Raw genomic sequence first — 140,835 nt, forward strand, 5'->3', positions numbered from 1 at the left:
ACACTAACGCCGCCCAAACTCCCAGCGTTGCTGGGTATGACGTGCAGTGTGCTGCAGCAGCCATCAGAGCCATGCCGGCGTGTTAGCGATTTCTGACCTCCGGCACAGAGCCCATGTGAGCCTCCTGCCATGCTGCTGGCTGCCTGTGTGTGTCTTTTGGCACCCAGCAGCAGGATCGTGGCTTCGGAGTGCTCTCCAGCCTCGCTCCATCCCTGGCTGCCGCTGCTCGCGCAGTGTAGCGGTGTGGTGTCGAGCCTGATCCAGGCCATTGACTCGCTGGCTTTGTGACTGCTTGCTGCAATCATGTTCAGAGGCATCCAGGATTTCCTTTAAAAATAGCCAAGAGATGGAAATGTGCTTTTTATGAGGAATATTTTCCAAGCGCAAGCTGAAGGCAGGGCAGCGCGTTACGGTCTGTGTAAGTTTGCTGACGGTGTTACTGCAGAACTCGAGGAGGTGTGAAGTCCCTTAGCCCTCATTTGTTGGATGTTAATGACACTTCTGGTCATCTTGTGGAGGGAAGGAGTGGGTGGCAGCAATATGGGGCAGGGAGCCCAGCCAGGAGTGCATTTTACCAAAAGGTGGAGGTGCTGCTCCTGCACCTTCTGTCCATGCTCTGCTGCCGCTTATCCTGTGCGATAGGGTTTGCTGGAGCTGTCTGTGAGTTATCGTTGTGACCCAGGAAAAAGCACATGAAAAGCCATGAAGGGGAGGAAGAGGCAAGGCTTTCTGCCAGCTTGATGAGTAAGCTGGATGGGAGCAATGAGTGGGGAGGAGGAGGAGGAGGGCTCCCCGCTCTGTACTGTTAGACCTGGCTGGTCACTTGTGGGCCTGTCTTCCTTGTGGTGCAAGGAGCTGAGGTTTGTGGCAGGAAAGGTAGAGATAGGGCTGAAGTTGTATGGTGCAACCAGTGGGAAGGGGGACGTTTCCTTTGAGAGCTTTCTGCAGCGCGGTCAGAAGTGTGGCTCACAGTGTGCTTGAACGTCCTGTAGTGCAGCATGTCACGTTGCTGTGGTCAGGCAGGGATGTCAGTGCAGCATCACTCAACAAACTCTTGCATCTTAACTCCTGCTTCTCACCAGTTCTGTTGTCTCTGCGCTCGTTGGCCGTCCAGAAGTGTTGCTGCTGTTGCCTGCTGTGGTTTGGGGGCTGCCCACCCGCCCCCAGCCCAGCCACTGCTGGTGCAGAACAGAGGACTTGGCTCCCTTCCCACCATGTGCTTTCAGTCATGGCACGTTTTCAGAATCTGGAGCTGTGATCCCTCTGTGGTTACAACAGCAGGTGGCTGACGCCTTTTTTGGCTGCGTTGGGTAGCGGCGGTTCTGCCTTGCGCTGGGTCAGCTGCTCAGCGTGAGGCTGAGGTGGTGTGGAGCTGAGCACCACAAGGTCTCTTGTTTTACAGCGTGGTGACAAATAGCTGAAGAATAAACCGTTCCCAGGGAGTGGCTGAGCAGTGCTGGAGCAGAACTGCATGGCTGAGCCCTGGAGCAGGGCCACATCCCCACGGTCACAGTACTACCCTGCCATGCCCAGTCTCTATTCTGGACTGGAGCTGAGTTCCGTCTCACTGCAGTGCTGTGACAGAGCATCACCAGGTGACAAGAGTGATGCAGCATCACCTGCCAGCTGTGGGCTGTCACCTGCTGGTTCAGGGCCCTTCCCAGTCCTGGGCTGTGTTCACTCCTCTTGCGAGTGGAAAATGAGATGTGCGCTGGGCAGCTCAGCTCGACTGCTGATTTTAGAGTATTTTTCTATTTTCTCTGTAATTTGCTGTGAGATCCCAAGCTGTTGCTCACCATGGTGCACTAACAAGAAGGCTGCTAACAAGCAATGTGATGAAAGCAGCCTTCTGCTCTCAGCTTCGGAGGAGGCAGTTGTGCTGCAGCCTCCTGTGCATCCACTTGGCACCATTCCTCGGGAATAAAGGTAAAATCCTGGAATCCGGGAAATCCAACAGTTCTCCAGATGCAGTCAGGTCTTGAGATGCTGTTCTCCATGTAGAACCTCTTTTTTGGAGGACTGTCAATGCACCCATCACCAGGGAAAAACTTGTTCCTGGGAAAACTCTGCTCTGTTTGCTGGTGTGAAGCAGGGGTGGATGCGACGGAACCCATGGTGAGGATTTATGATGGATGCCGTGTTGCCCTGGCCCACAGTGTCAGAATCTGCCTTACTGTTCCCTGCTGTCCCAGCTGGGTCATGAGGATGGGGACTGCTGGTCCCCTGTGGAGGTTTGGCCCTCCCCACAGAGGGCCTTTTACCTCATGAAGTCTGAAATGAGGCACTCTCTCTGCTTTCATGTTGCAAGTTTTTTATTTTTCCATAAAATGCTGGTGGCCAGAGCCACACGTGGCTACCCCAAGCACCTGTATTACCACAGCTGATGACTTACTGGGGCTCATTGCATTGCTTAACGTTTCTGTTAAGGGCAGCTGCAGGACACATGGGCTTTGCTGCTGTTTAGCTCTCTGCTGGTCCACCGCATTGAACTTCAGGTTTTGCAGAAGTTAGGCTTAACAAGAAGATTTCACCCCATTAGTAGGATGCTAGATGAAAATGTGCATAAATAAGCTGTGTGAGTATGGTTTGGAGGATGCTCCATCCTTGGAGGTGTTGATGGTTGATCAGACTGGATGGGGCTCTGAGCACTGTTCGTGTCCGTGTTCAGTGCAGGGAGTGGTGGCCTTTATTAAAGTCTTTTCCAACTCATACAGTTCTATGATTCTATGAACATTTAGGAAGACATATTTCATCCTCCTGTACTCTTTTCCTCCAAGAAACGAACATTTGGAGCTCCTGCCCCAAGGCTCCATCCCCGTGTCTTGTCCCTGCCTCAGCATTGGTCCCAGCAGGAATCTTGGCACCGCAGCCAGCAGCACCAAAGTGATGAAGTAGTGAAACTCTATGGATTTCCATTCCTGAGATCAAGCAGCCCATAATTCATGCCCTGCTTCCTTTCCCTCTAATTCGAAGGACATTCATCTGCAAGCCACGATGGGACTGAGTGCACAGAGCCCTGCAGCTCTTGTGGGAGATGCTGAGTGCTGCACAAAGGAGGGATGCTGGCGCTCTGGGATCTGCACAGACTGTGTGCTGAGGGATTTCTGCCTGAAAACCTGGGATTTGGGTTGCCGTGGAGTAGTTGAGGGGTTTTAAGACATATATTGTAAAGAGAAGGTTGTCAAAGGGTGTTGGTATTGGCCAATCCCTTCCTAAGGATGGAGCTTTGGGATGTGCTGGGGGAGGGTCAGGCTGTCCGTGTGAAGGAAAGCATGGAACCTCCCCCTGCCCTCACGTGGCTTCTGCACTCACACCTGCTGCACTGAAGTTCCTCGACTTCACCTGTTTGAGAGCACCCTCTTAATTTTTTCCCCTACTGGCTGCTCTCAGCTGGAAGGTGCTCATTCATTTTGTCACTGCTTTTACAGACGTGGTTCTCTGCCTTTGATCGTTGTGCTCTGCCTTCCCAAGCGGTGATCCATCTTTGTGATGGTAACCACATCTGCATCCTGTGCTCAAAGAGCAGGTGTGGTAGGGATGTATGTGTGGCACGGTTACACTTCCTGCTTGTTTTGCCTTTTTTAAGCAGTTCCTTGCTCTCCCTTTTCCTCTTTGACCACTGTTGAGCACTGAGCTGATGCTCTTTCTGCACATGTAAGACACGAGGGCCATCTGTTGTACCCAGGACTGTTTCCTAGTGTAAAGTATTACCTATTACTTTTTTTTTTTTCTTGCAGTTCTGCTCTAATTTGTACTCCTGCCTGATGTTAATGGCTTGCTGTGCAGGTTGGCTTTGCAGTCCCCATTCCCCACTGTGGCCACACCGTGGGTTCTGCAGCGGTCCCGTGTTTGCTTTCCCTTAGTGGCTTTGTTTAGTGTCATCATGGCAATCACTGCTGACTTTATCAGATTTGCTCGGAAACCTTCTTGGATATGGAGATCTTTGCTGGTATTTCCATGTGTGAATGGGGTTAGTTGTGACTGGGGCAGGTGATGAGCAAGGCAGGAGGAGCATAAGTCCCAAAGAGACGCTCAGCAGCGTGGCTGCATGGCTGGTTTTGTAATGCCAAGGGGAAGTTTGGTTTCCAATCCCCGAGGTGGCCATGGGAAGGAGGCATTTCACTTCTTTTGGTGTGGTGGTAAGAAATGCCTTTTGAGGAGTTAGATCTGTGGACACGGTCTCCATCCATGGAGGTGAGGAGGGAGATGCTCGGTGTCACTGCTGGCAGAGGAGCACCCTGTGGGGCTGAGCTCTGTGCCCACTGGGCCTCCTGGTGACCCTAGCTCAGTAGCTGGCACTCAGCACACGTGGCTGATGCTTCATTAGCAAGTGAGATGCTTTGGTTTCTTCGTTGGGATAAGGCTGATAGGAGCACCCGTGTCCCTTTGGGGCGGGCTGTTTGAGCTGTGGCTTCCAAGATGGTTTCTCTCTGCTGAAGGGCAGGTTTTGCTTTGAGGGGCAGATCATGAGCGATGCCATCGGGTCCTGTGAGCAGCACAAAACAGCTCAGCTTTGCTTTCAGTTTTGAGAAAGGAATTTGAGAGGTTTCAAGATATAAAAAAAAAAAAAAAAACACAGGATCAATTTTTTGTGCGTTTGTCGTTCCGTTTTCATGAATACATAACCTGCAAATTTTCAGATTAAATGTACAGAGTTGCAGTCAGCATTCAATTGCAAGAACTGTTCCATCGTGTCTCTGCACTGGACTTTCAGAAGACCTCTCAGCAAAGAGGAATACCCCTCACTTCACAGCCAGGCCCCATCCGTCCACAGTCTTGGGCAGCTCCAGGAATGGGCACCCACAGTTCTGGCCTCTCTCTCTTGCTGCCTTTGTCTTCTCCTGTCCCCATGCACAGGATGATGCTTAATTAGAGCTGCTCCGTGGATGAGGAGGCAGCTTTTAGGGCTGGAGCAGGGCTCAGTGTGAGCAGTGGATGCAGGAGCAGCACGCAGCAGCAGCCTGCAGGAAGCCGTCGCAGTTTGGATTTTTCTGGGCTGCTCTGTGAGTGGTTTAAAATAGTCCTTGGAGTTTTATTTAACTTGAAAGCATTTAGGAAGTGATTTTGAATCCATTTGGTTGATTCACTGCTATTCCTGCAATAGGATGCAGAGCAGTGATTCTGTAATTAATTTAATTACATGCTTATTCAATCTTTCCTAAACTAGTAAAATTTCTGAAGGCTTTTGAATTCAATGAAATGCGATTTCCAGGGAGAGGAGGAAGGGAAATTTCAAGCTGTCTGATTTCTTTTCCCCTCCCGTGGAATCAGGCACCCCCAGCGCTGCGTGGGGCACACGTCACGTGCGGGGCTGTCGTGGGAGGGAGCCTTCATCAAGGAGTTTCTATGATGGCATACATTCAGGAAAAGCCTTTTTTCTGTTTCCCAGTCCCCCACCTCTCCCTTACTTTCCTGTACCTGAGGGTTCATTTCTCTTTCTTCTTTTGCTGCCTTTGGATTTGGCCAAAACAGGATGTTTTATAATTGGGCTGTTGAGTTCCAACCCGCTCCCCGTTGTCCCACGGCAGCACGTTGTGCACATCTCTGCCCAGCCTGCTCCGTCCCATTTTCAGTAGTGAATTTCAAAATATCATTTCCAAATCTGCCTCTTTGTGCTTTTTTTTTTTTTTTCTTCTTCTTTTTTTTTAATAAAAGCTTTGCAGACGGCCTTGAATGAGTAACCAGATATCTCCTGGGCTCTGGAATTCAGCAGTCCCTGCCCTTTGTTCGGCTGGGTCAGTGCACAAATTCACGAGTTACTCAATTAAAAGGCAGAAAAATACAAATGTCTGATTGTGATTTGAATTCTGTTTTTTTTTTTCCAGCAGAAGAAATACAAAGAGGGACTGATATTTTTAGCCATTTAAAATGCAGTAATTTATTTTAAAATCGGGCTGTTACAAAGGCCAATTTTTAAAGCAGTGTCAGACGTTGAATTGTTTTTCCAAAAGGAATGTAGTGAAATCCAACTTCTTGTGTTCATTAATTAGACAATTTAAGTCTACTCACAGTACAAACGGGTAGGTTGGAATAGGGTTTGTTGGGCAGAGCTCATAGCAGGAACGTAGAACACTGCAATGTCACGGAGTCACAGAATGGCTTGGGTTGGAATGCCAGGATGGTTTTCTTCAGTTTTCCTGGAGAAGAAGGTGACGTCAGGCCATGGAATGCTGAGTGCTCGCAGGACTGCTTACAGGCTGAGGGAGCTGGGCTTGTTCAGCCTGGAGAAAAGAAGGCTGCGGGGTGACCTCGTTGCAGCCAGCAGTACCTAAAGGGAGCCTACAAACAGGAGGGGAGTCAACTCTTTGAAAGGGGAGATAACAGCAGGACAAGGGGAAATGGTGTTAAGTTGAAGGAGGGAAGATTGAGGTTGGATGTCAGGGGGAAGTTCTTGACAGAGAGTGGTGAGGAGCTGGAACAGCTGCCCAGAGAGGCTGTGATGCCCCGTCCATCCCTGGAGGTGTTCAAGGCCAGGTTGGATGGGGCCCTGGCAGCCTGGGCTGCTCTGAAATGTGAAGAAAAAGCAAGCAAAAAGAGAAGAAAAAGCAATGTTTCAGTTAAAAACAAAAAGACTCAAGGGCAGCAGTGGTGATTGGCGTGAACTGGTCAGTGTTAGACCTGCAGGCAGGTTGGCCATGGCTGTAGCTTTATTCCTAAATTGGAATTAAGTCAGGATGGCTCCCAAGGGTGGGAACCTTTGGGTACCAAGGTGGGTGCCTGTGACAAATTGCTGAGAGGGACTGACAGAGCTTTGAGATGTTGTAGGGATCTGTTGGTTCATGAGATGGGTTTGTAGTGCTGAAAATGGTCATAAATGTCATAATTCTTAAATGTTGTGGTTTATTTTGTTGGTTTTTTTTTTTTTTTTACCAATAACAAGACTCCTGACTTTCATCTGTGTGCCAGTCGATTGCTTGCTCTGACATTGTGACTTGAAGGGCTCCTCTTGGCTTTTCTCCCTGCCCCTGTTGGGCTCTGTTTGGCTGTGGCTGTGGGAGCTCCAGCAGGACATTGGCAGCTCTGCGCCCAGTGGCCATGCAGCATTCCCATGGTGGTGGGAACCTCTCCCATCCTTCTCTCTGTGGCCTCTAAAGCAGTTCTAAAGCGGCCATTCTCTGCTGCAGCTGCGCATGAGGGTGATGTCTGGGCTGACGACTCTTCCTCACCCGTTGGCACTGCAACCTGAGGACCATTGCTGTGCCATAAGAGATGGTGCAGCTCTGACTTCTTGTTTCTCTTTGCTGCATGCATTGGGTGCTGGGCAGCGTGCAGATAGAGGAGACAGAAAGCCTGTGTTGTCTTCAACAGCATGTGTTGTAGCATGTGAAAATTGGCAGCTACCTCCATGTGGGTGACTTGGGCACTTGGCTCCCTTATACCACCTTTGCGTTTGGGAAATTTTGTGTTTGAAGTGATAAATGTAACTAGAGACCTTAAGTGACCTCAGTTTCTCCAAATTGGATGCCTTGTGCCCAATGTGACAGCATCAGAGTTAAAATTAATATAAATTTTGTAAATCATTAGTCTGACCTTTTGGTGAACTGGAAAGAAATGTCAGATTTCTGTTCCCCTCCCCGCCCCTTAATCAGAACTCTGTAATGAATGAATTATTCCTAATTTCGAGATTGTAGCTCAAAAGGGCACTCAGATGGCTGAAATCCCATAAGAAGGGCTGACCTTTTGGTTGCTGCTGATGAAAATTCAGGATTTTTCCCAAACTGAGCACTCTGCAGCGGGCCACACAAAGTGCTCAGCAAGAGCAGCTCCCTGTTTCGTTCCTGAATTTGAGGGCACCGCCTGATCCCGCAGAGAGCCTTCGTGGCCTTGTAGGAGCACTGGAGATGTAGCTGAGATGAGGTGCCGACGCTTCTGGTCGTGTGTCTTCCTACCACGTGAAGGATGGGTCGACTGTCACCTGCTGCCTCGCACGCAGGTTGGTGTGATCACGGAATGGCTTAGGTTGGAAGGGACCTTAAAAACCATTGAACTCCAACCCCTGCCCTGGGCTGGGTGCCCCCGGCAGCTCGGTCTGCCCATGGTCCCAACCGCAGCCTCGGGCTCCTCCAGAGATGGGGCATTCTTGACTTCTCTGGGTAGTGGAGCTGGGTGCTGCTGGGGTCTCTCTCAGGAAGTGGGAATTGAGGTGCACAGGGAGCAACAGATCTCTTCCCCGGAAGTTGTTACTGGTGACAGCAGATCTATTTACCCTCAGAAACGCCTGGAGAAAGTTTTGGGTTTGTAAGATACGTTTAGCTGATGCTAAGATTGCATGCTTGCAGAAATGTGTGCCAGCAAGTGTGCGTGGAGTGGTTCTTGCAAGAGGGATTTTTGAGCTTTTTGGCATTTGTGGTATCTGGGACTGCAGGAGCTTTGCTGGGTACTGGCTGGGCACAGGGTAGTGGGCAGCTGACACCCACAGCTGGCATCGTCGCTTTTTGTGTTCTCTGTATAGCACAAATGTCTCTAGGTACAACTTCTGCAATAGCAAACAATGGACTAGATTTTATGGAGAGAGAAACTTGCCTGTATTGCAGTCATTGGGTACTACCGAGCCTTGTGGAAGGGGTTGTGCTTTGAAAGGCTGCATGCTTATTTGGGGAAAAGGCAGCTCTGCAGTGAGTGCAGTGTGCAGCTCCTTGCTTATGTCTTTGGCAGTGACAAGGGTTATTAGAACTGGGTGAAGCAACACAGAAGTCCCACAAAACTTTTATTTTTTTTGGTGAAAATAGGCTCAGCTCACTGTTTCTTTTCATTTTCTGGTTTCTCTCCAGCCTGGTAAAACTTTGGAGGCAGCAATGTGAAAGTAAGATTAAACTTAAGCCCAGATTTCATTTTGACTTTGTAACATCATGAAAATATTTCTGGTAGGTTTTGCAAATTGTGCAATTTAAAAAATAATAGATACCAAATGTTAAATTATTTTGGCACTGCTGTAGGATTGTCCAGTGCTGGGTAACAGTGTGAGACCTGTCTCCTGTTGGCCTTTTCAGCTGTTTCCTTGGAAATCTGAGACAAGCAGTTGAACACAATGTTTTGCTTGGTAAATTGCTATGACATTGGGCTTTAAAAGACAATAATTGAAAAAACAGAGCAGGAGGTTTAATGCCATTAAGTTTGTATAAAAAAACAACAGCAAAACAGTAAATCCTTTTATTTTTGTTTTGAGAGTACCTTCAGTTGCAGGTGATGTGTGTGCTGGGACTGCTGGGAGCGCTGGCTCCCACCAGGGGCTGCCAGCCAGTTCTTTGTAGTCTGTGGAATCTGAATATTATGTTCAGGGATGTTTCTCAGCCCACCTCCCACATGTAGGGAAGGCAGTGTTTGGTAACAATCAAGTGTGCCGCAGAGTTTCTGTTTCAGTTTTTAAAAATCAGTGCCTTCTTATGCTGCAAAGAAAAGACAAGCAGAAAAACCCCAGACTGAAAAAGTCCCCTCATCTATCATGCAGTGATCTGACAGTGCAGGGCGTGGATTGGGAGGAAAAAAAACCAAAAAGTGGAGGCTGCAGCCTGCCTGTGATGCTGAGTGTGAATTTCAGCTGCTGTCTTACCCCTGCCTCCCATCCTGCCTCATCCCACTGCACCCCATCCCTTTCCATCCCACGCCACTGGATCCCACCCCACCCCACCCCATCCCATTCCATCCCACAAGAACTCATCCCACACCGCCTGATCCCATCCCATCTCAGTTCACACCACTTTGTTCCACCCCATTCTATCCCACCCTACCCCATTCCACTCCATCTCGTCCCACTCCAGCCTACTCCATCCCTTCCCATCCTGTTGGCTGTAGGTTCAGTAGCACTGCTGGTACCCAGCCACACTCACCTCTATAACCCCACACCCAGGGAGCAACTTCGCTGTACTGCTTAAATGCTGCATGCTTCTGGTGATGCTCTGCAGCTGCAGGACGGCTCAGAGCTGAGGGATTTGTCAGGCTGTGTCCAAGAAGCATCTTAGTGCCCTCCACGTGGCCTTTCAGCAGCTCTTTTTCCATTTCTTCCATTTGTGTGGTGTGTTGTCACTTCACTGAGTAAGATGTTGTCAGTGTTTTGATGGGAGTGCTTCTGATGTTTTGTGCTTTCCAAAGCTTCCTAGTGCTGGGATCAGACTGGTGGCTCACATGGACCAGGGCTGAGCCTGCTACAGCATTTCTCACACAGGCATTCCTACACAGGAGTGATCCAGCTGCTTTTCAAAGATATTTGCAAGGTCCTGATCCTGTGCAAAACTTTCCTTCTGCTGCAGGTTGCCTCCATGGCTCTGGATTCCATCCCTACCCAGAACTGTTTGGGTATTTCTGACCCAGTGGAAGGATCCCCTCTGCACAATATTCTGGCTGCTTGGTGGAAGGGACGGATGCCCATTGCTGTGTGCAGGAGGGGCTGTGCTGTGCACAGAGCTGGGGGCAGTGCAGGCTGCAGGAGTGCAGCGTGGCATCTGTACTCTCCCTGTCCCTCAGTTTCTGCTTGCTGCAAGACTGAGACTTTCACATGCTGCTTGGAAGTTGGACTTCTTGCTTCTCTTGGGCATGGGTTTGCAGAGGAATATTCCTTCCAGCCAGGTCTACGCTGGGGTGATGTTCTCAGTGCTGAGAGCATCTGCAGCCCAGGGCAGAGCGGGCGTGCAGGAAGAGCTCTGTGCTCCGCTTCCCATCCTGCAGTGCTGAATATGGGGCAGAAATCCTAACTGTGTTACTGGTCTGAATGGTCCAGTGGAGACGACGGTGGGCTTTGGCTCCCAAGTTGTTGCCCAGCAGCCTGGGTCATGCCTGTGTTTAACACTGGAGTTTGTGTTTTGTTTCTGCCCGTGTCTCTGGAAGGGCTGCAGCAGGGCTGCTGGACTTACAGGCAGAGCTCACCTGTAGGACTGCTCACAGCTCCAGAGCGCTGGAGAAAGCTGGAAAAAAGCCACAAAAGCCAAAGACTTCAAGCTGCAGTGCTGGAGCCCAGCTTTGTGTGTTGGCCAGGAGGAGCCTGTTGGTAAGGAGCAGCCTTGGCACGCAGGTGCCCAACCTGCAGTCTTAGCTGGGCTGCACTGGGTGACGAGGAATTGTCTTGAGCTGCGTATAAAATGTATAAGTATGAAGTATGAAAGTAATACAACGTATTTTTTAGAATATATTTCATATTGAAAATTTAAAAAAACAGCAAGAACAGGAAACGAATGGGATGTTTGACCTTGTTTTTGTGGCACTGATGCATCAGTCAGTGGCACTGGGTGCAGTTGCAGTGACTTGTCACGGTGTTGGCACAGATTTTTGATGAGATGTTGCTCCTCCTGTACTTCATCGTTGGCAGCAGTTGCACTGCCAAGCAGTGATGATGTGAACAAGGCTGCCTGTGAAGTGAGGGATGTTTCTTGGTGGTAAGAGGGGGCTTACAAAAGTCTGGTGAAGGGACGTGATCATGTTTTCCTTTGAGTTGAACATCTGGTTACAAGTCTGCACGTTCCATCTGAAAATTGAAGAGCTGGATGATTTTTTTTTTTGAAATCTTGCGACTTGTTCTTGATATTCTTTATCAACACAGAAACAAGGCTGCCTGTTCTTCACTGTTCACAAGGCTGTGTTTGGGCAGTGCATCAAAATTCATGGAATTATTTCCCGCAACTTGAGTTGCCACAATTTAAGTTTCATTTCAAATGCTCTTATGGTTTGAAGCATTGACAGATAAGATGTTTCACCTTGAGGACTCATGTTTAACTCATTTAAATGAGCGGTCAGATCCCAAATGCTCCACCTAGGAGCTGTTTTTCATCGTCACGTTCTGGCAGAAATTCTCCTTTGGATTCTGTAACGACTCTATTTCATTTCACAGATCCTGACGTTGTTTTAGCATCTTACCCAACTTAGCCACCCTCCTTCAGAGCAGTAAATGATGACCCCGTGATCACAGCCACACTGTTAAGGAACTCCTGGAGCTGGTGACGATTCAGTCCCTTGGGCTTTGTGAAATTCGCAGCTTTGATGACGATTTACGTGGTACTTCCCGTATCTAAAGCTGTCACGTGCATTTTCTTGATGTACAATGTACTGGTGCCTCATCAAACTTGGTTACCCGCAGCAATTGTGTCATCTAATAGTTGTACAGGTCTCTCTTTTTCACCATCCGTGGCCGGGCTGCCATTGGTGTCTGTAGCAGATGTGTTGGCAAAGGTTAAAGAGAATCACTTCAGTGTATTTTTTTACTGCTTCATACAAATAAGGAGATTTAGTTGTGTCTGTTAATGGCACCAAAGATACCGTTTCTTCAGTGACATTGTATTCATTATCTGTACCAATAAATGGCAAGCTGAGTGGTATCTGTAGCATCAGTGCTTTCATCTGTTGCCAGAGCATAACGCTGGGAATTAGCAGCTTTACTCTCTGCATTTCTTTTCGTAGATTCCCTTCAGTTGGCCTGGCTGCAGTCTGGTGAGACAAACTGCCTGCAGGAAAATGCCAATTTTTTTAATCGGGACAAATTATGTCTGCTGCCCTTTCCATGCATTGTTTAATAAGCTCACCATCAGTAAACCATTTTGATTTTTTTGCAGTCAGATTTGCTATCACAGAATCATTAAGGCTGGAAAAGCTGTCTGAGATCATTGGTCCAACCATCAGCCCATCCTGACCTTGCCCACTGTTTTGCTATGGAACTAGCCTCTATGACTGACTCCATTGGAGTTTTAGCTTTTTTGGAAAGATTTTGTTGAGGTAACAGACTTTTTTCCAGCTCCACGTTCTGGTGTTACGAAGCATTCCTTGATACTCATTGAATTTGGCAGCACATTTCTGCATATAATGTCTTTTTAGATTGTAATCTTTGAGAGCAGGCATGATGTCCTTGCAAACTAAGCGTAGTGCCATGTTATTTGTCTTGACAAACAAGCGCTCACCTGTCCATTTTTTTGCTGAAAGCCTTTTGTCCACGATTTTTCTGTTTTTTGGCCTTTGTTTTTCCTTTGAGACACCGCGAGGCAGGTTGAAATGCTGCTGTGGGCAGTCGCTGCGTTCTGCTCAACGAGGGGCACGGGCGCATTGCCGCCTGCCTCACATGTGGGCTTTGATACGACCGAGTGCGATGGGCACGAGAGGCAGAGTCAGCACTGCGCTGTGCCCTTCCTGTGCCCTGATTTCAGCCCAGGCAGTGCCAGTCCAACACTGATGTGTGGTTGTTGCTGAGTGCAGTACCCAGCTGGCTTCCTGGCTATCCTAAAACTTGCAGGGAGCAGCATCGGGATGCTCTGCTCGATGGCTAACACGCCACTGGAAGTAGAATTTCCTCATCTGGTGTTCAGAAGCTCTACAGATAAATGCTGCGTAGAGCTAGAAGTGAAATACATAAAATCAAAATACGGGGTGAATATTTGGCTTGCAGATATGTAGGAAATGTGGCAGCTTTGTGGTGGTTGTGGGTACGGTGTTGGAGTGCATGCAGTTTGTGTGGCAGGTGCAGCTTTCCTCTCTATCAGCTAATTCTGGTCTGATTTGTTGTAAAGTTTCTCAGAATCACTTCTGCAGGCTGCTCCTGGAGCTGGAGGTGCTCAGAGCTGTGGGTGCCAGGTAATGGGACCAGTCCCTGATCTTCAGCAGCATCTGCCACTTGCCTCAAAGATGTGGAAGGTATTCAGAGGAAAGCAAATGCTGTGCTCACCTCAGAGGGGGTTACTGGGTCGGCATTCATGCTTTTCATCCAGATTCTGTGTTTTCCTGCATATTGCTGGAGGAAATAGTCGTCGTGCTGCCTTTGCAAAGCCATGGATTAGAGCCTTAAAACCAGAAGCAGTTGATCTGGCACTTCACATGCCAAGTAGTGTGTGTTGTGTTGGCCAGCACAGTTTGGTGCCTGGTCAGTGTGTCTGGCTGCCAGGCCACCTCTGCAAGTGCCATCGCCTGCTGTTCCTGGAAGGGTGCCGTCACAGCTGGCTGTAAAAGCCCTACAGCTGCGTTGTGTGGCTGAATTGAGGCTATCCCCAGTTAACCTGGTTAATTACCATAACGGGTGGGGAAGCGTCACTTCTGCCTCAACCACTTACTGTGCTGGGGTGGCTGGGAGCCCGGGCTCTGGACCTTGGCGTAGAGCAGGAGGGAGCTGGGTGGATGGTTGGGCCCTTGTGTAACAAAGGGATACCGGGACAGGCCTTGGGGTCTGGGCCATCGGTGTATTTTTGCCAAATTTGGTAGGATGAGGAAGCTGTGGCAGCTCTTTGATGCTTCTGCTTGTTGAGCTTGTGGTTCTGTGCCTGACCTCATCATCTGTCTGTGTTACTGGCCACATGGGAGTACTTCAGAAAATTCTTCTGGTTTTTATTTTTTCTGAGAGAAAGCTAACAACAGGCCCAAGGACTCGTAACTGGTTGTGTATCGTAGCTGCTTGTGTGTCTGTCTCCAGATAGTGCTTTCCATCACCAGGTTCGTCGCCTGGATCTCTCCATCCTGGAACATTCTCCTCAGCTTCGGACGGCAACCAAACGACCCTGTTTTCATTTATTGATAATTGAAGTAGCAAAGGGTGGTTTGGAATGCTCTTGGTATTTTTCCTTTTACTGGCCAGGTCGTGCCTGTTGGCTTTTTGATATTTTGACTGCCCAGGAGTGGATGACCCTTGGCACTTAGCCTCTTGAAAATGAAGCAATGATTTTATGAATAAACGGCAAGACTGAAATCCAAAAGACAAGTGTCTGGATCTCACAAAATCATTTTCTGTTGCTCTGGATAGACTGTATAATGCCTCAGTTTTCCCAGCACAGGATCTTGAGAAAAATGACTTCATCATCTCGCATCAAAATTGTCAGCATGAAGTAGTTTGTGAGATGTTGGAATGCTGTAGACATTCTGGTGTTTCTCATAGGTTTGAATGATGATGGTAATTCAGTGAGGTCTGTTGAGCCTCTGGAGCCCTCTTGCTATAGAAGTTACGTTCATTTGTGTGGTCTTTGTCTTCGGTAGGTGCAGAAAATTACCTCCTTGTAGCTTCAGGACAGCACTGTCCTTGTAAACCTAACCACAGAAGTTGGAAAAGACAGCTGAGATCTTCAAGTCCATCCACCAACCCATCTCCACTGACCACATCCCTCAGTGCCACATCACCCCTCGTTCTTGAGCACCTCCAGGGATGGCGACCCCACCACAGGGCAGCCTGTGCAGATGCATCACTACTCTTTCTAAGAAATGTTTGCTCATCTCCAGCCTGAACCTCCCCTGACATCACTTGAGGCCATTTCCCCTCATCATATAGCCAAGTGAGTCCTGGGCTCTAGGTCAGCAACCAGTCAGACACCCACCAAACAGATTTAGCAGAGAGGCCAAGAATTTTGGTGCACACAGCAATCAGCTGCTGCAGCATTTTAAAGGCGGTTGTTTCCAAGTCAGAGCCGAGGTGCCCAAACAATAAGCATTGCATGAGCCCCTCTCAGCACCTGGAGCACACTGCGGCGTCTGTGGACAAACTCAGGCCTTTTGCTGTCAGTCTGCCATCTCTCAGCGGCATTGAATTTGCTTCCAAACTAACAATGCAAGAAGGAAAAAAAAAGTTGCTTCTATTTTGTTTTTCCGAGCGCTGACAATAGCCTTTGGAAAAGTCCGGTTTCCTTTCCGAGAAGGTCGCCATGGCTACTCTCCGTGCAGCGCGTTACAGCCGTGCTGGCTAATGCAGCAGAAACAGATTTGGCTTTTCCTTTTGGATGTAATGAATAGCAAACTGCTGCGTATTCATTAAGAAAAGCAACTTGCAGAGGTTAAGTGTTTCATTTCTGGAGCTGCCTTCTAGGGCAGTAATAAAAAATAAATTGAGCGACCAAGGAGGAAAAGGGGTTTATAAGACAGAAAGTAAGAAGAAAATAATTGCTGCTTTGTTATTTTCTTTCCCTGGGTTCTACAAGTGTAAGTTCGGATCCTTGAGACCAAACTATGCAGGTTTTTGTTAGATGTGATCAAATTTTCCGAAGAATTAGCTTTGCTTTTTGACAGGAACCTATCTGAGCAATTCAGCAGAAATTAACAGGTTCGTGGACTGCAGTCATCCAGACCAGGAAAGATGGAGGGAGATGAGATGTTCCAGCTCCTCTGGATCTTCCAGCCTCAGCCTCCTGCACAGCCCAGGGCAGCGACTCCTGAGTCAAACCCATGGATTTCATTTGGCCTTAAGCTTAATGTAGAAAAAGTACATAACTCTGGTTCTAAGACTCTGGAAACGGTATTAATCTCTCTGAGATCAGATGGTCATGTCCACGGTCAGTGAGGAGGGATGGACGTGTTTCTTACACCTGAAGGATGCAAGAAGTCAGGTGCTTGCTGTGCCTTCTTCTCTTCCGGTTTCCCATTAGTGCCTGTAAAGGGGCAGAAGAAATGGGAATGGCACAAAGCAGCGATGTCACAAGTGGTATCAGAACCTCCTCCAGCCCTGTGCTTCTCCTCCCCACTCTGTGCAGGCAGTGGGGTCCCTCCAGTTTCCTGCACAAGCAGTTTCCAGCCACTGTTCCAGGACGCTGCCCATCTGCTGCTGGTTGCTTTTGTTCTGGTTGTACAACTCTGTGTTTGGCTGCATGAAAATGCATCTTGTTTAAATGAGTCCAGCACACCCATTGATCCAGATGGCATTGTATTCGAGACCTGTCCTCTTTAATTATGTGCAACTAATTCTTAATTTTATGTTCTCTGCAGACATGACTGGGAATGATTTCCTGGCTGCTTGTAAATTGCTGATAGATACCAAACCCTCTCAGGGACTGCTTTCTTGTAAAAGGAATAAGGATTCCCTGTTACAGTTTGTTTTCAATATTTATAAAATAGCCAGTTTTTAATCCACCTAGTATGTGTTTACTTTGATTTCTGTTTTAGGGCTTTTGAATCAACATCTTGTGCAATAGCAAGCACTGCAGAAGGCTGTATGTTGCTAAAATAGTTATCTTTGTCAACCAAAGCCATAAGTCTTATCAGGATGTAATACCAGTCTGTTTGACAAGGCTGGTTTTCTTTTTTTCTCTGCCATAAGAAGGCACACAGGATGAACATCTCGTCAAGGTGTTTTCAGCTGGGTTGGCACAGGGTACTCACACCTGCAAAACAATAATTTTGAATCCTTTATCAACATTGTTCTGTCTGATGTGTTCGTTGTATGTGCTGCAGGCGTGAGATTTGAAGGAGGAACTGCTGGGTGCCTCCAAACCACTCTTTGCTCTGTCAGCATCGCACATTAGCTACCAGTTCCTCTTATCTGTTTTTTCCCTTTTTTTTTTGTTAGAGAGGAGTTGCTACATGAGACTTGTAGAGCCAGACTGGGCCTTGAGCTGTTCAGAAGCTTCATCCGTGTTGAAAGTCCACGTTATCACTTCTGTGGGATCAGACCTGTCACCTTTTGGTGTAGCAGGGTATCAGGGGTGTCCACCTACAACCAGTCGTTATGGAAGAGTCTGAAAAAGGGGGTGACAGGGAGGAACAGGCAGCATGGGAACAGCCTACAGAGGCTGCAGGGATGGGTGTCCTTCTGCCTTGCTTGTGGTCAAGCTGTATCTCTGCAGAGGGAGCAGCCTGGACTGCGTGTGTGAAACGCCTGGCCAAGGTGTTGCTGTGCAGAGCACTCCTGAGTTGGGTTGGGTTGAAAGTGATGTAAGTTTTAGGTTTCTTCACGGTTCCTGGCTCGATCTGGGTTTTAAGGATATGTCTGTAACTGATCCAGAATGCTGCTCTGCCACTTCATGGAAGGTATGGAACCTGTAGGGTCAGCTCCATGCCTCCTCCCTGTAGCGACTGAGGAGCTTGCTGCTGGGGTTTAGTGGCCAGCAATAGGTCATCTCCTCTAAGGTGGCTACCGGTGCCCATCGGTTGCAGGGATGTGAAAGTCATCAAATCTGCTTTCCTAATGAGTTTTTGCACCTTAGCACTGGCATTTAGGAGTCGGTAGGGTCTCTGGACAGAACTCACACTGTTTTCTTGGTAAAGAGTGTGATTAGTGTTCCTGAGCAGCTGACCCATGCAGGCAGAGTCATGTGTCTTCAGTGCGACTGAAGCAGAGCATCCCCATTGCTGGACCAGCAGCCTGCCTACAGGAAGATTTGTTAGATGAGAGCTGTGTGTGCTATGGAGCATCGTTAAGCCGCTCAGTGAGCTCTTCCAAAAACCCTTGAAGACAATTGGAAGACTTGAAAAGCTGAAGGCTTCAGTTGGGATTTGGAGAGGGGTAGGAGTTTTTGAGTGAGTGCGGGGTAGCAGGCACTGGGGAGTGCTAGAGGTAGTGAGATGTGTGGGCTGTCATCCCCAGGCTCTGGGAAAAGGGGCTGTGATAGAGAGGGGGGGCTGTGAAGGTGGCAGCGAGGTGGGTGGAAGTTGGTTGAGGAGCTGGAATGTGTAATGCTGGGAGTAGATGGACCTGCGCTGTGCTTTTTGCCTCTTTTGACATCATGCTCCTTAACTAACACATTTCAGGTATTTTTCCAATGGTGGTTTAGGCGTGTGCTATGTGACACGTTTTTAGTGGTTGGACAATTACTAAAATACCTTGACAGTCCAGTGGTGGAAGAGTTGGGCGGTGTGGCTGTGCTGTGTTTGCAACACGCTGTGGGAGAGCTCGCATGCTGGATCCCACAAGCAGTGGATCCTACCCTGTTCAGGAAACCCCATCAATCCAGGGCCAGGAGTCAGTCCAGGGGATTGATTCCTAGATTTAAGTAGGGCCCTGAGGCAACAATGAGCTTGGCTCCAGGGTTCTCTGCCTAAGAACAAGCCAGTTTGTGTGGAGGTCAGAGAACAAGCATTTCTTTTTTAGGCACAGGGCTGGGATGTGTTACTGCCTTTATTTGGGGGTCAAAAGAAGCTTGGTGGTGAATCAGTCCCTTTAAAATGACACACAGAGCTGTAGATATGGAGCCTACTGCTGGAAGCTGGTGATAAGGTACGAGTGTCAGAATTTTAAAACATCTTTATTTGGATGCTGGAAGCTTCCGTGGTTAATATAGATTGGGTATAAAGGTTTTTATTAAAGAGAGAAACCCCTGTAGTTCAGGGTAAAAGCCATCCACCAACTGATCAAATTAAGCAGAAGCATCCTTGTGCATGGGCTGGTCTGTAATTGCTCACGTCACGATTTCTTCTCCTCTCTTTCCCTTTCAGCTGACTGTGGCACTGCCAGTCAGGGCATCAGTTCTGTTGCTGCGACTCATCCCAACAATTGGTTTGTGCTGAGGGGCAGGGTCTCAGGAGGTAGATTCTGATGATGTTTTCAAGATAATTGACTCACAGGCTGAGAAGCAGAACAAAAGGATGGGAGTTTGGGTCTGCAGAAGCAGAAAGGAATGCTTGAACTTAAGAAGTACTGCAGGAACCTGGAATAAGCTAACACAAAATCCTAATAGGGGAAAAACTTGTGATTCTGAAGGAAGACCAACGGATGAGAGTAGGTCTGTATCAAGCAGAGAGCTGTCTGTGCTGGAATCACTGTTGTGCTCTTTGGGATGTTGCTGAAGAGAAGGGCTGGTTGGAGAGTAGGTGGGAGAAAGACTGGAGAAGGCTTTGGAATTGGTCTTAGAGCAGTTTTGGATGAGTCAGAGGGTGCTCAGTGGTTTCCAGGCTGGTGGCCATGGTGTGCACGTCCTCTCCGTGCGGTTGGAGATCTGTGCAGATGCTGGCAGTGTTGCACATCCCAGAGTTGTGAGCAATGCTTTGCCATGCTCAATTTTTACTTTACTAAAATGAATATCACGGGCTTCTTAATAGTCATAGGAGCATAAAAATCTCAGTGATCACAATTCATCATCCTGTAAAAATTGAATTTTTGTTGAATTATGACTTACTACTATAGTGCTGTGGAAAAGCTCTTATTATTCATAACTATAAATACAATGATGTTGAGATTTAACTGGTGCCTGAAGGCTTTATGCTGTGCCTTCGTATTGACAAAGCAAACAGTCTTATGGATTGGTGTAGGTTTATGGGACCGGAGGCAACTGAGTGCTTCCGTGCTGTTGGAAGCAGGCATCCGCTGCCGTGCGTGGCTGCTTGGTTTTGTTTTGGCCATTTTGGTCCTTTAGGACTGAGATAGAAGAAGCCCCAACATAAAATGATACGTAAAATCCATCTTGGGTTGCTGCTTGTCCTCTCGGGTACCCGCTTGGTTTGGCTGCCGGAGGGCACAGTCCCCTGCTTGGAGGCTGGCCCCAGCTTGGGTTTGTGATAGCAGAGCTTGTGTAGGCTGAAGGACGAGGAGGAGGAGCTGGAGCATGAGAAGGACTGACAGAAACCACCTGAATCACCGGTGTCTTTATCTTTGTCAGCCAAAGCAGCGATTGGACCTTAATTAAGGCAGCTTTCCCTGACAAGGATCTCACGTGCTCTCTGTGCCGTTGGGTGGACACCAACCAATGGTTGCATGTTCATTCTCGTCCCTGTTGGGCGTTCAGACATTGACCAATACGTGCGAGCTGATGGGGGCAGACTTGACTGGGTACAACTTGGCTTGGGCTTACATTTTGCTTTGCAAACATCTATTTTGGGCTTGAAATGTGGAAAAGTCCCATAATTTGGTGCTCAGCCGAGGCTGAGTTCAAGCTTTTCAGATGGATTTTGCTGCAACAAAAAAAGAGAAGTGAGTTAATAGTTTACAAGAAATATTTAACATATGGAAATAATTTTTAAAATTGTGATTGGGTAAATTTGGTCTCTTGGGATGAGGTGGGAGCCATTCTGATTGGATTTCGTGCAGATTTTTTTGCCGGTTATAATTAGAAATTTGCACATAGCAAAAGAAGTATTGCTGTTGGATGTGGGTTATCGTGGATGTTACATTGTTTGGAGTTTTGTTTGTTTTATGATCCCTTTTCTTAATATAGCGATTGGGCCTTGCAGAAGTTTGGCAGTGGTGTGTTTAACTTTTGCCTTAGTTTGGACATTCAGTATTTTTGTTACAAAATAATGTTGTGGTTTTGTTTTTGTTTTTTAACAAAAATTAATGATCTCTTGAGAACCAAAATTCTGTATTTGAAAAATTGCAATGCAAAGCCTCCATTTTGGGCTTTCTTCCACTGAAAACAAGGCAACAAATTCAGTGATTTCACAGCAGTGGTGCTTTGTGCCGTGTTTCAAAACTTATTTCCATGCTGGCGGACACAGCGGTATGGAGAATATTTCAAAACTGAGGCCTGTCTGCCCTATGGCGGGTCAGAGCGACGCAGTAACCGCTCTGGGACGTGCTGTGGTGCTGCAAGTGAAGGTGCCTGCTGTTTGTGAGTGTTACTTAAAATTATTGCCAGGTGTGCTGGGAAGAAAGAAGGGGATGGATTCTTTAGCGGGGTCTGCTGTGATAGCGCAAGGGCAGATGGTTTCAGACTAAGAGGGGAGATACAGATCGGATGTAAGGAAGAAGTTTTTTGCAGTAAGGGCAGTGAGGCACTGCACAGGTTGCACAGAGAGCTGGTGGTGCCCCGTCCCTGCAGACAGCCACGGTCAGGCTGCTGGGGCTCTGAGCACTGCTGGAGCTGTGGGTGTCCCTGTGCACTGCAGGGAGTAGGACCTCATGGTCATTAGAGGTCCCTTCCAACTCTTCTATGATTCTGTGATCCATGAAATAGATTCTGTCCCCAGGAGCTGTGGTGGTAGCCGGGGCACTGGGATGGTGTTTGCAGGAGAATGAGGGTGATTCCAATATAGGAACAATAATTCCTTCCTTTCTTTTTGCAGAAATGTTGGATTTTTGCACTGAAATTAGTGGTGTGGGAACAGAAGTCCTTCCCATTACGGTTTTTTTCTTCTAGTGTAAACCTTGAGACCTGCTGGGTTGTGGCTCCTGGCTGCTGCATGGGTTGCATGCTGCCCGTGCTGTCCTGCAGACCAGAGGTGGCTGTGGCAGCGTCACCACGCTGCGGAACAGAAGGATGTGGGGTGTTCCTCTGCCTGCTCACTGGTGAACATTAATGTGAGAGAAAACAGGAAAAACTGGTTCAGCACACTTGGGAAACTTCAAAATGTGAGAACAAATGTCCCGTTACCCCTTTGAAGGAGCCTGGAGCAGGGACCCCTCTTGTGAAAGGATAAACTGAGAGAAGCAGTGCTGCTACTCAAAGCCTAGGGCTTCCTCCTTGTTCCTAATGATTACTTTTTTGTTAAAAACGGATGGCTTTCTGATGCAGAGGATGCACCAACCTCAGAAGGAATCGCAGAAACATCAATGCTGGAAAAGACCTACCATGCCCACTAACTGTGTTCCCTCAGTGCCACATCTCCCTTTTCCTGAGCACCACTTCCCTGGGAGCAGGATCTGGCCCAGCAGTGCTGTGCGGGTACAGCTGGCAGTGCAGGAGGAATGATGGTTGGCTACATCAGTACCAAATGAAAGGAAAACTTCGGCTTGCGTCTTTTAATGCTGGAAGCAGACAGCATGTTTATGGAGTTGGGGTTTTTTCGTATGTTGATTTGGGCTTTTCCACAGTAACAGGCACTGTTCACTCCATCTGAACCTCTCCAAGCAGTCAGGTTCCTCCTGCTGTTCTTTCATGTAACTTTCTCCAGCCAGGCAGATTCGTGCTCAGCGCCCGCTGACCTCTCTGGTTAATGATTGCTGGTGCAGGCAGGAAGCCAGGCGTCAGGTCACAGCCAGCTGGGAGTGCCTGGGGCCAGCTCTGAGCCTGGACAAGTTGGGAGATCAGAGCTCCATGCGTTTGGGATCAGCCGTGTCCCTGCCAGAACAGGGGCAGAGGGCTGCCAGGCTTTGCTAATGCTGAGCTTGAACGAGAAAGGGACTGGGGAAATGTTACCTGCTTTGGTGGGCTGCCCCTCAGCATCGGGTGGTGGCAGCTCCCCAGGGCACTGATGCATGGGCACTTGGCTGGAGGAAGAATGGGAGTGTGCCTCAACTGGCAGTATCTAATTTAAAGAGGAGTTCACGGATTCACAGTCTGCTTCCCGCAAGAGAGAGAAACTTGGGCTAGGTCTGTTCTACTTCTTTTAATGGCATTGCTACAGAGACACCTATGGTTACCTCCTCCTCCTAAATCCATGCCCATCTGCAGGATCCCGCTGGGTGCTGTTGAGATGTGCAGTGGGGACCCGGCGTGTTGTAGGGCTGGAGCTGAGCCCATGCAGTGTCATCACTGACTTAAATGAAATTCACCAAAGGTGATTTGACTTCTATCGATTTACCAACAAACCAGTTATTTCAGAAATGAGTGGCTGCTGCTGTTGGTCATTTCTGGATGACCATTTGGCTCTGCATCACACGGCTTAATGATTGCATACTTTGTGCTGGTTAAATAGTTGCTCAACGAGGAAACAGGAGAAAACCACACTGGGATAATCTAAGAAAAACAAGGATTATAAAAATGGCTCTGAGGCGCTGACTGCTGGAAGCGAAACCTATTTTGTGGGTTTGTTGCTGCACCTTTGCTTCAAAAAAAGTTGGAGCAGTTGTTGCACTTGTTTTCTCAGCAGATGGGCTACTCCATTGCAGGCACATTTGCCAGTCTGGAAAGTAATTGTGTCGCTTGGCCCTGCTGATTTGTACTGCTGTACATGTGTGCTTAACTACTACTGCCTTTGGAAGAAGACTTGGGAGATGAGTTCCCCTTTAAAACCAAAGAATAAAAAGAGAACCAAGCCCATGACACACCAGAGGAACGTTTAAGAGAAGGAAAAATGCAGTTTCCCTTCACAACGTTTCAAAAACTGTTGTAAGGTGACCTTGAAATTCAGGGTTTTGGTGCCAGTCCGAGAAGAAATTTAAGATAATAATGTTTAAAATCTTGTGGTTTCATCTCTACAGTCCTTTTTATAGAATTAGTGGCTGTGGGGGATTCTCCTTGCATAGGTCAAGAAATTATCTGTTAAGGCTTTAGTTAATTATCCTCTAGTTTTAATATCAGTGCGATCCATGGTGTGGGCATTTGTGAGCTGCCAGTGAGGGCTGTGCGGAGTTCTGCTGGGGTGAAGAGCACTGACAGATGTTCCAGAATGGTAAAAACTGATGGAACAGGGAGAGGAACCTCTCTGCTCCCCATTGGGGAGCACACAGTTGTCCCCAAAACAGCTTTGCTCTTGGAAATCTGGTGTCAGCCTATCCACTGAAACCTGGGTGCCTTACGCTGATGAAGCGACACCTACAGTGGCTTGTTGCAGTAGTTTTTGCTAAACCTTAAACAGGAACTGAAAAGGCCTCTCCTTTGAGTAGCCATGCTCCTTCTGCCCCTTGTTGCACACCGTGCCTCTGTGCTGCATTGCCAACCCTGCAAACCGTGCGAGCTGCTCAGCTGAGCTGTGTGTGACTGGGGTCACTGCGTCACTGACTGCAGTGCTGATGGGCCGGGTGGCAGCGGTGGGCCTGGCTGGATTGATTGACACCAGGGTTGGTACTGGGGCCTGTCTTGTTTAACATCCTTCTTGATGATCTCGGTGAGAGAATTGAGTAATCTTCAGTAAGTTCGCTGGTGGCACCGCACTGGGGAAAAGTGTTGATCTGCCTGAGGGGCCTGCAAAGAGGTCTGGACAGGCTGATCAATGGGCCGAAACAAACAGGATGAGCTTCAACAAGACTGAGAGCCAAGTGCTGCACTTTAGTCACAGCAGCCCCATGCAGGACTGGGACATGCACACTACAGGACTGGGGCATGAGAAGGGTGCTGGCACTGCCAAAATCCACCCACGGCGCCCTATCCACTGGGTGCCCCAGAGGTGCCCATAGCCAGGCAGTGACAGCAGGTGGAGGTGGCACCAGGTCGGGGCGAAGCCTGGCACCATGCAAGCGTTGCCCACAACAGACAAACTCACTGCTGTTTTCTGTTGCTTATCATCTGCCGTAGGCAACGATGTGACCCACAAATGTGCTTTGGGTGCTCCGTGGTTCACCCCACCCTGTGATGGCACCTCCCTGCCATCCCTGCCATCACCTTCTTCCCTGTCACCAACCAGGGGATCAGGCTCAGCCAGCATGGCTCACGAGGTGCAGGGGCAGAGCGGCTGGCAAGCTGCACGGAGGAAAAGGCTCTGTGGGTGTGAGCTGACAGCCGGCAGCAGGGGAGCAGCAGTGTGCCCAGGTGGCCAAGAAGGCCCACGGCAGCCTGCCTTGTGTCAGCTGCAGTGCAGCCAGCAGGAGCAGGAGGGCATCGTCCCTCTGTACGGCAGTGGTGGGGCCGCAGCTCAGTGCTGTGCTCGGTGCTGGGCCCTCACTGCACTGCAGACACGGAGGTCCTGCAGCGTGTCCAGAGATGGGATGGAGCTGTGAGGGGTCTGGAGCACAGGTGTGATGGGGAGCGGCTGAGGGAGCTGGGATGGGTCAGCGTGGGGAAGGGGAGCTCAGGGGAGATGGCAGTGCTCTGCTACTGCTGAGAGGAGGCTGTGTGAGGCGGGGTCAGCCTCTGCTCCCAGGTAACAGCGATAGGACGAGATGATGCCCTCACACTGAGGCAGGGGAGGTTCAGACTGGACATTAGGAAAATTTTCTTCTCCAGAAGGGTGTTTGGGCATTGGCACAAGCTGCCCAAGGAGTGGTGGAGTCATCATTCCTGAAGGTGTTCAAGCAGAGGTGGATGTGACCCTGACAGACATGATCTTAGAGCTCTTTTCCAACCTTAAAGGTTCTGTGATTCTGTAGTTCTGTGATTGCTGGACGAAGTGGCACCGATCGACCCGGTGAGGGCGGTGGGCCTGGTGGCAGTGGCAGCCCCGCTGTGGAGGCTGTGAGCTGGCTGTGCGGAGCCGAGGCACTGAGCAGCAGCAGGGCTGGCTGTCGCTGGTGCAGCCCAGTGTGCTGCGGTAAATGATGTCAACAACGCTTCGTTCATTGCCCAGGGTGTGTAGGCCGTGACTGACAGCCATTTTGCTCGTCATTAATAGCTCCGCTTAATCGCAAAACAAGACTTTTCCTGTGGTGTATCTGTGAAACAATGCAAAACAAAACAGCTTCAGTATCTCTGCAGCACCACCCCCTCCCAAGTAAACCAAAAAAAATCCCAATTCCTCCTCTCCTCTGACAAGCAATGACTCATTCAGTGTTTGGGGTTCTTTTCTTCATTACTGTTTTCTTTGTAATTACTATTATTTTTATATTTTGGCTTTTGCTTCCTTCAGTGGCCGCCTCGCAGCGGAGCTGGCAGCGGAGCCAGCGGTGCAGATTGCCTCACCCTTATGAGCCCCTGTTTTCAGCTGTTTATAACTCTGCCAAACTTTGAGTGTTTGGGCTGCAATGTTCTCAGCCAGGTGTCTGCCTGAGGGAGGGAACGCGTTCGGAGAAGTTGCAGCAGAGCCGCTTCTGCCCACTCTGATTAATGAGGTTCAGAGGAAAATGGGTTTGCCCACAGTGAACTGAAAAAAACCTCTCTCTGAGGAGGGAAAGCACGCTGTGCCAGAGCTGGGCATTTCTAGGAGTTCTTGTGCTGATATTTAGGGCTTCTTGTGGGTTTTATTTGTGGCCTTCTGTCCTTCATCGCTGCTCATTGCAGTTAAGGGCTAGCAGCATCTCCATCCACTCTGCTTCTCTATGGAAAGAGGCTGAAAACACTCAACACTCAGTGGAAAACTTGGAAAACTTTTTGTATTTGATGTAACACTGTGGAAAAACACCGTGATGTGGCTGAATTATTAACCTCGGAAAGCACTCAGGCTGCAAACCCTTGGCAGAGAGAAAACAGCAGTCAGAGGGGCTGAGTGGGAGAAGCATCCCTCCTGTGTCCTGCCCTCACCTGGGGATGGAGAAAAGCACCAACAGTACGGGAGAGAAGGAGAAATAAGGAAACTTAAGAAGCAAAACATTTCTTTATTGTCCTAAAAATTCCAATTTTAAACTCAAAAAGTCAAGCTGGACTAACATTGCTGAATCAATGACCTGGTGATCCAGCAGTGGTCCCTACCGTGTTCATTCAGCTGCTAGAAATGTTCTTTTTCTGCCTTTAATTATTTTCTGATAGAGACTTGAGCACTGATGTGTTGGTCCTGCAGTGGGAGCTCCAGGCTGGCAGCTCGTAGCACAGGGTGCATTCAGCCAGAGTTTTGGTGTCTTCTGACTTTGGATTTTGCAACTGTGTCGTTCTTTTTGATGTGGTTTTAGTGCAATAGGGCTGTGGAGGTTTACAGCGTGGTGTTGTAGGGGTGGAGATTTTTGGTGCGTTGCTGATGCCACTTGATCCTGCGCTGCAGTGGCTGTGGTTTCTCATCCTCTGCCATCCTGGCATTTGTGAGCTGTTGTTGCGTCCCTTTATTCCCTCTCTCTCATGCTCTTTCTTTCTGCTAATTTCTAAATTCTTTCTCATTTTTCTTTTCAGCCTAATGTCTGAATTCTGGTGCTTCATTAATCCGTTCAGTTTTGTTAAGTTCAAGTTGTTTGAAATCCACTTATATCTGGATAGGAAGCAATTATTCTATTATCAAATGATCCAAGGTGGCTTCACTCCTGAAGTCCTTGATTCGTGCTTGGTAATGACAAACCTGTAACAGTGCACCTTTCCACTGCTCCTGAGGAGACCCTGAAAGACAGGAGTTCTGTGGTTTTTGGTGAGTCCAGTCATTCATCCGTCCCTCCTGCAACCGCATCCAACGCAGTCACTTGTCAGAACTCCAGCCACGATCTGTTTGTGGGGGCCATGAAAGGCTGTATGGAAACAAATGCAGAATGATCACATTTTCTTAAAGATTTGGTAATTTTGTTTAAATAAGCTATTAAGGAAGACAGCTTGGGTGAGGCGCAGGCTGTTGGAGGGCTCTTGCAGCCGTCGTTTTGGGTGGGAAGCATCTCTTCGGCAATTACCATTTTGTTTCTCTTTCTGGTTGAACTTGAAGGTAGTGGCTCTCAGTTCTGCTCACTACATGTTTCTGAGCAAACACCATGGAGGAAGGTTTGATCAATCTCTGTAGGAGTAGAATAGTGCGTGTCTTTATTGGATTTTCAAGAACATTTTCACTTGCGGCACGGGGAAGCACTGAGGTTGATTCTTGGTCTGACAAACCCTGGTGTTGGAGAAGCTGTAGTTATTGCGGGAGCCCAGCAGAAGCACAGTGTCTCTGAGACAGTAGAGATGTAATATTGGCTGCAGGAGCTCTCCTTGGGAAGGGAGAATGGGTGAAGAAGCTATTCAGGGCCACGAATGGAAAATCCCGTTTCTGCCTAATCCTGAGAGGTCCCTCTGCTCTGTGCAGCAGTGTGATACACTTAGATGCTCCAGGGATGTGGTGGGACCATGAAATGTATGGCTGGGTCTCTGGACCTCCAAAAGCATTGCACTCCTTTCTGCTCATCGGCAGGCTTCATGCTGTGCTTTTTTTGGTCTGGCATAAAATCAGTTAAACGAGGTGGTGTAAACACAGAAAGCTTTGCAGATTTACTTAAGGGTTTCTAAACAAATACAAAAGACTGCCTGCCTTTGAGCGTGTGGGGGAGAGGAGGGGCTGGCTTGTAGGGCAAGCATCCTTCTGCGTTTACATGTTAACACTGCTGCCATTTTTTAAACAGCAATTATCAGACTAAGGGCTCAGGGCTTGCTTCATGCTCCCCTGCCCTGCTTGGGCTCTTCTGACTGTGGTGGCAAGAGGTACCTCAGCTGGACTGCTTCTTGTACGTCGTGCATGTACCAGATAGCAGCCCCTATCCTGAGCCTAAGTGTGTCATGCCAATAATAGCATCAAGTTTTCAAACTGGAGGGATACTTTTTTTTTTTTGGTGGTGGTTAATGATTAATTAGGTCAAACCCTCCCAAATTAGACTGCTGGGGAAGGAGTGGGCCGACCGATTGCATTTGTAGCAAAACCTTGCAGTAGAAACCGATGTGGGCTGATGCCAGCTCCCCTACCAACACACTCTATCCCATGCCCCAAACCCGCCAGTCCCCAGAAGAGGTTCATTTTTAAAATTGCATCCATTAATATCCCAATTTCCTTTCTCCCCCCCTTTCCAAATCTTGCGTTAAACCCCTGTAGATTCTGCTTTAAGTAGGCAATTAAGCTAACAACATAATTATATCCCTTAATGCTCATTTTAACCGGTTTTAGAGAAGAAACAAAAGGGGAAAGCAGCCTCAAATATATGGAAATAAAAGCTCCGTTGTAAGGATATTTTTGATAGTCGTGATGATTTGTGTGAGGTGCTGAGTTTGCCCACGAGTGGCTCCAGGGAAGGCAGGAGGTCGTGGTTAAGAGCCTTTCAGGCAGTGCAGGACTGCACTTTCTGAGTGTCCTTTTTCTGAACCCTCATCCGACTGCAGATTTAGGGGGATCCCATGAGGCTTCTGAGTGTGTCCACTTCGTGCTGGAGTACAGTGGCTGCATAGCTGCGGTACGAGAGCTTTCTCATTTTTTATTACCTAGGCAATTAGTCACAGGAGACCAATACAGTGAGTCCGCAAGCTGCCGCCTTGCCATATGTGTGAGCAGAAAATAGAGCGCTGCAAAATAACATTGATGGAGAATTATTGTAGTGAATCCGTGCCAATTTAGTGGAGCTGCTTTGCTCCCTGTGCAGAGGCAGATCTGGAGGGGAACGGCTGCGTAGTGCCCTCGTAGTAGCAGGCAGAATAACTTTGTGGTTTTCTACAGAGTATGCAACATCCACACAAATCTGTTTGCGAGGCACAAAGCTGTGTGAGGACCTTCCAAGCCTACAGCCAGAAAGCCGTTTTGGCATCTCAGATTTTGTTGAGGAATCCAGATGCTTGGTTGGTGCCGCCTTTCTGGGGTTAACTGGTGGCTCTGGAACATTGGTAGTGCAGTATGGACACAGGAACTGCAGATGCTGCTCTCATTTACAGAAATACGCCTTCATTTTCACTCTCCTTTACCCACTCTACTTCCAGCGAGGAAGTGGAGATGTCGTTCAGGTGCTGTGGGTCCTGGGACCAGTGAGGGTCCTCTCTCAGTGTGCAAGGGCAGTGATCTTGTTCTAGGGAGGAGGACCAGCTTCTCCACATTTTCTTGATCATTCAGGTGGAATTAAAATAAATATTTACTTTTCTTAAGAAAAAGAGCTATGAGGAGTAAGGTAATGCTGAAGCAGCTGTAATGCTTGGCAGAGTCACCTGCATGCCAGCTTGTGCTGCTTTGAGTATCTGCTCCTTTTGGCTGTCACCTATGAACACCTTGTTTTCTGGGTGCAGGGAGCTTGTATGGGGAAATATTTACACAACTGCTTCCTTAAGAGCATTGGGGACACCCGCAGGATGCTTTCTCACATGCTCAGCAGTCAATGCAGGAGGTGTTGTGAGGGTCGGAAGGACCTGCCTGCAGGTAATGCAGGCTGTGTGCATCACTGCCCACAAAAGTGCAGTGAGCATCTCTTGGAGGTATGGCTTGATGAACTGCAGCTTCCGGTAATGCAAAGAATGTGGCTTATTGTTTAATTTTCTTTATTTCAATGGTAAGTAGCCATTATTCAGTAAGATGTTTCTGTTTTTTTTGCTAAGTGGCCTGGTACTCCAGAGTAGGAATATGTTTTCCGCCTCATCCCTAATTGGGCCAAACTAGTCCATCACTGGTTGAGTTGGAGTAAAAGGAAGCCATGAACAAGATGTAGTGAGATGATGTTTTTTAGCACAGGTTTTTGGGGGCTACAGTTGGAAAAGGAGCAGGATGATCTTCCCTGTTCATGGAGAATACAATGCAGCAGCTCACTGCCAAGCGTCTGCAGGCCCAGAGCAGATCTGTGACCTGGTGCAGCTTCAGCAAACATCCGTAGCCCTGTGCTTGGGTGCCTGCTCACACACTTAGAGATCCGGAGCCGTGAGTGAGGACCTGTGGCATTTGTGAAGGGTTGGAGATGCCCCACTGAAATTGCCAGTGTGATGAAGCAAGGAATGGCTGCAGTGAAGGTATGTCATGGCCTCAGTTTGGTGTTTTGGGAGGATTGTAAGGTTCTCTGCAAGGCTCTCTTGCTCTTGCTTGGGGATGTGCTTCTCTTCTGTCCCCATCTCTCTCCGCTCAGCCTTCTCCTGGACTCAGGAGCACACCGTGTCCTTGGAATGCAGGACAGTGTGGATGCAGAGTGAATCAAAGTCGAGGTCTGGATGTGGTTTGGGGATGCAGAGACAGCCCCTGGTGTTCACTGGACTTTCACACAGATGCTCCGAGTTGTCGCGTCTTTTCTTACTTTTAATCCCACACCTGGAAACTTACGTGCAGAAAATAATTCTTGGACTTAAATTTTCCGTGTCTTCAGTAGGGTGATTGTTTGGAGATGATGTGCCATAAGACACTCCCAGAACTTTGAGTGTGCCATGTTCCTTGTCTGCCCAGGGTAAGTAGCTGTCTGTGGGACTGCCGCAGTGCAGGTGGGATCCCTTTCTGGGGGAAGTTGCCAAAGCTGGGGTATGTGAGCTTTTCCCAGCCCAGCATCTTCTGCAGTTGGTGGCTGTGGGAGGCTGCAGCAGTTGGGGAATTTCTGGGGACATATCTGAAGGGGGCAGCAGCTCTTGGCCTGTTTCTTTTTCATGCAGAGGACCACGGTTCTGTTGTTGTGGGTTCATGGCTTTTTTTTTGCAAAGGTCAGTCCTGAGATGGGTTTTGTCAGAGCATTTGTACGTCTTCACGTCACAGCTGTGGTTTTCCAGCACTGCTCTGACAAAACCTTGCTGGTGGCAGAGCTGTGCAATTAATAGATTTTTGGATTCCTTCAAGCACCAACAAATTGAAAAATTCCTTTTTGGGTTGAGCTGAAGGAAAAATGTATTGATTTTAATACATATATTTTTGAAAAATAGAAGAACAACATTTTGGGTTACATAGTGCTGGGTTGCACAGAACTTGGGGCTCGTTTCCTTTAGGTTTTTTTTTTGAACATTCTGTAGAGTTCTTGCTTTAAGAAGTAAGCAGGGTAGGTATTTTGCCTGTGTAAATCAGAAAATTTTACATGCCAATCTGTGGTCACTTCCACTTTTTGAAATTGAGTGTGATACTCCATTTATGAATAGTTCAGCAGAAGTGTCATGAATCCATGCAGTGGGCAGTCTTGCTATGGCTGCACTTCTGGCTGAACGTAATCTCCCTGCCGCTCTCTGCCCTCCTTTATTTCAGCTCCGTGAACTACAGAGAACAGAAGGTTGTCTGGGTCCATGCAGTTTGCCTTGAGAGAAAATGTCTGTAGCCCAACTGGTGGCTTAAAAATGTCACTGTGGGACTCAGAGAAGCAGAGGTTGGTGGCACAGAGTGCGCCCACTCGTTCCAGACTAAACTCCAGAAATTTCCCCCCTGTAATTACTGCTCTTTTTTCAGTTTGGAAAAATTCATCCAGCTCTGTGTGCCTTCCCCCTCCTTACTTTTAGATCAATGTGGTTTGTCTTTTTTTTTTTTTTTTCCCCTTTCCAAAGTAAAATTACCACCATTTCGTGCTATTATAAAAGCCAGTCATACAAAATTGGGCGAGAAGATTATGGTCCATAGTTAACCATCCAGTGGTAAAGATTTGTTTAGTTTCACTTCTTAGCCCTTTTCTAAATGCTGTGAGGGATTTTTCTTGTTGGAATAGTGTGGTTTATTTTATGGTGTCGGGAACAGGACCATAAGGATAACATTTTTGCTTTCATACTGTGGTCCAATGTGTGTGTACCCACCGAGGGATTTCTCATATTGCTAATTTCTGATTCTGGATACTGATTTTCTGCTTTGGATTGTCATAGATTTGACAAATATTTAATTTTCTTTACATGCCTCAGATTTAAACTGAACACTGCTAGTACCTGCGTGTGTAGTGCTGTTAATTATGGAGGGACCCAGAGCATCCTCAAAAATCTGCAAAAGAAAGAGTAAAAATGAGACTCAAATGCAGGGATCTCATGACTGCCATCCCTCACCTGCGTGAGGAGGGAGCAGCTGCTCTGGGATGTGCACCGCTCTCTGCAGGCTTAAAGGGCAAAGTTTTAGTCTTGCTAAAGCTTCTTCTAAGAAGTGCTTCATCACTGCACTCCTCCTCAGCCATGCGGTCCGTAAATCCAACTCCGGGCTCAGGTGGTTCTGTGAGGATGTTGTGTGCAGGAATTGTTTTTATTTCTTGATTTTAATGTTTTCTGATGTTTTGGTTGGGGCTTCTTGAAGGTCACAGACTTGCATCAGAGATGAGCAGGACGCTCTGTGTGGGCCTCTGTCCTTTCCTCACTGAGGAAAGGGCACAAACTCCTCACTGAGGGCTGTGGGCACAAACTGGAGCACAGGAAGCTCCATACGAACATGAAGAAAAGCCTTCATACTTTAACAGTGGCAGAGCCCTTGAAGAAGCTGTCCAGAGAGCTGGTGGAATCTCCTCCTGTGGACGTACTCAGAACACACCTGAACACTTTCCTGAGTAACCCAAGCCTAGAGCAGGAGGACAGATGATCTCCAGAGGTCCCTTCCAACCCCTGTGGTTCTGTGATTCCGTGATCTTTCATGGCTTACGGTACAGAAGCCTTTCTAGTGAGCCTTGAGCTGTTAGGTGCTTCACTGGCCTTAATGAGTATCAGGAGCTCAGGGTTGTGATGGCAGAAGTGCTCCCGTGTAGCATGGGAGCCTGTGTCCTGATTGTAGGGTTGCGTCTGAGAGTGAATTTGGGGCAGGACCTGCTGCTCCCCCAGCACTCCTCACCCCTCCAACCTCTGCCACCTCTGGATTTTTGCTCCTCTGTGATTCTCTCACTAGGTTCTTCTCAGTGATGCCCTGTGTCAGGATGGAACACCAGAGAGGCTACGGAATCTCCTCCTTGGAGACCTTCAAAAGCCACCTGGACATGGTGCAGGGCACCTGCGCTGGGCGTCCCTGTGGGAGCAAGGCTGGGACAGATAGACCCTGAGTCCTTGCCACGGAGCTAATGGAGAGCATCCAGAGAAAGGCTGTAGAGATGAGCAAGGGTCTGGAGAGCATGGACTGCCAGGGTTTGGTCGGAGGAGAGGAGGCTGAGAGGAGGCCTCGTGGCCTGCAGCTCTCATGGCCGGTGCTTCCTGCTGTGCGGAGGCTGGATGGCTGCTGGCATCCACTGTCAGCAATGGCCGCTCCATTTCAAAGCACAGCATTCCTACACAGAGCCAAGAGATGCACCTCTGCTGTGTGGCCAAGAAAACGTGTTTAACAGAGCTTTTGTAGTAAGATGTGTGGGATTCCGTGTAGAAGTGAGTCCAATTTTAATTTTCCCTTCACGTGAGCTTGTCTCGTGCAAGATCGGTTTGTTTTATCAACTTGGAAAAGTGCCTGCAACAGGATTTTGTAAGAGTTGATTTCCTGCGAGTTTCCTGTGAAATTGGAAACCTGCAGAAATGGGTGGATTTCTGAAATTCTATTGTGTGGGTTTTCTCCTTCTTTTTTTTTCCCCGAGTAAAAAAAGAACCGTGCCCTCCTCCCCCCGAGCTCTCATTCCGCATACATTTATTCCTGAAAAATATTTCCAGCTGTTTCTTTTTCTGGGAAACTCATACCATCTGTAAACAAGTGCCTGATTCAGATAATTCTGTTATTTTGCCTGGTCACTCTTATTTTCCAGCTTTTAATAATGCGAGAGTTGAGGAGCAATCAGTAATGGTTTTTCTCCTCTTCACCCTCAATTTGATTATTTTTCTCATAAAGAGTGGAGTAAGGAGAGCGCTGAGCAACAGGAGATGGGAAAAATATTTTGATTACTTTTCGGTTGCTTATCATCAAGGAGTAACTCTTCTAATCCAGGCCAATTTGCCGCATTGATTTAATTCATAATTTTAATTTCATGACTTTTCTGAAAAAAATAAAAACAAAAACATAAAGAATAAAAAAACTGAAACCACCCAAACCGCAGAAGACAAAACCAGCAGCTCAGCGAGGTGCGTCGGGTTGAAGCTTTTTAATACTTGTTTGAACAGTTGTAGTTTTAGGTTAAAATTTATTTAATGTTCCCTTTCTTCTGTCTACTTCTGCCAGAATATTCTACTTGAATTTCCCTGCGCTGCCACAAGAGAAAAATTGAAATTCAAAGCACAGATTCTGCCAGTGCTTTCAGCGAGTTCATAAAATTACTCATATGAATATTCCCTTGACTCAAAGGCAACTGCTTGCAGTCCTTAAACCTGTCTGGGACTACCTGAAGTATTGGGAGCCCAAACAAATGGTAGGTGATGAGGAAATCCTGGGTGCTTCAAAGGCTTTTTTTTTTTTTTTGGTTCAGTTTTGAAGCAAAAAGCTCTGGATTTGCTGAGTGCGTGGCTGAGCCGGTGGCACTATTTGTTTTTTCCCCCTTGATACCAATAAGCTGACATGAAATCTGGAGGATGGTTCTCGATCGGTGCTATGGCTGTAACTGGGAGAAGTGTGGAGATGTGCCAGAAGTGTCCCGCTGCTGGCTTCGGTGTTAGCTCAGCTCTCCTGGTGAAGAGCTGGCAGATCTGCACCTTTCCCAGCAGGGATTGCAGCTCTCCAGCATGAAGCTTTTTAGGACTTGTGCTTATGAGTTGCTGAGAGCTCCGGAAACGGGTGGCTGCAGGTGGAGTACCCACATTGTTAAATTAAGCTTGTACAATGGAAAGGGAATGATAAGCAAGGAGTAAAGACAGTGAAATGTCATGCAAGTAGTCTCTAGATTGTGATAACTTTGTTTGTTTGCTTGTTTGTTTGTTTGCCTGCTTTCAGTTTTGCCTCCCAAGCTCCGATTTTCTGTTCCCAACATAAGAATTTGTGGAAAAGTTTGAGCAAACCCAGTTCAACTGTTCTCAAGACCAAACAATATTACAAATAATAATAATAATAATAATAACAATTAAAAGAAAACTAGATCTTCCAGTTGAAATTGGCATAGAGAGAGTCCCTGGGTTCAGGAAGTAGAACTGAAACTGAGTGTGGAAAGCTTCGTTCCCCTTTCAGCTTTTCCAGTGGAATCCCGTGCTCACACCTGAGCTGTGGGCTGCCCTGTGCAGCTGGGCTCCAGGCCCCATCACCAGCAGTTTGGGAAGCGCTGCACGGTTTTGTGGCAGCTGAGGACCTGCAGGAAGCAGAGTGCTTCCCAGGTGTACAAACGTTGTGATACATCATCAGCCTCTCATTCCCCCTGCTAATGCAGGGATGGGCACCCTATGTGTGTGCGACCTGGTGAGCACCTTTGGCTTCTCCTTTGCGGCTCCATGGGGACTGGACCATCGCCTCTGTATCTGAGGTGAGTCCTGGAGTGGGTCCTCGCCCTGCTCTTGGCTGTTCTCACACAGCCTGGTCATCACTGCTGGGAGCCACAACCCATGGCTGCTCGATGACACCGATGGGCTGTGCCTTAACATTTTCTTTGCCTTTTGCTCTCTCTGGGACATTGGCCACCATCAGGAAGCTAACCTTAGGTGATGCTGTTTTGAAATTGCTCATTAACAGCTTGTTTCTTTTTACAACGAGAACGAGTCCAGAAGAGGCCACTAAGATGGTCAGAGGGCTGGAGCACCTCTCCTATGAGGAAACGTTGAGGGAACTGGGCTTGTTTAGCTTGGAGAAGAGGAGGCTGCAGGGAGACCTCATTGTGGCCTTCCAGAACTTGAAGGGAGCAGATAAACAGGAGGGGGAATGGTTGTTTGTGAGGGTGGATGGTGATGGGACAAGGGGGAATGGCCTTAAACTGAGACAGGAGAGGTTTAGGTTGGATATTAGGAGGAAGTTTTTCCCTCAGAGGGTGGTGAGGCACTGGCACAAGGAGGCTGTGGATGGCCCATCCCTGCAGGCATTCAAGGCCAGGCTGGATGTGGCTCTGGGCAGCCTGGGCTGCTGGTTGGTGACCTGCACACAGCAGGGGGTTGGAGCTGGATGAGCACCGTGCTCCTTTGCAACCCAGGCCATTCTAGGATTCTGTGATTCTATGAGCACCAGATTCCAGCAGGTATGAGCCGTCCGTGTAGATGTGGTGCACGAATGAGGCAGCTGTTCAGTGAATCTCCTGAATTACCCCCGGCTAAACAGGCACCAGGCATGCAGGTGTGGTGGCCAGGTGAGGACAGGCAGGCTAGCAGTGGACTCATGTGCCGTCACATCAAGGACCCTCAGGTGCCATCACCACATTTGGAGTCACTGTTACAGTTTGTGCTGAATGGTCTTTGGAAACTGAAATGTTGAGATGAATCTGAGTAAAGCTGGGTTTAAATAACATGAATGGCAGATGTGGATGTACACCATTGGTTCTGCATCCTCTTGCACTGGGTGAGCAGCGTACAGCCTGAAGGAGGTGTCAGTGAGGGTGCTGGAATGGACACCAGAGGGTGGACCTGTCCCGGTTGGGTTTTCCCCCTTGCCACAAGAGGAAGAAGCAGCTTCTTCCTCTACGTGCTCTGCTTTTATGCTATGCCCGAGGAAAAGAAATGCCCCTGGATGCTCACCCCTGATTTTGGAACTGCTCTGTGTCAGAGCAGACCCCATGTGTGCTCAGCTCTACCAGGGGCCGGTGCTCCCTGCCCTCATGGAGGAGGTGCTTGATGGAGCTCAGATTTCCTCCTTTCTGAATCTTTTTTTATTGTTTTGGTTATTTCTTGAGCTGCAGCTGAGGAAATAGGGAGTGCATTCCTCTTTCTGATGGGCTTATTTGTTCCCTCATGGAAAACTCAGTGCTGTCTGATGCTGGTGCTGCCCCTATGGATGTGCTAAGGAGAAGAGCAAGGATGGGATAAGCCAAAGCTTTCCAGAGCATCAAAGACCATTTTGCCTCGTTTAGGCGATGCTTTGCCTCTGGGAAGCACACAGGCATGGCTGCTCAGCTCTCCCACCTGCTCAGTGATGCCCTTTGCCTTTAATTAAATCTGGGGGAGATCACAGGGCTTGGGAGAGCTGAGAAGAGCAAGGTGGGTGATGTTGGGTCTGTGTTGCCACTCAAAGTTCAGGACTTGAGCTTTTCCTTAGCATCCCATCATGACAGCAGGAACCAAGGCTGCAGGTGTATTGCTTGGTCCATTGTGATGTGGATGTTTTGGTGCAATGTGGGGTTCCTTCTCCCTGTTTTTTCCTTTTTTCTCTTTAATGAAAGTTAAACAGAAGACTGCCAGCATCTTAACCTTTGTTTATTGAAAAAAAAAAAAGAAAAAAACCAAACCACTTCCTGCACGTTGTGTTGCTCTGAAGTTAATAATCACAGGCAGAGCAGGTAGGCAGGCCGGCAGTTATTTTTATGGCACATTCCTTTGCAAGACCTGTTTTCAGTTGGTTATTCTGGTGCCAAATTTTAATTATTTGGAGTGAAATTTTCCATGCTGAGTGTGTGCTCCTGGCTCCTTCCTGACCTGTACGTGTGCTCTGTGTTCCGCCAGAAAGGACTTAGCTCTCTTTTGCAATGCACTCAGATCCTTTTTTGTCTTCTTTTCCCCTTTTTCTTCCCCTCAGGTAAAACAAACAATTCCACCCTTTTACAAACAATCTGTGGCTTTAAGCTCTCCTTACCGCCACTTTGGGAGAGGCTGTGGAAGGACCTCATAAGTTTCGGTAAAAACACAGAATTGTTACCATGGGTGTGAGCAATTAATTCATAGATGCATTAATTAACAGAGGTGGGATCCAGCGTGGCACAGGTCTCGGTGTCACAAACCCTTGCTTACATCAGCCCATGTTTTGGGCGTGAGCTGTGTAACCATAATTGAAGCTGGTGCTTCAGTCTTCCAAAATCTCATTTCGCATCTTAATGCTTTTTAGTTATGTTGTTGCTTCTCAGTAACTGTTAATTTTATTTTCAATTTTCCCCACATAGTGTAGCCCTTTCTCTAAACACACGTTTCTGGGTCAGCTGTGCATCTGCTCGAGCTCCTAATTTTTGACACTTTCTCCTGTTAGGAGATGCTGACTGATACATTTCTTATTTATCTCATGGTTCACTTTCTGCTTGTGTCGGGGAACATATGGTCAGAAAGCACATTCTGGTTTTGTGCATTTTAATTTAATAGCTATTTATCTGTGTTAGTTTTGTGTAACTACCCTCGATGTACCAGACATGAAAGCAGCTTTAGGAAGTCGTATTTTGAACTGTAAATTATTTAATGCTGTGTTACCATTACAAGTGGGAGCGTTGTCTCCATTGCAGCTCTCCATGCACCCCATCCTCACAGACTGGCGGGCCGGGACGAGCCCTGCTGCTCTGCTTCCTCAGTTCAAAATGAGGAAATCATTCACATAACGAACTGGGTAAGCTGGAGGGAAGATTTCTCTTTGCCCTTCCTGAAGACATGACTCTGTTGAACACTGCTTGGAGCCGTTTCAGCACGCTCAGGTTGGGGGCGCTTGAATGGTGACATGCAGCGATGGACGCATTGAGTTCTTTGGATATTTCTAGTCTTTGGATGTGAGTTTTGAGAAGTTAAATGTAATGTTTTGTTTTACGTGGATGAAGGGGGATGTTGGGCTCACAGCAAGCCGTGGGTTGGGCTGCTGAGCCATGGGCACCTCTGAGCCAACACTGCACCTGCAAACATGGCTGCTTAGGTCTGTGGCCGGGGGCTCCTTTCTGAACCTGATATTTGCTTTGTGATTGATGAGGTTTGGAGCTGCCCAATGGGGTCCTCAGCGTTATGTCACAGTCACCTTGCTGGCAGCATTTTTGTTGGGATAGGCTTATTTAAGCAGCTGTGAACCTTTTGTAGGGCTGTATCTGATTTCCTTCAGCCTTGGCTTGCTCTTTAGGTCTGTTGGATCCATGCTAAAGGGACAGGTGTGGGCTTGCAGCAGCCCCAGATGACCGTGCTGCTATCATCAGTGGGACTTCGAGCATCTTCCCATGTGGGCAGGCTGGGGGCTGCTTTTCTTCTCCTTAGGAGCTTATAAACAGGAGACGGACTTTTGGTGTGGGCAAGTGGTGATAGGACAAGGGGGAATAGCTTTGAACTGAAAGAGAGGGGATTTAGGTTAGGTGTGAGGGGGAAATCCTTTCCTCAGAGGCCCCAGCACTGTGCCCAGAGCTGTGGGTGCCCATCCCTGGAGGTGCCCCAAGCCACAGATGGGCCCAGGGCAGCCTGAGCTGGGGGGCAGCCAGTCTATGGCAGGGGTGGGGATGGGGGCTGTGAGGGCCCTTCAACCCAACTGTGCTGTGATTCTATGCTAAAGCATCTTGTCTGGTTGGAAGCCATCTTCTATGTGTCCAGCCTGCTAATTCTATGCTTTTGTTGCCCTCTTTCTCATATATTTTAATAAAAAATATTTTAAAAAAAAAAGTTTTGTTGCTTATATTCATTAACTATATTATATATTTTATATGAGGCCTAAGACAATTCCTCTTCACTCAGGGTTGTCCCAGGCAAGCCAACAGGTTGTACACCCATGGATTCTGTGCTGAGAGCTCCCATCTCCTGTGGTTTCTCTTTTCTCTTTGGAAGCAGAGAAGTCTCTCACACCATCAAACCTCTCTTTGTGTGCTCCTCACACACCTCTCACCCTTAGCACTGATATTTGTGGCATCATGAGAGAAGGGAGGCCCAAGAATTGCTGAGTAAAAGAGGTCAAAAAGCAAAAAAACCTGTTGTTAGAAATGGCATTTCCCAACAGATCTTCCCCAAATAGCACTTCCTAAGCCAAAACCTTTCCCTGAGGGTGGCAGCACTGGGTGCCAGCAGGTGATGGGCCTGCTGTGTGTGTGGGTCCCATGGGGACGGTGGGGGCCTATTGGGCCCGTGCTGTGGCAGCTGTGGGGCTGCGCTGCCCTCCCAGACGTGCGGCCCTGCGGTGCCATCATGGCTGGGTTTTGCAGAAATCTGAAGGGATGGGCACTGGTGTCCCCAAATCTCAGTGGGATTTTGGATGATGCCGACCCCTCAGCACCTCACGGGGCTTCTGCCCTGCCTTTGTACCAAGTCTCCTTTTCATCTTTTCATTTTTTTTTTCTTTTTTATCTTTTTTTCTTCTTTTTTGTACACACAGATCTAATCTTCTAGAAAATGCCCCGAAGGTTTGAGCAATCTGCCAGTTGCAGGAACCCATAAAGCTTTTTTTCTTTTTCTTTTTCTTTTTTTTTTTCCATTGTGTAAGCATGACAAATCATTAATTTTTGATTGATTGCTTTGAATTATGGGTGCTCTGACATCCTTTCTGTAGCCGAACAGCTGTATAACAAATGAACATATCAGCGCTCACAAAAGATTGGAGATCTAACAGAAGCAATTACATTGTCAGCTCCTCCCTTCTGGCTTTTCCCAGGCAATGGAGGGAGGAAATTTTTTAACAGAAATTCCTCAAGTGGCTAACAATAATAATAAAAAAAAATAACTTTTTGTAATTCAATTAGATTTTTATCTCTTCATTTCCAGTGGATTTCGAAAGCGTTGGAAGCCAGGATGCCTTTCTGCTCTCTGTAATGCAGGGAATCCCTCTGAACAAAATTTCACACGAAGAATTAAAAAATAAGAAAAAATGAAATTGTGATTTTCGGCTGCTACTCCTTTAAGATTTCAGAATTGCACCACTGCACTAAATGTGACCTCCATAACTTTTAAATTAAGAATTTATGCTGGCTTGAAATTTATGAAATATTTCAGCATGAAAGAAAGCCTTTTTCCCTCAGGAAAATTGAGCAATAAATCACAGCACTCTCGATTTACTGCCCTACAGCCAGCCAAAGATAGGATTTTTTTTCCTTCCCCCCTTCGTTCTGAAAAAAAAAATGTAATCATATAAGACAGCTTAGCTGCTATCCTCCCACTCTCTAGAATTTTTAATTTCAGCTGTTTCTGCTTGGATTTATTTCCAATATTCCTGCTCGGCTTTTCAATTTCCTCAGTTATTAAATTTTAATTCAGTGCATTAGCATTTAAATTAAAAAAGGGTTTATTTTATCGAAATCGTTGGCTAGCCCCCATCCTGCTGCACATGAATTGCCTGTTTCTGCCATTTGCACAAAATGTGAAATGCAGCTAATATCTTTTAACTTATATTTGCACAAATTCAGAAATAAAATTTCTGGGTTTGGAATAATATTGTCTTTCCAAGGAAGGCTCTAATCAGAGAGCCGGGGAATGGAGGCAGGGAGGAGGCGGCCCCGTGTCCGTCCCCTTGCCGTGAGCAGGGATGGGATGGGGCACCCGTGGGAGCAGCGCGGGCTGGGCCGGGTGTGTGTGGGACAGGGACGTCAGGGCTGTGCTCCCCAGAGCCCCTCATCAGGAGGAGAGAGGCTTGGAGCTGTGGTTTGGGATGAGGAGGGGTGGAATTGAGGAGGTTGGGTTGACGTGGGTTGGGATGATGCCTGGCGTCCCCACTGCCCGATCCAGTCCGGCGCAGCGATTGCAAGGCACTGTGGTGGTTTTTTTGGTGTGAATTTAGGCCGTCTGAGCATGGATGCATTGAATTTGGATATTTACTTTCTGTAAGTTGGATGTTTCGGCCTTATTTTCCTCTTGATTCATTGCTTCAAACTTTGTGGGGCTGCGGCAGAATGTAGTAAAATGGTTGCAAGAGCAATATCTCCAGTGTTTGCTGCTGGTTGAGTATTTTTGGAGGAGAAAAATAAAATCACCTCCTTGGTGAGCTGTGTCTGAAGTCCTGCCTTGGTCTGCTGAAAGCTGTGGGCTTGGGCTGAAGTGTGTGGAACATTCTGCCAAAATTGAGCACTGAGGATTTGTGCAACTCAGGGTGGTTTCGGTGCAAGGTGCACCAGAAGAATTAGAGGACAGCGCTGTATTCTTAACCTAAACCGCCTTTTTTAATGTCTTCTGTCTTTCAGGCTGACGAAAGCAACAGCAGTGGGAGGAGGAGCTCTTCTAGCAGGTATGGAACAGATTTCCCTCCTTTGTGGGGATGTGGTGTTCAGCTTTGCTCAGCTGCATTCCCCCTCTTGGAGATGGATGGCAAAGAGCGACTGCATGAGGAGGATGAGCTGGGAGCTGTTGGGAGGGCAGTGACTGCACACCACATGTATAGTTTGCTGGAGGTGGATGCAAGGGAGATAATTCTAGCTATGGGGACTGTGAGGAGAAGTGCCTGTGCAGTGCACGTGTCTCTTTGTCTCCCCATGCATGAGCATGCTGTGGTGAAAGACCAGCTCTGGTTGTGGCTCTTCCATGATTCATATGCAGCATAGCAAATTCCTAGCCTGTGTTCCAAAGGTTCTGTGGTAAAAACAGGTGGAGATGTAGGAGCTGAGTGATGCAAGGGTTTAAGTGGTGACAACATTGAAGTTGTATTGGAGGAAAGCACATGGCATGGCAAGGGGAGTGGGCTGCAGTGAATGGGAGTTGGAGAACAAGAGTTGGAGAATCATAGAATGGATGAGGTTGGAAAGGATCATTTAGTTCAATGGCCAATCCACCCCCAACGTGCCCACTGCCACAAGTGCCACATCTCCACAGTTCTTGAACACCCGCAGGGACGGTGACTCCACCACTCCTTGGGCAGCTTGTGCTGCCCAAACACCCTTCTGGAGAAGAAAATTTTCCTAATGTCCAGTCTGAACCTCCCCTGCCTCAGTGTGAGGGCATCATCTCGTCCTATCGCTGTTACCTGGGAGCAGAGGCTGACCCCGCCTCACACAGCCTCCTCTCAGCAGTAGCAGAGCACTGCCATCTCCCCTGAGCTCCCCTTCCCCACGCTGACCCATCCCAGCTCCCTCAGCCGCTCCCCATCACACCTGTGCTCCAGACCCCTCACAGCTCCATCCCATCTCTGGACACGCTGCAGGGCCTCCGTGTCTGCAGTGCAGTGAGGGCCCAGCACCGAGCGCAGCACTGAGCTGCGGCCCCACCAGTGCCGTACAGAGGGACGATGCCCTCCTGCTCCTGCTGGCTGCACTGCAGCTGACACAAGGCAGGCTGCCGTGGGCCTTCTTGGCCACCTGGGCACACTGCTGCTCCCCTGCTGCCGGCTGTCAGCTCACACCCACAGAGCCTTTTCCTCCGTGCAGCTTGCCAGCCGCTCTGCCCCTGCACCTCGTGAGCCATGCTGGCTGAGCCTGATCCCCTGGTTGGTGACAGGGAAGAAGGTGATGGCAGGGATGGCAGGGAGGTGCCATCACAGGGTGGGGTGAACCACGGAGCACCCAAAGCACATTTGTGGGTCACATCGTTGCCTACGGCAGATGATAAGCAACAGAAAACAGCAGTGAGTTTGTCTGTTGTGGGCAACGCTTGCATGGTGCCAGGCTTCGCCCCGACCTGGTGCCACCTCCACCTGCTGTCACTGCCTGGCTATGGGCACCTCTGGGGCACCCAGTGGATAGGGCGCCGTGGGTGGATTTTGGCAGTGCCAGCACCCTTCTCATGCAGAGGAAAATTGAGGTTTTCCCAGTTTTGGGAGGCTCATTAAAGAAAACCACTGGTGCTTGCACTCAGGATGGCTTGAACAAAGCGCTGGAAGGAAAACCACTTCAGCATCTTCCTACTGAACAAAAGATGGTCACAAAAAGCAAAATAGCAAAATCTGTTCAAATTTAATGGGAAGCTCTGCCAGTGGCTGAACGTTGAAATTTGGTTTTGACGGCATCAAACCGTTAGGGCTGGCAATACAAGGTGGTTGTTTTTCAAAGTTGTTCCTGCTTGAATGTGTCTCATTAATTGCAAGCTATCGTATAAGCTTTTAACTGTTAAGTTATATCAGGAAGATGTGTAAGCCAAATAAGGCTTCCAGGGCATCTTTACCCTTTTCTTCTGTTGGTATTTTTTTACTAGCTGTTTAGTAGCTCCATCTTAATGTGGTGACCACAGTATTGGGTTGCTCCTATTTTTATTTATTTATCACAGCGAATTGATTTTATTCTGTTTCAAGTAAATGTTAAAAGCTCTGAAGGCACAGGATTTTTCTGATCTTATCACCTCTGCAGCTCTGATCGGGCCCGGCTGCTGCCTTTGAAATAACACTGGTTCAGCATGCAGCTGTTTTCAGCTGAGAATTGGTGGTGGCAGAAAGAACTGTGTTTCCTACCTTATTAAATGGTGTGTGGATCCTGTACCTCACTGTGTGCTTATTAATGGGATATTGTGAAAAACAAGGAGAATTATTAGGAGCATAGAAAAAAATTCTTCTTTTAAGGGAGTGAAAGGAGACATGACTGTTTGCCTTGGAGAAGATGACAACTAAAAGACAACATGACAAAGCTTCTCGCTCCGGAGAAGGTAGATCACAGACTTTCTCCTTTTGCAAGCAAAGAGTCAGTCAACAAAATTAAAAGGTGGGAAATTGAAAGCCAGTAACAAGAAAGGTTGTTTTTTTTTTTTGCTTGTGTGATGGGCAACTGGAGCTGTGGGAGCATAGAGCCAAAAGCCGAGCAGAGGGGCTCAGAAGGAACCCAACTGGACGATGCCGTCTGTATGTGGTGTGGACTCTATTGGAGCAGGGCCGTTTCCTGGAGCTCAGGTATCCCTCTGCTGTCTCTGGAAAGTTCCCGGAGCCTTGAAGCCCCATCTGTACGAGGTGGAGCAGTTTGAGCCCCGTGTGCCATCGCTGGGGCTCCCAGGAAGGCAGGCAGCGTGGAGCAGCGCTGGGGAGGCAGACCTAGGGGTAATTGCTGGGAATCTCCATCACACCAGTGTGAAACAAACTACTTACCAGTAATTAATGTCAGCGTTCAGATGGTGGGCTCTGGGTCTTGACAAGAAATAATTGAAAAACCAAATGTGCAATTATGTCTGACAAGCAGCGCGTGCTTTTCTTGGTCACCAGAGCCTTGTGTAGTCATGTGTTAGACACGTTTTATATAATTATTACTGTTTATGTGGTGGGTGTCAGAGGAAGGAAGAATTTTAGTTTCACGTCCTCTGTTGGCTATTTATTTTAAAGTCATTAGATTTGTTTTCAGACTTAACTACACTTAATGTGCGAGACTCCTGCTGAATAAATCAGACCCTGGTATTGGAATTGCATCTGTTTGCGGAGGGAATGGAGCCAACTGGAAGCTCAGCCCCCATCTGCACAAGGGCTGTCACCAGCCAGGAGCCCGCTTGCAGAGCAGATGTAGCTGTGCTCCATGCCCAAAGCAGGGGTGAATCCCAGAGCTGCTGGGGCTGCGAGCTGGCTGTGAGGGTATGGATGGTCTTGACTTTACTGCGCTGTTATGGGGGTTGCAGAGAGAATGGGAGCTTTCTTGGAGGCGGAGTTCCCAGCAGCCCCTCAGGCTGGGGCATGGGCATCTCCCAGCTCTCATACAGCACAGTTTTCCTCTGTGCACCAGCCCAGGCCGTGGTGCTCAGGACGTCTGGCAGTTTTGTCTTTAGCGACATGGTGCTGTCAGGAGAGGCTGTGTTTTGGTAGACCAAGACAGCTGGGAAAATGATGTATGCTGCTTTGTCTGCCGTACCCGGATTTCAGCAGTTCTTTCATTCATGATATCTCTTCAAAAAAAGATCTAATTTCAATAAGGTGAGTGAAGAAAAAACTATTTCAATAACAAATTTCCAACTGGAGGAGAACATACCCCGAAATGGTCACATATACTTTGCTCCTCAGTTGCTCCTTTGCCTGAATGGTGGCATCTTTCCTCCTTCCCTTTGCTCGTTCTGTACCTTGCAGGCACATCATCCTTAGTGGCTGTGTTACCCTCAGCCTCTCGCAAAGGGATGCGTGTGAGTGTTTCTGAGAAGGAAAGCTGTTTAAACGGTTTCCCTTTTATTTAAAAGACCACCTGGGAGATTTTCAGCCCCAGAGCATGAAGAGCTTAAGACACCCTACATTAGAAAGAGAGGAGTATTAATAATTAGGCAGGCTATTTAATAGCCTTGGTGCTCTCAGGATTCTCACCAGCCATCTTCAGGAAGGAACAAACAGAGCAACAAACAAAGCAGCTAGCTGATAGAAGAGGAGCAAACAGTTCAATTCTGTGCCGAGATGTGGACAAAAACCGTGAGAAACCCATGAAGGTTTCCTTGAAACCCAAAAGGAGGTCGGAGTGCCGTAGATGCGCATGTGAAGGGAGAGGCGGCAGCACACAGATGCATCCCAGCTCCCGGGGGACCAACTTGTTTTCTGCCATACTGCTAAGCATCAGAGCCCAGGAGAGCTTCTGGAGACATGAGGCGGAGCGGGGCTTCCTTCTGTGAAGCACTGAGCAGAACTAACAATAATGCCTTCAGCAAAGCAGGGTTACCAGGACTTGGTTTTCCTTCGGCCATCCGCTCTCCTGGGCAGATCGGGGCTGTCCTGCTGTGGCCTGCAGTCTGCTGTTTGAACACGCGCCCATCTCCAGCAGCAGGACATCTGCCACCTCATCTTAGCCGCTCTCCAGCTGAGGAGTTCTCCCAGTCCTGAGGTCCTGCTGCTGTTCTCTCCCATGTGCTGGTTGTGTCCCGCTCCTCACACTGTGCCAGTGCTGCCTGTGGCTTCGTGGCTGGCGCTGGGGTGGGCTGCACCGTGCCGGGACCTCTGGGGCTTTGCAGGCCTCAGTCATTTCTGAGCAAGCAACGCAGAGCTCTTTCAGTGAATAAATCCTTTACTCTGTTTTTCCCTGAATTTTTTTGTCTCTGTTGACATTACCGTGCTGAACATTTAAAGAAGCTGGCAGCTATTCTATTATCATCTTAAATTTAGTTTTTAACCTGCATCATTTGTATGTCACACTTCTTATCAGACTGAATTCTTTTGCTTTTGGCGAGCGCTGAGCGTTTGTTTTTTGTTGGATAAGCCATCTTTTCTTTAATTTGGTTCGACTTTCCTCTTCAAACCACTCTCATGATACTCCTAATAAGGACTTAAGGGAATTTGTTTTGCTAATAGCTGAGGAATTCTTTCCGACTCTTCGCTGTTGTCTTGGTTTGTGTTTTAATGTTTATTTTCTAGCGGAGAGGCAGCCTGGTTTGGTCCCATCATTTACCTGTTCTGAAGGATTCGGAGCTATTGAGCATCCCTTGAGGAATGAAAACACAATTAAATTCCTCTTACACTGACTGAAGCAGTTAGTTGTCAGGAAAGGCTGTGTGTTTTAGAAGACTGTGATAGTTGGAAGAATTAAGGATGCTGCTTAGTTTGTTTGTTTTCCCCAAATTTGAGCAGTTGTTTCATTCATGGCATTACCTCTTCAAAGAATGTTTTGGTTTACTTTTGTCTTGAGACCCACGTGACTGGAAAGCAGTTGATAGAGCATGCTGAGGACGCTCTGAGCAGAGGAACAGTCACATTCCTGGTCAGAATTTCTTCTTCCTTTTTTTTTTTTTTTTTTTTGCATAGGGAGATTACTGCTAAATGCAGGCAATCAGTTAGATGATGGCGAGGGCTGGCACTGCGATCACTGTGTGAAGCTCAGGCTGTGGTGGTGCAACACATCCAGTTAGAAGTCACAGAATCATAGAGATGTTTGCATTGGAAGGGACTCTCGAAGGTTCTTGTAATCCAGCTGCCTGCAGTGAATGCAGGGGCACCCACAGCTCCATCAGGTGCTCGCAGTGCCATCCAGCCTGACCTTGGGTGTCTCTTCAGTTGCTTCTTCCATGAGATTTTGCGGTTAGATGGGCCTTGGTCTCCATGCCCCTCACACCACACTCTGTGTTGTTAGTCACTTCTGCGGTTTTCAGAGCTGGCTGCCCTTGGAAGCAGGCAGTCATCCTACCTGATGCATCTTTCTCGAGCCTTCTGAATGAATGAACTCCACAATAATGATGATATTTATTGAGCAACTAACCCAGTAGCACTGTGTGACCAGGGCTTGGGTTTTGGATGTGCACCAGCAGCTGCTGCCAGCACTGTGTGCGTTGCTTTGTCTCACTGTGCTTCAACGTTCGTGTGGGTTCCCAGACACTCGTGGAAAGAGCCAGGATATTTTTGACTCAAGAGGCAGCAGAAGAGGTTGTTTGCTGTTGTGAAGGGGAGATTGCCAGTAAAACGATCTCTTTTGCAGCAAACCAAGCAGTGTGTGGCTCAAAGACCAGAGGCAGTGATGCATGCTGGATGCACCATCTTTGCCTTGGAAGCTGCTGGTACATAGGAGGCACTCAGCAACGTGGCTTTTGCTCCTGAGCCTCACACATGGAAACCAGGACAGCCTCCATGTGGAAGAGGCACTGGGTCAATCTGCAGCAGTGGGTTTGGTGGAGGAATGGCCTGAGCTGTGCCTCAGGACACCGGCTGGGCAAGTAGAGAGAGCATGCAGAGCTGAAGCAGGAAGCGTGGAGATGAGAAGCAGTGTTCATCTCTAACACTGAGAAAAACAATTCCTGCCTACCTGTTCTTTCACATGACTTTTTGCCCAGTAACACGTGTGGCAGAGATGGCCCTGATGGAGGACATCATTTTGTCCCTGCTTTCTGACCTGCTCCACTCCTTTGCAGCAAACAAGAACTGAGGAGGGGTAGGAAGGCCACCAAAAAAGCATTCATCAATCAAGCAGATTTTATGCTTGTATTATTCTATTTCTACTTTAATCATTTCCATGTAAACTCAGAGTTCATTTCCATCTGTTCTATCCATTCCACTTCCCTTAGCTGCAGTCATGGCTCTTTGAAAACCATGGTAGACATCTGTAAATTGAGCCCCATTTTTTCAACTGTCTGTTTTTGCTTCCTTTCCTTTTGGGCAGCTGAGGCCTTTCCATCTGGTGTGACATCAGCCAGCTGCCCGTTGGTTTTGAGAAGGCAAGTTGTAGTGTCCCATTGGTGACACTGTCCTGATGGGCCCTGCAAAGCTTGGCCCTGCAAGGATCCACTGCATGATCCTGATTACTGTGCTCTTCTCAATCTCTTTGGTCCTGCAGACTGGAAGAGCAAACCAAGGGCTGAGCAATAGTGTTTTAGGAGTGTAAAAGGGGACGCGGCATGCTTGGCCATGGGGAAGTTGTGTTGCCATCACTGCTGTCAGGGCATTAGCGGTGTGTCTGTGCTTCTTCCAGCTTGAATGGAGTCCAGAAGAAATTGTGGATGCTCCATGTTTGCTGCTGGGGAGGAAGAGCTTTCTTTGTAGATGTTGACTCAGAGCATGTCCTCCTCCACATTTACTTCCTTTTCCTCTCCTTTGGAGAGAAAATACGCAGGAGCTGACGTTGAAGACTGATTCTCCGTTGATCTCACTTTGCTCCTCCCCAAAAGCTCAGCAGGATGTGTGCTATAAAAATAGCCTCATTAGAAGCCATCTGAGTACATACACAATCACAGATCACTCAGAAGGGAGCACTGAGCATGCATGTTGCTGTTGCTGTCTTCAGAGAATTACATGACAAATTATTCCTAGCTGGAAGAAATGTCCTTTTGTAATTGGGTTTTTTTCCCTCATTCTTTCATAAGGGAGGAGTGTGTGTTTTTTAAGTAGCTTTTAGTCACTTTCATTATTTATGAGAATGCTACTCCAGATCAGAAAAAGCAAACTGCAAATGTGAGTCTCTTCTGGCTGCAGCAGCTGACGGTTCCCATTTGCTTTCAGTCATTGCCGGTTCTGCTTATCACAGCCAGAAAGAAATGCTCTTCAAAGATAAAAACAGCACCATATTGCAGCTCTGTGATGTGCACCTCTTTCCCCTCTTTCCTTCTTTGGCAGAAAGCTGGCTGGAAGGGGATTCACTGGTTTCATTGATAGAGTTACAGTGCAGAGGAGACTTGTAAGCAGCCACTCATTTCCTTGGTTCTCCCCTGTGGAAGAGCATTGTTCATGAGGCATTGTTGCCTGTTTCCTTGCTGCATCGTCTGGCTGGCTGAAGCTTTAGGCCTTTAGGAGCTCTTGTAGCTCCATCTAAATGATTCCAGGAAGCTGTACCTGCCCATACCTGTCCAGCTCCCCATGCTGACTCTTCATCAAGCCTCCTTAAATCTCTTCTGCCTTCACATGCTTGTGTTTGACATGAAAGTGGCTGTATCATCATCAGAAGATGAAAGTCCGATGATCAAAGCAGGCAGCAGTGTGGAAATGAGCATTGTGAGATGGTGGAGCTGGTGATACAGTAATTGGCTGTGTGACCTACTTAGGCAGAGGAGTGACACATACACATATAATGTTTGTCTCTTTAATGTTTAAAATCTATAAGGCATGTTCTGGAAAGTGAAACAGTAGCTCGCAGGTAGGAGCAACCAAGCTTGCCGTTGAGTGATGGTGTGAGCATCTTCTGCCTCCTCTCCTCAACAAGCAAAAGCCTCTTGGATCTCTAAGACAACGTGCCATGTTAAATGCAGGTTGGACTTGCAGAGGTAATTGCAGCCAATCCCTGGAAGGCAACACTTGAACACTGTAGAATTGCATTGTTTCACCCTCAAGAAGGAATGGCATGAGCTCAGGGACTGCATTCCAAACCATCACAAGGATGAGGTGCAAGTCCCCAGGGCTGGGATCTGTCTCATCCTTCTCCCTTAGGCTCTGTCACTGGTACCTGTGTTACCTAGCAGTGCCCTTTGAGAACTCAGTAGATGGGGCTGATGTCAGTATTGGGCCAGTGTGAGCTCAGTCCTCGTGTCACAGTGCTTGCAGTCGTCACATCGTGGATCATGTTGAAAAGTACTTTTATTGCCAGGATGTAACGTTGATTCTTGACTTCACTGAAGGCCAGGCAGCATGTTCTGTGTTACTGTGAATCTCAAGGAGATTTTCTGGAGAAGTATATTGTTAGACCTGCTGCTGCTTTGTCTCTGACTGAAGGCTCTCTGAAAGGGGAGGTGAAAATCAGCACAGCACACAGCTGGTGCAGCATCATGGACTTGCAAAGGATCTAACATGCTAGGACCAAAGAAGTGTGGAGAAATGATGGCTTACTGGATCACTTGTCTTGAGCTCCTCACAGACCCTGGAGTATTCCCCTCTCCATCCTATCTGAGGTTTTCCAGTGTTGTAATTTCACTTTCTCTGCCCACTTGCTGTGATCTGTCGGTACTGTTCTCCCCAAGGAAGCTTGAAACTCAGCCATCCCACGTTGTTCGTTCCTTCAGCACTGCTCTCTTCTGGGCTCTGGAGATGATTGTATTCAGTTGTGAATGGCATAGCTTCAGCAAATTGGTGGCTGAGCTTCAGACCAAGGAGCCTGGCCTGACCCTAATTTTGCTGTACACACTGGCTGGATTTCATGTGTGACCAGAAGAAAGAGTCCTCCGCAGGTGATGCTCTGTTTGCTAGTAGAGCCATCTTCCACCATTGCTGCCCTCCTCATCTGTCTCCAAAGCTGCATGGGAGATGCAACGGAGGCACTGGGGGAACCAGTCTGACCAGTGGTTTCAGTTCTGTGCCATTGGTGTAGGGTGGTTGGATGAAGTAGGACCATGGACATGCTGAGCTGTTAGGCACAGTTCTTTGGCATTGCTAGCAAGTCACCCCATTGCGCAAGTCGAGATCTTGTAGCCTTCAGACAAATTCTCTGCAGTCTGTACACCAGTCCTTCAGAGGCTGTAAGAAGAGATGAAGGTACTGTCTGTGTACCTGTGGGACTACTGGAGAAAAGAGGACTGGGACTGTGTTGCTCCAGTTCCATGTATGTGAAGGTATTCTTCAAACCATGGTGTTCCTCTGAATGCTCAACTGGAGCGAGTCTGCAGTTGAAGCTCTTCCATCTTCATCAAAACAGCGCTGGCACCTCTTAAAGTTAGCGCTGATCATTTATTCCCTTTTCGCCTCAGCCCTTGGGTGCTTTCCCTGGGACGTGAGTGGGATATGGCTCTGCACAGATCTCCCTGATGGTTCCAGGTGATGCAGGGGTGCTCAGTAGAGTGCTCTGGTGCTGCAGGTTTGCTTCCCTCACACCTGGGTACATCTGTCATCTCTTCTGGAAAGCATCAGAAGACACGAAGGATCATAGTTGCGAAAGTCCAGTGGTGCTGTGTGTTTTTCATTTTGTTTTTGAGAGGACCTGCAGACTCTTTTCCAGGTTTCTGTGCTATGAAATCCTGCAGATGACAGTTGCAAAAACTTTTGAGGTACATTGTACACTGAGTACCTGCTCAGGTTTCTAACTTGTGGGGCAGTGGCAAAGCAGCAGTATTGCTTTTAATTAATACCTGCAGAGTTAAGTCACAGATGGGAGCAGCCAGCCCAGCTGGGAAGTTAACTTTCTTGGCAGAGGTGGATATGGAGAGTCAGTGTGTGTGAGGTGCAGAGTTTCTAAGAACCCATCAGACTGATCCTGCAGCTTCATGCCACCAAGCTGGGCTGAGGCACGCAGCCCAGTGCAAGGATGGATGGAGCACCCAGCGCTGGGACTGGCCAGGTGTGGGAGCTCTGGGTTTGAAACCTTTGAGAGATCTGTTCTGCCTGAGCACATCCTTTGGAAAATGGTTGTTCTGGTAGACCACCACCCGTGCTAATATTTTATGCCTCATTTCAGCTGGTTCCAGCTTCCAGCTATGAGCTCTTACTCTTCTGTGCCAAATTAAGGAAAGACAGCGTTTTCTCCCTGCTCCTTTGGTCAGAGCACAGCCCTGTGGCTGCAGTGGCCTGGTGAGTGGGAGATGAGCGCGGTGACTGATGCACCACGTTGTTGAGCGCATTGGGCCACATTGCAGCTGCTCAGAGTGACTGGGATGATTGGTTTTGGTCCCTTTCACAGTCTTGCTTTCTGACTCCACCTCTCCTTGGGTCAGCTGTACGTTTTAGCGGCAGTGATGTCAGATTTAACTCCAGAGCATGAATAAATCTGCCCTAAATCAGCCACTTTGGAAGCCCTCTGGAAATACCTCTGCTCAGTACATGTTGAGGGCAGCATTTTACCTTACTACACTTGGCTCGTTTGTGTCTCTGGGCCGTGTACTGATTTATGGCTGGATATTGCAAAGCCAGGCGTTGTCAGAAGCTCTCTTTTATTTCTGTCGATCTTCTGCTCAGAAAGCTGTATGCATAACCTCAGTGCTGGCTCTGCAGGCTCTTACTTCCACGTCATTGGGGTCCTGCATTGATTTTTGTGTTGTTCTGTGCAGGACTGGCCTGTACAAGTTGTGCCATCACACTGAGCTGTTTTGCCCTCAATGGAGGTGAAAAGCCAGCTTTTACAGACTGCTTTTCTGCTTAACAGTGAGAAGTGTATTGCTTTGGTTTTGGTCTTCCTCCCCTGCCCCCAGGGGGAGGATGGTTCTCCCCAGGACCGACAGCTTTTGCTGCCTTTTTCAGTGTTTTGCATTTCACACCTTTGCTGTGTGATTGATTTACAGTTGATCCTACCCTCTGTACTCACTCCTGGCTGCTGCCTTTGCCGCATCTCTGGAGCAGGCACTCAACTGCATTGCTGTCAGCTGAGATTGATGGACCTTTTTGGACATCCAATAATATTACCATAAAGAACTTCCAATTTTCAACCACATTTTCTCTGTCTTAATTCATCTTTCTCGCTTGTGAAAGCCCTGGATGATTTTGGGAGTATGGAGGAAAACGTGTGAGGAGGATGGGAATGATTGCGAAGGCAGGTCAAGGCTGATTTGCTCTGTTTAGGGGCTATTAATTGCACATTCCATTCCGTAATGAGAAGAGGGAATGAATAATAAAATATCTGGTGATACAATGTGATTGACCCATTTTGAGATAGCAGCTACATGTCCATGAGGAGGTTGTGCAGTAATTATTGCTGAAGATTGTTCTCTTCATCTGCTCTTTCATCTCAGCCTCCCAGCCTTACCCACTGAGCACCTTCTCCTCCACTTGCAGCGTTTGGATTTGTCTTCCAGCTCTGTCACCAGAATCTAAAAGCATTGCAAGAGTTGTTTTTGTTAATTTGTGCTTTCTTCTGACTTCCTGTGATGTTCCAAGCGGTGGGATTTTCCTTCTTTTTCATTATTGTGTGATACAATAACTCTCATCCTGAAGTTCAGCCTATTTTTCACTTAGTTTTGTCTGTTGCTTCTACTTATAACTTTTCCTGTCAGCTGTTCTGGTTGTTTATGACTTTAAGTAATGTCCCAGACTCTTTAAAATCTCCAGTTTGTACAGTCTAAGCTCTTGTTACGTATTTACTTCATCTGATTTTGTACAACTGAACCAGCAATTATTTTATCATTGCATTGTGTGTTGGAATTTATTAATAACCAGTCTTGAAAACAGGAAGCCCAGAACAAGTGGTGGGATGGTGCACTTGGAAACGGAGCTGCACCTGGTCTTGTCTGCTGTACTTAAAATCCGTCTTTTGCCACCACAGCACTTTTCTTGGTAAATCGAATCTGCTGATGTTATCCCACAGCTTTGGGGTGCATTGGTTTCTGCCTTCTCTTGCGGCGAGTTAAGAGTTTATTTATGTACTTTAGGTTGGATGTTAGGAGGAAGTTTTTCATACACAGGGTGGTGAGGCACTGGAGCAGGTTGCCCAAGGAGGCTGTGGATGCCCCATCCCTGCAGGCATTCAAGGCCAGGCTGGATGTGGCTCTGGGCAGCCTGGGCTGCTGGTTGGTGACCTGCACACAGCAGGGGGTTGAAATGAGATGATCATTGTGCTGCTTTGTAACCCAGGCCACTCTAGGATTCTATGATACTTTGTTTAGATTCTTTTCTCCCATGAGTTTCTGGTTCTCAATTTCCAAGATAACAACACACTGTTTCCTTCATCTGCTCCTAAAGAATGGACCCTTGCTTTCCTCACCCATCTTTCCTGGCCCACCACACCTTCTCTGCCATCTCTGATGCTTGCATCTGCCCATAACTTAGTCTCCCTGGAAGCTGTTACCATAATACATAGGTATCCAGAGAAGGGCAACGAAACTGGTGAGGGATCTGGAGCACAAGTCTTATGAGGAGCGGCTGAGGGAGCTGGGATTGTTCAGTGTGGAGAAGAGGAGGCTCAGGGGAGACCTCATTGCACTGTACAACTTCCTGAAGAGAGCTGTGGTGCAAAAGGGTCTGGCCTCTTCTCTCAGGCAAATAGTAGGACCCAAGGAAATGGCAAGAAGTTGTACCAGAGGAGGTTTAGGTTGGGTATTAGGAGAAACTTTTTCTCTCAAAGGGTGGTCAGGCACTGGAATGGCTGCCCAGGGAGGTGGTGGAGTCGCCGTCCCTGGTAGTGTTCAAGAGGCGCCTGGATGAGGAGGTACGAGATCCGGTTTAGTAGCTTGTGGCACTGGTAGGAATGGGAGGGTGGTTGGACTGGATGATCTTGCAGGTCGTTTCCAACCTTGTGATTCTGTGATTCTGTGATCCTCTTCAGTCATCACTGTATGTTAAGCACAGCCATATGAGAACCATAAGGTGAGGGTCAAGTTGCTTTGAAGGGCTAAAAGAGAGTCTGCAAGACTAGGTTACTCCATGGAGGAATGCATGAAGGCAGAGTGAGCTCCGAATTAAAAATGCTGGGGACATTCAGCATTTCCTCTGCATGAGTGGGCTGCTCCTGGCACAGCACTGGGGGTTGGGACTGCCCATGTTGACCTGCCTGGTCCAGTTCTGTGCTCCTGTTCAGTGATTCACACAGAATCACAAAACGGCCAGGGTTGGAAGGGACCACAAGGATCACGAAGCTCCAACCCCCTGCCACAGGCAGGGCCACCAACCTCCACGTTTCATAACAGCTCAGGCTGCCCAGGGCCCCATTCAGCCTGGCCTTGCACACCTCCAGGGATGGACGGGGCATCACAGCCTCTCTGGGCAGCTGTTCCAGCACCTCACCACTCTCTCTGTAAAGAGAGATTCAGGCTGTTTTCAACTGCTACTGTTGTTTGTGTTGTTTAAGGTTATTTTCAGTATTGGCAGGTGGTTTTATTACTTTTGTCTAGTTAAATTTTTATTATTTACCCAATGTGACAGTCACTTTAAAGAAACTGCATTAAGCAAAAGTACCTTTTATTAAGTTCTAGTTGTTAGAAGTGAGTGCTTGAAAATTAGAACTCATTTTTTCCCTGTTTTCCCCCTATTCAGGGAGTGTTTGAAGAGGAGCCCACGGAGCCCAAAAGCAGAGGGCTCCGATTCGGTGACATCTCAGTCCTCACCCAGTGAAGAGGCTGGAATGATGACTGAGGTGAAGGTGAAAACAGAGGTACCAGATGACTACATCGAAGAGGTGATCTGGCAGGATGACACCAAAGATTCCAAGAAGAACATAAAAGACGGGCCGGGAGATGTGCCAGCCGAGATCTGCGTGGTGATCGGAGGGGTCCGCAACCAGCAGACGCTCGGTAAGCTGCGGGTCCGTGCGTCCCATCCCTCAGTGCCCCGAGCCCTGGTGTGGGGGCAGGAAAGGTGCTCTGGAGAGCTGCTCTGGGAGGCTCTGCTGGATGCGCTGGAGCCAAGGGGCGCTGCAGTTCCTGGCTCAGGATGGTTGACTTTATTTAAATTATTGCTTTCTTTTGGTGTCTGATCACCACTAAGGACTCAGCCATGATAAGGATCACTGTAAGAAAGATAATGGTGTCATTTGATGTGTTAAATCACTTGTCCATCAGTTGAATAAAATTCATGGTGAAGCCAGGGCTGCTGCCAGGTATGTTGGTCACAGGTGAGGAGGAAAGCAGGAGAGGAAGTTGGAATATTTCGAGGAGAGTTGCCCTGAGGCAACAAATGCTTCCTGTAAATAATAAGATTTAGATTAAAAACAGTTTCTGCAGTTTGCTGTTCATTTGTTTGCTTTTCTTGTAACCTTGTGGGAATGATTTCAGCTGTTAGCTGGCTGTGGTGCACCACTTCCAAAACAGTAAAGCAGAACTTCCTGTCCTCACCCCACCTATGGCTGTGATGAGAAGAATCCTTTTCTTCTCCCTGTGATCATCACACTGTCCTCTCCCACTGCACTGGGAATGTCTGGAGTCCTGGAAGAGGCTCTGCTCCTGCTGAAAGGTTTCTTCCTCTGGCTGTGATGTAGAGCAGATCCCAGCCATTGAGAGCAGAGGCAGCTGCTGATACAAAGAAGAGGGAGGTCAGACCAGGTTTCCTTCAAGGGAGGAAGCTGACTTGAGCTGCCTGGTGTTGCTGTTGTGGTTGGTTTGTCTTGCAGAGGGAGGGAAAAGAGGCATTGATGGTAGATTTTCTCCTGGTTTTTGCTTGATCACTGTTGTTAGAAAAAAACCCTGGAGAGTGTCGTTAGCTGGGGATTATCTTGTGAGAGTCCTTGTCCCTGTCTTCCCTTTTCCAGTAGGACAGCTGTTTAGAATGGAAGAGCAGGAGGTCACTGCTGGTTATGCAGGATCAGCCTTTAAGGAAGGCCTAAGAAGCCTGAAATCGGCTCCAACTTAGAAGTCTTCTAATGTGGAGGGAACACTCTGTGTACTTTCAGGTCTTTTTGTGCCCTCACAGCTCTTGAGAAGCTGAAGCCTGATGGGCCACCCTGAAGCACAGGAGTGTTCCCAGCGCCCCAAGCCACTGAGCAGAGGCAGCAGGAACTTCTCTCCCAGCTGCATGGAACTGGGTGTCTGTCACACCTTGTCCCCACTCTGCTGGCTGGGCTCTGCAGGTGGTGTCCTCAGAGGATGTGGTTTTCAGCTGAGGTTGTACAAAGCAGGGAGTGGATTTTTGCTGTTGGCTAGTCTGGATGCACACAGCACACCCCGACTGATGGGGATGGGGATGGGCTGGGGATGATTTCCCTCCCCATGGGGTGAGGGATGGGGGGTTATTTGTTGGTTAGCAAGTGGTGGTTGAAAGCCCAGAAAGTAAACTGGAGAGCTACTCTTTGGAAGTGCTTCTTGAAATGGTGTGTGTGTGAAATGAAGTATTTGTTATTTTATAGCCTCACGCTGGGCTTCTTTAAAGGCAACTCGGTCCTGAGGCCATTGGCAGTCAGCAGCCAATCCCTTTGTGCAAGGAGCATCCTAAGTGCCCCCATTCATCCAGCCCTTCACATAATTCTCGTCTGTTGGGGAGGTGACTGAATAACTTTTCTGTTTGGCCACCAAATACTTGTGCTGTGTTGACCAACCCTGGTGTCCAGATACCAATTCCTTCTGGTTTCTTGGAGCTGGCTCCCAGTCAATTCTTCTGGTCCTCTCCATCCCCCAAAGAAACCGTAGACAGGCACTATTTCCATGGCCACTGACATCTGTGGAGCTCACAGGAGAAATGTCCCATGCCTGCTGCTTTGCTGGTGATTTTGGCTGCTGCTTACGGGCAGCCTATGATCACAGAGAGCTGAGGATGCTGGTGTTCCCCGCTGCCAAGCAAAGGCTCTGCATGCTCACTGGTCCTTGCAGGAGATATTCTCCTGCAGTAGTTGTTGTGATGTGATCTGGTAGTCCTGGGTCGAAATCACTTCAGCTGTGGAGAAGGGCAGCACTTTGGTAGGATTGTCCACCCTTTCATCGGGGAAACTGAGAGTTCAGGTGTTGAAGATGGTTATTTTCGATAGAAATTCATGGCGTAGGATGAAGCAGAGAGTCAGAGCCCCTCCATCCTCTGGAAGTGCCCCTCAGGCCGTGTCCTCGTGGTGCTGTGAGGACAGGCAGCCGAGCACAAGTGGCTTTGGTGACAGACAGCAGATTCCCTGGGGGCTCAGTGGTGGGGCTGCACTGTGTCATGCACTGCAGGGTTTGTGCCTTTGTTTTGAGCTGCACATCTCCTGTAGGCTTCTGCTGTCTTCATGGTCTTGTCTGCTCCTACCAGGAGTTTATAAGGGAGATTCCCAGCTCAGCTGCTGCTGCTCTCTTGCAGTGTTCTGATCAACTGAGGCCTCATGCATCCATCTCCTGCCTGGCTGCAGGGTCCCGTGTCTCTCCCTGAGCTCTGCACTACTCCAGTCTCTGTTCCAAGGTTTGCGGTGGCTGCACAAGAGGTTCACAGCCTGGCTGAAGGCGCAGTGCTGATGTTTGTGCTTTTGGATTGCTTGCTTTTCGTCTGCTTTTCCACAGAAATCTCACAAGCCCCAGGAGTTCCCCCTTGGGGCACCCCAAGCAAAGGAAGCCAGATGGGCCCTCTGCTCCCCGTACCAGGCCGTGGCCCTGTGCCTCCACGTTTCTGCTCCCAGCCCAGTCAGCAGCCCTGCTGCTCCCTTCCTGTCATGCTCTTCATAGCTCCACGTGCTGACCTCAGCCAGGGCCACTCAAATAGCCGCAGCACATCAGCATTTGGCAGGGCAGGGCTGGGAGGGCAGGGAGGCTGAGAAGTTCACCTCAGAGCCATCTAAATTACAGGGGAAAATTAAGAGGTATTGACGTTTCAAATCAAGAGAAGGGGTGGGCTGCTGGCCAGGTGTTGGGTCACTGTGTGACACTGGGGATACCTGAGCATTGGTGTTTTGGAGGGCTGTTTGGAGTTACCTGTGAGATGATGAGGAGAAGCTTTATACAAGGCTGTTGAAGCTCTCAGCATGGTCCCTGCTTTACAAGAAGTATTTTGGAGAGGATTTTTCAAGTAAAATCAGAAGCGCTTCTGAGACAGAGTAAAGAGTCAATCCTTCTGGTTTGGGAGTGTCAATCTAACATACATGTGCTTGATTTGTGCCATGACACTGATCTCTCACGTGTTGAGCTGCTCAGGGCATGTAATTCCTGAGCACTTTGGATTCTCCCTGGTTAAACCCACAAAATAGTGCTGCAAAAACTTAACCTCTGTGCAGCCTCTGACAGTTTGTTACTAAGCCACAGGGACAGATGGGTCTCGGAAATTTTTGATAGGCATCGGCCACCCTTATCCTTTGGAAGTGATCCACTTTAAGGGCTCCTTTCTGATTTATTTTTTCTGCACAATTTAGATGGAAAAGCAGTGGAACGTGGCTCTCCCGTTGGATATACACGAAATCGATATTCAGGGACCTGGATTTTTGACCATGCATTGAGATACACGTCTGGTATGTGATGGAAGGGTGTGAAAGTCTAATCAGGGAGCAAGAGAAGGCTCTGAATGCCCCGGGTGTGTGCCCAAATTCCAGCTGCAAGGCTCAGCAGGAGCCTGGCCAAGCTGAATGCACCAACTAACCCAAATCTTTCCCCATCTCCACTCCTGCAAACAGCTTTAACCTGCATGACGCATCCCAAGGCTGGCAGAGCCCACTACAAACAGTGACTGCAGAGGCAGCGTCAAAGGCAACACAGGCATGTTCTCTGTAAGACCTTACCAAGTGATGCCTTTTCCTTTGCTTTACCTTCCCTTCACTCTGACATGTTATTGTGGCAAATCGTCCCTCCTTTCTCTCGTTCTGGGACCTGTGCCTCTGCCCCCGCCTGGGTGGCTGCTGGATTTTCTCCCTGTCCCCACGTGGGTCATCCTGCTGCGCCATCTGCATGCAGGAGGTGGGGAGAGGTCCGCTGGAGGAGCTGACTGCAGCTTCCCCCACACTGCACGTGAGACCTGGGTAGTTTTGGGGGGATGATATGTGGCCGTGGGACATGCTGGGCCACCTCCTGTCCTTACTTCCCAGGCAGAGTCCCTTGTGCATTTTGGTTTGTGTCAGGGAGGGAGAGCACTGCAGTCACTTGTATGGGGGTATATTTTCTTGAAGAACCTCTGCAGAAGCAAATGCATGTATGTGCTGTAGACTATCTGCAGAGGAAGGGAGGAATGCAAGAAACGCAGGGAAAAAAGGTCAGCCTAGAGCCCCTCACTGCTTTTTATTTTCTTTTTTTTTCCCCAGTGCTCTGTATGTGCACAGTGCTGCTTTAGGGGTGCAGGTGGGCGTCAGTCTCATTTTGCTGTTGGTACAGCTGAACCTCAGCTATTGTGCAGAGTTCAGGATTGGTAGGGCCTAAGTGAGAGGAGTGTGCTCATCTTGTGGCTGCGCTTTCTTTGGGGCTCCAGCTGGAAGAGTTTGCAGAAGAGAACTGTGAAGGTTGGTGATTAACATCATCAGTCCTCAAGCATGGAAGATAGGTCTGGCAGATGCTGTTGACTTGCTGATATCCTGGATTTCACTCAGGAAAACCCTTGCAGAGTGACCACTGTTGATGACTGGCGATGACACCATCCAGGTGTATCTGTATGCATGAAACGCAGCTGGCTGTGATAACTAGGAGGCTGTGGAGCAGTTGAGACATGGTGAGCTGGCTGCAGGAGGGGTGTGGTAGAATATTTTGTCAGGTGTGTGCTCCTGTGTATCAGACTGTAGCCAGTTGCCTGTTCGAGCATCACTCCTCGTAAGCTCAAAGGACAGTCTGAAGTGATGCTGGCATGCTGGACAGGGAATTCTGTGCTCTCTGAGTTGGAAGGAGGGTTGTTTTCTTCCCAAGCTGTAAGCAACGGGACATGGGAAAAAAAGAATGTGAGCGTAGTGTGTTCAGAAAACACTCTTGATTTTGTTCCTTTGTCTCAAGTGGCACTGGTAAGTACTGCTGTGAGATGGTGCTTGGGAGCGTTTGTTTGCATGTGGGTGTGAATCTGTGGGTCATCTCTGAGTTTTGCTGTTTCCCATGGTCAGGAAAAGGCTGTTCTGAGGTTGCATGCGTGTCCATGGAAGGAAGCTGTGCTCGTACTGAGTGGCAGCTCAGCCCTGCTTTGTCCCAGCGCCCCTTGCAGGAGGTGCTGCCCTTGCTCTGTGGGTGAGGACATGCAGGATCGGTTTCTCGCCCACTGATGGACAGCTGACAAATGCAACACATTTTGCAAGTGAGGGCTTGAAAGGCTGATTTATAACCTGTTTGCCAAGAAAGGTTGAATTGTCTTAAATGATAAATCTGAGGAAATTTGTGTCTGCCTGTCTGATAAACAGAAGAGACTGAATTCATTGCGTGATTTCATCATTACAAATGATTCTCCCAGCTCTGTTCCTCTGGTTTCATTTCAAATGACTGTTTGCAGATGTGTGTTTTCTGGAATTAGATACACAAATTGAGAAGAGAGACTGTTGTGGTCATGTGATTTTCCTTAAAAAGGTCAGAAGTTCTATTTGTATCTATTTGGTTTCCTCTGGGTGGATATTTACCAAATCTCCATGGGTTTCCTGAGAAATTTGTGCATTGTACATTTCTTGAGAAATTTTGAAAACTGCTTGCCTGAAGATAACACGCTGCCTTCTTTTTTCAGTCGGAAAGCTCTTTTTCCCATATACTGGGAACTTACTGAAAAGTAATTCAAGGTTATTTCTGTCCATAGGAAATATTAGTCATTATTATAAAATTATAAGTCGTGCTATTTTGAGAGAGGTCCTTTCATGTTAGCAAATTTATAAAGTTGTACTGAAAATGTGAGTTCGGGGTAATGTGCCATGGAATCTTAAATAAGGCTGAAAAAAGCATCGAGTCTGGGATAGTGATTTCCTGCACTTATCTCCGTGAACCTTCCAAAAATTACTTTGCTGCAAACTGCATTCTTTTGTCCCTGGTTTATGGATAAGTAAATTGTGAGGCTTTTTTTCCTGATCTAATATGGTGACGTATACCTTTCTGTCTTGTTTTTTTTCAGGGTCTTATGAGTGTGGAATATGTGGGAAGAAATACAAGTATTACAACTGTTTCCAGACCCATGTGCGAGCGCATAGAGGTATCTCTCTCCTGCTCAAATATTTGGGAATCCTGGGGTAACATTTAGGCTCAGAGAGTGTCTCTGAGTAGGCCTTGAAGGTTGCTCTTTGCTTCTCTGTTGGGTGGCCTGTGCACGGGCTGAGCTTGGTGACTGGCTGAACGCTGCAGCTTTACGCTCCAGCAGTGAAATTGTGATCAGCTGCTGTGCTGGGAGCACTGGGGTAGCCACAGCATTTACTGCATGGGGCTCTTTGGGGCAGTGTGTGCCAGCTGTGTGCTGGCAGAGCTGTAGATCACAAGGCTCTCCCATGAGACAAACTCCCATGCCAGCCCCAGGGGTGGGCATCTGCCTGAGGTGTTCTGGTCCATCCCTGCAATGCATGAATGGAGGACAGTGACAGTCCAAAGCAAACTTCAGGCCTTCAGGATGTTCATACAGGCTCAGAAGGTTGCTTTTCTTTATAAAAGAGGATTACACGTGGTAAAACACATGAGGTGCTGATTCAATTGCTGTTTCTGGATGCCCATAGCACAGGTTACTAAGTTGGGTATCTCGCTTTGTTAGGCAATGGTGATGCCCCTGTGTTTTCATATACACATCAAAATGATGCTTGAAATCACCCCCGTGGTCTTGCTGAGGTCCAAATGTGTTGTTTGCATGAAATGTCTTATGCTCAGTCAGAAGGGATTTTTATTTTATTTAAATTCTCTGTAAGCCTGGCCAATCTCAAGTTATTTAATTGCAGAGGTGGGAAAGTCTTGCTTGACTGTTTCATAGGCACTTGCAGCTACATCGGTGTTTTTACATCAGTGAAAAGTGGAACTTCTCAGTGTTTGTATTTTCTTTCACCCGAGTTGAGCAGTGTGTGTGTGTGTCAGATTTGTAGGAGCATCTGTTGTCACTAGCAATATCACTGCATTTGGTCTTCCATTAAACGATTGACTGGAATGTCTGGAGGAGTGCAAGGGGATCTCCCAGTGAAAACTGAAAATCCAGGAATAATGAATGCTAAGTATTACTTTCGGTGTGTTTAAACTCTCAGAAGTCAGTAACTGTACAGCTGAAAAGCAAACATGCACCCATGACTTGTCAGTGTTCCATCACATAATACATCCTTCAATTGCTTGGTTGTGTAGCCCTTGTGTGCTGTTTAACACCATAGAGCTTCTTCTCTGTCCTTAGATACATGCAGAATTGATTTTTAACTCTGGTTTTTCTTTCTGAATACCAAGAAAATTCCTAGAAGTCCTTTAAATACTGCTGCAAAGGAGCTCAGCAGTTGAAGAAAAAAATCCATAAAATAATAGAGCGCAGCAACTGTCCCACATAGCATGGGAGAAGATCAGGTTTGATACCATCTAAGGAACCTGAATGTGCAGAAGTCTGTGTGACCCAATGGGATGCATCCTAGGGTCCTGAGAGAACTGCTGGATGAATTGCTATGGCATCTCCATCACCTTTGAAAAGTCATGGCAGTCAGGTGAATGGAAAAGGAGAACCAGAACCCCCATTTTCAAAAGGGTAAGGAGGAGGACAAAGGGGACTGCAGGCTGGTCAGCCTCACCTCTGTGCCCTGTAAGAGGAGCAGATCCTCCTGGAAAGCATACTAATGCACGTGGAAAACAGGGGGGTTAATGGAGACATCTAACATAGCCTCACTAAGGGCACGTCATTTTGCCTGACAGAGGTGGTGGCATTCTGTGACGCAGTGACAGCAGTGGTGGACAAGGAAAGTGTAACTGGCATCATCTGCTTGGACTCATCCAAAACCTTTGATCGGTCCCACACACACATCTAAACTGGAGAGATGTGGATTTGATGGATGGACTATTCGATGGATGAGGAATTGGGTTGCCAGAGAGATCAGGACAGGTTGAGAGGAGGGCTTGTGCCAACCATATGAAGTTCAACAAGGTGAGGTGCAAGCCCTGCAGCCCCAGACATCAGCACAGGCTGGGCAGTGGCTGGGTTAGACAGCTTCCCTGCAGAGAAGGGCTCGGGGTTTCCAATGAATGAAAAGCTGAATGTGAGCCAGCAATGTGTGCTTGCAGCTAAGAAAGCCAGCTGTGTGCTGGATGGCATCAAAAGCAGCGCGGGCAGCAGGGCGAGGGAGGAGGGAGGAGAGGGTCCCCTCTGCTCTGCTCTCATGTGATCTCACATGCAGTGCTGCATTCAGCTCTGTGGCCCCCAGCACGACAAGGATGTGGACATGCTGAGGCAGAGGACTCTGCGAAGATGCTCAGAGGTCTGGAGCACTCTGTGGAGACAGGCTGAGGGCTGACTGAGACTAGAGAAGAGAATCTCACCTCATTGCAGCCTTCCAGTACTTACATGGAGCTACAGGAAGGATGGGAGGGACTCTGCCAGGGCTTGTAGTGATAGGACAGCAGTTTCGTACTAAAGAGAGTACATTTAGATAAGATGTTGGGAGGAAATTCTTTCCTCAGAGGGCGGTGAGGCCCCAGCACTGTGCCCAGAGCTGTGCTGCCCCATCCCTGGAGGTGCCCCAGGCCATGGATGGGCCCTGGGCATCCTGAGCTGGGGGACAGCCAGCCCATGGCAGGGGTGGGGATGGGGGCTGTGAGGGCCCTTCAACCCAACTGTGCTGTGAGTCTGTTATTCTGTGATGTATTCATACAGAGGACTTCACTGTTGTTCCGCAGCACTGCAGTAATTTTGCAATAACAATTGCAATATTTAGATTTGAGGCAAGAATTGCTTTTATTTCACTTCTTTCCACCAAGTACCGTGGGGTCCTTACTTCAACAGGAGTTTGTAGGAGCTGTATTGCTGTGAGGTCACCTCCTGTTGTGTGGTTCAATTTATTTGGATTTATATGTTTATTTATATTGATTGTGAAATTAGGCTATGCATCATATGGTCTGGGTGCATCAACATGCACTCATCAAATTGATATCCATAGATTTCTCATGAACTCAGAGAAGACATCATTTTGCTTTCAAAGTCTTTTTAACGTGTAGCTATAGAAGATGGAACTTTTCAAAATTTTCTATGTGGAAATTCATTTGTAATTTTCATGTCAGCAATGGAGAAGCACAAGTTATATTTCTGAAACTTATAAAGTGTTGTTTTATGCTGCTGTAAATTGATGCATGCAGCAGTAACATTTAAAGTGCATTTAAATTGCCCTAAAACAATGAAAATCAAAATGAGATATTTATTCTTGTACACCAGTCAACAAGAAATCAAATTGAAAGCTTGATGCAACTCTGCAAATGTGATTCTTCCAGAAGCAGAGCCCGAGCTGGCTGGTAAAGCACTGCAGCAGTGTACCTGAATGCAGAGAAACAACACACCACTGAACGTGCACATAATGTGTACTGGGGAAAAAAAAGAGGCTTATGTAGAGCAAGGCCCTGTGTCCTGTTACCCAGTGAGAATCAGACACTGAGCTGTACCAGCAACAATGCTGGAAATAGCAGAAGACTGCAGGACTTTTGGTGAAAGATGCATATCTAAGGTTTTATATGGCTTGTATTGACCACCATAACAAACATGAGATAACCTGGTTGATCATACACTGAGGGTGCTGTGCTTCACTCTGCGTGTTCTCCCTGTGAATCTGCAGTCCATGTCTTGGATGAAGCCCTGAAGCACTGGCAGGGCAGCTCTCTGGGTCTGCTTGTCCCCAAGGCACTGCAGGTTGAGCTCCGTTTGCCTCTTACTTGCAGTTAGCAGCTGCCAGAAGGTTCCTTCCATCATTTCTTCTTGGCTGGATGAGGAAGGACCAAGAGCAGGACCTGGCATTCCCTCTATGTCTGATACTTGCTGTGAGCATCACTGCAGCCACCCATCAGTTACCTGAGGGTATGATGACAGGTCAGCTCACCAGCCCCGTGTCAAAGTAGCTGGAGTTACTCTTCCTCTCCTCAGCTGCTTTCTTTCAGGGTTTTTTGGTTCCTCTAGCAAAGTACCTCCTTTAGGTATACCTGTTACCTCTTGTAAAGCTTTGCTGCTTTTTGCTTTCTTGCGCTGTTCCTGTGTCGCTGACTGGACTTGGGGAGCTGTGGGTTGCTCCTGCAGATGGGCAGAGATGGTGATCAATGGCTACTTCTTGTCATGGGAGAGGGGAGAGGTCCAGACCTGATCAGTACAATTATTTTGGGGCAGAACAAATGAAAAAGCATTCCAATAGCCAGTCCTCAGTCAGTGGCACAAATTCTGTCCCCAGGAGGGGAAATGTGAAGGTTCCACATTGCCCCTGCTTTGCACTGGGATATTTCTGAGCTCGGTTGGGCACTGCCTGCTGTCCCGGAAGCAGCTGTAGCAGGGGAGCTGGGGGCTTGTGGCTGCTGCAGGCCTGAGGTCTTTCGCCCTTTCCCTTCTTGTCCTGACCCGTCAGCTCCTTGCTTTGCAAGACCCGGATTTCATGTCTCCTTTGAGCTCAGTTCCACATTCAGACTGTCACTCTGGTGACAGCTCTAAAGAGCAGAAATCATGTTCTTCATTATAGCAGTCGTTTTCAAGAGAAATTGCCTGGATTTTTTTGTATGTGCACCTGAGTCTCCGTGGCAGAGAAGCTATGCTGGAGGTGACTTCCTTTCCTCAGGCTGATTTGGTTTTTGTTGTCTGTGTTCAGGAACAGGTGGTTTCTTGTTGGATAAGTGGCATTCTCTTGTTCATTGAGCATTCCCCGTGGTGCTCAGCGTGGCTGGAGGAACTCAGCCACTTCGCAGTGCCCAGGGTGGGGAGAGCTCTTGCTGGGGAAGCACTGGCTTGCTGGGGTGAGCTCCCACTCTGCTTTGCTCTCAAAGCCCAGATGCAGGTGTTGGAACCCCCCGTAAAGCTTTCTGCCGAGTCAGAAATGTAGGTATGAAGCATCCTCACAGTTGGGCTACCTAGAAAGAGATGAAAAGCCTGTGTTCCTTATCCCATGCCTCCCCAAAACTGAAAAACAAACCCAACAAGTTGCGTTCTTGAGCTGAATGGCTCCTTTGTGAGCTGCTCTGCTCCTCTCCTGCTGCAGAGCTGGAGCTGCAGATTCTGCCTGTGCTGGTAGGAACCATCCAGGGCAAACACTGCGGCTTCGCCTACGGGAAGGCCGGCCTTAGACATGTACAGTGCTTTCTGTTGAGCTGCGTGGGGCTTTTCAAGTCATTAGGAGGTTTGGAGTCTCTTCAGGAATTAGTGAGCTCAGAAGTTTCATTTTGTACAGTTTGGTCAGGTTGGAGCAATGTGAGCAGCGAAACATTGCCGTGTTTTGAGTCAAGAAAGTTATTTCGCTTCTAGGTAACTCAAAAATGGCTGAAATTACTTTATTAGGCTTTAAAAAAAAGAAAAAAAAAGTAAATTTAAGAACGTCTGGGCTGAAGCCAAACAAGTGAAATTTTTACCCAGCAGAGAATTCTTCAGAAAGCAAATGAAAGCAAAAGGCCACGCTGGAGGTTAACCCTTGCAGGATGCATCGCCTCCACTCTGATAAAGGGTGGAAGCTCTCCATTTCCAGATGAACATTTCTGGGCTAAATAATGATTTTGTTGGGTTGTTTCTCCTCATTTTTTAGTGATGTAGTCTGGTTGCTGCGTTGCCCTGAGGAGGGGCTGGCCGGGAGAAGCTGTGTGCACCGCAGTACGGTTGGTGTCTTTAGATGATGTTCATTCCAATGGTCTGAGAACTTCTCAGAGCTTCTGGAGTTTTGCACTGATATTTTATGGGAAGGGTTTCTGCTCAGTTCCCAGAATATGACGAGGAAGATGCCTCATTCCGCTGTGAGTGTGGAAAAGAGTGTTCTTCCTATGTGCCTGTTTGTGGAGTCTGAGTTGGAGCAGTTCCATGAGATAAGAGTAGAAAATTAATGAAGAAATGACTGATCTTGAGCAGATGGTGTTTTTGTTCTGAAGAAACCTGGGTTTCACCTGCATGGTTACCTGCTGCTGAAAAGCCATGCCATATCTGGGGAGATATTTGCCCCCTGTGCCCAGCATCCCTAGTTTTAACTGTGTGCTTCCAGCTCTGCAGCAGATTTTAATTAGAGATACAGAGAGTTTCTTGTGACACAGGAGTTAACATTCTTGCTTTCCAGCTTTCCTGCTGATCTCACAATGTTTCAGCTTTCTCAGAATTTGCTCTTTTGTTTAAAGCTGTGATTACTTGGTCTGAGCCCAAAGGTGATTTAGAATGGGCTGGTAGGGGATTTTTAAGGTTTTTTCTTTATTTTATTTTATTCATTAAGACTTTATCTTATGACTAAGAGTAACAGCGTTTCTTAACACAGTTCAGATCTGCTCCTTAAGCCTTTGCGTGTTGCTTGATGTGTCGCTTGTTACATTTAACTATTTTTAAAATCTATGTAAATGACAGAAATGGTCTGGTGCATGCATAGCATGTATCTTTCCTGGTTTATTCACGTCGTTGCCTGTGAGCACTGGGACAGTATTTTGCAGAACTCCGTTGTGCCGCAGCTATCTGTTCCCTGAAGTGATAGCGGGGAATTCAAACAAGTAGCAGCTGAGGAAAAATGCATGGGTTGGACTTGTGAGGCTTTTTAATCTGGCCCCACTGTTTATAAAGTTGTGCCAAATTAATTGCATGGTGTTTAATCTCACTGCCTAGAAAAGTGATCGCATCGGGCAGGTTAACCAGAAGAAATGTATGAATTCACAAACGCGCAGGCATTTATTTTTCTTCTTTTCAAGAAACAAGAAGGAAATTAAACGCAAACTGTTCATTACTTAAACTTGCAAATTTAAAATTTAAAAATGCTGTGCCATTCCGCAGCTTCGGCTTTCAGAGCGATGTGAGCACGATTCCAAGAGACACACGGAATATTTGGAAATGTGGTTTTGTTAGTAGATAACTTGCAGTATCTGCAGCTTAGGATGAATATGACACACTTCAAAATGGCTTGGAAGTCCTCATCATTTACAACCCTTGACTTGTAATACTGGGTTTTGTTTTCCAGCTTGCAGCTTTGCCCGTTGTGTTCATTCAGGACTTGAATGCGGTCTTTGCTGTGTGCTGCTGGCGTTATTAGAGCAGAGGGAGCATACTGCCATGCGTTCACAGCAAGCCGGGGTGGAACGGCCCCAGGGAGCTTCCTGTGGCTGTGGCCCATCCCTGGCATAGGCTGTGCTGCTGTTGCAGGAGGGGGCACAGTCACTGGAGAGGTGGCAGCAGCCTGGGCCGCGTGTCTCCCATGGGAGCTGGGCTGGGCACAGCGCTGCCGTCTTGCTTTCATAGAATCCTAGAATGGCCTGGGTTGAAAAGGACCACAATGACCATCTTGTTTCAACCCCCTGCTGTGTGCAGGGTCGCCAACCACCAGACCGGGCTGCCCGGAAACGCACGAGGATTTCCTTCAGCATTAATTACAAAGGCACGCCGTGAGCAGCGCCGTGAGACGAGCCGGTCCCTGCAGCCCGTGCTGTACGGCCCTGCTGTGCCTGGGACGGGCAGGATGACGGAGCACGGGGTGCAGCGGAGCCGCGAGGGCTGTGATGGAGCTGCTGCCCGGCTGGGCGCGGAGGCGGCCGGTCCGAGCCCGCTGGGCTCCGTGCAGCGCATTGCTGGGCGCGGGGATCCCTTGCACGGCCCGGTGCAGGACAGCGATGCAGGCGTCGGACGCGGGGCAGAGTCCGCTGTCAGATCTAAGTGCAGCTCTTTCTCTTTGCAGACACTGAAGCTGCCTCAGGTGAAGGAGCCTCACAAGGCAGTAAGTACTCACGGCGCCGTGCGTGCGGAAGGGGGGAGCGGGGCCTGCCGTGTGCGAGCGCCGCGGGCGTTCTGCCCTCGCGGGAGCCGGGGCGGAGGCCGAGGGCCCCGCGGGCCCTTCCCGCAGCTGCGGCGCCGGGTTCGGCCGGCAGGGGGCGCCCCGCGCCGCGGACATGGCGGCGGGCGGGAGAGCAGGCGAGAGGGGGCGGCCGCGCCGCGCGCCTTCGGGTAGCGCTGAGCGTACGGGCCTCGCCGCACCGCCTCGGCCCCCCGACCGTCACGCGGCTTCCAGGCGGCCCGGATCCAGGCTTTGCTGTAGGGTCTTTGAACCTGGACCCCACGGTTTCGCTGAGGAAAGGCGGTGGTGGAGCGGGGACCTGGAGGCGTCGGGAGCGCGGAGCGAAGCGCGGGATGTGGGGGGGAGCGGGCAGGAGAGGGACAGGCGGTGTGAGGGGGAAAACCTTCCCCTAGCGGTGGGCAGCGGCAGAGGTCGTGCCCGCTCCGTCCTGGGAGGCTTTCGGTTAAGGCGCCGGGTGAGCGGCGTGGCCGCAGAGCCGGCTGGGTCAGACAGCTCTGTGGTCTGTGGTCCCGCTGGATGAGAGCTGCGGGTTTCGTTGGAAGGTAAGTGAGCAACCTCAGTGGGTACAGAGGCACCAAGCTGAGCCCGGCTGGATGAGGAAACAAGTTAGCTAATAGTAAAGAGCAGAAATAATGAACGAGAGCAGTCGTGCCACCTTGATCAAACTGCTGCCTGTTTGTCAGGCCGGTCCCGTGAGAAGTGCAGGAGAGATGGGGCGGCCTGCAGGACAGCCGTGCGGCCCAGCAGCTACACAGCCAGCAGCTGCCCACGGAAGGGCTCTGCAGATGGGCTCTCAGCTCACCCAGTGACACGGGTCTGCAGCTCCAGGCACAGACTGGAGGCTGCTTCGCAGGCTGTGCTGTCCGCTCTGGTGTCTCTCGCTCAGTAGCTGCCGTGCTGCCTGCTGGTATTTCTCTTACCTGAGCCTTTCCAGGCTCATCTCATGCTCACTTGCTTTGGATTTTGGCATGGAGCTGTCTATATCCTGAGCATGTTTGTTTGGGCATTATAAGCATCCTTTCTGTCTGAGCTTTGCATGTTTTGTTTTTTTGCTGTAAGTGAACTTTTTCTCTTCTTGCATGGTACAGGAGTGCTTTTGGCTGAGAAACAGAGGGCAAGACAAAGGGGAAAAGAGTGAGGGTTTGTGCCCCTGCTATGTGAGTAGACCCCGCACCATTTGAGCCATAGGAGGGCGTCTGTGACCAATACCTGCCTCTTCTGTTGTGGCTGCTGGCTGCAGCTCAGGGAACTGGAGAGAATGGGAAGTCAGGGGTGTGAAAAATCCCTGGGAGGGGGCAGGAGCAAGAAGCTGCTCTGTGAGCAGGGTCAGAGCAGCAGCCTTGGTAGCTGCAGAGGTGCAGCAGTGAGGACAGGGGCTGCCTTCCATCCTTCCTCGGGGCAGTACGACCCCTGCTATCCCCAGTGCAGGAGATGCGGGGCCCATTGTAAGCAGACACACTCGTTTCCCTCCCAAAATAGTCTCACATAGCTGAAGAGCTGGAGGCAAGAGCAGGCCACCAGAGCAGGGAGATGGTGAGTGGTGCCATTGCCCACCTCTGCAGAAGAGCTGCTGTGTGTGTCGCCTGTCTTACAGCTTTAATGTGGAACAGCTCAGCCAGCACTGCTGTTCCTAACTGCAGATGGTTTCCTGACGAAGTCACCTTCCTCTTTCCCTCCTTGAAATAATTCAGCTGTTTTCTTTCCTCCCTATGCCCTCTCCTCTGGGGCTGGATTCGGTCCCTGGCCTTGCCTTCTTGCCTCTGCATGGCTCTTCTTTGACTCAATGGTCCTCTTGTTTCCTTGTTCCGTTTGCTCCTCTTATATTTTAGGAATTTTTTATTTATCTTTCCTTTCCTGCTATTTTTGTTTTTCCTGCTGCTCCAGTGCCATTCCTCTGCAAGTCGATTTGGCTGTTTACACCCTTTCTATCACAGACATCTGTATTGTTCAAACCTTCCTTTGCTATTTTGATCTTGTTGGGAACTTCTAGATTCTTAGGCTCTGCAAGCGAGGTTTGCTGTCTTTTTCCAAAATTTCTTAGTATTTAACAGTTAAGGCAGGATCTTGTTCTCTCCAATGTGCTTCTCCATGGGTCTTTGGGGCATAGAGTGCATCCATTCAAAACTTACTGAAGAGGATCCCCCTTGTCCAGCAGCAGATCCTTGGCAGTGGTTCAGGTAGCTCAAACTGCAGGTTTTTGAGAGATGTTCACGTTTTCCCCATGGTGACTTTTTTGGAGGCAGCTGTTCCAGCCACAGCGGACACCTGAGGAATTTGGGGGCAGTGGGGACGCATCTCCAGTCTGCAGAGCACAGTATGTGGTTGTGTCCCACCCAGCCGTGGTGGCAGTCAGCTGTGCTGTGCTGCACTGCTAAACCCCAAGGGCAGGGAGAGCTCTTTGCTCTTGGGAAGCACCATCCCCACCCTGCTGTGCTGGGTTTGTGAGCTCTGCTTGTCTGTTGGATGGTGGTGGGTTTATGCAAGGGGCTGGAGGGCTGCGGGAGGAGCAGGCTGCTGCAGGCTGGGCTGGCTGCTCTGGGAAGAAGGAAGCTATGGAGTGAGCAGGGCCACGGCTGAGGCCACTTCTTTGTTTGCTGCTTAAAGAGGAGATGCTGGTGTTTAGACTTTCTAGGTGGGAAGGCGCTTAGAAGACTCCCTTGAGGAAAAGCTGTTGGTTATGTGCAGCTGTTGGGGTTTTTAGTCTATAGATTTCCTCTGGGACTCACTTTTCTTATTTGAACCCATTCTTTCCAGAGATCTGTGGTGCTGAGGAGAGAGAGTGCTCTTGGGGACGCGGTTGCATGGCATTGGGAGCTTCTTTTTAGCTTTGGCTCAAGGTCCAAGACCAGAATTCCCACATGTAGAGAGAAGAAAACAATACAACCCACAGTGCTAATGTGTTAATAGAGACTTGTCGAGCTGCCACCAAATTTGACTGATAGGGAAGAAGGAAGGAGAGAGGTTTTGTAAAGAAAGCCTTCTTTGATATTTCTTCGTGGACAAGGATGGCCAGTTTGACTGACTGTTCCCGTGGAAAGGCCTGGCAGTCATTTCTGAGATGTTTTCACATCTGTGTTATTTGCTCCAGACTTTTCAAAGTCCTCAGGAAGAAGGTGTTTGTACAAGATGTGCACCATCATTCTCCATGGAAATTCCATTCATGGTTAAGGGAGTTTGAAACTTTGTGAAAACAGTCTCCCTCCTGCTGCTCACATACCATGGGAAATTCTTGGCAACCTGAGAGATAGCTAAATAAAACCACTGGCAAGCAGAGGTCCCCAAACCCTTCCCAGCAGGGATGGTGCCAGCAGTGTGGCTCCAGGCAGCATCACCTTGGTGTGAGCAGGTGCTTTGCAGGTTGCCTTCAGTGCACATTTCACATTTTAGGGGCAAGAGTTAGGCTGTGACCGTTGTTGAATCAGTGACTGCTGAGTGCTTGCCTAGTGATTGCTGAGCCACTTCCCATCATTTATCAGCAGTCCCAGGTGAATGGAGACTTGCCAGTGTGACACCCAGCTACAAGAAGAGTTGGAAGGTGGATCCAGGAAAAAGCAGGATGTCAGCTTGACCTCGGTGTCAGAGAAGGTCATTGTGCAGATCATCTTGGGTGTGCTCATGCAGCGTGTGCAGGTCAACCAGGGGATCGGGCAGCATGGGCTCAGAAAGGCAGGTCCTGCCTGACTAACCTGATCTCCTTCTATGACTGGGTGACCCACCTAGTGGGTGTGGGAAGGGCTGTGGATACAGTCTACCTAGACTTTAGTAAAGCCTTTAACCGTGTCTCCCACAGCATTCTCCTGGAGAAGGTCTTGGGCAGGTCAGTGCTCTTTGCTGGTTGAAGAGCTGCCTGGAATGGCTGGGCCCAGAGAGTGCTTGTGAACGGAGTTACATCCAGCTGGTGACAGGTCAAGCGGTGCACATCAGGAATGGATACTGGGGTTGACCCTGTTTAACTTGTTAACTGGTGATCGGGACGAGGGAACTGAATGCACCCTCAGTGAGGGTGCAGGTGACATCACATCGGGGTGAACACTGATCTTCCTGAGGACAGGAAGGCCTGGCAGAGGAAGGCACAGGCTGATCAATGGGCTGAGACCAATGGGTCAGTGTGGGGAAGGGGAGCTCAGGGGAGATCTCAGTGCTCTCTGCAACTGCTGACAGGAGGTTGTGGTGAGGTGGGGTCAGCATCTGCTCCCAGGTAACAGCGATAGGACGAGATGATGGCCTCATGTTGTGCCGGGGGAGGTTCAGGTTGGGTATTAGGAAAATTTTCTTCTCATAAAGAGTGGTTGGGCATTGACCCAGGGAGTGGTGGAGTCACCGTCCCTGGAGGTGTTCAAGCACAGGGTGGATGTGACACTGATGGAGAAGAGTTGCACCTTTCCTGGAATTTTTAATAGTGATACTGTGAAAAGTGGGAAAAGTTAGAAAGAAGTGATTTGCAGAGCATGAATTTCATCTGTGGTGTGCTGATCGGTGTGGCTGAATCCAGGCAAGCCAGCTGATGACGTGGTTTGATCTGCTTTTTTGAGGGCCATGATGCCCAAGGTGTAGTAATTTAAAAGCAGGCGGTGCTCCCAGGCATGCAGGCTGCTCCGTGATGCAGGCACTGCCCCAGCCATGTACTCTGCAGAGTGCCAGGAAGTAACAGGGAAAGAAGTTCCTCTCAGAACTGTTTGTACAGTTCTGTTCAAACAGTTCCCTTGCTTTCCTTCCTGGCAATGTCACACTTTGTCACTGTGGCAAATCTGTGGCACTTACTGCAGGTTTGAAGACCGCTAATGGTCATTTCTGGCAAATCCTGTTCTTTCTGTCTCCATCCTCAACTTCTGTTTACATGTAGTGCCGGATAAGAGGCTAAGCCGAATTTCGAGCAGTTTCTCAAGAGCAGATGCTTACAGCAGGTGCTTCTGCCGCCTGCAGGTTACTGCTGTGCAGCTCAGTGGACCCCACTATGCAGGAGGTGCAGTGCGCAGATCCTGCCTGCAAACCCAGACCGTTGTGTGCCTGGCAGCTCATTGATTTGTTCTTTAAATGCTGGCAGAAATGGAAGCGGTTTTCTTAATGTGTTCGTGCATCCTGTGAACAGCCCCATAGGCTGAGAAATCATGGTCCAGATCCAATGGATCCCAGCACTGACCCAGATAACACGACTGCTTTTTTTACCTTGCACCAGTCTGTTGTGTTGGAGCCCATTTCTCCTGTTTGCAAAGAATTTTTGAACAGTCTTGCAGGTGATGCTGTTTACCAAATGTTTCAGACCAAAGTTCCCAACTTAGAGCAACTTTTTGATGTATTATGAATTGCTTTTCTTGTTAACGAGTGCTGCTTTACTGCATTGGACGTATAAAGCTTTTATAATGGAAGGCTTACTCAGGTGTTCATGTCCTACAGAGAGAAAAACAGATCTCTCCTCCAGGAAAGGGAGCACAGCTGGAAATGAGGGGAGTTGTTTTTTTGATACAGTCCAGGCTTCAGCATCTCTGCAGCTCAGAACTGGCCCTTAATGAGAGACTGAGAAGTGGGTGGGCTGCACTCTTCTTACCTGCAAAGCTAGAAGCTGATGGAAATCATGCTGCTATGGTGAAATGATGAGGAGTGCTTCAGCTCCAGGGCCACCAGTGCAGCCTGGGGATGGAATGCTGGTCAGCAAGCCTTACACGTGCATTCAGTGGCACACAAGAGGAAACAGCAAGGAGGGCAGTGATGTACAGCATCTGCTGTGGTGTCACAGGGTTAAAGGATGCTGTTAAGGTCAGGTGCCTGTGCAACGCAGGGGGACCAAGGTGGCTGTCAGAAGAGGTGCCCCAGCTGCAGATGGATGCGCGGATGGATGCAGCACTGTGTCCCTTGGGTTTGGGGTTGCTGACTGAATGCTGTCACCGCCCCTGGCTCAGAGCTGGGCCCTAGGGAGCACACTGGAGGCACAGCAGAGCTGCCTGCCTTCAAGCCTCGTGCTGCAGCACCTGCATTGCTGCACATCCTGACAGATGCTGTACCAAGTGCGAGCCATTTCTGATTGCTTGATTTCTTCAGTCATCAGGTACTGGTGGTGTAGCAAGATAGCTTTTAGTTTGTGGTGCTCTTGGACTCCTGGAAAGCTGGCTGTGATTCTCACCAGGTCGGTGGTACTGGGGATTGAGCTGCTTGAGAATGGGCTGTACCTGTGCTGTCACCAGCAGTGTCCCACTGGTGCTGGTGCTCTGGCTGGGTGCTGGGCACAGCACATAGCACTGACTGCAGTGTTGAGAGCAGTGCCAGCTCCCCTCCCTGCCTGTGGGTGCTGCAGGCTGCAAACTCACCTGTGGCTTTCTTTCCAGGGTGTTAGCCAAACGTGTTTGGAGTCATCACTTGTGGGCAGGATGGTGGCTCTGAGCATGTCTCTGCTGTGTGACATTGTTTAGTTGGAGGAAGAAAAGTAATTTATTTCATTTTTAAATAGTAAATACTTCACAACCCTATAAATGAAAAAAGAAAAGAAAGATTGGCCTGAGCTTTTAAAAACAGATTTCCCTTTGGGCTCTGACTAAGCATGAGAAAGTTCAGGCAAAAAGGGAATTTGTTCAGAAAAGCAGTGAAAGGTTAGGAGTGAGGATGTGGGCTGGAATGTGCCTTGCAGTCATTAGCTGGAGAGGCGTGGTGTTAATGCCTCTCATGTGCAAAAACATCTTAAAAGTTGTGAATTCAACACGTTAAATTAATGTATTCAGAATGAGGGTTTCCCTGCCCACAGCCCGTACACGTGCAGGATGCGGCGATTTCAGCATTCTGAACAGTGATGGAAGGAATTGTAAGTAGTTTGCTGCTGTTAATTTCAGGTTAGGGAAGAGCCATGACCCTCTACATGTCTTCATTGGTTTTAAATATTCAAATTTGCAGCCTTAATGTTTCCTTACAGTATATTTTAGGCTTTGTTAGAATCACAGAATCCTAGAATGGCCTGGGTTGCAAAGGAGCACAGTGCTCATCCAGCTCCAACCCCCTGCTGTGTGCAGGTCGCCAACCAGCAGCCCAGGCTGCCCAGAGCCACATCCAGCCTGGCCTTGAATGCCTGCAGGGATGGGGCATCCACAGCCTCCTTGGGCAACCTGTGCCAGTGCCTCACCACCCTCTGATGAAAAACTTCCTGCTAATATCCAACCTAAACCTCCCCTGTCTCAGTTTAAGGCCATTCCCCCTTGTCCTATCACCATCCACCCTCAGCTGTGCCTCCTCCTGTTTATCTGCTCCCTTCAAGTACTGGAAGGCTGCAGTGAGGTCTCCCTGGATTTCTTTTAACTCTTTAGAGATTAACAGAGTAAAACATGGGCAGTGTCACTGTTGTGGTGAAGCCCCCTCGTGCCTTGCACCAGTACAGCCTGACGTCAATGCAGTGTGTGGTTGCACACCCACGTACACGTGCCACAGCCAGCAGTTACTCATTTACAACTTTGATTAATTTTTCCAGTGTTCTTATTTAATAATACTCCTGCTCCTTGGGGAAAGCTATAAAAATGGATTTTATTTTTTAATGCGTTTGCATTTTAAGTAGGTAAAGTCTCTTTAGATTCCCATTTGCCTAACAAGTAGATGAATGCATTCATCTCCAAACGGTCTGAGACCAAGAATGATAAATTCCTGTGCAGGAGGAGGATGTCATGGAAGCACTAAGGAACTGAGGCTGTGGTCTGCAGCTCTGTAGCTCTGGGAAGGACCAATGCTTTCTGTGTAATTTTAGTCTTAGGTTTTAGAAAGAAGGTTTCAACTTTTCTATATATCTGTGAATTTCATGTGATCTTATTAATAATAATTAAAAAAAAAAATAAAGAAAATTTCTCCCTCTTCCTCAGATTGTGAGCAAATAGACCATGTTTACAGAAATCTGGATGTTAATACCGTGCAGCAAATCTTTCACCATTCCTAGGCAACAAACTTGAAGGAAAAATACATTTATTCTAATAGAAAGGGTAAGAGCTGTAGTAATCCCATGTTCCATTCATCCATCAGTTTGTCCTGAAAATGCCAGGAGAGCTTTTCTGAAGATAGAATTACATCCGTCCCTTTCATCAGGAAGCGATACGCTTTCCATGCTCCAACGTGAGCTGAAATTTAGCAGCAGAAAAGGTATACAGACATCAGTGCCATTAATTATTCCAGATTCTTTCAGCCTGCCCCTTCCTCTGCTGAGCATTTCAGCAACATTATAGCAGAATAGCACACAAAACTCTTACTTCAAGTATCTTTGAAATGTATTAAGCACTATCCCAGTAAGTTGTAAGCCAGGAGGTGCAGCAGACTGCACTGCTGTGTGACCCAGCCTGCCTCACCACAGTGCTCAGGATTTCCACTTTTAAGGGTCTCGGTAACCAGGAAGGGCAGAACAGTGCAGGGATTGTGTTCTTAAGATTTCCTCGTTTCAACTAAGCATAAAGGTTCGACCTCCAGATTATCTTGGACAGCTGTAGAGAGAAGGCTTTCCTGTCTCCTCTGTCATTCCCAGTATGAAGTTTAAGGTGCCAGGAGCTCTTCCTCAGGGCTGCTCAGTCATTCAACTATCACTTTTCCTTTCCACTTTGGAAACTGTGAATCCCCATCTGGAAATCGCAGTAACAGCATTTCTAATCAAGGACAAATGAGTAGGAGAAAAGTCCAGATGAGATTTGTTTTCCTTCATGCAGCCCATCGTGGTACGTCATTGAATCTGGGCAGCTGTGAGCAGGTGAGCAGTGTACTTCTCAGCCAAACCTTCTGATTTCAAAGGAGTTGACAATAAAATGGCTCTTACTGTATCTTGTGCATAATTCCGCAATATGGGCTGAATTGAATTTTTCACTTGTGGTGGGGATTCAGCATCCGTGTTAGTGTGAACAAAAAAGAAATGATATTGCATCAGCAGGTGAGGTGTGTACAGGTGTACTGTTGTTACGCAGAGTGGATGCTGCAGATTGTTGAGTTTCTGGTAGGAGAACATCAGCGCTCTCTTTCCAGCATTCTTACACTTACACTGAGATGAAATTTAAATGGAAAAGAATCCGGCGCTGCCCCGAATTGACACCAGAATGAAATAAGCACAAAACTTAATCTGCTGGCGTTAATTATATTGTCTGGCATGTCTGATTTGTGGCACGGAATCCGAACATCCTGTTCGTAATGCTGATTTGGGGGATAATTGCAAAATGCCATAATATTTTCACTTTAAATTGCTGATACTTGCTGTCTGTTTTGATTAAACTTCAGTGTACTTTTAAGTGTAGAAGGAAACACTGATGTGCAGCAGCCAGGCAGCCCCTGGGAAGAGTTTTCTGTCTGTCCATCCAGTGAGCGCAGCCCAGAGCTCCGTCCTCCCTGGAAGGCGAAGGAAAACACCACCCCAGTGTGACCATCACTGTGATGAAGAAGGGGCTGGCTGGCTGTCAGCAGTGGATTTGGGATAATTCCGCACTGTACGGAATTTCCTGCTAGTCTGGTGTTGGGTTCCCAACAGGGAGGATTGCATCCAGCCCTGGATGCACAGTGTAGGAATATCCATCGTGCTGACTGCTCAGGTGATGTCTGCTTTGGATAAAGCATCAGGAACTCAGAGAATTCACTGCCCACTGACTTGAAAGCATCCTGTGAAGTGCTGTAAGGTGCAATCAGCTGCTGAGCCCTGTGCCTGCCTGCAGCTCACAGCCTGCCTGGTTGAGGGTGGCCTGGCTGCCTGCAGCTTTGTGCCTGCCTTCTTGGCTTGTCGCTTAGGAGCCCTGCTGAGAGGCATGGGAAGTGCCATGCTAGGCCAGGCCAACGTGTGCCTAAATAAATGTCTGCTGTGACAGAGGCCGAACGTTCATGGGAAGGAAGGAAATGATCATGAAACGAGTGATCTTGGAGTAGCCCACAGGGAAGGATTTTTCCTAACCCCCGACTTAGGAGTGGAGCCGTTGGAGCCTTTGTGTGCAAGGAATTCTCTCCTTTCCAAGTTTCTGGATTTTATGATTATTTAATCTTTACTAACATAACTTGGGATACTTTAATCCCCTTGCGGGATTGCTGCTGACTTTGGGCTTTCCAAGGAATTTTTGCCATTGGACACCTTTGAATCAAGCTCTGTGTAACAGCTTGCCACTGATTTTACTGGCAATTCTCTCCTTGGCTGTAAAATGTCAGGTATAAAGCTCCCGACTGCAGTGCTGGAGTGAGGAGTGGAGGGAGGGCTGCAGGCAGTGAGCATACATTGCTCCCAGTCTCCCCCCAGTCTGGTATCTAGAAGGGAGCTCCTAAAGATGCCGAAGGGCAAGGTCAAAGGAACTGCCTTGAATCTGCCTGGGAAATATCCTGCAAGCTGAGGAAGTCATAAATGTCACCTTGTCTCTCCAGGTGCCCGTCTGGCTTCTGAAAGACAGTAGACACCTCTCTCTGAACTCTTTGTGCCACAGAACTGAGTGAGGGTCCCAGATAGCTTTTCTCTGGCTCTGTTCTAAGGAGACAGTAGCTGTACAGTGAGTCGTCTTCTAGGGATACTGCTCAGGTCATCCATGTTGGACACAGCTCAGAAAGGTGTTCTGCAGTGGTGGAAAAGCAGAATGTACCTCAGGAAATTCCTGTATTTCCTGTTGCTTTGTTTGCATCAAGTGGCTTCGTCATGGTGGCTTTGGATCTCAGTGGAGAGTTGGTTCTTGTTCCTTTCAGTGCAGCAGACATCCCAGGAAAGACGATGTTCAGGTGTGTCCTACACAGCCCTCTCACCAGCCCGCTTCATTCACCACCGGCAGGACACTTCAGCACTGCAGCATCTGCCTGCAGCTTTCCAGGGGTGTGATACCAAGCAGCGGTGTCTCACAGACTGTCCGCAACCCACTGACCTTGGCTGGAGGGCAGTGCTGTCACTTCGTTGTCATAGAGACCTTGCTCTGAAAGCAGCATCACAACCTCGTAGAGATGACAGCTCAACCCATTGCAGCAGGCTTAGCTGTAAGAAATCCAGCTGCCTCCCCTGGCAGGGATGTTGTTGGGCTTTATGAAGCGCTTGGGCAGCCTGGGTGTTCCTGGGGAATCCTGAGGGATTCCTGAGGATTAGTGCTTCCCTCATCATTCCCAAACCTCCTGCTGGAAAGGAGGAGCAGGGCAGGTAATGCTGTGGTGCTGTGCAGATTGCCCTCTTATACACTGCTGGTTTTCTACACACGGGGAGCTTGCAGCGCTGCTGGGTTTCAGCAGCAGTTCAGCAGGCTGTTGTAACTTCTGTTCACTGGTTTTCCATTTCCACATTTGGAGGCTGTCCCAAACGCACAGCTGTCTGTGCTGTGCTCTCTGAGGGTGGAATCACTTAACTTTGAGAAGTATCTGCAAAGTGCCTGGTTTGCTGTGAGAGCTCCTGTGGCAGGTCGCTTCTGTGGCTTCTTCCATGCCAAAAGTAGCTGTGATTCTGGGGCAGGCAAAGCTTACTGCTCAGTGTGGGGAAGTCCTTGGGCATCCCACAGCCTGCTGTGCCAAGATCCGTTTGTGCCGCTCAGCGGGCGGTGTGATCTCATCCTTGCAAGGCTGTCATCTGGATCATCTGTGTAACTGTTTCCAGTTTGGATTTCTGTGATGTTGTGCAGAGCTCACAGCCCAGTGGAAATTTGAGTTTGTGTGCTTTGTGTGGTCTCAGACTCCTGCACTGAGGGCAATTTAATTGATCAGTATTTTTAGCTTGCGATACAGAAGTCCTGACCTTTCAACAAGTCTGATTGCTATTGTTCCCTTCTGGGTTTCTACAGCAGCAGAATCCGGAGGTCCTGGGCCAAGTGCCCTGAAGAACAAAGTCTCTTTTGCCTGCCTCTGCTAGGCACGTGCTCTCTGCCCATGCTCTTTCCTGTCAAAATGAAATATGTGTTTTTTTCTCTGCTGGATTTCTGAAGTAAAACAGCTAAAAGATCTCAAACTGTTCAACTGCGTCTGGGAAGAAAGATGGCCTGGCTGCTACTCCCTGGGGCGGTGTTTCAGGAGCCACGAGTCACTGCTGAGCACAGACCACACGACAGCACTGCCAGCAGCAGCCCTGCAGGCAGGCGGAGAGCAGCGCGCTCCCTGGCTTGTACTGCAAGCAAAGTGGTTGAAAGTGCCTTCTGATCCCAGAGCTGGGGTGCTTGCAAAGCCTGTTTGCTGTGTTTGTATGCCAGCCCTTCACATCCAAAGAGCTGCTTTGTTACATGCCCTTTCTGTGGAGGTGATGCTGTCCTTCGGTGCGTGCATTCCATCTGACTGCGGGTATAGGGCTGTCATGCTGCAGCTCCTCCTGAATCGTGCTCCCTTCTGAAAGACTTATGAGCATGAAGGAGGAATTGTATTTTGGAGTTTGTTGTGGTTTTTTTGTGTTTTTTGTTTTGACTGTTAAATGTTTTGAAACTAGGTTTGTGGCAGTGTAATGTGGTGCTTGCTCAGCTTGCAGCAGGGATGCTGGACTGTCACCTAAACAGTAATCAACAAAATCAGCCATAAGCAAAGGCAGTGGACCTGCAAGAGTCCCCAGTAGCTCTTCCCACTGCCAGCTGTGCTGCTGTGTATAGCAGGTGTGGTGCCCAGGCTGGATCCTACCCTGCCCGGTGCAAGGTACATGGTATCATTAGAAGCTGTCCAGCAGCACATGCAGGCTGGTTGTGCTCACTGAGCTCCTTGCTAAGGAAGCTGTTGTGCCTGCAAGGAGCACAGGAGGTGTCTTTGAGCTGCCAGCAATCACAGCTCTGTTGGGTACAGCTTGGAACTGTGGAGCAGCCCTGCAAGAGTAACTGCTGCTCAGAGAGGGGAAAGCTTCACTCCACACCAGCAGCCTGCTGCTGTGCTCTCCGCACTGCTCCTCACATCTGCGACTTGGCGCTGCTTGCTGAGTGCTATCACAGAGAGAAACAGCTTCATACCAACACCAGCTGGAACAAACTCTCACTTCCCATGATGAAGGTTGTTCTTCCTTAGGGAAAGCAAGTCCCCTAACAGAGCAAATCAAACCCTGTTCTCCTGGTCTGTACCTGGTCTGTGCTTTCATTTCCCCATGCTGCCCAGGGAAGGAGGTGGTCACCCAGTCAGGCTCAGCCCTGGCACTGCCACCCCGAGTTACAGGAGCTGTGCTTTGCTTTGCTTGTTGGACCTGTGAGCTGCTACCCCAGTGCTGTGGTGTGCCCAGCCTTTCCTTTTATTTCGTTCCATTGAGTGTGATTATTGAGCACTTTGCTTCCAAGCTAAGGCTGTAGCAGTTTTCTTCCTCCAAACAGAGATATTGAAAGTGCTCGACATCAGGTACTCCTCTGAAGAATTAGAGTTCAGTTATCTGCTGCATGGCTCATTAGTCTTCAAGAAGGAGGTTGGCTTCTTGTCTTCGGGAACCCAGTGATGTGGGACTGATTACTGATGACTCGTTATGAATTTTCTCTGCTCATAATTGACTGTATATTTTCACAGCGGGTACACAGGTAGTCACTAGGAATCATTAGATTCCCTTTGTTGTCACGTAGGGCCCTGGGTAGATTAAGACCTTCTGCACCATTGTATGGCCACAGAAGGGGCTTGTGTGAGATTGCTGATGAGCTGTAATTAGATGTATCTTTGCAGTGACTCCCTGTGCTTCTGTCACTTGGACGCTGTTGTTTTGCTTCTCTCCATCCTCCTGAAGCAGGGGATCCTTTGCATCTTGCTCTGTTCATCTGAGCTCTGTCTGACTTTTTCATCTGGACTTTAAAAACATCTGTCTGTCTGGCTTACATTGCGCTGCCCTAATTAAGATAAAAAGATTTTCTGGTAGCAGAAGCAAAGTTCCAGTGCCTGCCTGTTGAACACCTGGTGTTTGGTGTTGTCCTCCCATGCATTGCTGTAGCTCTACTTCCATTCTGCCAAGTGAAGAGTGGGAAGTGAAAGTTCATGTAGTGCTGCAACCCCAAGTTGGACCATGAAAACAAGTCCATGGTTAGACTGTATCAATGCATGTGAGCTTTAAATTTGTATCTCTGATGTAGATAAATGATGGACAAGTAAAACAAAAGATGACAGTGTGCATACTCTGCTGCGTTAGAATGCAGTGTGGAGCAGATAAGAGCAAACAATGCTTTGATTCTCTGATGAGTGCAGACATTGGGGCTGAGGAGCTGCAGCAGTGAGTGTGCACAGCCCTGGCTCACTCCTGCTTTCAGGTGTAACCCTTTAGTTTTAGAATGCTTTGTAGCTGCCCAGGCTGATGTGCTCTGCTCGTAACAGGCCAGCTGTCAGGGCTGCCAGCTGCTGTGGCCACAGTGGAGACAGCACTGCAGATGGCACAGAGTGGCTGCCTGGGGGTGAGGGCATGAGGCTGATACCAGGAGGTGGAAGAACCTCGCCAAACTGACCATCAATGATGTTCTCAGGGTATGGCACCGCTGCTCTGATTTTCTTCTTCCATAGGCACAGTATCTGGACCAGAGACTTTGACCAGGGACTTTCACTGTCCCAGTCAGAGCAGAACAGATCCATAAGCATCCTGAGATCTTTGTGTGTCTGGCTTCCCCTCCCCAGCCTGACGTGGCTAGGCCCAAGGGCTCTGACAGAGAGCTGAGCATATGTTAGGGTTGGTACAGCTCTGCTCAGTGTTTTGTTTCCTGTGGAGTCGGAGCCATGCCGGCAGCACCTCCCCAGTGTTTCCAGGGGTCCTGCAGAAGGTCACTGTCCCAACTCAGAGGCACCACAGCCTGCTGCAAATCTTGCTGTAGTGCTCCTCAGAGCAGTGGCAAGGAGAACAAAACTCGCTTTTTGAAGATGTCTTAATCTAATCCATCACAGGGATGGGGTTTGTGCAGGGATGGAACCAGCCCACCTGTGTGAGTGCACACAGGGACACAGGGCAGCACAGGACTGCAGCAGGGTGGGGATGTGGGAAGGGAGTGACGTGAGGGAGCAGACACCAAATAGCAGTGGGGTAACTGTGATGAAGGGGAACGGAGCTGTTGTTGGGGTGGGGTGAACAAAGAGGATGTAGGTACAGACACAGAACCAGGCTCACTGGGCTTTGAGTTCAGTTCTGCCGGTTCATCTCATCTTGTCTGTGCTGTGACCCAGTTCTTCTAAAGGAGATTTCAGCAGGACCTGCTGTGAGGTCCTGTGGGGCTTCACTGGAGAGCAGAGCTGCCTGACTGTGAAAGAGAAATGCAGAAATGTGAGTGTGGTGCTCACCAGGGTCAGTGTGAAGCAGCGGCTGTCTGCATGCCTGAGGAATTCCACAGGGCACGTGGGATGGATGTAACAGCGTGGGGTGTGTGACTGAGCAGTGTTGTCTGGAGCACTTGCTTTTAAATTGAAGGTTTCTGAAGTGGCCTTTTTTCTTCTTCCTGCAGACAACTTTAGGTACACGTGTGACATCTGTGGGAAAAAATATAAATATTATAGCTGCTTCCAAGAGCACAGAGACCTGCACGCTGTGGATGGTGAGTACTGTTTTAATGCTTAGATACCTAAGCTAGAATGAGACATTGGTGCCATGTGATGAAGGCCAGATGTGGTCCTGCAGGACCTTGCAGCCCTGCCGTGTGATGTGTCGCAGCATCCCTCCCTTGCCTTTGTCAGGGGAGGCACAATCCTCATGCTCTGCAGGGAGAAGGCTGCTGGGCTCCTTTCTCTGCATGCATCAAAACAACACCCTCTGCTGGGACCTGTGGTCCTTGCAATCCCCCGTCTGCATTCCTGTTTGTGATTAAGATGGAAATCTTATTGCTGAGTGCTCCAAGGTAAATGGTCAGTTTGACTGCTGGCTGTGCAAGGGTTGGTTGTCTTTTGTTTTCTTACTTCACAGGTTTGTTCCTAACATGCTCCTCTGTGACAACCAGTGTTTCAGAGTTGAGAAGTATTGTTTCATTCTTGTTAATTACTGTGGTAGTGACCTGATGCTGTTCAGCCCAGTTCTTCCTGTGCAAATTTAGATGTGGTCAAGGCAGTGACACTCCAACAGAAGCAGACGCCCTCCTCCAGAAGCACTTTGTTTCGTTTTTCTATACATGATGGAGTAGAAGCAGCAACATACTGTCTTTCATTTGCCTGCCTGTGCTTGCAGGGCATTTAAAACCCCTTGACATGGAGCCCACAGCTACTGCAAACTGTCATTGCACATGCTGGCAGCCTGCTGATGCTGCTCCTCACCTGGCAGAGGAGGGAGGGAGGCTTGGCAGGAGGTTTCAGTTAGCTGGAGCATCCCAAAAAAAGCAAGTGGGTTTTTTTTTTTACAAATAAGTGCTATCCAAAAAGTTTGCTGCCTAAATGTGCTCAAAGAGCAGCACCTGCTCTCTGCCACATACTTACTAGAATTAAATGCATTGAGCTAAAAGTTGCTGTGAGACAGATGTGTCTGCTCCTGTCAGAGGTACCTGCAGAGCTGTGGCTCAGGGAGCTCTTGCTAGGCTTAGGAGAGGGCTTTGGACATAGTTTCTGCTTGTTTCTTTCAAAGCCAGTGTCCATCATGGCTCCACCAAGGGACCAGATGTGTGTCAGCAAACACAAGTGTGAAGCTGGAGTGCATCTGAACTTCCCATCGGGCTGTGCCCATGTCAGAACAAAGGCCATGAGAATCTTTGTATTTTAGGGCTGGGCATGCTCAAATAGTTCCTGTGTGGATGCTGATGGGAAGAAGAGGGACTGGGGCACAGAGCCTGGTGTATTCAGTGGGGCTGAAACGTGCTGAAGCGGTGCGTGAGGTAGAGGAGGAAAACACGGCCATTTCAGAGGATTTAATTTCTCTTTTGTTTCTTCCCCTCCTTTTTCTATTCTGTGTTAGTTTTTAGTGTGGAAGGGGCCCCAGAAAACCGGGCAGGTAAGCTGAGATCCTTCGTGTGCTTTATTTCACAAACCTTTTCAAGCATTCAGTAGCTCAAGCACAGCAGGTCTGCCTCTACGCTTGTAAGAGTCCAGGGAGTTTTGTCACTGATTGCAGTGGGAGAAAAGCATCCTCTGTTCCTCCCTGACGTGTTCACCCCATAGGTTAATGCCCAGCCCTAGTAGATCCCAGGCTTTTGTTATAAATACAATTGATCAGGCTTCTGAAAAATCAAAGAAACGGGTATTCCATGTCTCAGGTGATTTAGTGACTCGTTCAAGGCATAAATTAAGTTATTTTATAAAGTGGGTTGGGTACTGATTTGCTTTGAACTGTGCTGTGATATGTTAGAAAGTCACTGGTGATATGTTAGAAAGTCACTGATCAGCATCTGGTAGCTGACTTGCTGGCATTCTGTATTACTGTGCCCACTTTCAGACATTAAAACATCATTAGGTGGGAGATGCACTGGAAAAAAATCAGAAAAGGTAACTCAGCCTCTGTTTGTTCAGTGTTTCTTCAAGCAAAATCCAATGCATTATTGATCTGTAAGTCAGGATAGGAAGGGCTGGAAGGGGTTTGTTGTCTGCTTGGGGCACCCGAGGTGGAGGAAGGACAAGTCGGACAGAGGGATTGTTGGGTTTGTAATTCATGTTTTGAAATCTTGTTACAGATCAAAATATCATTACAGATGCAGGAGCATTGAGTGCCTGTGCAGCTGTAGAAGGAAAACCTGAGGGTGTTGTCAGCTCTCTTTCTGGTTCTGTTCTCTTGCAGACCCCTATGACCAGGCCGTCATAGCAGCAGAAGAAGTGAAGGAGGAGGAGCCAGAACCGTTCCAGAAGATTGGTCCAAGTATGAGTTATTTTAGAGCTTCACATCTGAAAGAGGAAGCACAAGGGTTTCAAATCTGGCATTAGCAAAGGTGTTGGGACCTCATGGATGGTGAAAGATACCTTTAGGTTCAAGTGAACACCAGCCATCACCAGTCCTGGCCCTGAGAAGTGCAGCTTTGTGATGTTTTGTGTTCAAGAGCTCTGTTAAGAGAAGAGGGAGGAAGTTTAAAAGAAAAGCAAAGTGGTGGTGATTAAAGGTGTTTTGGCAGAGCTGGCAGTGTTAATATGCACACTGCCTCTGTGGTGGGTTCACCAAACACATTCAAGAGAAACAAAAAAGGGACCAAATTATGTCCTCCTGATTCATCTCCATTTTGGATACAGTTGATGAACCCTGGGTTTTGCTTCAGCTTGCAGCTCACTATCAATTCTGTACTTCCCAGCACTGGCAGGAACAGAAGGTATCTGTGTGTGGTTACCCTGCTCCATTTTGTCAAGTACCCCCAAAACACAGATTGGCACAGAAAAACTCATTGCAAGAGAAATCTATTCCAATATAAACATTCTGTAATTAAGACTTGAACTTGACAGCTCTATTTCCTGATCTGAGTGTCCCTGTTGTCCATGCAGCACATACCATCTGTAAATAGAAGACAAAATTGTCTGTAGTGTAGACTTTAAAAACGGATTCTCTCTTTTGCTTTACACACTTACCTGCTGAAATTTCAGACAATCTCTTGTACCTTGTTCAGTTCTGCTGGAGTTGGTCCATCACTGGATACTTGCTTCAACTGCTGCCTTTTCTGGGAAAAGAGTTTTAAGGCAATTATAGGGCAGTTAAGTTCCCAGTGCAAGAGGAAAAAGCTCTAGTGTTCTTTTTGTCACCTGGCCTAGTTTCTATGTAAAGAGACAAGAAGTCAGTGATTTTGTGAGAGGTTGCTGCACTCCTTTCTGATTTTTTTTAATGTATTTCATCTTCACAGAAACTGGCAATTATACCTGTGAATTCTGTGGCAAGCAGTACAAATACTACACTCCATACCAAGAGCACGTGGCACTGCATGCACCTATTAGTGAGTATCCTGCTGGAAATCTTTCATTACAGACTGTGATATACAGTGGTTGCTGATAAAGATGAGGGCTGCCAGGAGGGTGTATTAATTTTGTGGATCCTTCCACTGGACCTTGTGGGGTTGCAGCTGGCAGACTGCAGATCATGTGCTGACCAGGGCACTGCAAGGCTGGGCTGGAATCTCCTACAGGAGCCCTGTTACTGTTAGGTGTCTGATGTCACTGAGCTTTTACCAAAGCCCATGCCATTCTTCACGTGTTCCTTAGGGCTTGATACTTCATTTTGTTGCTTAACTGAAAGCTCCAGTGCCCACAGTCTTCATTACGAAGAGACGCACGAACTTTTCTGGCCTCCCCTAAGTAATCAACACACATCCTTGTGGGGAAGCATCTTTCTTAGGAGCTTCTGCGAAACTATTGCAGACAGCAAGTTCAAACTGGTTTTCAAAATCATGTGAATTACCTTGGCAGCTTGCTACTAAATCACAGGCAATAAAATATTTATTTCAGGGAGCTCGGGAAAAGGCAGTTCTCAGCATACTGCACGACACTACAGTCTGCACTCCCCAGACAAAGGGCAGTTTGTAATGAGCAATTCAGTGTAATTCAGTGCATAAGTCTAGTAAAAATAGTTGAGAAGCTCTTCCTACGTGCTGGTTTAGGATGCTTTAATAGTATGCAGAGAAGTTCTTTGCCCCTAAACTTTATGCTTTTTTCATAGCATGGTGCTGCGTGGTGTTGCAGTTCATGTGCTGTGAGCCAGCATAGTTGCTCTTTTGCCCATGTTTGCCAGGCTGCCAGCTGTTTGGCTGATGATGGGGATGGATGAACTTGAGCTCGTTAGATTAAGTCGATTTTGTTAGCTGCTTATCTGCAGCCAGCAGAGGGAGTGCACACTCCTTCCTCGCCAAAATGAGTTTCAGTTGAGGTCTAAATTGTAATAAGGCAGGTTTAGTTTTAGACTTCTGTAGAAATAAATAGGGAACATAATCCACCAGACCATTACTTTGATGGTAGGTCTAGGCCTGGTGGCTCTTGGCAGCACCCATGTAGGTTCTCTGAAGAATGGAGATAGACCAGCTCAATGGTGGAAGATGTGGGGCACAGAAAACCTCTGCCAGCAGTTGACCTGCTTACCTCCATGAGAGTTAACTCAGTGCTTATGTTTGTACATCCCTGCACCTTCCACTTCCCAGGGTAGACAGTAGTCTTAACCTGGGTGTCATCAGGTGCTCAGAAAAGCTGCTGGGGGTGAAGAGCAGTAGCTCAATCTCATAGAATAGATGGACCCACTGACACCAACGTTTGGTGTCAGTGCACATGCAGACCACTCACATGCAGACAATGAAAGAAATATGGTGGTTGTATAGCTAAGGAGCTGTGTGCTGTGAGTAGTGTATGTTGAATCTCTGTTCCACAAGAACAGATCACTATCTTCCCAGTACATCCCATTTCAAGGGAATTTATCACTGAGGATCTCTCTCCCTCCTCCCAGCCATCTGTAATAATAGGCTGCAGCTGCTGGTTCCAGTCCAGGCTATCCTATAAAAGGAAAACACAGCCATTCCTCTTTGAGAGGAATTTGCCTGAGGCAGGCTGTGCAGATCTGACTGCAGATACAAATGGTCCATGGAGGTACTTCTTCCTGTGCAGAGTGCAGTCATGGGGTCACCTGCCCAACATAAGGCTGAGGGCTTGTGCTGTGAGCTCAGTGTGTGTTATTTGGCTGCTGTAAGTCAGGTCAGTCTGAAACTGTAATTTGGGTGAAGTCAGAAAATCAGGTGTTAGGAGAGCTGCTGAGTGAAAACCTGAGCTCTGAAGTATCAGGATCTCAACTGTCTAGGGGAGGGATTTGTCAAGCAGGAAGGTGTGGCTTTCCCAGTTGTCATGAGTATTGGAGGAGGTGGCACACTGTTTTGAATGCTGAGGTTGGAGCCATTCTTGGACTGTGGTTTGTGTAGTAGCCTTTGCAAAGAAGAAAAAGCCTGTCCCTACTTCAGATTAGACAGTAGTCACAGAGAGAACATGTCCAGTCCTTACAGCAAGTAACTTTTACTAATTGGTCACTTAAGAACAGATCAGGATAATACTACCACAAGGTTTAAAACCTCCTTATAAACTTTTTCCCTTTTTTTTTTACGTTTTTTTTTTTCCTCTCTTAGTTGCCATGACCAGTAAGATTTATGATTTACAGTGACAAACCACTAACCCTGATGAGCATACACAAGAGGGTGTGATTAGCTCCCAGGCAGGCTGGCCTATACATCCTCCCACCTTGCTCTTCCTGTCAACCAAAGTCCTGTGATGTAGCTGTGAACACCTGGTTTCTGATGCAGTGCATAACTGGCTTTTCTCAGTCCCCAGCAGTCACCGGAAGTAAAGCTGAGACTCTGTCTTTACCATGGCTGTGGTATTATATGACAAATGCTGCAAAATTAGCCTGATAGAATAAAGAATGCAATTCAGTATCACCAATCCAGCTTCTTAGGTCTCTCTGCTGGAGTACAAACTTCCCTTCCGGAGCCTGTCTTTCTGTGATGATGGATTTAAAGTTATTGCAAAGAGGCTAAAACAAAGACTTATATCCTGCAGAGTCTATGGAGCCTTCCAGGATAATTTTTGTCATTGCTGCTCGATATCTGCTGTCTGGCAAAGCACTCTGCTGTAGGGGTCACTGGAATTGTTAATGCCAAATGTCTCCTTCAGAAGTCCTCTTTTGGTAGTCAGGAGATAGTTCTAGCTTTAGGAAAAAGCCCTGAGTTGTTACTCTTTTGGAATATTGATACTCACAGTGTTTTTATTGGCCAACAGATCTGTTCAGTTTGGGAAGGGGGTCAGATGCTGTTTCCAAAGAAAATGAATTGTAGGATTGGAGGCATGTTTGTTGTCCCACATTTGAAGGTAACTGTGCTACTTCAGATGTTCTTAGATGTTGTGCTTACAGAGAAAACCTGGTGTGTTAGGGATGTGGACAGGCTGGAAAAGCCTCTGAGTTAGGTTTTATCTTTTTAAGTCCAGGATTTCCTGGTAACTGCTGTATGGCACCAGACTCCACAGAATGAGAGCGTGTGGTGAGAGCTGTGGTGTCTGCACAGCTATCCACAGCCATTGGGATGAAAATCTGATGTGATGGCAGGTCCTCAGAGTGCTAATAAGTCTTGACGGCGCTGAGCAGCCTCACGTGAGGCCTCCGCTCACACACCAAACCCCAGCGACAGCTCAGCTGTGTCAGTCTCTCTGCCTGTGCTACCCTATGGGATATCAGTCTCTTGGTTGCAGACGTGCCTCTGCCTGTCAGTGGGTCTTGTTGATCAGACCCCGACTTCCTCGCTTCACCGCACTCGCGTCACAGAATCACAGAATGGCCAGGGTTGAAAGGGACCTCAAGGATCATGAATCTCCAACCCCCCTGCCACCTGCAGGGCCACCAACCTCCACGTTTAATGCTAAACCAGCCCCATTGCCCTGGACCTCCTTAAGGATTGCTGAGCTGTGTCTGACCTTGCTGGTCCTCGTGAGACCAGATCTTGCCTCTGACCTGTGAATTGACCTGTCAGCTTGACCACAGGTGTGCTTCATCACCGAGAACCTTCCTGATGACCCAGGTTCCTGGCTGACCTGGCTGCCATCTCTGTGCCTGCCGGAGGCTGTGGGATGGAATCTGTCTCATGAGACCACTGCCCTGCCAGCCCTGTGGTCAGACTGAGCTTCTGAGGAGACGGTCAGACCTCCTGCATGCTGATGCCTGAGGTGCTCATGGAAATTCATCAAGCCTGACCACTCAGTTACTTTTCTTATTGTAAAGAGCACTGGATACAATTTGTTCGTCAAGAGATGTTCAAATACTTGCAGTGTTTCTTAAAGATAGGTGACATCAGGGCTTTTTCTCTTAAGGAAAGCAGTTCTTTGTGGTAGTATGTCTGGTATCCCCTCAGGTCCTGCCTGACCAAGAAAATAAAAAGTAGATTCCAGTTGTTTGTCTTTCCTTCCTCCATGTCATTGAGTGAAACTTGAGAGTTCAGATTTTTTTCCCTCTCCAAACCTGAAGTGCCTTAATTTCTTATACAACAGAAGTGTTTGTAAAAAGAAGCACATGAAGTGTCTGATAGATTTCAGGACTGTTTTTTTCCCTTGGAAAGTTCCAATATCAGAGGTTTCCACCTAACGTATGGAATTTCAGGCCATTGCTAAGGAATCCCTTTCCATCATGTCCGTTAAAGAGAGATCTTTCTCCAGCAGCAGTGGTATAATACCATCCAAACCATCTGAATGACATTTTTAGCCATATTTCCCATCTATCCTGGCAAGATCTTTCTGAAGAAATATGGTGCACAAATCAGTGAAAACTTCTACCTGCAGTATGGTAAGCTGCTCAGAGACTCTGATAACCTGTTCTGTTATGGTGATGCATTGTGGCAGCGTGGATTTGTCTGTCTTCCAGGGAGACATGTTGAAATGCCTGCTAGACTTTCTCCTTCACTGTTGCAGCATCCTCCAGACTGCTAGAGTACTAATATTCTTTTCTCTATCTTGCCTCACCGATTCAAACTCTGTCTGTGCCGTGTGTCAGATGGAGTAGCCTTATGTAGGGTGTGAATTTGAAATGTACAGCTGGAGAGTGAAGGGACTAAAGCTGGGTCTCCTGCTGCATCACGGATTGCTGATGGATGCTACCAGGCAGTCAGTCTGTTCATTCCTGATGCAGGCCACCACATCCTATTCGACGAAGATGGGAAGAGAAGGAAGTCATTTTGGAGGCTTTCATATCGCTCAGACTTCTTCCTTCAGATCTCACAAAGGGAGCAGAATCTGGGCTGCTGAGGATCTGTGAGGACTGTTTGTTCTGATGCTGGATACGTGGCTGATTGCTTCTTCTGTCAGTTGGTATAAATTGGGAGATAAATCAACAATTTGTGAGGCTGGGCCTCACTGGAAACTAGACGACACATAAGCAGGACATTTTCATACCTGACTACATACTTGCTGGCAGTTTGTCAGTAAATGGAAAAGAAATTAAGTCCAGAAAGCAAAAGCAAGCGTCCTGCCTATACAGCTGGCAAGAGAACAAGCAGAGAAGAAGTGTTTTGACCCAAACTGTGGGAGAACCTAGTGCAGACTCTCCTGCTGAAGTACGCTAAAACACACATAGGGAATGTCATCTTGGAGCTCTGTAACATATAAAATGAAGCAAAAAAATGTTTCCTTTGAGTATCTGTTTGCAAGTTGCTTTGACATCATCACTCTGCCATGCTGCTGACCACTGGCAGGGACAGGTGAGATTTGTAATGTCTCATGTGATCTTGGAAATGTGTGCGGTCCCAGGCTGTGACTTCTCTCCTTACCCATGCTGTTGTGCTGCTGTGGCAGCGCATGGCTTACAGCTGCTCAATTACTGAGTTACAGTAGAGGATTAGCAGGTGCTGGTGTTATCCATTCTAGCTGTAGGCACCCCAAATTATCACGTGTAGAAATTGCTGCTAATGAATTTTGGCTGTGGGTAATGTGAACCCTGTTCCTTAGAGCTTCTTGGCAGATGGTTGCAGTGGCACTTGGTTTCAGGAGTCGTATTCAGAGTTGAGTGGAAAAAATCCCTGAGGAATGAAGGCAGTTGTTAGGTTGTTTCCCCATTTTTGTAATTTTTTTATTAACCCTTGGAGCCTAGAGAGAGGGCCGTCCTCCCAAAGGTTTTTTGTGTCACTTCTGGCATTAAAAATTCCCGGTGATCCTCACTGTGCATTGCAGAGACTAAAATGTAGGTCAGAGCAATTCAAAGAGCATATCCCAGTAATACTTGGGATTTCTCCGTATGCCACCAGCATTTGTGTGGAGATGGGGACCAAAAGGCCTTTTCTGACTTGCAAGATGAGAACTCTGCCTCGTAATTCATTTCTTTGTATTATGTTAGACAGACAAGGAGTGTAGCTGTGAATCTGTGCTGTGAAGGATATGTGTAAGGCTCAAGGAGCAAAGGTGTAAGCTTCTCCCTGTGCAGAGCTCTGACTGGCACATGAAAAACCTGCACTTGGGGTTCAGTCTCTTCCTGATAAAGAAATGGAGCACAAAGATGCAGGTACACCCAGCCAGGCCATGGAAGTCAAGTAGGACTCCGAGGTGGATGGGGTGATTCCTACTGCAGGAAGAAGGGGTTGGTCACATAGCAGTTAAAGGTGTGGAAGGAAACTAACTCAACTTCAAGAATTGTCCCCTCCGGTGAGTAGGGAAAACAGTTTTGTTACACGGGATCAGTGAATCCACAGATGCTGCAGGTCCCCATGCAAGGGATTCATGAGCATGGCTGTTAGAAAGAACCCTCCCAGCAGGCACACAAGCTGGGAGCTGACTGACTGTCCACGCACTAGTTCTGAGTGTTCATATCCAGAGTTCTCTCGATCTCCACTCTTCGTGGCAGTGAAGACGCAGGGGAGCCAATCCAGCAAAAAAACACCGACTTCAATAAACCGATGTTCCACCCTCCTGCACCGCACCCCTCCCGGCGTCCCACCGACGTCCCAATCCCAGATGTTCCGCGCTCCAAATTCCGGATCCCCAGGAAGCAAGGCCATCACAGGTACCAATTGCCTTTCTACCGTCCACTTTCTTAACTGCTTAGATCCAGCCCTGTCCTGGGTTGGCTTTGGACTCTTGCTGGGCTCAGTCTGCTCCATCCGTGACTGTCCCTGAAAAGTTACTCCAAGAAGCAGCTGAGGGGTTTAGATCCTTTAGCACAATATAAGTAAAAATTAGATCATCAAGGTCTTTATAACCCAGTGACAAGTTTTTGTTCTTTAAAGCATCGCACTAACCACAAGATGCAGAGAACCCTGTTTCAAATCCTGGTGTCACAAACAGGAGAGCTTTCTGACAAGGATTGGCTTTATTAGCTTGTCAGGTACAGGGATTTGGGTTGGGTCGTTTGGGATTTTTTTCGGCTTTGTTTGGCTTTTAGTTTTCCTTTCTCTCAAGCTGATATTTGCAGGGTTAGGCCTGTGCCTCAGCAAGTGAGATGGAGTACAGGTGTTTTCTCAGTGCTCCGCTCCCCACAGGAACCACTGGGAGATAGGCTGGGCACCAGCAGAGATGGAACCACCGTAGAAGTGTCAGGAAACTCAAGGTAGATTCTCCTGTAGTCCCTGTTCCATCCTTCCAAACAAGATCAAATGTAAAAAAGAAAATAAATAGGATACGAGACATAGCATTCACGTGTCCAGGCAGCAGGGAATTGCTCGGGTACATCTGTGGGGTCAGTTGATGAACACTCTGTCTTAGTGCAGAAGAAGGGATGATTAATTAGCTCCTTAAAAACCCCTGAAATGTTTGGCATGGACAGATGCAGGGAGGCAGAGATGGGAGAGGCCACAAGATGCTGTGCAAGGTAGTTTTTGTTTGATTACACACATCCACAGCTGCCAGCTGTTGTAGTGAGCAACCTATCTTACAGCTTCTGGGTCCCAAATTTCCATACTGTTGCTGCACCTCTTAAGAATGTATTTCATTCGAGCCCTGATTTGGGGTCTGCCTGGTTCAACCAATTTAGGTGTTCAAGCTGAGGAACCGCTTTCATTTTTATGTAAACCTGCGATGACTTCTTCCAGTCTTGTGTCTCTTTCAGAAGCAGAAAGAGCCTAACTGGGTGTTACCATGGGTCCAGATTTATCTAAGTAATAACTAAAAGGTGATTTATACACGCAGACATCTTTTTCCCCCGCTTCTCTAACCAAGAGGTATATCAGTACATTGGGTAAAAAACAAGCTGTTCTCTTCCTGTACGTGGGAAGGAATCTCACAACGCTTGAGTCTGGTACATTGACCTTCAAGAAACAAATAACTGCCTGGGGGTCCGACCATATCTGTCTGGTAGTGTGTTTTCCAAGATGTGTTTCAGGGCAGCTTCTTGTACACATGCAATCTGAGCGGCAGACTGGATTTCTGGTACAAATGCATTGACCACTTATCGGGAAGACAGCCTCCAGAAGGGATGCCTTCCAAGTGCAGCAGTTAAAGGCACTCCATGTGGGCCTGGGTAGTGCCAGGGATGGAGGACTGCCATTCCACTGACGGTATATCTGCAGCCCCTTGGTGGACTGGCACTCTGCCTTTACAGAGAGTTTTGCTTCACATGCAGACAGTTCAGGTGCAGAGAGGAGAGAGAACTGGTGTCCGCTGCCCTCTTCTGTGCAGGGGGGGATACACTAAGATGCATTAAACCCGTTTTTTTTCTTACACCAGACATGGTTGGGGATGAGGACAAAATCACCGTGCAAGTTTTTTACAGTTTTGGAAACCTCCACCTCAATTTCACTTGTGACATAAGCCAGGATTTGAATCTAGGTCTCTTTAGGGGTAGGTTGGCCAAGTCCCATCTTGTCATGGTTTTGTGCTCCCTCTGTGCCATCTGGTTTGCTGGTTACGTATGGCCTCTCCTTTCTGTTACTTATCTGTCAAAGGGGACAGACTGGATAATGTCTCTGGTTCCTTCTCAGCCCTGTTTAATGTGACTGTTTAATTGATTTGATTACCAAGTTGCCCTATTCTGCATTTTAGAAAGAATCAGTGCCCGCTAGCACTGGAAAAGTCCATTGAAGATTCAGGAGACAAAATTCATGGGCAGATATTTTGCAGCCACATCAGGCAGAAAGACTCTGTGTGAGAACCTCGCTACAGCCCAGAGCTGCCTGGGGTCTCAGTGTGAGGGAGGCACCACAGGGCTGATGGCTCCAGCTGTCTGCAGAAATACCAAATGACACGGTTACCCCAAATCAATTGGCAGCAGCCCCCGTCAGTCTTGAATTAAATATTTCTTTTCCCACATGACCTCCCTGTGCAGTTTGCCCAGCAGGGCTTTGCTCAGCCACATTCAGCTGAACCTGCTGGGTGACATATGAGAAGAGTCTATGCAGCACGGGCCACACACATTAGTTTGGCAGATTCGCCATTCATGTCGCTGATTTCCCATTGATCCTTCGAGTCACCTTCCCAGATACTGCAAACCCAGTTGAAGTGAGGCAATAATGCACACTACTTGTACTGAAGTTGTGCTAAGGCACACTGGGCTGAGAGGAATGGCTGGCAACTCTAACCCTAAATGTCACCGTGCAGTGACATTTCAGGACACTGCACCCCTGCCCACTCGAGGAATCCTTATATTGCAGTTACTGGGAGCAGCCCAGCCTTGTGTGTCAGCAGGGTGCCACAACAGGTCCTGCCTGCATGGCCTTAGCAGGGCAAGGCAGTGATGTTACTGTTGGCCGGCACAGCAGGGCAGAGGATCCACAAAAGCTTTTCCAGACTCAGGGGCAGCCCGTGGGTCCTCGCAATTTAAACATTTCAGGATGTTTAGCAAAGCTGATGACTAGGAAGTATGGGGAGAGCTGGCATGGGGATTCAGTAGGTGACACTCTCAACATCGTGGTGAGGACCAGAGTACCATCTGCAGATCTGGACACTTATGCCAGAAGCTTTGAGGGCTGCATGTTGTCTTCAGGAAGGGTGAGATAACAATTGCTTTTTTCTGCAGGCAGGAAAGCCATGACGCTCTTGGTTCAGCTAGGACTGGTTTTATAGGCTCCTTAACAGCCACTGCAGGCCACCTCAGCCACAAGGCAATGAAAGAAACCATCTTATCTGTTATCTCTTCAGTGAATCTAGCCCATTTTCATCCAAAATGAGATGATACTGGACTTTTTGGCTATATTCAGGGAATGCAGTTATGTGGCACAGAGGGAATGTTGTGTCCCTCCTTTCTGTGTAGTCCTATGTCCAGTGTTGGTCAGTCACCATCCCTGCTTTGTTCTCCACCCAGCAGAAAGTGCTTTCAGCAGGAGAGTGGAAGGCAAAGCGCAGAACAACTTTGAAGAAACAAACAGCAACTCGCAGAACTCCAGCGGTAAGTGTGCTCACTGCCTCCTGCCATAGCTTCCCACATCCCTCTCCAGAACAGGAATCAGCTGCAATCGGTGATCATATATGTGGGGAAACTACTTTAAGCTTGCAAACAGCTGTCCTTCCTGGGGTATCGTCCTCTTGTCGCTCCTCTCCAGATTCATGATGATATGGAGATTCTGCTCCCAGGTAGAGTACTAAAGTACCTGGGTGGTTTTTTCAGTGGGGATCAAAGAGGTAGAAAAGGGGAATGTGGATGAAGATAAAGGAGTATTCATTCTTTGTGCATCGGAGAAGTATTTGTGAAGTAAATCTGTTTGCAACAAACAAGAGAGCTCTGAGGACCATCAATAGAACAGTGGTTTGCATATTACAGTGATGCTAACTGTGACACTATATTTACACATCAGTGTAATTTGTGTCCAGCTGTTTGTGAGTTTGCTATACGGACGTCACAAGAGATGTGGAGATGTGGGAGCAGAATTTACCCCATTTCTACAACTCTTTTTGAATTTTAAGACCAAGTAGTGGTAACTAAACATAACCACTGGCCTGGACAATCTCTAAGACAACACCATTTCTAGTCTTTACAAGATTTTCATACTGTCTGTGTATTCCTTTGACCTCAAGTGGAACACTGCCTCTCCCACACGCTCCCTAAATGGAGCTTAACAGACAGACCAGAAGTAATATAATTTCAGCATCTTGATGCAGAGATAAATAAATTGCCATTAGAAAAGTCTGGCCTCCTTTCATTCCCCATGCAAGGGCACCAAAACACGTGGTGTACACAGTGCTGCTGCCTGCAATGGACAGGTAAGGGATTTCTCCTTGGGGTGTGTTGCACCGTGTCTGCCGTGGGGGTTTATGTCTGCTCTGAACCAAATGAGGGGGCTCTACAACTGCATAAAAAGGGAGCGGAGGGGTGTTGGATAACCTGCTTACAGTAGCAGAGTGGGTGATACTGAACGGGCAAAAAAATTGTTTCTGAAATATTGAGTGTTGTTTTGGGAACCATCCTGTACTAACCCAAGCCTTCACCACAATTACAGCTGTTCATTCGGGGACAGAAAAACCTAAAGAAAAGAGATGTAAGCAGAACCCATCAGGTGAGCTCGTCTCTGTGTTTCAGGTACTTGTACTTTCCAGCCCTATCCCACTTGGGAAGCAGCAGTCAGGAGAGCTTGGCTTGCCAGGTCTGTGTGCAGTCAGCCAGGGCAGGCTGTTAGATGTGACAGAAGGCAGATGTAGTTCAATGACTGTCAGGAGTTGTTAGCCTGACTTGCTGCTCTGAAAGTGGCCGCTTGCTTCAGCAAGCCTGCTCCCCCATGCCGTGTCTTCTGTAGGCAATATGAGTGCTTTGTTTGGAGGGTTTCAAAGCCTTTACATGCACATCTTTAAAAGCCAGTGTGCTTTTTGGGCTTCTCACTTCTGTGGAGCCCTCTGAAAACAGCAGCCTTTGTTTTTTTCCTGTCAAGTAGAGTCTATGTCATTATGGAAGAAGGAAAGAGTTACCTTCCTTCCTATCAAATAACTTGTACCTGAATTCAAGAAGGGTGTATTGTAAAACCTCCTGTCTGCAGACGAGCTCATGATAAGATGTTCAGGAGGAGAAAAGAACTTATAGCATGGGAAGAGGTCCAGGAACTGCTGACAAGAAGTACGCACAAAACTACTGAATGGCTGCACTGAATTGCTGAAGAATTCAGTTCTGCCTGAACTGGTATCAAATACTGACCCACTGTTGCTATGACATCTCACAGACTCTCCTCGCCATCTCCTTGTACCACCATGCTCATCCTTCTGAATCTGTTTACTGCAACTCTTAGTGGGAAAAAAAAACAACAAAGGCTTGAAATTCTTAAAAGTTGTGCGGTTGATTTAATACGATTTGCTCATCTTCTTTCATTGTAAGAATTGTTTCTGCCTGCACCACAGGTATGGTCAGTTTATTTTGGTGGCTCAGTGAGAGAGCTGCTTAGGACTGGTTTGAGGAGATTGGAGCTCTGGTTGGAAGCACTTCTTTTCTGATTTAGATAGCTGACATGCTTCCTACAAGCAGACTGGTGCATGGCGATGTATAAACTTCCCTTTCCCTCCTTCCTACGTCTTTCTCACATCTTCTTCCCTAGCCCTGCTTTTCCCTGTGATTCCATCTTTGTGCTCTGTCCTTTGTGTCTCATTCTCTTTTCCAGCTCTTCCACCAAACCGTCTCCTCTCTTTTATTTCTTGTGTTCTCAGGAGTTAATCTGAATGTTCTCACTGCTGCTACGCACTGGTGAATGGAGGCTGTGGAAAGCTCTGTGGACATATATGTGCTTGGGTGTCCAAGCAGAGCTCTCCATAACTTTGTTTTTGAAGAGCTGTCATTATATCCCCATTTGCTTCTTTCCATGGCTGTGTTTCGGTGGCTGGAACAAATCCCATGTGGCTCAGTGTTCACGTGTATGATGGGAACTGTTGGAATAGCTCTGGCAAGGTTGACTTGTCTTCTCTTATGCTCCAGCCAGCAGATTTCACACAGGCAGGATAGCAGCTGGAGATAATGTGCGGAGAATGACAGGATGGACCCTCCCCTCTCCTTCCATCTGCTGCTTATCACTAGCTCTGCTGCTGCAAAGAACAATCCCCAGGTTTGGGAGGTGAATCCATGTCCCAGTTGAGCAGCCCAAGAGCTGCATGGTTTGGCCTGTTAAACGCTTGATTCTCTGTAACATTTGCTTGTTGTGGATGTTAATTTTGTGGTGTGTTACCAGAGAAGGTGAGCAGGGTCTTCTGTGGTCACTGAGCCAAATTATGCTGTGTCACCATCCCAGCTGCAGTACCACACGTCTAGGAGAGAAAGACAGTGATGGGGAGGACGAGCAGAGCAGAGTCAGCAGCTAACACTACTTAACATAGACTTGGAAGCAATGCTTTGGAGAGCAGTAAGTGGGAGTAAGGCAGCTAAAATGGAAAGTGTTGAAATCAAGATGTCTCTTCCCTGGACACAGCCCCACTCCTTGTCATAGGGAATTCAGGTACTGGTGTCCTTATCTGAGAAACCTGGCATCTTACTGCCCATAAAAAAGCAGCAGGACCAGATCTGCTTGGCAAAGCCAAACTTTGAGGCTGCATGTGAGCCTGTTAACATAGAAGGGGACCTTTTCCTATCAGGGCATGGTGATGCCACAGGGTGAATAGAGGACTGTTCATCTGCTGCCCACCTCCTGCAAGGGAGGGTTGGAAAGAGGCTGTACAGCTTCTGGATTTTTGGTGAAATCTGGGAGTTCTGAAGTGCTTTGAAAGTGCTGTCTGCTGAAATGTGTTTCCTTGGGCTGCCTCCGCAGTGGTCTCCAGTCACACTGAGCTTGTTGTTACTGCTGAACTAGGCAAGGTCCAGAAGCAATGGCGTGGCCTAATTGTGAAAGATGAAACTGGCTTGTTGCAGTGTTGTTAATCATCCAAGGCAGTGCAGGGTCACTTTAAAGAAAACACTCCTTGGTGGAGTGTCATTTTGCTGAGTCTTGACATACGCAGGGCTTTTCTGTACTAAATTCTCAAGAGGCAAAAAAAATATTTGAAGGCCATCTTCTGTGAAATATTCCAGTGATTGTCATCCTGAGTCTGGTATGGAAAAAGCCCCAGAAAAGGATGAACGTACGTGTCGTGCTCAGTAAGCAAGGCTGCTGCCTTCCTCTCTGCCCTCTCCCAGCAGAGCAGCAGAGCATTTGGCTGCAGCTGTGCAGCCTGCTTCAGCAGAGGCACGGAGTAACCATGGGTGTGTTATGGCCCAGACTTCTGGGTCCCTGTGTCTCACTTCTTGTCTGGCTTCAGAAAGCCTCAAGGGCAATGATTTGAGGTTTACAGCACAATCCAGCTTTAAACCACTGACTTGGACTTTATAGACAGTTGTATGGTAAAATAAGAATTTGCATGGTAAAACAAGAATTTGTGGTAGCACCACCTTTAAGCTAAGAAGGCTGAATGAAACTGCAAGGCATCAAGAAGAAACGAAAAAAAAATGAGGCAAAAAAGAGAAAGTTCTTTAGTTCAGATAGCTTAAAATACAGCCTTTGGAAGAAATAAAAATCTACTGGAAAATGACAGCATTTGTTGATATCTAAACCTGCTAAATAAGATTTTTAGGGTATGTTCAATGAGGAAATCGAACAGAAATAGTGTGGTAGAGAGGAAGGGTGTCTCTCCAGCTTAGCAGCTTTAGTTTAATGGAAAGTAGCAAAAATGCTCAGTGTAAATGAGCTTTAAACTCACAATCCGAATCTCTTCTGAAGGTTTGTTTGGTGGTGATGGGATCCCACGTGATGTCGGCTCGGTTTCTCTTGTTGGCCATACATCCTTTTCTGTTCTTGATAGCGCTGCCATCACATCACCATCTAGTTGTGTTTCCTTTGGTTGTGTCTGTGCTGAGGAGTCCATGCCAGCCCCGCAGCCCTGGGTTTCTGTCCCGTGCTGTGGGACAGCCCTGAGTGTGGTGGCAGGGCCACAGTTGCACTGGACACTTCTTTCTCCATTTGCAAATCTGAGAAAGAAATGGGAGTTTTATTGAGAACATGGGAGTTCATATTGGAAGAGAAATCAAAGTAATACCAATACAGGGATTCCCTTCTTAGAGCATATTTGGTAGCACCTCTTCATGTAGCTCTTCTTTCGCTGTCAGAAGTGGGTGGTGGTGACAGAAGTTGCTTTGGAGAAATTCCCATTTGTTGTTGTGTGTGATGGCATTTCCCTAGGAGATTACTGCCTTTTGCATCGGTCTGTGGCCAGTGTGTGCAAAGATGTGGCTCTGCTCTTCTCTCTGGCTTAGAAGTGGCATTGAGAGTTAGCATGGGAAACAGTGCTTTGTTTTAACTGAGCACAAATGGTGCTGTTGCTTTCTCTTGGCCTGCAGGGCCTACTGTCTTGCTCCAGACCCCTGTTCACTGGAGATACATAGTTAAAGCAGTAATAAACACACCTAATGATAGCCCTGGGGAGAGATGTTTGAAGCTGAACAGCCAGCACTGACCGTTCCATGTAGCTAAAGAGGCTGAGGAGATTTCAGCAGCTGCTGGTGCTTTGGGGTTTCTGCAAAAGTATTTGCAGGCAGCACCAGCTGTGCCACGTGATGTACCAGTGTGATGGAGCTCCTCATCCGGAGGTGGGCTGCATCACTTCTCCTCGGCCCTCTGGAGATGTGTGAGAGTGCTGTGCTGCATACCATGAGTCGTGGGTTGCGTGATACTTTTGGTTCATTGGTCAGTGCAAAGTCTTTTGCAGGATGCGCTGGTGGCAGTCAGTAGCTTGGAGACCTGCGAGTACTCCAGCACATCAGGGTGTGGGGTGGTATGCTCTGGCATAGCAGTACGTGTCCCCAAGCTCTCCTTACATTCAGCAGCACTTTTTTGCCTGTACCCAGCTCCTGTAACCCCAGGGGGCTCTGGGAGCTGTGATAGAGGTGTGAGCTGGAGCTGCAGGCATCAGGACCAGCAGGCAGTGTGTGTGCCAGCAGCTGCTCAGCAGTGCCAGCAGAGGAGGCTGGAGGGAGAAGAGCCCATGCCAAGGGATGTCCCTGCCTGGATGTCCCTCCAAAAGCCACCTGGATGAGGTCCTGCACAGCCTTCTGTCATTGGCCCTTCCTGAGCAGAGAGTTTGAACCAGATGGACTCCAGAGGTCTCCTTTCCAACCTCAGCTGTGCTGTGGTTCTCATCAGAAGGGGCTCCTGTTGCTCCTACCATGACTCCTGGGCCCCTCAGCTACAGAATAGCAGGATTTGGTTCCTGAGAAGCAACAAAGGGCTCAGGGAGACCAGAGATGTTTCCAGCAGTGTGGTTTGGGCTTCCTGGGCTGTCCTGCTGTGGATTGGAGGTCTCCGAGCCCTTTCTCAGCTAACTGCATGGCTATTCCTTGTTTATACACAAGGCTGTTTTGGCCACCCAGCATGATCTGGGCTGCTGGGGAGCATAGATGTTCCCTGGGCCTTAAAGCAACAGCACTGAGGGGTCAGAGCTTTCACTGTAGCACCACTGACCAAGCTGAGAGAGAAGGGATTCACTTGTGCGAGCAGACTGGGCATGGACTGCTCCCATAGGGGGACCTGTGGGTCCCCTGTTCAGCTTAGAGCACCAGTGGGGGACAGATCCCAGCCAGGTGCTGGAAACCTCAGTGTGAGCAGGGATGGTTTCTGCCTGCTTTCAGACACAGACTGTCCCTTTCTACTCCCCACCTTCCAGCACCAAGGCAGCCCACTGCCAGCTCTGATTGCTCCCTGTGCTGTGAGCAGGCGTTTGCAAGCTGACATCTCAAAAGGGCAGGGATCAGGAAAGCCCTGGGTTCATTACCGTGTGAATGCTGAGCATCCCTCCCTCCATCCTGGGAAGAACTTCTGATTTGTGTGATGAATTTATATTTTATCTCCTGTTCTAACATCACATTTCTTTGTCTGTGGCAAACTGTGGACTCCAATGAATCTTTGTCGTAGAAAATGTTTCAGCATTTTGAGAACAGTGAATGAGTTTTCAAAAGCAGGCAATGGCTTTGTTACCAGAGCTGGCTGTTTCTGTAGGAGGAGGCTTTTGGAAATAAGATCAAAAGCATGATTCCAGGAATCAAAATGAGAGACCTTTTGGAGTGCACTAAGGGTACAGTGTGTTGCAGTCCTCTAGTCCACTCAGCTGCCACGTTTCTCCCTTTTCTTCAAAAGCAGTTTCTGAAGGAGGAAGGTATGGCTCACTGCAGCAAAACCCAGCAGCAGCAGCACTGGAAAATGCAGGAAGTTAAATAAAGCATTGAGCACAACTCGACAGCTGGGGCTGTTCCTTCATTTCAGGGGCTGTGTGTTCTGGGGGGAAGGCATGGCAGTGTGTAACATTACAGCATATAAGTGCAGCTTGTATTGTGCTTCCTTTTGTGTTTTCCCTCTCAGCCCTCTGTTGCCATCTGATAAATTCAGTGTTCTGCTACCTGAGATAGACATCTCACAGACAGAGCCCAGGCAGGCTTGTGCTTTCCAGTATTCTGGCTCTTCCACTCGGGATGCCAGTGCTTGTACTTACATGCAGTAGATTTTGTTTCACTGATACAAACATGTTTTTCCTTTCGGAAGTTGATACAGGCTTATGGTATATTGTCATAGACTCTGTATGCGAAGATGCTCATGTGCTGAACTCTGCTTTGTCCACTCACCTGTTCCGAAATAGATTGGTGGCAGCGTGCTGATTTATCCAGAGGTTTCTAACAGGCTTCAGTGCTAACATAGCTCAGCTCCATGGTTTGGTGTTACATTTGTCAACTAACGCACTCAGCTAATTACTATTTAAATCAAGCAACTGCGAACATGTGCTGCTAGGTTAATTCAGCTGAAGAAATGCCTTTTCCCCACACTTGTTAGAACAGAACTAACCGTATCTTTCGGCACATGATGGAGCTCTGCCCCCAGCTCTCCCCTGGCTCCAGCTCCTGCCCACAGCTCTGGAACGCGGCTCTGCTCTGCTCTGCACAGCTCTGGGTTCTGCTCTTCCTGCCCCCGGCTCCGCTCACCCCACCTTTGTGCAGCCTGCCAGCACTCGCTGTGCCCCAATCTCACTGCACTTCTCAGCAGCCACCAAAAAGAAAATAAGCCACATCCTAGGTGGCAATTCTCTGTTCCAACTTCCTGAGCTACAAGATTCTTACATCCCAGTGCTCCTTGCCTTACTTAGGGAAGACAGCAGAGCCTGGTATTGCACATAAACAGATGTAGAATGCACTCACTGTGCTCTGAGGCTTAAAAAGAGCAAGGATGATCCTGCAGATGTGAGCTAGCGAGGCCCAGTTGGAGCACAGCTTCTCAGGGCTTTGTGCATCCTGACACTTACGTGCCCAGCCCTGGAGAGCCCTGTGGCCATGCCCCAGCCCTCTGGAGCTGCTGTGACAAACACACAGCTGCAGTGATACTCATCTCAGGCTGTCCCACTGCTGCACAGACTGAAGTACACACGGGTGCTGCTTCCCCACATACTCTGTGTAATTCTTCTGAACTGATTTTTCCCAAACAGAGCCTTACACCTGTGGAGCTTGTGGAATCCAGTTCCAGTTTTATAACAATCTCCTGGAGCACATGCAGTCCCATGCAGGTAAGCTGGGCACCTCAACTCGCTTAAAGCAGAGAATGACATTCTGCTCTGATGCCTGGTGTTGGCCCTGCTGTATGTCAGTGGAGCTTCATAGCATCATAGAATGTGAGCTTCCCATGCTCACAGTTTCCAAAGCCCCAGGAGCGTCACCTTCAGCAAAAAGATCCTGACAGGCTGAAACAGCAGTTGCAGCAGTGTGAGGTGTGTGTGCTCCCTTCCCTAGGAAGAGAGGAATTCTGCCATTCCAGCACATCCCACAGCTCTTCCCTTTGCTCAGAGACACCGGGGGAATGCTGCTTTATAAGCACTGCTCCCACAGCAGAGGAAGCCTCTCCTCCCACAAGCAGGGTAGTTCTCATTCAGGCAAAGCAGAATGCTCTCAGGGCAGCAGAGCCTTGGCCCACGCGAGTCCCTTTCTCTGCTTATGCCTCCTGCAGTTCTGCAAAGGGCTGAGATGTGCTCTCAGAAGTGTTTGTCATTTCAGCAGTTGTGTTTATTTCCTTCTCTACAAAAGAGAATTCTGAGGAGTAGTAATTCTCCTACTTTATTTCTAAGCCACCTTTTTTGTTTCTATCTCAGTACATAAAAGAAGATTTTAGCATTTCAAAGCCAAAGCTGTATCAGACAGCATTCAGAATATTCAAAAACATAGAAAAAAGGATATTTTTGATATACACAGACTTTTTTCTCTATCTTGATTGAAAATTGAAGTGAATTATGGAGGTTTACAAAGAAATTCACCTCTGGCAGACCTGTGCTCTCCAACAGAGCTGCTCTGTTGCAGTGCACATTCAGTGCTTCATTCGTGCTCACATTGCAGGTAAGCCCTGAGCAATGGCAGGATAGGATAGGTTGCTCGAGGAAAAGTGTGTATTCCATTCTGTACCAGCAATCTTAATCAAAGCTCTTATTTTGTTGTATTTTAGTTTTAGTCTTCATTTTAATGGCACTGTTCCCGGGGTTCTCCCTATGTGCAGTTCCTCAGGTTCTGCTCCTTTGGCAAATCATAGTGCAGGCTCTGTGTGTTATTCAGCAGCTACTTTATTTACTGTCTTTGCAATGCTACGGGTAGGCTTTCAGGGTGGTTTGTTGTAAGACAGCAGAAGCTGAGCTTTTTGGATGTTGCTTTCTATTAGAGGATGAACTGATTGGTGTGCAGTGCCTAGGCATTGTGCTGCTGAGCAGCAGTGCTGTGCTCAGGGCTGGTGCTGCTCTGTGGTGCTGGGGTCTGTTCTTGCCCTTCATCAGTGGTGATTCCTGCTTGCCTCATGTGCCCTGGCTGTCCTCCTTGTTCTGGTCCCTGCTGAATTATGTGTTAAGTGACACCGAGGAGCTGCAAAGCACGGGCTGAGCTTGGTTATGAGGGTGAGAAGGGCAATCTACTGGCAAGTGGGGAGCTTCCAGAATGTTGAGCTAAGCTCTCTGCAGCTTCTTCCTCCTCGCTTCCTTACAGATGATCAGTGGCTCACCTGGGTTGCAAAGGGATCAGGTGTCTGTGATCTGAGTCCCACACAGTGTTACCTATACCAGTGGGTAACCCCCTCTCTCAAGCTCAGTGTTACTGCCATTAAACTTCATTTTCCTCCCTTTTCTCTGTCTTTTTGTAAGACATTGTTCTGCTTGTTTGCTTCCCCCCAAACATTCCTCACTTACTGAAGCACTTTCTCCATACTGTGCCCTGGGAAGGAGCCATCCCCGTGCAGTGCAGTGTGTGCTTGTGCCTCGTCCTCGTGGGGAAGCAGCAGCCTTTCCTGCAGCTCTGTGTGTCTGTACTATTGGGTGTTTGCTACTGTGGGAGAGGGCAAAATAAAGTGAACAAAGTGAGAGCTACAACCAGCTTTGGTGGCTGTCTGGTTCTGGAAACTGAATTCAAGCAGAGCAGCAGTGAAGGCGACACAGTGGAGTTATTGGTCGCAGTTTTGTTGCCTTGTGGTCTGTTAGAACTTGGAGATTGGCAAATCCAAGAAGCACATCAGCACAACATCTCTGCAACCTGGGGAGGCAGAAACCTTACTGGTTAGCAGAACTGGTGGCAAAGGATCCCCTTACTGGGAACACTGGCATAGTAACCATTTGTATGCCTGTGTTCATGATATATTTCGTGATGGGTTTGGAGATCCAGTGAGCCCATAGGTGTCAAATGCTCCATTAACTGAAGTGTTTGGGTCCTGCTTGTCTTCCTGTGTCTGATCTGAAGGGCTCATCTCCTCCAGCTGAATGCAGCATGTCCACTGAGCCCCTATTGCAACTGGTCAAAGGACAGGGAATGTGTTGCTGGCTGTGAGGAGCCAGTGCAGGGACCTGTTGGCTCCTGAGTCATTCAGAGAGCTGAGCCTGGAGGCTAAAAGGTAATAAGGAGAGATTATAGCTCCATAAAGCAGCTACACAATGAAAAGAGGTAATTAGAATGCAAATTGGAGGCTGAAAGGCAGAAGTAGAACAGTAGAACATCAGGAGAAGGAATTTGTTCTGTAATTACTGTACAATATACAGTTTTAACTCCCTTTAGGGTACTTTGTTCAGGTTGAGTGCTACGGTATAATGCCCCTCCTACTGTCTAGAGCTAAAAGAATAAAAAGACAACTAGGCAGAATCTGGATTAAAGGATTGGAGGCGTGAAGAAACATTAAAGACCCATGATCTGTGTAGTTCACTGACTGCCCGATAAGGAAGACGAGACCAAAATGTACACAAATCTCATTAATGCCACACTGAATGCCAGTGGATATTTACACACCATAAACCCGTTATTACTGCAAAATAGATAAAGAGTTGGGGAGAATAAATTCAGAGGTTTTCTCCCCCCCGCCAAGCCCAAGATAAGGAAACCTTCATGTTGGTACCTGAACAGTGAACAAAGTTAATAGCCAGCATTCCTCATTTTCCTTTGTCTACCCCTCAATGCGTGGAGTTGCAGCCACTTGTGATATTGGGCCAGAAGCCATCAGGGTCAGCAAACACTGCAGGAAGAGCAGTGTGTTGTACCTGATTGCTGGCATTCACCTCCTGCTCACTGTGTCTCTACCACACATGCAAAGACCACCTGTGGCTGCAGTGCTGAGCTCAGTGATGCTCCCCAGCAGCATCCCCAGCAGCTGCCACAGCACCCTGAGTGTCCTGGGCACGTGCATTCCTTGGGACAGCCCTGCGTTCTGCCCTGGTTGGGCTCTGGTTCTGCCGTGCTCTGGATTGCTGTTAGGTCTGTTCAGGGCTCGTAATAACTGACCATCAGCAAGGTTTGTGCATGCCTCAGTGACTGTCTTGCAGAGCTGTTCAGATTTGACAGGACTTGCTTGCAAAGAAGAGGGCAGTGAAGTTTCACTGTCTGATTGCTGGTCTCAAGATTCTTGCCAGACTCCCTTCTCTGCTGGCCCATTGCCACACATAAGGAGAGCACCTTGGCTCTCTCCTGCTCGTTCTGGTGGACAGCAGGTGAACCTGGTGGCAGAGCAAAGCCCACATCCCTGTGCGTGCTGTAATAAAGCATCTTTCTAATTCATATGCTGCTGTCTGGAGCACTGGGGCAGGCTTCAGTTCAGTGCATTCTGGTTTATGTAGATGGCAGGTGTTGCCATCTGAGCTGGTCTTCTTGAGTTTGCTTTAAAATCAGTGGAGAAGTCATTGACTCCAGGTGAGTTCAGAGCTGTTGGATCTCCTCCTGCAGGAGGAACCTTGTTCTGAGGGAATGAATCACGCTATTAGCCTGTGTCACACTATTGAGAGTAAAAAAAAGCCTCAAAGGGGTCACCTTGAGTAGAAGCATTGTAACAGAGATGTGCAAAATTAGACAAGGTGCATCAGCTGTGATAAATAAAGCATCGGTTTTGGCTTCTTTGTTCTTTTAATTCCATCTTTCTGTTCAGCTTGGTCATCAGTGTCTCCACCTTCCTCCTTCCTTTTCCACCTCTTTTCATTATGCACTTCAGTGTAGCATCAGAGGCTGTTTCAGAGCACAACTTCATAGTGAAGCATACTAACAACAGGACGACTCCTTGGGGAGGGCAGTTCTTGGTGCACGGGAAAGGACATGGATATGATGTGGAACTTAATGATCTTGTCTGCATTTCCTGGAAGAATCTCTTCAAACTGGCAGTCAAATTGTTTAGCCAGCCATATAAGAAAATGGGAATGTAACACACAGACCCCCAGGAGATCGTCTCTGCAGCCATGGGAAGGCATGATCACACTCCACAAACTTTTTATTCCTTTTTGTTTCCAGTCTCAGGCAGCAGCGAGCAGCCCAAGAGAGTTTGGCATCTCTCTACAGTGGGAAAACAAGCATCTATGACTATTATAGTAAGATCATTAGATACAAAGGGATTGAACATAGCTTAAGAAACAAAGTAGTTCAGTAGAGAAAGGGGAAGCTCTGGATCTGCAGAAAGACAGACAGTAGGATGGAAAGGTAAATGTCTGCTAATCCTGCTTTCATTTGAAAGAAGCATATTGCACAGGTCGGGCTGCACAAGGAACATCTATTCTTTCTGATGTGCAGCTTGATTGAGAGACAGTTCTAAAGTTGTGCTGGTGCACGGGAAAAACTATTGTCATTACAGCCACAGATGGGAGCTGATGGAGTTCAAGTCCAAAGTTTTCAAGGTTACTGACAGTACTGTGCCATCTCTGAGAAACACTTACTGGCTACAGACAAATAGTAGATTGGTGTCACCTTAGTGAGGGACCCAGCAGATGGGTATTGTTTCCCCTTTGTGTTTTAAGCATCAGTACCTTGTACTTCTAATACCTCCCTGTTTCTCATTCCACAGCTGACAACGAGAACAATATTGCCTCTAGCCAGCCCAGATCACCTCTACCTGTTGTTGAAGAGAAGTGGAAACCGCAGCTCCAAAGAAATAACGCTAACAACAGTACGTAGCAATGTTTGCTCTTCCATCCTGGGCTTACCTGTCAGCTTTAAGAGTGGCTGTCAGGTGTGCAGCAGTGACTTGGACACGCACAAGGCTCTTGTTTTCCCTGCCTGCACTTGATTTCATCTGCAATTCATGTACCACCCTGCAGAGCAGAGACTGTTCCCATTAGAAGAGCAGTAGTATGCAGAAAGTATTGGGAACTCCAGGGGGGCTGTTTGTAGGAGAGGTGCACTTGAGAAAAAAATGTCTGATCCTTGGTCAGACTTCCCATTCCGGTGTTAAGAGATTGCTTCATTTCACCTGGTATGCCATAGGCATAGCCTGCCTCTCCCTGCCAGTGTCTGTCTTTGTCCCCAGCTTGTCCTGCAAGGTTGCACTTCTTGGGAAATGGTAAAAGACAGTTTTGTGGGAAAGCATCCTCAGCACTTGAGCTGAGCATCCTAGGGGAAGGGTGATGGGAAAACACCGATCCTTTGTGTTCTGCTGTGGCCAGAAATGACACTAATGTTGTCCAAAATGAGCCACAGAAGATGGGAGTTGCTGGAGACGAGAGGAAAAAACTTCAGCGCTTTATGAGTTAGTGAAGGAGGTTGTATGCCTCGGTCCTAAAACAAGTGGCTCAAAGAAAAGATTTAAATCACAAAAATGGTAAGAAAGCCATCTTTCCAGCTGGACCAAGGCAAATTATCAGAGCTGTTAACAGAAATGTGTAGCACATTGCATGCAGGATTGTGATAGCTAAATGAACGTCACAGAGGTGGAATTCAGGCATTCAGGATTTGGTTGTGAATAGCTGTTGTGGAAGGTGTGCAGATAAGCTCTTAGCTGCTCTAAGCAAGCTGCTGCATGTTCTCTGCAGGTCCAGAAGACCTTTGGGGAACAAGTCCAGGGTTGAAAATGTCTCTGCTACCATCTGTGCATGTTCTGTTTCCTTATGTCAGTCTCAGGATTGTTTATTGACCCCCGCACTGTTGCAGAGGAGCAGCTCTCACCCGGTGCTTTCTTTCTCTCCTTGCATTTCACTGCAGCCTCTGCGAGCGGCTCCGTAGGGAACAGCGCGATCCCGGAGAAGGAGCGGCAGAACATTGCCGAGAGGCTCCTGAGGGTGATGTGCACTGACCTCGGGGCGCTGAGCGTGGTGAGCGGGAAGGAGTTCATCAAGCTAGCGCAGACCCTGGTGGATAGCGGGGCTCGCTACGGTGCCTTCTCTGTCACCGAAATCCTTGGTAATTTCAACACACTGGCTCTGAAGCATTTGCCTCGGATGTACAACCAAGTGAAGGTGAAAGTCACCTGCGCCCTGGGCAGCAACGCCTGTCTGGGCATCGGGGTCACTTGTCACTCGCAGAGCATTGGCCCCGATTCTTGCTACATCCTCACAGCTTATCAGGTGGAAGGCAACCACATCAAGAGTTATGTCCTGGGAATTAAGGGTGTAGATATTCGAGATAATGGTGATTTTATCCACCACTGGGTACAGAACGTGCTCTCAGAGTTTGTGATGTCAGAGATCAGGACGGTGTATGTCACAGACTGCAAAGTCAATTCCTCTGCGTTCTCCAAGGCAGGCATGTGCTTGCGTTGTTCGGCCTGTGCCTTGAACTCAGTAGTGCAGAGCGTGCTGAATAAGCGAACTCTACAGGCTCGCAATATGCACGAAGTGATCGAGCTCCTGAATGTCTGTGAAGATCTGGCGGGATCCACAGGCCTCTCAAAGGAGACCTTTGGCTCCCTGGAGGAGACTTCTCCCCCGCCCTGCTGGAACTCGGTCACCGACTCCCTCCTACTCGTGCACGAGCGCTATGAGCAGATCTGCGAGTTCTACAGCAGGGCCAAGAAGATGAACCTCATCCAAAACCTGAACAAGCACCTGCTCAGCAACCTGGCGGCTATTTTGGCACCGGTGAAGCAGGCTGTGATTGAGTTGAGCAACGAGAGCCGGCCCACCTTGCAGCTGGTACTGCCCACCTACGTCAAACTGGAGAAACTGTTCACTTCCAAAGCTAACGATGCTGGCGTGGTCAGCAAACTCTGCCACCTCTTCTTGGAGGCGCTGAAGGAGAACTTCAAGGTTCATTCGGCGCACAAGGTAGCCATGATCTTAGACCCCCAGCAGAAGCTGCGGCCTGTCCCGCCGTACCAGCACGAAGAGATCATTGGCAAGGTCTGTGAGTTGATTAACGAGGTGAAAGAGTCCTGGGCAGAAGAAACAGAATTTGAACCTTCGACCAAGAAGGCCCGGGCAGCAGGGGAAGCCGCAGCAGCTCAGGAAGAAGATTGGTTCGGGAAAAATGAAGTCTATGATTATTTGCAAGAACCTCTCTTCCAGGCCACTCCTGACCTCTTTCAGTACTGGTCGTGTGTTACCCAAAAGCATACAAAACTAGCCAAGCTAGCCTTTTGGCTCTTAGCAGTGCCTGCTGTTGGTGCCAGAAGCGAATGTGTAAATATGTGTGAGCAGGCACTCTTAATCAAAAGGAGGCGGCTGCTCAGTCCAGAAGACATGAACAAACTCATGTTTTTGAAGTCCAACATGCTTTAAGACTGTCTTTTAATTAAAACAAAACTTTAAAACACTGTTCCAAACAAAGAAAAAGAATTTAAGTTCTAAACACTGTGGACCTCATTATGAATGCCCCTGAAAACCAAGTGCTTTTTTATATATATATAAAAATATAAATATATATAAAATTAAGTTTGAGAGGAAAGCTGAGCACGTGAGAGAGACAGCCCTCTGCCAGGAACGTGCTCCTTTCCATAGATAGTGTGTGGACTTGACAGACTTTCTAATGTTTTCAAGTGGGCAGACCAATGGGAGGCTGATGTTCTAAAGTCTTCAGGCAGCTGAGATCTAAAGTGACTTGAAGTTTCTTTTGTTTCTCCTCCACCCCACCTTTCCTCTTGTCCCCTGGGCCATCTTGCCATGGATAATCAGACTACATTGAACAGAGCAGTTCTGCACTGGACTTTGCTCCTTTGAATAACTGTACACCTTGAGGGCATTTGTCTACAGCCTTCTTGACATACGGTGCACGTTATCAGGGCAGCTGTGTTTTATGAACACCAGTATCTTTAGAAATCAGGAAGGGAGACTTTAATTTTTTTATTATTATTTCACTTCTTCATGTAGGGTTTTTCAAAAAAAACAAAAACAAAAAACACACAAAACCAAAAGTTAGTCTTTTGTCTCCCAGTTTTAACGTGTTAGCTAGCGCTTATAAGTTTGATTTAAAATTAAGAGAAGTAATTCAAGGCAGAAAATGTCTGTAATCTTTACGTTTCTTGGATTTGCTTTTTCTCACAGCACACCATCTTTTCTGAATTCCCAGTGTAAATTAGCTTCTCGGTGAATTCTGTGCATCAGGGGTTCTCAAGCTTGTTGGTAGAGCAGCCCATTTGTGATTGTATAACGCCCTTATGGGAGCCACAGCAGTTGCTTATATGGAAGAGCTGGAGACCAGGACAGGCGAGCGGTGCCCACACAGCGTCTGTGGGCTCTGCCATCTGCCATTGAGAACCCTTGTACCTAAAATCTTTGCAAACCTTCCCAGTCCTCACACTCAAAATAGCCTTCACAAGGCCAAGGACAAACCAAGGTGTATGATTTTTCAGGGGAACAAAGATTATCAGTGTTGTCAAAGTAGGGTTTGAAGGAAGCTTAGAGAAGCGCATGGGCTCAAAGATCCTTCTGAATGTAAGTGCTCCTGATTGAGTGCAAAGAATATCTTTCCCTTTTATTTGGAATGGTTTCCTCTAGTAGCACGAATGTCTTTTTTAATACCTACAGTGCATTACACTACTTGTTACGTTGTTTAATTGTTCTGGCTAGGAAGGCTGCGGGCCCTTAAACGTTCACACTCACTGGCTCACCCCGTATGCAATTAGAGATCATTGTTGCACAAAAACATCTCCACTCTGCGTTCACTAAGGCCAGTGCTCTGCTGTGTCCGGTGCCGTGGGTGCAGCACTGCGTGCTGCTGGATGGGATCTCTGCAGGCTGTCGCATTTGGTGCCTCTTGGACAATTCCTGACTTCTGGTGCCAAATTGTAGATGTCCCATCGCTTGGACTTGCATCCCCAGAGGCCAGTTGAAACCAATTCTGATTTTTGAAGCAGGGCCTCCAGCTTCCAGCAGCGTGCTCCAAAGCTGCTGTTGGAGGTGTGGGAGCACAGCTGGGGCTCCCAGTGGGAGGCTGGGGCCCTCGGACAGTGCAGGGCTATCTCTGGTGGCTGAGTGTGGTGGTAGGGCCCATCAAAGGTGGTGGGGCCCTCTGAAGTGCATGCTTGAGACCTTCCCTAGATCAAGGGTGGTGTTTGTACCCGAGTGTCTTGCCCCAGAACGACTTGCTCCTTTTGGCTTGCATCATGCAATACTTACTGTAGCCTGAGCACAGACCTCAGGCTGGCAGCACCTCTCAGCCTTGCAAATAGCCTCAGGGCAAAACCAGTTGTCACCTAAATTGAGTTTTGCATATGGGTAACTTCAAAGGTAGAGTCCACAACCCCACGGGTAACTGCAGGGTGAGCGGTGCATGAAGGTGAGCAGCCGAGGCAAAGCTACTGGAGGTCCAATCTCTGGCAGTGGTTTTTGCAGGTGGCAGTGCAGGTTGCAGGCCAGCTCAGCTCTTTGCTGGTTGTACTTATTTTCTCCCATACAGCTCCTGCTCGCCCAGCAGCACATCACAAAGGAAGCCTGTAGCAAGCAAAACCCAAGCCTCAGACTGAAACAAACAAAAAATCAGCAGGTAGAGGTGGGAGGTGTGCTAATTATCCAGCATTTGTGCTGCAGGGCCTGCTGAAAAGCAGGAGGAGAATGGGGCTGAAGGACATGTCAAAAACGGGATGGGCTGCTGAGCCTACAGAGCTCAGCAGAAGGCAGACCTGAGGCAGGATTTGCAGCTCTTTCTCCAGATGGCATCTTTCACCTTTGCACTTGGTTTGCCTTTGGCTCCAAGAGCCACTTGCAGTCTCTGTGACATCCAGGGCAATGCCTGACATCTCTGTGTTCCTTTGAGACAGAGTTCCAAGCACTTCTTTCCTAAGGGTGAGGGCACCCAGAGCTCCCCTTCCCCTTCCTCTTCTCTTCTTGAGGGTTGGACACAATGATCTCCAGAGGTCGCTTCCAACTCCTACAGTTCTCTGATTCTCATACTCTGAGGCAGAGATCTGAAGCTTTCTTGCTGCAGTGACCAAATGCTGCGATCTCCTGGCCCTCCATCCCACTGCCTTCTCCAGGGCACCGTTGGTTATCATTGCACTAATGCGAACATGGATCTGGGCAAGCATGGAGTGATGTCTGGCAGATGAGGTACTCCCAAAGACTTAAAAACTCAACTAGCAGCTAAAAGAGCAAAGCAAAACCAAAAGGCTGTGAAACGGAGCAGTCTGGAGGGTCTTGGTAAGAAAACAAGCTGGCCAGAACCTTTTTCCAGTGTGTCAGCCACAGCTCTTTGTGAGACTTAAGGGATGGGCTCTGCTCAGTGGGGCTGTTGGTTCTGTGCCTGCTCATTGCTTGTGTCTGAAGTACCTCATTGAGAGCATAGAAGCATATCTGGAGCACACCTATGTACTCTGAATGCCAAGTGCTTCTCTTGCTTCTCCTTCCCTCCTTTAGGACTCAGATTTGTATTCTAGGGAGTGTAGATAACTTTACCAAGGTCTGAATTTTGGAAACTCTTCATTCAGCAGGTTACTGGGGTCAGCTCATTGGGAGCTCTGCTTGGAGCAACGCTTGTTTTGTACGGAGTGCTGCCTGTCCTGCAGTGGGTGGCAGCAGGGGAGAGGCTCTCCTGGGATTGGCCATTAAATGTTATGTCAGTGCCATGAAGTTCTGCTTCCTTTGAGCTAGGAAATGTCCTCAGAGTTGGTGCATCAATCTATGGTAGATCATGCTGGGAGTTTTGTCTTCTGCTGGTTTGGTTCTGTTCACTTGCACTTAAGAAGGGTGTTTGGAGGAAAGAACTGGAGTGTGCATCCTCCAGGCATTCTCTTGTTTGTGCTTCTTGCTCTGTGCCTGCAGCTTTCCAACTTAGGGTTTGCTGTGGGAATGGCTGTGATCTGCAGGAGGAGCAGGCACCAATAGGAGAGGAACGGGGGGGGGAAGGGGGGGGTTGAATGAAGGGTTCCAAAGTTCTCTGCAGAACTGAGGAGCTCAGAAGTGTGTTGTGTGAGGATGGCAGTCAGGTGACGTTGGTCTCCATGTTCATCTCTCCTCATGTCTCAGGCAATAGGCAGCAGTTTTTCTGGCTTGCAGGATGGGCTGCTGTGCTGTATTGCTTCTGGGTCCTTTCAGATGGAAGGAAATGTTTCTTTTACCAAAGTTTTGTCTGTTGTGAGAAAACTGATTTGGTTGGATTTGAACTGGTGCATTCTGCAAGAGATTTTCAGGCTCAGGTTTTGCCCAGCGTGGAGGTCTGTTGGTTGCTGGCTGAAGCAGTCTCACTGAGGTGAAGCATCAGTTTTAGCATCGCTGTGACCTGGTAGCATTGTTTGGCTGTGCGTGGTGCTGCTCTCCCCTACAGACAGAATGTGCCCAGAGGCAGCTCAGGGAGCCACGACCCTGCAGTGAAGTTGGGGCAGACACACTCATAGGAGTTGTGAGTCACTGAAATCAGAGGGGAAACACTTCTGGAGACTGCTGAGCTCAGCATTGAGGTTCCTGTGTTGTTACAGCTTGCAGCAAGACATCTCTGATCAGTTGGTATTCCTCCAAATGCTTGCAGAAACACAAGAGGCATAGTGTGAGAAGAAATTCCTGCATGTGCTGCTGTGGGTGGACCCACTCAGCCGCACGCAGAGTGCTGCATGGAAGCAGAATCCCAGACACTTCCTGCTAGGACTTATCAGCACTGCATCTGCAGGTACTGCACTGCATCACTGCGGAGCTGGGAGGTGGCATAAGAGCAGCCACAAAGCTCCCCAGCAGCTGGGAGCACTGCCTTGTGCTGAGCAGGGCTCAGCATTTCTGCTTATGGGAGGGGAGGGACTCCGAGCTGTCAGAGGAGGTGAGTCATTCCTTGCGGAGTCATTAGGAGTAGTGAGGTGAGAGTGAACAACCAGCAAAGACACTAAAAGCAGTTTCTGGGAATCATTTGTTTGTTTGTTTAATGGAGGAGAAATCTGCTACCTGGGAGGAAACTGGCACAGGGGTGGGTTTTTATGGATCATGGCCCTGCTGGAAAGGACCTGAGTGTAGTGGTGGATGGCAGCTGGACACGGGCCAACACTGTGCCCTCACAGCCCAGAGAGCCAGCTGTACCCTGGGCTACATCCAAAGCCACGTGCCAGCAGGGCAGGGAGGGGATCTGCCCCTCTGCTCTGTGCTGTGACACCTCACCTGGAGCACTGCGTCCCGGTGGGGAGTGCTCAGTGCAGGAGAGACACAGAGCTGTTGGAGGGCCACAAAAATGATGGCAGGGATGGAACACCTCCCTGTGAGGACAAGCTGAGAGTTGGGGCTGCGCAGCCTGGAGAAGAGAAAGCTGTGGGGAGAGCTGAGGGCAGCCTATCAGTACCTACAGGGCTGTGAGAAGGGAGGGGACAGACTCTTCAGCAGGGGCTGTTATGATAGGACAAGGGGAAATGGCTTAAAACTAAAGGAGGAGAAATGTAGATTAGATATAAGGGAGAAATTCTTGACAGTAAGGGCAGTGAGGCACTGCACCGGTTGCACAGAGAGGTAGTGGTGCCCCATCCCTGCAAACATCCAAGGTCAGGCTGTCGGAGCTCTGAGCACTGCTGGAGCTGTGGGTGTCCCTGTGCACTGCAGGGAGTGGGACCTGATGGTCTTTGAAAGTCCCTTCCAACTCAGAATTTTCTGTGGTTGTATGCTTTTGAACCTAACAAGAACAGAGCCTAGACCAGACGGTTTGGAAACAGAATGCTCCGCATGAAGAGACACATGGATAGAATTGGGGCTGGGCAAGCATTAGGTGGTGTTCTGCTGTGCGTTTTCTGTGATCTTGAGTCCATGGGGTCCTTTGGGAATGCCCACAACACCTGGGCTGGGACATGGGGTGCTGTCAGATCCCTCTGGAGAAGTGTCTGCCAGCAGTCCACATGGTCCAGCGCGTGGTGTGTGTGACCCTGCGCGCAGTGTCCCCTTCCTGGGCCTTTTGGGAGGCGCTACTGGGCAAAGCCACAGCGTGGGGAGGTAAAGCCAAGCACAGCCCCAGGCTGCAGACCTCTCTGGTGCTGGGGCAGTTTGCATCCGCTAGGCCAGAAATGGTAAACCAATGAGAGTGTATGGCCCTGGGGTTTAATTTTCTGTATGGAATGTGTGGGGGGTGTCTGTTTGGCTGTTAGTTGGGTTGTTTTGCTGCTCCTGGTAGAGCCTTTTGTTTTATGACCTGGCAGAAGAGTTTGGCTCACGTTGGACAGCAGTGTGTCCAGAAGCCCCCATAGGGTTTAACGATCTGTAGGCAGCCGAGCTGGAGTGTTTGAGGATAGCTGGGAGGTGAGGCACACCAACATCCTGCCCAGCACCCACTGCTGGTTGAAAGACTCCCTTCCTTCCCATCATCTCAGTGTCACCAACAGTGTACGCGTGTCCCAGTGCCGCGAGCACCACAGCCTTAAGGACTGAGCATTTGGCAGTGCAGATGAGTGCAGGCATGCCCAACCCTTGCATTTTACAACCAAAGTTCCTCAGTAAGACCCTTCTGTTCTCACCAGCCCCGAATGCTCGCGGTCCATCTTCTGGGGCTCTCGTGGCACTCCGGTGGGTGGGTGGGGGCTCCGCCAGGCTGGGCTGGGAGGAGGGATGTTCTTTTTTTCTACGTGTCCCAGCAGGAGAGCTGCTTTCCATGGTCCCTTTACTCTTCCAGGGACCTTTTTTTCTTTATTTTTTATTTGTTAACTAAATTATTTAAAAGGAAAACTGATAGGGAAGAAGCAGGCTGCGGGCCCAGAGGGTTCTGCTCTGCGCCGTGGCTGGAGCGTCACGCCGACAGCGCTGCCTTGTGCGGCCTGCTGGGCAGAGCAGCTGCCCTCCTGCCCGCCTCGGGTTCTGCAAACTGCTGGGAGCTGCGGTCGTGTGTCACCAAGAAAAAGATTGGTTTTCTCCTTCCCCTCCTCACCCCCTCCCTCGGTAACTCGTGTGCGTTTCCTTTCTGTAGATGCAGATGTTCTAGGCAATACCACAGATGCACCTGCGTGTGTCTCTACCTGCGAGTGCAAGAATCTCATGTCATCTTAAAAAAAAAATACAAAAAAAAAAAAAATACAAAAAATATACAAAAAAAAAATATCTTTTTTAGGCCAGAGTTTTCTACAGGTATTAATGAATATTTTTCTTAATCCTTATAAGTTTTATGTGTTTAATATTTCTTAATACCGGTAGCATTAATTTATACTTTTGTAGCAACACAATATTTTTATAAACCGCCACCGCTGGCTTTGTCTTCATAACGGGGAAACGTGCGGGCAGCCGGCCCTGCACTGTACCATGTACTGTATTTAAAAGGTTATCTAATGTCACACTTGCTGTGTTAATAAACAAAACAAAACCTGTTTGAAGTCTCATGTATTGTTGGTGTGGATCGAATGACTCAATAGAGAGCAATATTGCACGGGGTTGAGTTGCTGATTTTCATTGTGAAATATGAACGCTTGAGGCCAACTCAAGTTCTTCTGATTTTGTTTTTTTTTTTCTTTTTAGGATTTTGTTTTCTTTCGTTTTGTTTTTTTTTTTCTTTTTTTTTTTTACAGCTGAATTAATCAGTGCTGTTTGAAACTTAGACTGACGTCAAATGAAAAGGATTATTAAAGAAAAAAAAAATCAAGGTGTTTAAATGTTGCTGTTTTTACAAGTCTGTTGCTGTCTGAATGGAAATATTCCCCAAGAGAGGAGTAGTTCCACTTCGCTTCCAAAGGAGCCGAGCGCTCCGGGCAGAGCTCGGTTATTTGGAGACCTCTTAGAGACATGTTCTGCAACATTCTTTTCAGAGTTGATGCCAAGGCAGAAGACAAACTGTAACTGTAAGAAAGCATCCGTTGCTTGAGGATTTTCATGTCAGTGTTGTATTTATGGTTTTACAATAAAACAACCTTTAGGAAAAAAAAGAAGTGTCTGGGATTTTCTATTTCTTCAAGCACGTGTGGGACCTCATTCCGTGCTGAGCGCCTCTGCGAAGAGGAAAAGGAAAACCTGCACTGAGGAGACCAACGTCTCAGCAGCGTCTCTTTGGTGCTCCTCTCTGGGGCTCCTTGCTGCTGGACAGGGTGCGCAGTGCTGTGTGTATGGAGGGTCAGAATGCCACAGGGCACAGAAGTCTGCGTGGAGGCGATGTCAGTCGTGATGTGATTCAGGGTTCTCAGATGAGGAAAATGGGGATCAGGCAGTTCTGGATGGAGCCCTAAGGCGCAGCACAAACAGCACAGAATGCAGGGAATTGTCCCGTATGGAAGTAGTGCATGGGCCGGGGTCAGAGGAGGAAGAGCCCAACCTACAAAAATTAAAGAGCTGCTTGATAGAAAGGTTGTAATTAATCTGTTAATTCAGAACCCAAAGTTGCAGTATGGCAACAGGCCTAACAGCAGGACTGTTCCAGTTAGCATTTGAATGTGAAGATAATAGCAGCAATCAGAATGGAGACTCAGAGAATAGAATCGTTTCAGTTGGAAGGGACCACTTAAGGCCATCTGATCCAACTCCCTGCAACAAACAGGGGCACCCACAGCTCCACTGGGTGCTCAGAGCCCCTCCAGCATGACGCTGAGTGTAACAGTAAGAAGGGCTGTAGCTTTGCAGTACATTAGGTATAAATGAACAATTTTAGGAAACAATAAGCTTAGATGCTCTTGCACCTTGTGAGTTTGGATTTGTTTGGAAATCGGCATGACAGAGCGCTGGAACTGGCTGCCCAGAGAGGTGTGGAGTCTCCTTCCATGGAGTCTTCTCTGATCTGCCTGACGTCCACCTGTGTGACCTGCTGGCAGGGGGTTGGGCAGGGGGTTGGTTGATAGTCTCTGGAGGTCCCTTCCAATCCCTTCAGTTCTGTGATTTTTGAAGAGGTAAATGTAAAGCCAGAAGGCAGAGCAGGCTGGAGAGCAGTGCTCCTCGGCTTGCTGGTGGCTTCCAGCACTGAGTTGTCCTTTTTCGTTGGACCCTTTGGAAAGGATAAATAAAAGTGCAAATGGAAACGTAAGAGGCTTTAGCTGATCTGCCTTATTTCCCTATTCTCTAGTTTCTGCTGTAACAGGAAAGAACTATTTTAGTCACTGTAAAGAAAGAACTCAGAGTTCAGGTTCTGTTGGTGGGATCCCATCATTTTCTTCAATGTCAGAGCTGACAAATCCAACAAAGCTGATTGAACTCACCCTCTCCACTCCCATCTTCAACACCTTGCTTTCTTTGGAGTTTTGCTCATCCCGAGATCCTCTGTGTGGGAGCAACGTGAGGAATGGAGACCAACAGCCTGGGTGTGTGGCACAAGCAACCCAGCCATGTGCTGTGCACGTGTCCACATGAAGGTGAGCAGAGACCCTCCAGCCCTGTAATGTCCCTTAGACCTCTCAGCGTCCCCATCTCCCACCCCCCCATCCATGCCAGAGGCCAAGGGGTTCCCACAGCCCCCATGCAAGGACACACAAACAGGGAAGTGGCTGCATGTGTGAACCCCAGCTGAGAACCAGCGTGTCCTTGGTGTGTGCCGTGGGTGAGAAATGACACACAGTGAACACGGGGTCAGATTTTTAAAGAATTTAATAGCAAAATCAGTCAGTGCAATAGCGTGGTACGAAGGGCAAAGGCACCGCCTGCACAGTGTTAGCTGCTAGCCAAGTGGGCAGTGGGCTGCTCCTGGTCTGTGGGCTACTGGTAAAGGAGGAACCAGAAACCTCAGTACAGTGCAGAGTTCTGAAGGCACAAAGAATTGCATAGCATACGAGCAAAACAGCCACCAACTTGGAAAGGCGCTCACACTGGGCAATGGCTCTTGCTGGATTGTGGCACTGAGTAGCTGCCAGAATCCAGCAGGCTCTTTCTATAGAGAATACATCTATCTCTATGCTGTGCAGCAAGGCAGAATTTAACCCTTTAATATAAAACACATAGGCATAAAGCAAAAGGGAGTGTAGATCGGTTTCAGCCAGATTTGCAGCCTGGTTTCCATGTATCAGCTTCATTTCTGATCACTGTGACAGTGACATCTGTGATCTTGCCATGAATAACAGATTTTTACAGCCAACTGTGCATCCATGCCATTGCTGGCATGCAGGGGTTTCCAAAGCACATCCTTGACCTGCAGAGGTGTTCACAACGTGAATCACTCATTGGGACAGTCCCCCTGCTGCCTGAATGGGGAGATCCCTCCTGCAGAGCTCAGTGGGACCAAGGAAGCCCACCCAAGGAGCATGGTGGGCTGCTGAAACCCTGCTGCTCTGCTCTGCCTCTGTCAGAGGAAGGGAGGATGGCAGATGCCTGCCGGCTTTGCAGTCACACCTCTGGGGCCACACAAACGTTGGCCAAGGCTTCCCCAGGGTGCTGGAACCTGCCCAAGGTGAGGAGATGGGTACAGAAGCAGCAGCAAGCACAGCTGGGAAACGCGGTGCAAGAAGGGGGTCACACGGAAAGCATTTTCCCTACCCAGAGAGAGGCACAAAGAGGCAGTTTTGTCAGTCTTAATTTTGTGCTCCGCTCACAGATGACAGCAGAGGTACAACAGCAAGCATGGAACGCCATCAGGGCTTCGGTGCCTTGAGCGCAGCGGGTGCACAGAGGAGTGCCAGGGCTCCTTGTGCCTACACGACACTCTGTTCTGCTCAGAGCTCTGCAGGGCACTGCAGCCCTCACCAGTCCAGGTCCCCTTTGGGCACTGACGGCCTCGTGCTCCTCTCGCTGTAGAACTGTGCAAACCAGCGCCGGTGCTTCTGGATGCCAGCATCCTCGCAGACCAGCAGTGGCTTGGACAGGTACTGCTTGTTGTTCCAGATGGTCACATCTCGCTCAAACTGCAGGGAGAAAGCAGAACCTGCAGCCTCATGCATGCTGCCCACACAGCAGGATTAGTGGTTGTGTTCCTCCTGAATGGCTGTGGGAGTGCTCTGACTCTTTTAAATGGCAAGAATTAAGAAATCACGGTTGTTCAGCGCATTGCAGCTCCCAAGCAGGAAATCACTTCCAGCTCAGAGTGCCTCTGCCACTGGAACAGAAGTGGACATTGTGAAGGCAGGAGCTGATCCACCTGAGGCTGTTGATTTGTTGGGATGCCTCCAGCAATCAGGCGTCATAGAATCATAGAGTTGCTCAGGTTGGAAAAGACCTTAAAGATCATCAAATCCAAGCACGACTTAACCATACTGCCCTAACAACCCTGCACTAAATCGTGTCCCTGAGCACCACATCTAAACAGTTTTTAAATGCATCCAGGGATGGTGACTCAACCACCTCCCTAGGGAGCCTATTCCACTGCTTGGAATCATCGTACATTAAGCACCCCTGTCTTAAATTCCACTCAGGCACACGTGCAGTGAGACTTATGGAGTTTGGTGTTGTTTATATTTTTTGCAAAGAAGTCTGCAGAAATAAGTGCTGCTCATCTGTATTTGTAAGATATATTAAGCCAACATTTAAACAATATGAGCTAGCACAGCTAAGTTTGGTTTGGGATAGGGTCTTGGCATTGTAAAGCCATCTTTTGACATTGAGAAGGTCAAAATGGACATTAAAAACAAAAATCAACAGTGTGAGTGGAGCAATAATGGAAGGGGTCACCTACAGAGCTGGATGGGAGCAGCCTTCCAAGGAGCTTCCAAGGCTCACCCAGACAAGTCATGAACTGGGCCGTAGTCTGGCCCCAGCTGGAGCAGAGACCTCCAGAAGGGTCTTTCCTCCACTGCTGTGAGTCCCGTCTGAAGGGATCAGGAGGAGCAAGAGTTACCAAACCTCATGGTAGTTTAACAGTGGGAGTATTTCATGGCAAGGTCCTAAAGCACCATCCTGGGATGCTGGAGATCTGGATGCAGCCATTAGTCCTCCTAAAAACTCCTTGCAATCTGGGAGAGGTCACCTAACCCTTATGCCCCAGTTTCCCATCTGCAGGACAGGGACAGCATCTCACTGCCACCCTCAGCAGATGAAGGAATCCTTATGACTAAACCTTGGGCTTCCTTCTTTGGGCTCCTAGATCTGAAAGATTGTGTCCAAGAGTGCTCCCAAATATGTGAGCCCACAGGGGCAGCTGCTCCACACAGCATCCCACACTGCAGGACACCACCTCCTCAGAGCCCCACCTGAATGCATTCTGCCCTCAGGATGAACTTGGGGATGATGGCTGGCACGTTCTTCTGGTAATAGATTTTGTGGACCACATTCTGCAGGAGTGGCTCCAGGGGCGTCACTGTCTGCAGGATGATCCCATGGCCCAGGAACGCATGTTTGAAGATGAGGAAGACCAGCCCTGGCCCAACCTGCAGAGAACAGAGCACCCTGAGGGATGGAGCCCCGTGGTCCTGCCTGGAACCTCATCCTCTGGGCCAAACAAAGCCGTCTGTCAGCTCAGGGGGTGATGGCCCTCCCCACACGAGGCTCTGTGGGGCACAGGACGTACCTGCCTGGCTGACACTGACAGGTCCAGCAAGGGGAAGCGCTTCCCAAAGATGGTGGCTGTGTGCTGGAGCTGCATGCGGGAGCAGTGCCTGTGGGGCTCCGGCTCTGGCTGCCACTCAGCCTGAAGGAGAGGTAGCAGTGAGATGGGTCTGAGAAGGGCAGAGCACGAGGAGAGGGAAGGCTCAGAGATACAGAAGAGACGCGACCTGAAGAGAGGGGACGTGGCAGGAATCAGGAAGAGAGGCAGAAAAGGGATCTGGCCTGAGGGGCTTTGAACAATGCCACAAGGGAGCCGGGGCGCTACCTTCCAGACGTGCTTCATGAAGTCCCACAGCCTGGACTTGGTGTATCTCAGGTCAGATCCGCTCAGAATGGCTGGGCCGTGCAGGAAGGCCAGGTGAGCTGTGTCAGCTGCGTTCTCAGGGATTTCCTGCATGGGGGACAATTTATGTCAAGGGCTGAATTCTTAGGATCACAGAATCAGAGCTCACCAAGTCCAACCATCTTCCCACCTCCACCAGCACCTCCCACTGACCGTGTCCCCCAGCACCATACCCTGGAGCACCCCCAGGGATGGTGAACCCACCACTCCCTGGGCAGCCCATGCCAATACACTGCCACTCTTTCTGACAAGAAATGTTTTCTAATGCCCATCCCAAACGTTTTGAGGTTTAACTGCTTTACTGCTTAAGTCCACCAGCGTCCCACCAAGATGGCACACAGCATGGACTGACCCCAGCACAGCTCTGCTCATGCCACTCCCTCCTCCAGCCTCCACAGTTCCACCAGGGATGACAGAAGCAGCATTTCGTTCCGCTTGCCAGCAAATGAACATGGTTATGAAGATTAACAGCAAAATAACCGCACATTTTCCCATTCTGTGATCAATGAGTTGGGGAGCCCGCTGACACTGAGTGCTGCAATTCTTGGATAATCTTTTTTTAAATTACATCGGTTATAAGTCAAAGCAAATGAACAGATTCCCTTTAAGCACCCAGCACATCTGCTCCCTCTCAAGCAGCCTGTGGTTCACGTCTGGGGAACATCTGCTACGCTTGGCACATGGCACAGTGATGCATTTCCAGGGCCACGCGCCGTGTGGCCCCACTGGGTTCAGTGGAGGAGGTGTCTGGGGATGGGTGAGCACTGAAGGAAGGGGCCCCAGCCCTGCCATGCTCCCACCTGGATGTGTGCGTCCACGAAATGCTCTGTCTGCCCCCGGAACACCCAGTCCCCTGTGATGATCTCAGGCTGCTCAGGCACATCCCAAGTGGGGCCGGTCCCATCGCAGTGGTACCAGAGCAGCAGCATCCCATTCACCTCACAGCACGGCCAGCTCCGCACCTTGGCAAAATCTGGCACTGAGGAAAAGAAAAGGATTGGATAAAAGTGGCGTTTCCAGCATGCTCAGTGTCACTTCACCCCGGGCGACAGCTCAGAGCTTGGGCAGCATTAGCTTGGCACAAGCTCTCCCTGCTGCCATTTGCCACCCCTCCAGCTGCTGAAGGAGAAAAGCAGCTCCTCAAGTTTGCTTTGTTTGCTTTAATGTCATTTCAGTGTGCATGAGTCCCTCCAGGAGTGGCAAGCCCTGCAGCCTGCTCTCACTGCTCAGAACCATGCACAATGCACACGTCCAACGAACCCACTTCCAGTTCCATTGGGCTACAAGCAATGGCTTCAGCTGTAGATGGGCAGGAAGCAAAGCCAGCTGTAACTCCTGAGCTCGAGTCATCCTGCTTTGGTACAGCAGTGCCATGGGTTGCATTTGGAATAGGCCTCCACTCTTTCCAGCCTTCCCAGTGAAATTGATTTGGGTGTTTATGTGTAACTGACTGTCAGAAAACTTTTCTTCTACTCAATGGGCAGCTTTCACTTTCATTACATTTTTTTTTTCTAGCTGGCAAACAAGCCCAGAGGACATACTTTCCTTATTACTTAGGTTTGCACATCCACCCGGGAGGCTGAAGGATGCAAGAAATTAGGTTTTGATTTCCTAGAACCATGGAATGGTTTTGGTTGGAAGGGACCTAAAAAGATCATGTTCCAAACCAATGACTGACAGAGGGGGCTGGACAAGATCACAGGTGCAACATAGGGTTGCAAAACCCATCTTTTTGGTGGGATCCATTGCATTGGAGGAGATTCCTCACCCCATGCACATACTGGGTGCACTGTGAGCCCAGTGCCAAAGGGGCTGTGCACCAAAATCCCCCACCATGCCCTCCATGCACACAGATGGCTCCTTAATCTGTTTATATCAACCTGACCCACTTGGGATCAGCGCAGCTGTGTGCAGTTCTGTTCCACCAGTAACCATGGCTGTGAATAGAGCAATCTCACAGGAACAATGCATTTTGGCAAGAGTTTGTCCATGGCCAGAATACTCGTTCTCATTTTGCAACGAGGCACATCTTTCTTCATTACTTGGAATCAAATTTTCATTCAAATGCAGCTCCTGAGTGCGTGCATATGCAAAAACGAATGCCGTATTAACCTGTGTGGTGCAATCCATAAACTGCTCATCTCATCTCATATGGATGGAACGATTTCTCCACTTTGGGAAAAAAAAAAAGTCTGTTTAGTAGAGTTTTGCTGTTAATTAATGCTATCATCACTATCTGAATCATCTCCAAATTGAGCTTCTCTGGAAAATCATTAGGAAGAACAATCCAGAGGAGAGCTCAAGGTAAATTCTCTCCATGTTTTCAGCCATGTTTAGAATCAGTGCAAGCCCACAAGTAATTATTACAGGGGAAGTTAAGGATTTCTCTCGGCATGGTTGCCACAAACCGTATCGAAGGATGGGAGTGAAAGCCTTAGAAAAAAAAAAAAGGGTCACATAGAGATTATTTTATCTGTTATTTAAGCATTGAATTGGTATAAACCATCACTGTGGAGTGCAGAGTAATTTCTGAAACCCAGTGGGTGAAAGTCCCGGGGGTGATTTAGCACGTGACAGGCCATCAGACTGCTGTGTCCCAGGGAAGTTGGTGAGTCGGTGTGCTGCAGGAAATGAGGGAGCAGCGTGGGGGTGAGCTCTGACTGCTTTTCCTTTCCTAATCAGATTTTTAGGCACTGCCATCGCTCCGGCTGCTCTCTGGGGGAGGTTCACCTTTTCCAGAATATGGGATGTGGGTGCATTTCCCATCTTCTCCTCTGAAACGCCAGCCGTGGAAGGGGCACTCGATGCAGCTGCCCACAACGCGCCCGCCAGCAGCCAGGTCAGCCCCCAGGTGTGGGCAGTACGAATCCACCACATGCGCCTGGCCGTCCTGCGTGCGGAACGCGGCCAGCCGTTCTCCTGTGGGAACAGGAGGTCATGAAAGCATCTGCAAAAATGGAGTGAGGGGTGGGGATGGAGGGGTGGCTCAGCCCCATCTGAGTGGGCAGCAGGAAGAATCGCGGGATCATTAAGGTTGGAAAGGGCCACTAAGATGATGAAGTCCAACCGCCAACCCGCCCCCTCCATGCCACTGACAGTGTCCACAAGTGCCACATCTCCGTGGTCCTTGAACACCTCCAGAGGTGGTGACTCCACCGCTCTCCGGGGAGCCTGTGCCAACGCATTACCACTCTTTATGAGAATGTTTCCTAATACTCAAGCTGAACCTCCCATGGCACAACATGAGGGCATCATCTCGTCCCATCGCTGTTACCTGGGAGCAGACACCAACTCCACCTCACACAGCCTCCTCTCAGCAGTAGCAGAGCACTGCCATCTCCCCTGAGCTCCCCTTCCCCACGCTGACCCATCCCAGCTCCCTCAGCCGCTCCCCATCACACCTGTGCTCCAGACCCCTCACAGCTCCATCCCATCTCTGGACACGCTGCAGGGCCGCCGTGTCTGCAGTGCAGTGAGGGCCCAGCACCGAGCACAGCACTGAGCTGCGCCCCACCACTGCCGTACAGAGGGACGATGCCCTCCTGCCCCCGCTGGCTGCACTGCTGCTGACACAAGGCAGGCTGCCGTGGGCCTTCTTGGCCACCTGGGCACACTGCTGGCTCGTGTTCATTAACAGATTAATTACAACACCGCCAGGTCCGTTTCCTCTATACAGTCTTCCAACCACTCTGCCCCAGTCCTGTAGCGCTGCACGGGGTTGTGGTGCCCAAAGCGCAGCACCCGGTACTCTCTCTCGAAGCTCAGCCCATGGATCAGCCTGCCCACATCTCACCGCCAGGTGGCAGCCCGCACCCTGCTCCCGCATCCCCCGCTTCGTCCCTACGCCCGCACGGCCCCGCGCCGCTCCCCAGCATCCCTCGGCCGTACCCTGGTTATCGGGTGCTGCTCATCCAGGTGCAGACAGCGAGCTGAAGCCCAGGGAGCTCCGCGGTCCCTGTCGTGTTATGCGTGTTAACCCATCACTTGTGAAAGCTTTGTTACAGATGCTGTGACTTGGAGCTCACACAGAAGGAAATGAGACAAAACTGGAGATCAAAACCCAACTGAGCTGCAGGATCCAAGTTCTGTCTGCGTTTACCCAGAAAGCTGTGTTTGATGACAGGTGACAGGCAGTGAGCTATTATCACAAAGCTGCTTCTCTTTGTCTCGTGGTCTGGGCAAAGAAAACTCCCAACCTTCAAAGCTGGGAAGGATTCTCTGCTATCTGTCAGAACAATGTGGTGCCTCCCATCCCAGCACTGCTGGGCACTGGAAGGCAATGGTGGCTGTGCTGGCAGCAGGCACAGGGAGGGGAGGTGCTCGGGGTGTGGGTCCTTCCCCTGCCCCGGGTCACAGGCAGCCCTTTTCCTAGCACCAGCTCTCCTCTTTGCCTGACTGAGTCTCAGAGCAAATGGGGCAAGCAGGGAGAGGTTTCAGCCCATGCAGCCGTGTTTTGGGACGTGCTCGGTCCCCAAGGCTGGCTCTTAAAAGGACCAAGTCAAAAGATTCTCTTTCTTCCTGCTCTCTTGCTCACTTGTTTTGGAGTAGGGCCACATTTCCAGGCTGTGCTCAGAGACGCTCTCCAAAGCAATTAAACATTCACAGACCTGGAAGCTATGGGCTGTTTAACTCCCTTAATTACTGGTAGCCCTCTTGGCAGCACTATCCTGCCATCATGCTGCAACGTGAAGTGATGTTACCTGTAATTTATCCAGACCAGGTGGAAAGGGTGCCAGGGGCAGGGATTTGGTTGGGCAATGCAAGGAGCCTCAGTGTAACAGCAAGTTGGTAGGGGATCACCAGGGTGTGTATATGAATTGAATAATTCCCATCATAAAACAAAGAAACAAACAAAAAAAAAAAAAAAAAAAAAAAAAAAACCACAAAAAAACCAGCAAAACATGACAGGAGAAGATGGCTCTCTAAAACAGATCTGGGAAAGAAAAAAAAAATGCACCTTCACCACTGAATCTGAGGGATTTCAATGCAGAAACTTCCCTTCTGATGAGGAAGGCACCTGGACAAGTCCCAAATCATCTTCAAGACAGAAGGACCATGGACAACCCAGCACCCCTCTGGATGTGGCTGTGAGATCTGATCTGCCCTGGGAAAGGCAGAGCTGTGGGCAGCAGTGCTGGGAGGGCAGCAAAACGACCTGGAGTCCCAGGAAGAAGCCCAGGGGTGCCCTGCATGCTCACAGAGACACTGTGCCATAACGTCTCCAGTACCCCAGCTGGGATACCTGATATCTGAGTTGTGCCACCCCTCCTGCCCACATGCACACGTTGGCTGGGCTGCCCCAGGAGAGGGGCATGCAGAGATGTCCCAGTGTCACAGCAGAGACCTCATGCAGGGGCTTGGGGTGCCCCAGCAGGGATGCTCAGGGAGGGATGTCCTGCACACTGATAAGGAGCCCAGGCAGACACCCGGCATGGGTGCAGGATGCCCAGTGCCATAGTGAGGATGTCCCACACGGAGATACTGGGGCAGGGATAACGCTGCGCCTGGGCAGGAATGTCCTCATTCCCCCAATGGAGTTCCCATCTGGGATCTCCCACGTCCCGGTGAGGATGCCCAGGCCGTGGAACCAGCGTGATGGGGCTGTTCCAGGGGAGGTGCCCGGGGAAGGGGTGACCCGGATGGCCGGCAGGGCTCCCTATTCCCGGGCGGGGATGCCCTCGCAGCAACACCCCCGGGGATCCGTCGGGGCCGCTCCGCACCCCACCAGGCAGCCCGGACCTCTCCTCCCTCGAGTCTCGGCGGGGATCCCGCACTCACCGAGCAGAGCGACGCTGCGGACGGCACCGCGGGGCAGCTGCTCGGAGTCGAGGACGCGGTACCAGCCGTTGGGGTAGGGCGGCGGCAGCGCTCCGGACCGACGGGAGCGGCGGGCTGAGATCCCACGGCTCGGACCCACAACCGGCAGGTAGCCCACACGGCCCGGGCCGCGCCGCAGCTCCAGCGGCCGCCAGCTGCCGGGCAGCAGGACGAAGAGGAGGAAGAGGATGAGGAGGAGGAAGAATGGCGTCCCGTCTCCCAGCCCTGCGGCCAGCAGCTCTGTGCCGCACCACCCCATAGCGCGCACGGCCCCAGCGCAGCCGCCTCTTGTTATAGAGCGGGCGGCCCCGGGCGGGGTGATGCTGGGCGGGCAGGGCTGGGTCCAGCTCACACCCCTCGAGCCCAACCGGCATCCCCGGGACGAGCGAGGAGCCGGGAGACGGTGGAAACGCCCGACCGAGGAGCAGTGAGCGCAAGCTGCGACCGCTTGAATGTAAGGAATAACGTGTTTCCAGGCTGTGGCCCCCGCATCAGGTCGATGCGTTAATTAGATCATCGCGTACCACATCGCCTCCTGAGCCACTGTCTCAGTCTTAGAAAGCGGTGTTGGGGCCGGTGGGTCACTGGCTGTGTGACAGCACTCTGAGGTGTTCAGGAGCAGAAAACAGAGATGCTCTCTGTGCAGGGAGGATAAATGGGCGCCAAGGAAAGGCTGGGCAGCTTGAGGATGTTGTAGAGTGGGGCCGAGAAGTAAAGTTAGATTTGGTCCTAAGAATTGCACAGCTCAAGAGGTAACTGTCAAAAGTCCACTTGTTGCCCGTAATACAGATAGACTCAGAGATTTGCAAGTGTCAAAAAGACCCAAAGTACCCACCATGGTACTGAATAACAGAAATGGGAGAAGCACACAGAGATGGATCCTCTGGCTGAAGGAACATCAGCAAAAAGGTGGATTCAGAAAGGCTGAATATCTTAAGGAACTCGTATTAGAGGCTCAGGCAAAGATGGATGACCTATTGGAAATGCTTTCTAGAAGTCAGTGCCTCTGTTGCTCTGCAGGTGATTGAACACAGCAGCTGGAAGTAAACAGGCAGTCCTAAAGAGAGGGGCAGTGTGAGCCCTGCCTGGGTGAGGAAGAGGAATAACGATGATTTCTGGGTGAAAAACCAAGCTGAAGGAGGGCTGATCAAAAAGAGATTCTCAGTAGCAGCTTTCCAAGGGCAGAAAAGCACATAACAAATATACAGACTGCGCTGAAACAGACCTGGGTGGTTTGGGGAGTGGAAGATCAATGAGGCTTTGCACTGCGCTGAGCAAATCCATCAGACACTGCAGCAAAGGCTTCTCCGACTCAGGACTGAGTGTGACTCAGTGAGGAAGAGTCAGCAGCATGTTTGTGAGAATTTATGCCTCACCACCAGAAATGGGAACTCAACAAACAGCTGAATAAGTTCATGCTTTGTTCTCTTGGACTTTCAAGGCACTTCCTCTCAGGCCGAAACAAAAAGCTCCTAAATAAGGCTGAAATAACAGCAGGGGAATCCTCTTTGCTTATGTAATTGGTGAGAAGATAGGAAGCCAGGAAAGGGAATAAATGCTCAGCTGGAGAAGGAGGACTGGCGTTTGTATCTGCCTGTTCACGAGGAAACTGGGAAAGGGGATAAACAGACATCTAAATCTCCTGATGAAAATGGTTCTAAATTATTCACTACAGTAAAGTTGACTGTGAAGTACGGCAGAAGAAGCCTTGCAAATTTCTCAGTGACTGACAGGCAAGCAGCAGTGCCTGCTAGTGAAATGCAATGCACATGGCCAAGGCCCACAGAGGGGGTTAGCTGCTAATTGGCACTTAGCAAGAGTGCTGAGCATTGCTTGACGTGGTCTCTGTATCTGTTCACTGCTCCAAACCGCTCAAAAAGACAAATGTGATGTTAGGAATAATGAGTATTAATGCTTTTGTAGACAGGATGATCTAAGCATATAAGAGAGACAAGGTCCGTAGAGGACAATAATATTTTCTATTAGATGAGCTGATAGAGATGGAAAAATAGTTGACAAGCTTCCAGGCATAATAGCCCTCCTTCCAGAACTGTTAGGAATGTAACTGGGAGCAGAGCAAAAAATATCTGCATGTCTGGTGAACTGTGTAATGGTGGGCACCTCACCTGGTGTGGGGGGAACCCAGAGGAAATACAGAGAATGTGAGCAGAAGCAGGGAATGGCAGCCAAGGGAGGCATGGGGAGAAGCTACAGACCTGAAGTCTTGAAAATCAGTAGAACTGCAGGAGGAGGATAAAGCCTTGGAGGGCTGGGCTGTTGGCCACAAAGTCTCTCAATGACATTTTCCACCAGATAATCCTACCTGCGTGTCCATCTTTCCAGGAAGCCCCCCCGACCACGTGTGCCTGCTCTATGTGAGTGCACCTCAGTGGGAAAAGATGAGGAAAAAAGAATTTTCTTCAAAGCCAGTGTTCTTCATCCTTGTCTCATCATGTTTTTATTTTTAGGCTGGTTTCATAACCAAACAAAATGTGCAATCAATCTTTCTGTTCTCAACAACAAGGTTTTGATCTCCTTGCATATATCAATCACAGATGACAGGAGGGCACAGCTCCCAAGAGGGGCATGTCTGCTGTCATGTTCTTGTGCTCTGAGCCCTACACACTTACTATCTGTTCTGGCCTGAAGAGGAGTACACCCAGGCTCCATGCTCCAGCCTGCCAGCTGGCTCTGGGGTGAGGTACATCCAGTGCAGCATCAAGCCTGGTGCCATCAGCTTCTGCCCCCACATGCCGTATTGACACAACTGGGCCAACTCTGGCTTCGTCTGGTTTGCTCAGCATCTTCCAAAGCTATTCCTGAGGCTGGGTGCCTCACATTTATGATGTCTGATGTATTAAATGTCATATATAGCAGATTGGAAAGCAACCCCCTAATTTTTCTGTTCCCCCTAGGTAAGGATCACATGGGAATTGCACGAGTGGGGAAGTCCCTGGAACTACTTCACACAGACGTGAAAATATCCCAGCAGTAGTATGAAGCCAGGAGTGATGAGATGTGCTGGGCAGATCCGTGTCATAGGATCACAGAATCATAGAAAGGTTTGGGACCTTTGAAAGTGACCTGGCCCAAGCTCCCTGCCACAGCCAGGGGCATCTTTCTCTAAATTGAATGCTCAAAGCCCTGTCTGTCCTGACTTTGAACACTTCCAATGGCACGGCTTCCACCGTCTCTGAGCAAACTGTTCCAGTGTCACTGCTCTCATTAAACTATTTCTTCTTTGTGTCTATCTAAGCCTCCCTTCTTTCAGTTTATAACAATTGCCCTTGTCCTGTCACTACAGACCCTGGTAAAAAGTCTCTCCACCTTTCTTACAAGCTGTCCTTATGCCTTAAATATTGCAGTGATGCCTTCTCAGAACCTTCCATTCCCCAGGCCAAATGAGCCCAGCCTTTCTCCATAGCAGAGCTGTAGGGGCACTGCAGAACGGAGGGAGCGGGAGGTCAACTGGTCAGACTGGGAGGGTCTTGGGGGCCAACTAGAGAACACTGGGAGGGATTGGGAAGTCAACTGATGGCACTGGAGGTCAACTAGGGATCATTGAGAGGTCAACAAATGTCAACAGGTCATTGAAAGGAACTTGGAGGATGTTGGGAGCCAACCGGAGGTCAATGGAAGGAAAGTCAACTGGTGGGACTGGAAAGTCAACTGCAGAGCTGGGCCCCATGATGTGAGGAGAGCTCTGAGCGCTGGCACAAGCTACTTGGAGCGGGTCTGAAGGGTCAGGAGTGCAGCTAAAGAGGCTCTGAGGAGATGGGTGTTGCTTTCTCTCCAGGGAGTGGCACGAAGATGTGCAGGAAGTCCCCAGCACTGACCATTTGGCTTAACTCCTTCCAGGCCTCTTATACAGCAGCCTTGGGGGGCTGGAAGTCACCAAGCATACTTGTTGTGTCTCCTGGGACTTGGTGTGCAGTCATCTCTTTTTTCATTTTGAAGAAGGAAATCAGTATTTTGTCAAAAATAATATTTCCCTACAGAATATTTCAAACGTATCTATGTTGTTTTCCTTTAGAAAATTATTCCAGTGAAAGTTCCCACTTGCTATGGGAACTTTCATATTAATATTAAGCTATGCATACCTGTGCATGTAAGTCCCTTCTTATTCCAAACTGTTGTTATTTTTCACACCGTCTTTTCCTCTGGCCACTGGTGTTTTGGGTCCCACTCTCCCCCAGCCACACTGTACTCACAAGGGTGGCAAAAGTCTATGAATCTCCTGCAGGGAGAGTTGAGAAGAGCCAACAAGGAGGTGAGATGTGCCAAGAGCTGTGCTGCCTGGTGGCTCCACTGGCCACATCTGAGAAGGACCTGGATGTCCTGATGGCCATCAAGTTGACCATGAGACACCAATGTGCCCTCATGGCCAAGAAGGCCAATAGTGCACTGGGGTGCATTACAAAGAGCATGGCCAGCAGGGTGAGGGGGGTTCTCCTCATCCTCTACTCTGCCCTGGGGAGGGAACATCTTGATTATTTATTATTGTGTCCAGTTCTGGGCTCCCCATCTGAAGGCAAACAGAATTATGTGGGAGAGACCAACAGGGTTCCTCTGCTTACAGGGTACCTAGGGCTTCGGATTCACCACTGAGCAGCAGCATCCAGCATCTCCTGTATGTGATGTCCAACCAACATTTCCTGGTTGTGATGAAGGCTCCAGCCATGGAATCTTGACTGTGCAAGAAGGGGAAGGTTGGACATCAGAAAGTCTTATTTCTGACTCACCATCTCACCTGCTCCAGGTGTGTTGAAGTGTCGAGAAGTGGCTCTGGAAATGGCTGCTCCAGTGCTGAGAGCCCTGGCCTTGCTCCCACTGTGCAGCATCCACAGGCAACATGCTTCCATTCCATCCACTTCATACTCTCTATAGCACACACAGTTTTTCCCCAAATAACTTCTGTGGACTTTTAACCAGTTTTCCAGCCCCTTTGTAAAGAATACAATCTACACAGTGGCAACAGTTTTTCCACTTACAGCTCTTCACTGACAGCAGCTCGCAGAGCTCTGCCATAGGCAGCACTCAGTAGGTGCTCTGCTTGGTTTCATGCATTAACTTTGTCACTCCTCTGTCTTGTAGATGTACACAAAAGGCATTACTGAAGCCTATATTAGAGCCACACATTTTCTGATTTCAATTAAATTTTAACTTTCTCAGAAGAGGAATTCAGCTTGTTTAGTAGCTCCATGATGACTAGCAAGGCTCATCTATTCCTAACACTTGATTTCCTCATTTATGAAATCTCATATAGTCTTTTCCCCACTGGGGCTGACGCCTTGCCCCAAGGCAGATGAAACACTTATCTGGATTCAGTGCTGATCCCCTGAAGTCTCTCAGTTCTGTGTGGCTTTTCTCTGCCCAGGAAAGGCTCACAGCATTCCCAAGCAATGGGACACCACACAAGCATTGACCCCATCTTGCAGCTCGACTCTCCTGCATCCAGAAGGTGCCAGACGTAAAAAGCAGCATCATATTATGCATGTGCTAATTGCTAACAGGCAACTGTTAATTGCTTGCAGCAAACCATGATTAAGAAGGTTGCCATAACATGCCAGGGGGAAGCCACAGGAAAAGCAAAGACCATTGCTTGCTGCAGAGTCTTCACACAGATCAGCTGGTGGATGCAGTTGTACCCGCCATTTACACAGCTCTTACCCTGCGAAAACTCTGCGTGCACCCATTGCCTTCAGATGATCAAAGAGCCTGAGGACACAGCATGAGTGGAAGCCATGCAGTGAGAGCGTCTGTGCGGGCTGAGCCTTGCTGCAGGAGTTTGTGATCTGGGCTGTTCCTGGTGCCAGGAACAACTGCCTCTGGAGGGAAAAATGAACGGAGGTGACACAGTGCTTAGACCTGGTTTCCTAATGGCATGGAGCTGTTAGGGAAGGGTCAGCCTGGGCGTGAGGATAAAGATCTGCCACTGAGGGCAGTGGGAACAGCTCTGAGCTGACAGAGCTCAGGGAGTGCAGAGACGTTGCTCTCAGCTGTAGGGTTAGGGTTTGGGTGGTGCTGTGTGGGGTCGGGTTGGGCTCCATGATCCCCATGGGTCCTTTCCAGCTCAGGATGTTTTGTGGTTCTGTGATTTCAGCTGGTGAGGAGGAGGAAATAAAGTCAAATGTATGCAGTCTATCAGTATGGATGCACCTCTAGTTATCCATACACTTCACCCCTCCAAGAGAGCCTGCAGGGTGAGCAAAGCCACATGTGAGCAATACAAGACCATCAGCTCCATGCATGGAGGAGAGAAAACAGTGCAGTGGCACTGAACAGGGTGACATGTGCATGGATGTCTGTGCGGAGAGCACAGCTGGATCACTGTGGAGCTGCATGCAGAGCACTGCAAGAGTTAAGGCGAGGTGGGGCCGTGATCCTTCTCTCATCCGGTGCATCATGACTGCAATGGGCTCCATTGCTCTCCCAGCAGTCGTAGGCTCTCTGCTGGGTCTCCTTGCTGGCACAGAGCTGTGAAACATGGCAGCCCCTCAAGACTGCAACACTGAGGCATTGCACAACGGCCATTTTGCTTCTGCAGCTTCATGCGAGCGCGTGTGGGCAACGTGGGACCCAGGCAAAATGGTTTCCATGGCAACTTGCACTTCAGAGATGCCAGTGAGAAAATTTGCGTTGGGGGAGAAAATTCTGCTTCCACTCACGTTGCAAAACAAGCACAGAGGTGGGCTGCGGCAATACCCTCAAAATGGCTGATATAAAAATATCTCTGGTGATTTTTCTTCTGCAGTGCTCAGCCTGCTTTCTTGGCTGGCATACAGCCGATGGCATTTGTCCCATGCAGCTACAAAGCAACACGCTGTGGCTACCCACAGCCCCTTCGTTTTTTGTTTCCAAAAGGGCCAAAGCAACAGCTCTGGTGTGCAATGTTCATGCAACTGGAGAGAGGTGGTGCAAGAGGGAAACCCAGCAGCTTTCACCATGGAGCTCCAGATGTTGGCCACCAGCTGCTATGATCCCATGCCCTCTGGAGAAGGCAAGTGGTAGCAGAGGGTCAGAAAGACTGAGAGAACCACAAGAAGAATCTCTAGGTCATAGCCCAGAATTAATGGACAGAACCGAATGGTGAAACCTGCCCCAGTTGCTCCATGAAGTACTCCTGCAAGAATGGTGGAGGGATGAAATAAAGACAGGAATCAGGTGTGTGCTGCTTAACCACTGTTCCCCAGAGATGTGCTGGCCAAGATCCCCCAGCTCTGGGGTGAAAATTCATGGTGACATTCATGTCATGGGCAGTTCACCCCAGTTGGGGCTGGGGATGTATGTCAGAGGTGTTGTGTAGTTAGGAATCTTCGCGGGGGAAAACAAACCCAGGAGACCTCGTTTTACCCCACATGGGGTGTGATCGTGCTTCTCAGAGTAATAGGAACGCTCACACCCCGAATGGACAGTGCAAGAGAAAAGACGAGAAAGGAGTCGGACCCCTGGAGACGCTTTCCTGGCAGCTGGATGCTCAGCCCCACCTGGACCGCCCCCTGCACCAGCGGTGCTCCCATGTGGTGCAGGAGCCAGACCCCAGCCCTGCGCTCCTCGGGGCTCCCGCAGCCTCCTCAGGGTCGGCTCAGTCCCTCCCTCCGTCCTTCCTCGGGCTCCCGGGCGGCCGGCACAGGAGGGAGCGGCACTCGGGGCTGCTCCTATTGAACCCATCCTGAGGGAGCGGGAGTCGAGGCGGGCCGGAGAGCAGCGGCCGGGGTCTCACACCGACTCCGCCCGGAGCGGCGCTGCCGCAGAGCCCGGGGCCGACCCGGGGTCCCTCCCGCTGCCGCGGGGGCCGGGGGCGGGCCGGGGGAGGGCGCTGCGGCAGCGCGGGGCCGCGGAGCGGGAGGAGCCGCCGGCGGGC

General features: G+C 48.7%; 2 protein-coding genes across 12 annotated transcripts; one reads left to right on the top strand and one right to left on the bottom strand.

Annotated features, from left to right (window-relative positions):
- The first annotated feature begins 7,837 nt into the window (after window positions 1–7,837).
- ZNF618 (zinc finger protein 618) lies at window positions 7,838–119,581 on the top strand. Of its 11 annotated transcripts, none has more exons than XM_042835856.1 (16): window positions 7,838–7,933; window positions 42,518–42,561; window positions 56,503–56,759; window positions 60,263–60,358; window positions 62,905–62,982; window positions 70,598–70,636; window positions 86,005–86,094; window positions 87,435–87,470; window positions 88,251–88,328; window positions 89,293–89,382; window positions 95,760–95,948; window positions 99,180–99,263; window positions 100,312–100,368; window positions 107,276–107,353; window positions 112,120–112,221; window positions 113,253–119,581. In XM_042835856.1, the coding sequence occupies exons 1-16, from the start codon at window positions 7,853–7,855 to the stop codon at window positions 114,764–114,766; spliced, it is 2,913 nt and encodes a 970-aa protein (XP_042691790.1). In that variant the 5' UTR covers window positions 7,838–7,852; the 3' UTR covers window positions 114,767–119,581. The 11 variants fall into 11 exon arrangements, with proteins under 11 accessions (XP_042691790.1, XP_042691788.1, XP_042691791.1 ...); XM_042835854.1 differs by lacking the exon at window positions 7,838–7,933 and adding an exon at window positions 32,904–34,978; XM_042835857.1 differs by lacking the exons at window positions 7,838–7,933; window positions 42,518–42,561 and adding exons at window positions 44,392–44,900; window positions 45,026–45,141 and having other exon boundaries at window positions 95,790–95,948.
- Window positions 119,582–125,013: 5,432 nt separating this feature from the next.
- Window positions 125,014–133,230, bottom strand: LOC122169549 (cholesterol 7-desaturase nvd-like). Its single transcript, XM_042835794.1, has 7 exons — window positions 132,933–133,230; window positions 129,885–130,073; window positions 127,955–128,133; window positions 127,077–127,202; window positions 126,774–126,893; window positions 126,457–126,633; window positions 125,014–125,175 (listed from the first exon to the last, which is right to left on the bottom strand). The coding sequence occupies exons 1-7, from the start codon at window positions 133,228–133,230 to the stop codon at window positions 125,014–125,016; spliced, it is 1,251 nt and encodes a 416-aa protein (XP_042691728.1).
- Between the last annotated feature and the right edge of the window lie 7,605 nt (window positions 133,231–140,835).

This window comes from Centrocercus urophasianus, unplaced genomic scaffold (assembly GCF_019232065.1).
Source record: "Centrocercus urophasianus isolate 14NV4802_14NV808 unplaced genomic scaffold, USGS_Curo_1.0 seq_55, whole genome shotgun sequence".
NCBI classification, from domain to species: Eukaryota; Metazoa; Chordata; class Aves; order Galliformes; family Phasianidae; genus Centrocercus; species Centrocercus urophasianus.

Coding starts and splice junctions, on each gene's coding strand:
- ZNF618 (XM_042835852.1), top strand. CDS start 44,874: ATGACAAAGCTTCTCGCTCCGGAGAAG. Junction 86,095..87,434: donor AGACCTGCACGCTGTGGATG/GTGAGTACTGTT, acceptor ATTCTGTGTTAG/TTTTTAGTGTGGAAGGGGCC. Junction 95,949..99,179: donor AGGAAGCAAGGCCATCACAG/GTACCAATTGCC, acceptor TTCTCCACCCAG/CAGAAAGTGCTTTCAGCAGG.
- LOC122169549 (XM_042835794.1), bottom strand. CDS start 133,230: ATGGGGTGGTGCGGCACAGAGCTGCTGGCCGCAGGGCTGGGAGACGGG. Junction 128,134..129,884: donor CATCCCATATTCTGGAAAAG/GTGAACCTCCCC, acceptor TCTTTTCCTCAG/TGCCAGATTTTGCCAAGGTG. Junction 125,176..126,456: donor TGAGGGCAGAATGCATTCAG/GTGGGGCTCTGA, acceptor TTCTCCCTGCAG/TTTGAGCGAGATGTGACCAT.